The sequence below is a fragment of the Epinephelus moara genome, chromosome 23 (assembly GCF_006386435.1).
Source record: "Epinephelus moara isolate mb chromosome 23, YSFRI_EMoa_1.0, whole genome shotgun sequence".
Taxonomy (NCBI): domain Eukaryota; kingdom Metazoa; phylum Chordata; class Actinopteri; order Perciformes; family Serranidae; genus Epinephelus; species Epinephelus moara.
Window position 1 is genome coordinate 7,852,476 of NC_065528.1, and position 144,179 is coordinate 7,996,654.

At 40.2% G+C, this 144,179-nt stretch overlaps 5 protein-coding genes across 11 annotated transcripts in view; 2 read left to right on the forward strand and 3 right to left on the reverse strand.

The window, feature by feature from the left end:
* Positions 1-9,610: 9,610 nt before the first annotated feature.
* Positions 9,611-25,866, reverse strand: pik3cg (phosphatidylinositol-4,5-bisphosphate 3-kinase, catalytic subunit gamma). Its single transcript, XM_050036192.1, has 24 exons — positions 25,671-25,866; positions 23,698-23,917; positions 23,443-23,614; positions 23,090-23,352; positions 22,910-22,996; positions 22,728-22,828; positions 22,466-22,635; positions 22,184-22,371; positions 20,708-20,815; positions 20,507-20,594; positions 19,989-20,418; positions 19,787-19,885; positions 19,569-19,704; positions 17,648-17,713; positions 17,365-17,508; positions 16,738-16,819; positions 16,346-16,449; positions 15,375-15,521; positions 15,197-15,287; positions 14,966-15,096; positions 12,918-13,029; positions 12,374-12,531; positions 11,939-12,020; positions 9,611-11,658 (listed from the first exon to the last, which is right to left on the reverse strand). Exons 2-24 carry the CDS (start codon positions 23,908-23,910, stop codon positions 11,459-11,461), a joined length of 3,372 nt encoding a protein of 1,123 aa, XP_049892149.1. The 5' UTR covers positions 23,911-23,917; positions 25,671-25,866; the 3' UTR covers positions 9,611-11,458.
* A 2,452-nt stretch (positions 25,867-28,318) lies between these two features.
* LOC126384855 (HMG box-containing protein 1-like) lies at positions 28,319-36,604 on the forward strand. 5 transcript variants are annotated; one of them, XM_050036207.1, is made up of 13 exons: positions 28,322-28,476; positions 29,553-29,657; positions 31,045-31,152; positions 31,249-31,444; positions 31,789-31,915; positions 32,025-32,136; positions 32,259-32,368; positions 32,824-32,980; positions 33,056-33,200; positions 33,285-33,403; positions 33,510-33,693; positions 33,777-33,918; positions 34,002-36,604. In XM_050036207.1, exons 1-13 carry the CDS (start codon positions 28,341-28,343, stop codon positions 34,017-34,019), a joined length of 1,659 nt encoding a protein of 552 aa, XP_049892164.1. In that variant the 5' UTR covers positions 28,322-28,340; the 3' UTR covers positions 34,020-36,604. The 5 variants fall into 5 exon arrangements, with proteins under 5 accessions (XP_049892163.1, XP_049892164.1, XP_049892167.1 ...); XM_050036206.1 differs by having other exon boundaries at positions 28,319-28,476; positions 32,824-33,200; XM_050036210.1 differs by lacking the exon at positions 29,553-29,657 and having other exon boundaries at positions 28,326-28,476.
* Positions 34,910-118,519, reverse strand: ptprz1b (protein tyrosine phosphatase receptor type Z1b). Of its 2 annotated transcripts, XM_050036190.1 has the most exons (32): positions 118,241-118,519; positions 89,146-89,214; positions 71,093-71,272; positions 67,758-67,909; positions 67,545-67,640; positions 67,356-67,422; positions 65,690-65,847; positions 63,808-63,958; positions 60,928-61,112; positions 57,506-57,632; positions 57,350-57,402; positions 56,337-56,804; positions 56,021-56,201; positions 54,541-54,768; positions 49,733-49,877; positions 49,556-49,647; positions 49,371-49,456; positions 47,008-47,028; positions 46,312-46,408; positions 46,142-46,224; positions 45,856-45,990; positions 43,354-43,485; positions 43,050-43,207; positions 42,785-42,920; positions 42,540-42,686; positions 42,268-42,361; positions 41,997-42,070; positions 41,759-41,887; positions 41,479-41,631; positions 41,216-41,358; positions 40,983-41,118; positions 34,910-40,750 (listed from the first exon to the last, which is right to left on the reverse strand). In XM_050036190.1, exons 1-32 carry the CDS (start codon positions 118,302-118,304, stop codon positions 40,607-40,609), a joined length of 4,284 nt encoding a protein of 1,427 aa, XP_049892147.1. In that variant the 5' UTR covers positions 118,305-118,519; the 3' UTR covers positions 34,910-40,606. The 2 variants fall into 2 exon arrangements, with proteins under 2 accessions (XP_049892147.1, XP_049892148.1); XM_050036191.1 differs by lacking the exon at positions 47,008-47,028.
* Positions 118,520-129,072: 10,553 nt separating this feature from the next.
* Positions 129,073-130,863, forward strand: LOC126384861 (cytochrome c oxidase assembly factor 6 homolog). Its single transcript, XM_050036216.1, has 3 exons — positions 129,073-129,270; positions 129,676-129,831; positions 130,068-130,863. Exons 2-3 carry the CDS (start codon positions 129,688-129,690, stop codon positions 130,164-130,166), a joined length of 243 nt encoding a protein of 80 aa, XP_049892173.1. The 5' UTR covers positions 129,073-129,270; positions 129,676-129,687; the 3' UTR covers positions 130,167-130,863.
* Positions 130,864-130,977: 114 nt separating this feature from the next.
* The window catches only part of slc13a4 (solute carrier family 13 member 4), a 25,596-nt gene continuing 12,394 nt past the window's right edge, over positions 130,978-144,179 (reverse strand). The window contains exons 3-16 of one of the 2 annotated variants that reach the window (XM_050036197.1): positions 143,486-143,622; positions 143,209-143,384; positions 141,793-141,856; positions 141,464-141,503; positions 141,263-141,349; positions 140,927-141,111; positions 138,190-138,309; positions 137,830-137,931; positions 137,552-137,653; positions 137,232-137,335; positions 136,027-136,148; positions 135,627-135,788; positions 134,124-134,261; positions 130,978-133,878 (exon numbers count right to left, since the gene is read on the reverse strand). In XM_050036197.1, coding sequence (XP_049892154.1) covers positions 133,741-133,878; positions 134,124-134,261; positions 135,627-135,788; positions 136,027-136,148; positions 137,232-137,335; positions 137,552-137,653; positions 137,830-137,931; positions 138,190-138,309; positions 140,927-141,111; positions 141,263-141,349; positions 141,464-141,503; positions 141,793-141,856; positions 143,209-143,384; positions 143,486-143,622 — 1,677 coding nt within the window. In that variant the 3' untranslated portion in view covers positions 130,978-133,740. Of the gene's footprint in view, positions 133,879-134,123; positions 134,262-135,626; positions 135,789-136,026; positions 136,149-137,231; positions 137,336-137,551; positions 137,654-137,829; positions 137,932-138,189; positions 138,310-140,926; positions 141,112-141,262; positions 141,350-141,463; positions 141,504-141,792; positions 141,857-143,178; positions 143,385-143,485; positions 143,623-144,179 lie in introns of both variants that reach the window. The other variant, XM_050036196.1, reaches the window with a different exon arrangement.

A 144,179-nucleotide genomic window follows, 5' to 3' on the forward strand; every position in this document is an offset into this window, starting at 1 on the left:
TGCAGATATGTTCAGGGTGTAAAATATTAAAGACTGTAATATTAACGGCTAAGTGTTGTAATCTAGGAAAGCGCTAAAAGGTCAAGTTCAGAGTACAGGCTGCTCAGTGGTCATGTGGTTGAGTATGTTACGTAGCTTTCCCAGCTAGCGCTTCTTAAATGTTGACTTGTAGGAGTCAAGTTCAGTGTTAGCCCGAATGAGGACATAAGTTTCAGAGTTTGATCAAAGCAGGCCCCTGAGGGGTGTGGATGATGGGACATGTCTCCCAAGAATCACAGAAGGGACGTTTACTGGGATTATTTCTGGCTCCTACACGCTGCTGTAATTTTTGAAGCACATTCAGGCTTTACTCAAGCACATTTTATAACTGGCTTCGGTCACAAGATCTCATTTTAGTGAAAAACAACAACCCAAAACAGTTACTTTTGTTGGATTTAAGTTTTTATGTATGAATTAGATTAGGGATTCAGTTACACACTGAATAACTACATGTATTTCAGATTTACCAGTGTGTCACCTCATTTTGCACCACTCCTGCACAATTTTATTATGTTAATCCGTAAATTAACGTTTCATTTTACATCTGCTGCTGTCCAAAAAAGCAATAGTTCAAAATTTGATTGGTAGTAGCGTCATGTTCATACGGTAGAACCTGACCTCACAAAAACTTATGAAATGACCACAGCCTCTTAACACAGCGTCACATGGTGATGCCACGTAATGTGTTAAAATTTTGTACTGTCACCACGGGAACCATGCCAATGGAAAGTCAATTACAAACAGTCGCAGGTTTAAATACGGTGTTAACAATGTGATATGGTCATAGATTGGTGAGTTTCATATGGGATGTAAAAATTTTATTGTAAATAGGCCTATGTTACTTTTGGTTTTACACTGAACACCAGCAGTGGTCCCGTGTGCAAAAGTCCTGTGTTTGTATGGAATCATCACACCCTACACAGACATTTGTGACACAGTCCAGAGAATTAGCGTTTCCATCACAAAAAAGTATACCCACTGACTTTGCATTGACATTTTTTCCACAGTGCCAGCATGTAATTTTAACATTTTATCATAAACCACAATTTGCTAGAAATCCAACCAGTCATCTGACAGCCAGATAATTGGTTGTTTAGGCTAATAATGTTTTTTTGTTTGTTTTTGTTACCTCCCTCAAACTGCACGTTATATAACAAAGCATTTGGCAGAACTTTGGCCTGATTTTAAAATCAGTCTGGGGTGACCATAGAAGTGGACGTGGCTACCAAGGTGTCACTCATTAATTTGTGGACTAAGGTTTTGAAGACTCAAGTTTGGCATTTTTGTCGTCAGAATTGGTTCAGATGCAGTGTATAAAATTCCCCGGATAATTGGGCACTGGTTCCTCACTGTGTGGCCCATAGAGCAGAAAACCTATAGAACTCCATTGGCCGAGCTGGCTACTTACGGTTTAGCCCTCCGTTAACTTGAATGGGGATAAAATTCATTCTTCTAGACTTTTGAAATGTAATTAGACCAAATAGATTAAATCCAGATAGTGCAACAACTGATCCACTGATTTACAGATGTCTCTTTCACCATTTAAGTCAATAGGAAAAAGTCTTTTAGGGACACAGGGGATCACCTGATGGATCTCGCAACTTGTAATACCACTGTTTGGCCAATATGAAAATTGGCTTTAAAGCCCAGCGACTTTGCAACCTGTGGAGTCGCCACCTGCTGGCCATTAAAAGAATGCAAGTTGAAAGCACTTCCACATTGGCTTCACTATTCAGACCTGTAGATAACCTCTTGGGGGAGACTGATTCAGAGTTAAAATTGGACTTAATCTGTAAAGTATCTGCATGGTCTAGAATGGCGGGAATGTCATACTACTTCTTTAAGGTATGTTCTGATTGAATGCGAACCTAATTTTATAGACAGCAAGATAACATTTAAGGCAAATTCACGCTAAGTGGCTCACATAAAGGCAAAGTCACGTTACTATGAGTTTAAAATGTTTCAATGTGAGTAAAAATGTGAACTGAAGGCTCCACTTGTTTGTGATATACCAAAAGGAAAATAAGAGTGGAGTTCCTGGTTAAGTTATGGTCCAGTGCAAACACAATCTGTGTTTATACTGCTAGCTAGCTAACAGCTAGAGTGATGTCGGTAGCCTATTAACTTAGTATAAATAAAGCAAGGTGTACATTTTCCTTTCCATTCCATCTAACAGCACCCTTACCCTGCTTAGCTGGTGGGGACACAGTTTGGGGTTCTCCACTAATAATAAACTGGGTTCACCTTGCCAACCCAGGCCCCCCCTGTTGCAGAGTTGTGCTGATAGTAACTATGAAATAGCATCATGGAAGACAAACAAGTGGTATTACTAGGACTGATTTGTAAACTAGCTCATAAACCTTTTTATAATACATTTAGCAGTTAGCATTTTCTTGTAAACACGGAGAACAAATCGATGCTACACATACAAAAAAGATGATGCATGAATGGAGACATGTTCAACAGATCCACAGGTGACACTGTGAATTCAAAGGCAAAGCATTAAATCTGTATTTATATTGTTAGAACCACTCAGAGGCAGCCCACATAAATAGAGTGAAGTGCATCACACCCACACACCATGATCAGATACGTGCATATACAGTATATCAGCATTTACATTTACTTTGAAGTCCATATGCAGATGTGCAAACATGCATGTACTAATCTCACACATACTAAAGGATCTCAGTACTTGTAAGGGCCGTCACTGACTACGAGCCTTCCCTAGTTCATAACCTTTAGCTCTATACATCACCTGAACCCATAGTTTAATATGTACTGTTTCACTCCAATTAACCTCAACCCAGGTCCTGAACCTAAAATAACCCCTTGGAGAAGCAAGGACAAGCTACAAGCGTTCACCCTGAAGATCTAAAACTCAAATTGTTCCACACAGAGTCACGCATAGGGTACATATCAGCACACACACACAGGCAGAGTGATTTCCCCCGTCGTCTGATCTGGTTCATGTCTTCCTGAAGAGGAACCAGAGATAATAGAGAAAGGGAGCGAATCGATTCTCGACGCTCCAGTTTCTTCCAGTTTCCTCCCACACCAACCTCGCACACACCTGTCAGAGCTGAGGGCGTTATTCCATAAAAGCTACAGCGTACGTGAACAAATGTGGCACCTTGAAAGTCAGTCAGTCACTATTTCAAAAGCAAGGTATGTCTTGGATACAAAAATATTTTTGTATCAAGGATCTTGAAGTGATTTTAAACCTTGGTAGTGAGGCATTCAGCTGTGACTTTACTGGCAGTGAAAAATTGTAATATATGGCTTAAAAATTAAAGTTACAGATAATAATCACCTGTGAGGGCGGTCATTAATTCTACAAAGATTCCACAGTGTTTGTTTCAGTTTGTTTGTCAGCAAGCAAGACATATAGTATCAAAAAGATACATCTGAATTTGGTGAACGAGTCACATAACAGTCTAAATGCTATTTTAGAGGCTCTTCCATGCTAACAAAAATAAAATCCTGTGGGAGGACATTCAACAATGTGTTATGTGATGCCATAAAACATGTTCAATTAAGAAAATGTTAGCATTAATACAAAATCTAAGGTGTTAAATGTACTGACATTTCATTTAGAGTGCTCGCTATGTTATATTTTTCTCACACTGGAGTCACAGTATGGTTTAACCTGTGGAGTTTTCATGCATCGTTTGATTCAGTGTTACTCACCAAAACACATTATGTGTAAGCTTCAGACCTGACAACATGAGTGAGACGTCTGAAACCAAATGTGACCCTGACTCAGTCTGTGCACTCTCTGGTTTAACATCAAAGGAATCTGTGCTCTCTTAAATAAAGCCTGTGCTCATAGCTTTCACAACACTCCTTCTAAGACGTTTGATCCTTTTAAAAAGAAACTCCTCTGTCCTTTCCTCGTCAGGTCAAAGGTATTGTGCATTTTTTTAAAGCTATAAAATTAAATTCACACAAAACGTCCTCTTAAACCTTGGTTAATATGTGAAAGGCCATTCTGGATTTCTACGACTCGTTACAGGAACTTTCTAAAAAGCAGGTTGGAGCCCATTAATATCCCATTATGGGACCTTCTCCCTTTTTCCGGTTGTTTGAATAATTAATACAATTATTTGATTATCTAATTTTGTTCTTCCCTTATTCACCTGAAGGTATTCTGTAACCTATATATAATTGTGTGGGTGTGTAGTGGGGGTCTCAATTTGTCATCACATTTTATAAATAGTGCTTCTTTGTAGCTGGGGGATGAGTAGTTGTACTGAAGTCACATACATGCTCTGTAACTTGTATAATCTTGTGGCATAAAAACTTTGAAAAAAACAATAAATATATTTACGAAATTTGGCGCAAGGTCTTCTTTACAGCACTGTTATCAAGTGGTCACAACCTCCGCAGGGTACCTTAAAACTCCCATCTGATTATTAACTACAGGTGGATAACTTCCAGGCTAGATGTAGGCTACAGTCTTTTCAGGGGATAACTTTTCATTCTGACAAAATACAGAAAACATGTCAATGAACCGAGCTGCAACTTTCGAGGCTGAAAGATGACAGCACCACAAAAGTGCCCAAAACTGCAGTTCCTTGAATGGCCACTAGAGGCTGGCTCCAGAAGCGAGTCAATCCTCATAGACCCCCATGTTACAATGCTCATCTTTACAGCAGAAATAAATGTGTTCACAGCCTGGTACAGCCTTGGTCTTCATAGCCAATTTCCTCCTTTTTGACAACTATACAGGGGGTACATTTTTTCATAACTCATTTGTTTACATATTATTAAGGCTTAAAGTTACATATAATTAATGGCAGATCACTTTGAGCGACAGGCTGTCGGCCAACTGTGTCCTCAGCCTCTCAGTCAGATCCACTTCTTGCTCCTACACAGTGCCAGCCTCTCACCCAAATATGGTCACTTCTGGCTCCAAGTAATTTTTTATTTATTTATTTATTTCATTTTTGATTGTGATCTCAATTTTAAAGCTCATTTTAATTTGTTAACAAAAACTGCATTTTATCATTTTCGCATTATAGATAAGGTACCACCTCTACTTTGCCAGCAAGATGCTGAAAACTTGTCTATGCTTTTGTTTCTAGTCGTCTTGACTATTGTAATGCTCTATACACTTGCCTACCTAAAACTGCCATTACAAAATTACAGCCCATTCAGAATGCTGCTGCCAGGGTTTTCAACAAAAACTAAAAAGAGATACCATATAACTCCTATTTTAGGTAACCTACACCAGCTCTCAGTATCTTTTAGAATTGATTTTTAAATCCTTCTTTTGGTTTTTAAGGCTCTTAATGGCATCGCCCTCTCTTATATCATAGACTCCCTGTCACCGTATGTCCCTCCATGAACCCTGAGATCCTCAGCAGTTGTCCTTTTATCTGTTCCTTGGGAATGCCTCTTTTACCTGCTATAGGCCCGTTTCCACTGAAGAAGTTCCTGGTACTATTTGGGGAGCAGGAACTACTACAGGAACGTCCTCTTGCTTGGCCCTCTCAACCGCCGTGTCTCCACTGAGAGAGCGGAATACGAGGAAGGTTCCTGTAAAGTTACGGGCTCTGGATGTGACGTAATCGTTGCGCGACCATTTACCACGGGCTCTGGATGTGACGTAATCGTTGCGCGACCATTTACCGGGGCGACATAGGGACGCCGTTAGCTGATAGCCCTTAGCGGTGTCTGTAATAACTCACTAAATGGCCCGTGAAAAAAAATAATAAATTCCAGCAGATGTCTTAGTTACAACATGATTGAGCTATCTGGAATAGTTTCATGTTGTATCTGACAACGGGAGGCTTTTAACAGATGACGTCCTGATGTTAGCTTTGCTAACTGTCCCTGTCAGCTGCAGCCACTGATGCTTTCTAGACATCGTGATTTCCCAAAACTGAATAAATACCACACATAGCAACACAAGACTGCTTTGCTAGCTCAATCATGTTGTAACTACGATATCCGCTGGAAAAAATATTTTTTTCACGGGCCATTTAGTGAGTGTTTTTACATGGCAGCGGAAGCTATATGAACGAGCTAACCCTCGTCTGCTGAGTTTTAAAAATGCCGGCTATTTTGTTGCTTTCTGTTGACATCACATCCCTCCTTGAGTATATCCAATCAGCACAAGCCTCAGCCAGGAGTCTTTGGGGCCGTTCTGAGTACCTACCCTGAGGCAGGGACTTGTTTAGCCCCCGTAAAAGCTCCGGAACTCTGTCCTTCGGGGGTGGTTCCTGCGGTGGAGACACACACCAACGGCCCCGGCCCCGTAAAATTACCCCAAAGTTCCTGGGGTGGAAACAGGCCTTATGTCCCAAAAATATCACCCTGCCTTGAAATATTAGACTTACTGGCTCAGTGGACAGTTTTACACGACGACTCACAACATATCTTTTTAACATAGCCTTTAACTAGCAGCTACCTGTTTTACTATTCTTTATTTTTTTTATATATATGTTGTTGTTGTTTTTATTACTTGATTAATTATTAATTAATTATTGCATTATTACAAGCATTTTGTGCTGCATTTTGTGCATGAAAGGTGCTATGTAAATAAAGTTCATTCATTAATTCATTCATTCAAGATGGCAATGGCCATAACACCAAACTCAAGGCTTCAAAAGTCCACAAACCAATGGGTGACATTACAGTAGCTATGTCCATTGTTTCTACAGTCTATGGGATGAACTGCATGAAAATGATTGTATTTAAAGATGCTAACTAGCAAAGAATATTTAGCATCAGTGATTTCAGTATAAAACAGATGTGACTTCCCAAAGTAAAGTCAAAATCTCTCTCCTGAGCAATGACTTTGACTTGAGCGACTGATGCATTCCATTTGTATTTGTATTTCTATATAAGTGATAATGCTAATCAGTGCTAATTATCCTAACAATGCAAATTCCCCAACATATGGAAATTAGCATCTGGCAGTTTCTAAATACTGGGGACTCATACTGTACCTTTCCAACATAAAACGTTGAGGAAGTCAACACTACCAGGTTCACTCTGCTGGGAAATTGACTTTCTGGAGGGCTAGTGACTGAAAATTCTGTTTTCTCTGATTTGAGGTATAGTGACAGATTTAGGCCAAAGCAAGTGCCATTTTTCAAGACAGGAAGGTGAACTTGGTCTCAAATTGAAGCTTATTATCTTGGGAAGTTTTCTATGTGCAGTGATATTAAACACAAGGTGGTGTTTGTGATATTTTGAAATAACATGGCAGCAAGCCTCAGAATCCTATTTTGCCACTTTCCCCTTTGAGTCAGGATACACCTTGCCAAATGTCATACTGGTTTGACTATTAATGCCATCATAGTGCCCCAAAGCATTCTGCATTCTTATCAACTGGTATTGCTAACAATGGCTAACCTGGTTAGAACTGGTATTGTCAAAAACATCTTTATCTTGCGGCTTGTTGTACTGGAGCGCAGTCGATCCCAGATCTGACCTCTGACTTCTGAGGTAAACACAGAATATGGTCAGCACTTGTTATAGTTTGCATTACTGCCCTTGCATAACAATAATTGAACTGGAATCCCATCTTACACATTCATGTTCACACTAGATTTTCCTTTTTTTTTTTTTCTTTTAAATGACTCTGTTACAGACTACATCTTATTCAGTGTGTGAATTTGATCATTTTTTATATAATTGTTGATGGTTTTTCCCTTTTTATAATCCTAGAGCACAGCTCATGTGACAGTAGAAACAAATTTAAATCCAGCCATGTAATTTCATCGAAGGGCTCTTAGCCGGTTTAACAAAGAAGCTGCCTTTCTTCATTTTTCAGATAATCTGATTCCTTGAAGATACATTTTTTTTTTTTTTTAACGTTAGCTGGCACTCAGAGGCAACGAAGATAAAAACATCACCAAATGCATCTGCAACAATAAGAATGCTAAATAGAAACAGGTAACAAAGGGAGGCAAGGTTCTGGTTCGCTCTATTCAGCCCCATCACTTCATGGATACACCTCCACACAGTTTATAGGCATGCTAAAAAGCTTACATTTAGCAGAGTATAGAAAGTGGCCGTAAAGCTGTGGGGAATGAGGAGGCTTATACATCTAATCCATTTAGACCCTCAACACTCTGTACATCAAGACATATACAGCAGTTTACAGCCACATGACAGTGACATGAAAGAGATGTATTCTTAATGCAGTACACTCACACCCACTCAAATCTTCCTGTCAAAATAGTGCTGGAAAAGAGGGAGAAGGAAAGAGGTGATTTGGAAACTGACAGGAAGGAAGAGGGGAATTGGGAGAGGTAAATTATGGAAGAAGGAGGCGAAGGAGGAGAGGATGAGATGCTCGATATGGTGTCAGTGTTGAAACTTGTGGTGTTGCTCCATCTTGTGGTTAAAGTCAATAATCACAGTTTAAATGAGCTTCAAATTGGATCTGGGGCAGGATCAGAATATTCCTGCTTTCTAGAGGCCTTTTTGAGACAAGCATGTACAGATGGAAGATATGAGAAAGGGGAATGTAAATTATTCATCTATGAAATGCAAACAAGCAGTAGCTGACTTGTGAAAAACAAACCGCAGAGTACAGAACTTTAATTGTCTGATACAATAATGTAGAAATTTTATTTATAGAACCAACAATTTTTGAAAGCACTTGCAGTCACAAAAGATTTTAATACAAAATGTTTTTCTGACAAAAAAAAAGTTTAAAAAAATACTGATTTTCAACCTGCTGATGCTTACTGTAGCTTTTATTTCCAACTGGGAAATAACTTATGCTCATAAAGTGTGACAAAATATCTGATCCATTTCCTATATATCTACAATCTGTGATGATCAATACACTCCAGAATTTAACTGTGGTTTTTGTTTTATGTTGTCTCCCAAAGGTGCGGTTGGCAGAAATCTGATAAAGTAAAGGCAACAAATACTGGCAGAATTTGAAAATGCACCCTCCCCATGCAGCTCTTTCCTCCCTTTCCTAAGCCCCTCCTACAAGATGACTGAGGGCATGCGTACGCACTTCATACAATAACCCAGTGTTTTCCATACACGGGTTTATTTGTTAATCTTGTTTCATTATAGCTAGCTTGCCACATCACAGTCCCTCCACCTCACTCCTTGCTGCTATGGACTGCTTCTCCGGAAGGAGAGAAGGCAGTGGCTCGAGAGATGGACCTTTGGTCTATGGCTGTAGCGGCTTGAATTCTGCCAGTGCAACCCTCCAGCTCAGAGTGTCACAGCTGGAGCTGGCGGCCAACGGCAACACCAGGTCTAACCTGTTAGCTGATCCAATGGGGAGTCAGGATTGTCCGATCCCCTAGAGCTGAGGTTTGCACTGGGTAGTAAAGTTGCTTGCATCACTGAATGTAGGTCCATCATTGGTGCTGCTGCCTGCTCTCCCTCCGACGAGATGGACTGTAGCGGCGGAGAGTGAGGCGGTGGACAGACTGTGATTTGAGGCTCTAGCTATCCTAAGCTACATAAACGTGAACTTAAAGCTGCAGCCGCGAGCCTTTAGCTTTGGTTAGCAGAAGGCTAAACTATTAGCAACATATCCTCTCTCTCTGAAACGCTTTGCCAATATTGACATATTTTTTATGCGTTTATTGTCAGACTCTCTTTTAGACTCTCTTTTAATAAGTCCATCTTCCTTTTTAGGGGGTTGCTTTGCAAAGTTGGCAGCTGTTGGCTCTCTGTCACTGAATCAGGCTTTCACCATCTGAAGGGAAGTGTAAACAAATCTACATTTGTGGAACAGCCAATAGGAATGCTCTCGCTCTGAAATGACCTGCCATTGGCCACAGTCTCCCATTATGGGCTAGATTTTCTAAAGCCTGAAAACAGAGCCAAGAGGACGTGCAGACGTTTTCCCTCAGTCAACTTGAATTACAACATGTTTAAAGGTTATTATGGGATTTCTGCCCTATGAAGCCAAAATAAAACTGCCTATCCCAGCTTTAACCTGCTTCAGTCTCCAGCTGCCATCTCATACGTTTGTCAGGATTCATTTCAACAAAACCTTATTGAGAGATGTGTTCATTATGAACTTGTTGCATTCTATCAAATTTGGCTTGTATGGGATTTTACTTTGCTGGAAACTATGACCTCGCATACAGGTTTTAAAATTTATGACGTAATTGAAATGTTCCAAATCATTTGGCAGTAGACAAAGAAATAATTTACATGTTCCACTATTCAATAAGTGACTCCAGCACTGACCAGCATGTGCTGAATGTCACCAGCAGGCCAGGACGTACAGCCTTTAACAGTCTTTTACAGTAGTTATATATTAATTTCATTAAATTTGACCTTTAATATATGTTTTGGAATTTAAATTTCAGGAGCACCAGGACATCTTAGTGCAGTATTCCTTAACAATCAGTGCAAATAAAAAGATTGTTAATGATATAAATAATAAAACTCTCAAGCTTCATCAGTATTACATTATTATCAATCTCAGACTCATTAAATAGTTATTGATGAAGCTATCTATATCCAGTATAACAAAATGTTTTGAATAATGAACATTTTTTAACAGTCTCTCTTTAATATTAAATCTAACAGCTCTGGACGATAATCCAATAAACAGTGTAACATGTACTAAGATTAAAAAATAAGACAATGTGAAGGAAATGTGTTTCCTCAGCAGGACATGGCTTTGAATGAGACAATTAGGAACAGGAAGTGGTTTGTCAAAGGATACAAATAGAGGGTGTAGAGACCCATTTCCTTGCTCATGTAAAAAGGGTTTCCTCTCTTAAGTTTGTTTTTTATTTTGAAAGGGTTCCTTATTTACCCAAATTCATTATCATCAACTGTTTGGGGTGGTTAAGCAGATAGCAAACTGTTTTTAATCAAAGAAACACGTTAAAATGTCTGTGAAAAGGGAAAGACTTATGCAATGACTGCCATAACAATTAGGCAAAAGAGAAAAAAAAACTCCTATAAATGCTACTGATTTTGGTGTAAATGTTTGACTTGGTTGAAGCAGTGCAATGACAACAGTCGCTCCTGTGGAAATTATTTTCTGCTCTACGTCTCCTGACCATAGAATATAATTACATTTAATTCAGCATTTATGCATCTTGGTGCCAAGTCTGCAGACAAGCAGTGTCATAATCTCTCTTGCAGACTTTTTCAGCCTTTTACCACAGTTGAAATGACTGGTATTGACAGGATGGTCACATGCCATCTCTTAGTTATAATTCTGACCTTATTAATCTTCTTCATTAAAATGTCTTCATATTTGAGATGACCTGTGGTCTAAAATTAAAAATCTTTATAAACAAAAATGTGTGATCATTTTTATAGCTTTCTAGACTTTTCAGTCTTCTGTTGGAGCCTTCCTTTAAGACTCTTATTTACATCAAATGAAAAACAGAAATGCCTTAAGTAAAAATCCTACGAGGAAAACCTTCAAATCTTAATCTTTCCTCAGTGATACAGAGTCTTAAGTAGACCGTTTCTCCACCCCCTGCTTGATCCCCAGCACCAGATGAACAAACCAGTTGATCTGAACCATCCAGCCTTTTTCCCTGCAGATCTCTATCTGGTCCAGTAGGTGACGCTGCGCCTCGTCCTCGCTGCGGCCGACAGTCAGCGCCTCGCGGATGTACTCGATATCCTCCTTACTAGTCAGCTGGGGCATTCCTGTTAACAGCCGAAAAATAAGTGTGAATGTGTGAACATCTATCAGTATTTATTGTTTTGACAGACAAAAACAAAAAAGGTTGCACTGAATGACTTAGTCAGCAAGTTTGATATGACAATAGTGTAAATCTAAAAACTAAAATTACATTTTAAACCAAGCCAAAACTCTCACTGTTGTGTGAGTGTGACACAGGAGGAAAAGGACATGATTTTAATAATGCTGCTGCAAAAGGGCACAAAACACAAAAGGCTTTGTGTTTTACAATGAAGGAAGTCTTACCGGTCATCAGCATCATGGAAAAGAGGATGATGAGCAGGTTGGTGTGGTGCCGAAGGGCAAGGTAAGCCTTCACACACACGTCCTGAGATGGAGATGACAGATGTGTAATGCATACAGACTGTATTGTTCATACACACAAATGCAGGAGATCTAACATTCAATTTGTCCCATTGGAGGTGACATCATGCCAACAGTGGCTGTACTCAGCTATGGGATTATCGTAACTTGGTTACTATCTGATTTCTGCAAATAAATCTCATATAGGTTGACCTTTCTGACTTATTTAATGTTTAAAGAATGGCTGATGGATATTTGTGCATCTGTCAATACATCTGATCTGTTCATATGTATGAACCGAGCTCCACCCCGAAGTGCGGAGGGTTTTGTGTATTCACGTCAAAAAAAAAAAAAAAAAAAAAATCCCATTTACTGCACCTGGAATTTCTGGAAGTTGGGGCTACTTTTCTTTCCTGATGTTCCCATGACATATAGGAAGTCAGGTGTGAGCACAAAGGGGACCCACTCCTTACTGATTCCCATGAAACTCTTGTAATTCCCCAGGATGTGACCAAAGTCGATGTGGAAGAGATTCCCTGCAGGAACACAAAGGAGCTTTCAGTATTTCCTGAAGGCCGCATGGGATGTGTTTCAATAGCTGCTAAATAAATCTCAAAAACAGAACATGGCAGTTTAATTGAAGTATTTGATTTCAAAACTACAAGTGAAACCTACTGGACAGGAATTTTGTTCAACATTGAAATTTAGATCAAGTCTAGTCCAGTCTATTTATAGCTATTTAGGGTGGCAAAAAAAATTAAATTGTAGATGTGGATGAACAAAATGATGACATTTATTGAGACTTATCAATATTTTCATAAGAACTTGCTTAAAAATATTATATATATATTATATATATTATATTTAAATATATTCGTTTGTCCTACAGTGAGATTAAAGTGCAGACCAAAAACGTCCTTACCAGATTCAGTGATCATGATGTTGTCATTGTGGCGATCCCCAATACCCAGGACGTAGGTAGCCACACAGTAGCCACCACAGGAGTACAGGAACCTCTCCACAGCCTGCTGGAACTACAAAGACAGAGAGAAACTGTTTGTCACATGATAAATCACCTTTCTGGCTAATTTTCCATGCCATCATTTACTGCTGTCAGCTATGGGCACATGCATCACTTTGTGCATAGGGCACCAGGGCTGGAGGAGGCACCGAACAGAGCAGTCCACCCAGTTTTAAGGTTATTATTGCAGTTCAGATTGGAACACTCTTGTCATAGATTTAACTTTTTATTGCAACAAAAAGGAAATACAGTTGTGCTTGGCGCTGCAGTCTCCTCTCTTGAGGTGCTCCCAAGCAGCATGCTATGACCAAACAGGGAGTGCAATGCAGAAAACCCCCTGGGTACAGAAGAGTGAGCCCAAGCAAGACATTAAATACCATTTTGACCTTAGAGTGATGTTAGGGCTCTGAATTAGAAAGGTGGAGGCTGGGGTGGTGGAGGTAAAGCTTTGCCAGCAGCAGCGGCAACAGTGTGTGGCAGCATGGGTGTAGCAGTGATAAGTGAATAGGAAGCCATATTTAAATGGGCTGTGATAGGTGTGTGACTCATAGGAAACAATGATCCAATCAGCTGGCTGTCAGCTGATTACAGCTGGGGTGTATGACTTCCCTGTCCTGCATGAGCTAACACAAAGCTTCATTTATTAATACAGTCAGTTGCCCCTGCTGAGTTTTTCTAAAATTAAGCTCATCAAAACAACAAACAGGAACGTCTTGGTGGTTTTGCTGTCTTTAGCATCAATGCAGAACTCGTTCAGCTGTTATATATATATATATATATATATATATATTTTTTTTTTTTTTTAAATTTTTTATATACTTTATTAATCCCCTTGAGGGCAATTTTTTCACTCTTTTGTCATTAACACACAGGTCCAAAATACACACACATGCACAAAGTGAAGAGATGTCAGAGTAAGGGGGCAGCCTTGGTCAGGCGCCCCAAGTGGTTGGGGGGTTCGGTGCCTTGTTCAAGGGCACTTCGGCAGTGCCCAGGAGGTGAATGGCACCTCTCCAGCCACCAGTCCATGCTCCATATTTGGTCCGGTATGGGGACTTGAACAGGCGACCCTCTGGTTCCCAACCCAAGTCCCTATGGACTGAGCTACTGCCGCTTAATTACCTTATTAATGACCTTGCAGCCAGGAAATGCAGATGTGTACCTCTTTAGGCCACGGCTACAGCTATAGCTGGCACGGAGGCATTCCTGTGGTTTCTACCATTTTTTTTTCAAATTGTGATTTGTGATATTGGGCTTTCTAAATAAAATTGAATTGAATTGAATTCAATTCAACCATCCGGGGCTGATGTTAACCTCAACCGCTGAGTTAGTTGGCACTTTGGCTGATTGGCTTAACTTGTGCTGTAATCGCTAAATGCTAACATTATTAACGTTAAATGAGTAGTCCCAGAGCGCTAACGTCAGGAACAATATACATAGAAATGGGAATTAGAATAACAAGTAGGCTAGCTTGCATTAGGTCTACAGGGAAATGACCTTACATCCAAATTGTATAATCAAAACAACTCAAACCCCTAACCCCAGATCCTAACCCACCAACCCTACATTTCAAAAACTCATGAGATCTAAACAAATCACACAAATGACCTCTTTCGGAGTGAAAACGACAGTTTTCACTTAAAGGTGACAAGTCTGCACCCCCGTAGCAACACTGGCGGTGCAGGTGTCACGGCTAAAAGTAGAATGCTGTGATGACAGGAAGACCCCTGAGGGGTGCTTCCTTCCTGTCTGTCGCACTGCCACTTCCTTTAACATCTGACAAAGAAGCTGGTGCAGCTGGAGACTGAATGTTTTGTGAGTAGATAGATGTATGGATGAATGGAAGGATGGAGGGATGTTTCTGTTCCACAGTCCATATAATTAACCAAATGATTATTTTTATGTTATCTGTTGTGCTGAATCTCATGACAGCTGGTTGTGATGTGTACCTTGTCCTCACTGACACACTTGTCCCGCAGCCACTGATAAAGGATTTCATCTTTAAAAGCTCCAGTGCTTCCCACAACACTCTGCTGGATGTTAGCTATGGTGGTGGCATCCTTCACAATCTCTATCATACCTACAATGATAAAACAATAAAGACATAGGAGGGGTAAATCTCACAGAATGACTGTAATATTTGTTTTCCATCCAGTTTCCAGTCCAGTTGAATAACTGACCTATTCTGTTTCCAGTGGAGATGCAGCCGTACGGTAACAGACAGAGATCCAGTGATTCAGTCTCCCAGATCGACTCCATGATCAGCAGAATCTGAACACAAGAGGTAAATGAGTCTTTTCAAGAGTCTGTCTGCAATAATCTTCTAACTTCTGTGTTAGAGACTGTGCTGCGGCTCACCTGCAGGATGAGCATATCCTGTCTGAGGTCATCGCCGTCTTTGAAGATGATGCCGATGGGGTCTTTGGAGAGAGTGCTGGGGTCGGCCCTTTTAAACTGCAGCCACAGGGGCTTCTTCTTAGATGCCATCACTTTACACTGCTCGATCTGAACGTGCATGAACAGTATTTGTCTTGAAATTCAGTGATATAGTTATTCATATGTCCACTTTCAATTATTGTTTATTTCACTCGTGAAACTGGTTTCACGTTTAAGTTATTATTGGCTTTCTACTTGCAGACACCTGGGTATGAGTGTGTATAGTTTTCTCCACTGCTATAGGGCTGCACAATATATAGTTTTTACTGTCATTGCGATGTCAACTTGCTAGGGAAACACATCATGCAAGACTGTGATACTGCACTCAGGGATTTTTTGAGTTAGGTGAAAGAGTATCATTAGAAAACTACACTTTAAAATGTAACAATCATTAGTAATTCAACAGGCAATTTGTTGTATTTTAGCAGCCGGAAACTGAAAGCAGCGGAAAGGCAGAACTGAGTACATGTTATTGTATATTTTACTCATATCCTGCAGCCCTAATGCCGCATTCACATAGAATCAGGCAACAGCAGACAGACGATAGACAATAATTTCCAGATGGCACACGAAAGACTAACACTCGGAACGGCAAGATGGTAAAATGAAACATGCATGACGATATGTTGCAATGGTGAAACTGCACTGTTTACAAAGAAAGGAATAAAATACATTTAATGAAATTATTTTATGTTCCTAATTTCATGTGATTATTCCAGTAATGTCCAATAACTGACCAGATCACCTGCATTTTCTTCTTGTGTGCTGGCCTCACCTAATTTAACTGTCCTGCTATCGTCAACTAAAATGGTACCTGCTTTGCTGTCTGCTTGATTCCATGTGAAGGCAGATTAACTGCCAGTGTGTGTGTGTGTGTGTTTGTGTTCCCTCACCATCAGGGCTCCAGCTCTTAGTCCAGGATCGTAAGGGACTCTGAAACTCTCCGGCAGACCAGATGACTGCAGTGCCTCCAGCTTCTGACGCAACTGAAACACCACTGTCAAGTGCACAAAACACACATACACATGCAGCTTTAGCTTCAGTACACGGAGATATGTTTTATTTGAATCCTCTAGTCCTTAACACCTACATTTAAGGCAGGAACTCGTGCACTATGGAGAGGAAATTGCTCCATAGAATGTAGATATTGTGCTTATTATAAAATAATTTTTGCCTTAATTTCAAAACTCACAGATAAGCTACGGGAACTGAATATAGCAGATTAGTATCAGTGGTTTACCACAGAGCAGCAGGATGGCTTCAAAGTTTCATTTCTCCTCCTCACCTTGTGCAGTAATATCGTACTTCTCGGCAGACATGGCCTTCATCTCACGGGTCACTTTCTGCAGAGCCTCCGTCATCTCCACCTGGAGAGCATCAGTTCATCATGTCAGTTACTGACAGAGCTGACAGACTGTAAATCTGAACTGTGTTTTAGTTCAAATCTACATTAGGCTTGGGCGGCATCTATTTTTTCGGGGGTATACAGTATATGATGTCGCTTATGTAAGAAAAAAAAACATAAAGGCTGAGCTACTAGTAATAGAAATCACTGTAGCTTGTATGTCATTGTTTACAGTGCTGTGTTTCCAAAATGCAATTAGCCTACATAGACAAGTCGTTATCCCTGCCACTCACAGGTGCCATCTTTCTCAGCTCAGCTGCCTGTTCCACCAGTAGAGACTGACCTCTGGTGGCGCGTGCTGTGCACTGCAATACATCACCTTAACACAGCATCTCCGTATCAGTTTAATAAAAAGAGTAGCATCTGTACTCTTGACAGTTCTGAAAATCATACCTTTGGGATTTCTAAATACCTCAGTATACTGTAGTACCTTGATATCATCCAAGCCGAAACTACACACACCATTTTGTTCAAGGAGTCGTGTACAAGACATGACTTATGTCTCACCTGTTTCCTAAAGTCCTGCAGCATGTCTTCACCACAGCCTCTGAGGTAGGCCTCCAGCAGGACAGCATATCTCTGCTGGTAATGCATCGACTGGGCAATCTCACTCCGCAGGAACCAGAAGAGAAAATGGCCGATGCGCTTACTCTGTGGAGAGAAAAGAAAAAAAAGGGGAAAAACTTAACTGTAAATGTCAATCATAATGACCATCTGCAGCTAGCATCAGGTGGAATGGAAACATTGTAAGACAGTGTAAGAAACAGATACAGTTGTTAGTCCTGATTACCCTCAGAGCTCTCTTCAACAGGAACCTGACCAGGGCACTGTCATGGTAGGGCTCAAACTTGACTGCCTGCAGGACACACACACACACAAAAATGCTGTCACATGAAACCCATTCAACCCCCCGGAATACACTCCATGCTTTATAGCGGAAATATGTAAATAAACTGGATTTACTGGAGATTAAGTTATTTTGTAAATTGTGATTTAAAGGACAATGTGTTTGCCAACAGAACAGACGACAAGGAGATCAAGCTGATGTAAACAAAGCCACATACAATATGTTGTGGAACAATTTTTTAAAAATGTGGGTGAGGTAGGAAGTGCATAGAAATGTTTCAAGAGAACAGGGACACACAAAATTTACAAAACAAACAAAAAAATGTTCACAGGGTATCTTTAACAGACTGAGTTCAGAGGTTACAGAGTGATGAGGCAAACAGTGGTGCAGGAAGTGCAGGGAAAATACAGAGCTCATTGTGCTCACACAGGACTGCAATTCAAATGTTAAGTGAAGGAAGCAGAAAGCGGTTCAACAGGTCAGAGGTGTAGCCAGACAGACAGACGGCAGAAAAAGGAGTGATGAAGACGAGCAGCAGTGCAGATAAACTGTAAACTATATTTAATGGTATGATCATGTGACCTGAGAATTACAAACATTTTACTGCAATTCAGGCTTCTGCAGTAGAACAATGTCTTGAATGAAGTGCTTCTATATCGAGGACAAGGGAAGCAACTACTATTTTTTTTTTTATCACTGATTAATCCATCACTTACTGTACTACAGAGCCCCCAAAGTGCTGAAAGGTGATTTTTTGTTGTGCCAACCAGATAATAGGCTAACTTGTGCATACAAGATAATCAACTTGTTCCCAAAGGATGATTAACTTGTGCAGCCAAAACAAAAAATATCACCTACAGGGACTTTGAGGGCTCTGTGCTTTTTGAATAAAATGACTGCAATATTATCTTAAAATAATATCTGATTTTACCCAGACTTAAAGAATATATATGTTAAATGTTAAATATGTTCTGTCATACAATGGAAATATGTGTTATTAAAAATCCAGCCAAATGTTAATGCTTGAAAAACCTCCAACAAATAAAATCCGGTTTCAAAATTTTGAAAAATAAGCAGTATATTCTGCTCTGAAATGTTTGGGGTGCATCTACTGAAGGCTAGTCTTGCCTGCTTCAATATGTGTGTTTGGGTAAGCTTGCCAAAAAAAAAAAAAAAAAAAAATTACAGGTTTAGGCAGGCGGGTCAAAAAGTGACAAAGGAGCGTGAGTCCAAGTGGATGTTTGTGCCAAATTTCAGGAAATTTCCTCAAGGTGTTGTTGACATATTGCATTCATGAAAATGAGACAGATGCAAGGTCACAGTGACCTTTGATCACCAAAATCTAATCAGTTTAACGTTTGTTGAAGAAATTCCCTCAGGGCGTTCTTGAGTAACAGACAACACGAAAACAGAATGCCTCCAGGAGACATATTCAAATGACAGTGTAACTCCTTTGCAAAGCAAGTTGTCACTCTTTCAGGAACAATCTATAATACCCTGAATATTAGGCAGTAGTATTTCTCTACATGTATAGCTTGGAACATATTTTAGAAGGACACCCTTCACATATAGCTAAAGCTCAAAGGACACAGAGACAACAGTATACTGTGAAGGTAGGAGTCATTTTCCTATCAGACCAAATGGCCCTTTGTTGGCCTCTGCTCAAAATTCATACTGCTCATGCAAAGTTAACCACAGAGTCAACTATGGAAACACATCAGAAGACAAACACGCAGCATGTATCTGCTGAGCTGCCTCTCCCCGCAAGCTTGTGAAATAGTGTAACTGTGAATGAGGTGGAACAGCAGAGTTACTGGAAGAGGTGCTTCATCAGCCTTAAAAAGAAAGAATAGAACATACTCACTTGTACGAGCTGCAGAAGGTATCTGAGCACATCATCATCTCCCAAAGTCTCCAGCTTCCTGACAGCCATAGAGCGAACCTGAGCGTCTGAGTAGTGACAGTCGAGCAGCTGCATGGCCAGACCAACATCCAGACCACTGAACGGGAACAACATGTCGACAGGTGAAGGGACGCTGAACCTCCTCAAGACGTATAGCTGCAGTGTGAAGGCGCTCTTACCTGCTGTCCCATGCGCTGCTGCGCTCCAGTAGACGGTGAATTGCCAAAACATCTTCCTGTTTCCCCCACCTGACTGAACCCAGAAGCTTTGGGTAAGCCCTGAGTACAGGAAGAGGCTAAAGTGAATATCCAGGAACAGTAAAAGCAATGATGATACAACACTTTGTAGTGCGTTTTCTTTAGAATAAAATAAAATAAGTACCTGGGGTCACGCATACACTCATGTCTGAAGTGCCACAGCAGCTCTTTGTCCTCAGGACTGAGAGGATGCAGGGGGTCGGTGGCCACGATAGCTGCAAACTGTTTCTTCAGGTGATTCGGCATCTCTCTCTGACCTCTTTCTCCTCCCTCTGCCTCCTCACTTCCGGCCCCGACGTCCCGGCCCACATCTCGACTCTTGGGCAGCACCACAGGGTAGCAGTACTTGTCCAGTAGGATGGCGATGGCCATGGCAGAGGCCTTGTCTGGGTTGGTGGCTGAGGTGAGCTTGTCTGCGTTTATGCTGCTGCTGCTCTCTTCGCTCTTCTCTGGCATTTTCCACATGTGGAGGATGAACTCACCCTGGCGCAGCAGAGAGCGGTGGTCGATCAGCAGCAAGTTGACGTAGTACAGAAGTCGGCTCTTGGTTTTACCTGAAAGATGGACAGACGAATGGATACAGCCTTGCTCTAACCATTGTCAGCAAGATACAGTTGGCACTTAGATGTTAGTAGACCTCACCATCATGGCTGCCTGTCCCTGCTGTACTATCCTGGTAGGCTGAGGCTCCCTTGGAGTTTGGTGTCAAGGGCTGCTTCCCGCAGCTCACCTGAGAGGTTAAAAGGGCAGAGCAGTAACAGCTAGTTACAGAGTACAAAGACCAAGAATTCAGAGTTCTTTAATTCATCTCCACTACATCTGTCCTTTGAATTAAATGTTCACCTGGAGGTTGAGTCGTGCTCCTTTAGGCAGGTCCTTGATCTTAATGTTAAACTCCAACCAGCAGTTCCACAGCACTTCTTCATTGAAGGTTTTAGAGGACGTCCTCTCCTGAGAGAGTAAAGGCAGGGTTAAACCATAGACTGTACAGTACATAACAATGGACGTTTTGAAGCCTTGAGTTCACTATGTCGCCATCTAGAATTTTTGGAGCCAGAAGTGACCATTTTTGGACGAGAGGGTGGAGATACTCCAAATGTTAGGTGCTAGCTTGGTTAGCATGGTGCATTACAATCTATGGTAAGCTGTGATGATGCTAATTCTAGTGCTAATTTTTGCTAGCAAAAAACAAACTTAAACTATTAAAAAAAAATGTACTTCATGGAAAAGCTGAATGTTCGACTTCTTGAAAGGTCTTACAGTACAACCAAACACTGAACAAGACTTTTTTTCGGGCGACCAAAATGTTACAATTTACCTTCATGACCTGAAAACACACTGATAAAAGGGACTGCTACAGCTACACCTATACTGTGTGAGTCTGGGGTTACACAATTGTTACGATACCTGATCAACGTTGTTGCCGTGGTAGTAGCTTGCCAATGGACAGCACCAAGCTGTCACTCAAAGCTTAATTATGCATAAATTCACGCCTTAATAACATTTAAATAGGTGAGTTATACAACCAGTCACCCCTGTACAGTTTCATGAAGGGGTAAATTAGCTACAGAAACCAAAAGTGCTTTTTGTAGCAGCCTTTAAACATGTTTATTTCTGCTGTAAAACTGAGCATTTTAACATGGGGGTCTATGAGGACTGACTCACTCCGGAGCACTTCTCCAGAAGTTTTTTGCACTTCTGCGTTGGCTTCATTTTTTTTTTGCCTCGGATGATGCCACTTGGGTTTAACTCTGCCGTCACTGCTGTCCTAAACCTACTGTGCCAAAAGTGCTTCCTGAAATTGTTGCTTATGAAAGCAACATTTCACTGTTGTGGCTCTCAGTTCTGATTTGCTCAATCTAGGTTAAAGTTATAATCCTTAAGCCTTTCATAAAAAGAAACCAAGTTAGTGTTGCCACTTCTGCAGCAAAATCCCTTCAATGGATTTATACAGTAACATGTAATATAACATTACTGTTTTATTTTATCTCACTACACCCACATTAAAGCTGTGTTAATTAATAGCTACATGCAAACCAAACATCTCAAACTGTTGCTACTTCACATTAAAAGCATAAAAAAGCCTTTATTGTGACGCATCAAAGGAAAGTCAAGATCACTGACTATAATCATTCATCAATAATGTGCCTATAATATAAAGAATGGTCATCTTCAGCATTGTTTTGACAACAATCAGTTTTAAATGTTGCTGGGAGTAATGACCCAAGAAGGAGCAGAGATGACTTCAGCTGCCCTAAAAATCAAAGTAGATCACAGCCACCATCATCAGATGTTTTCCTTCTGTGTGCTTTGGATTACCTGGGCTAAAAGCTGCTGGCCGTGGAAAATGCTGGCTTCAATGAAGACAATAAACTCCGGGATTTTGGGGAGGGATGGGATGTCAATACCCAGCACCTTCACTCTGAACTTCCTGTTACAGTCCCACATAGAGATGGTGAACACTCGCTCGTGGTCCTTCTCATCGATGGTCAGCTGCTCATGGGTACCTGACAAAGGAAAGTTGGGAGGATAATTATTACCTCTTAAAGAAGCTCTTGGGGTGTGCCAGATGTGGACTGGACACTTAATTCAACTGGTTACCTGCGACTCCAGTGCAGTCATCCACTTGTGCCCAGTCCTCCTTCTGAACCAGATCCAGCTCTGTATCAGGTGGCCTCTCCAGAACCAGGTGGATTTCCTCCCCGTTCTTCAGACACTGACGGATCCAGTTGAAGTTCTGCAGCGGTTTATCTCCGTACAGGTACTCCTCCCTGTGTGAACAGACAGTACATTGTAAAACATGAAATGAATTACACTGGCTCCATGCGTGAGTAGTTATCGTGTGTTTTAGCCTCTGACATACCTCCCACACACACGTAGCACAAAGTCTGCCTCACACATGTTGTCAGGAATCCCCAGCAAAACTCTCTTGTTTGCCGTCTTGGCAAAAAAGCTCACCAACACCTAAACAAGATGGAAAACTGTCAGGAAGTGTTACAGTAACAGATGTAAACATGAATGGCGGTCGTCGCTACATTTGTCTACCTGTGCTGGCGTGTCATCGATGGAGACCTTGATGGTCTGGCTGGCTGTGCTGATGTGGATCACCACCAGGATGTGACCGTTACTGACCTGGAGGAGGTACAAATGAACCAGAAAATGTAAAAAGAGTGCAACTCAAAACACTAAACAAACTGTTTATTGGTGAGCTCAACACACACACACCTTGCTGAGGAGATGGTCAGGCAGCGGCTTGCGGGTCACCCAGGGGTCCATGGAGTAGAGTTTTGCATCGCGGTCAGACAGCTCGATGCGTCTTGGTGTCAGCAGCTTCCTGCGGGTAAACTCCAGCTCGTCGTCGTGCACATTGCTGACATCTGTCACGTCGTAGCCGATCAGGTAGTTTAAGTAGCGCTGGTACTGCAGGGACTCATCTGAGGGCTGCGGACGGGGAGCCAACTGGATCCGCCCCACGTCTTTCTTCAGGGCTTTTTAAAAAAACACAACAGATGTGTTTGACATCATCACAACAGAATGATTTAGTTACTGACTACATGTTCTGTTGCTGGTTGGTGTACCTCTCCAGTAACGGATGCAGTCCAGCGTCTGGAAGACTTGGTGCTTGTCGTAGATTTCGCATATGTTGCCTTTCTTCTGATAGAGCAGGATGCAGTGATCAGGAGAATACCGCTGGTAGAAGTCAGGACAGAGGTTCAGAGTCACCGCCTTCAGCCACACCTGAGCTTTCACCTGCGAGACAACAGAATATATTGTTTGCGTAAAGACACTATAAGCAATATTTTAACATCCATAATGAATCATCAGTACATTACCTGTTCCACCGTCCAGTTTCCAGCGACCTCCAGCAGCAGAGTGTCGGGGCTGTTCCCACCACGCGTCGCAGTGGGCAGGACGAACTCAACAGTGATCTGATCCATGGAGGTGCAGGAGGACGAGGTGATGGCTTTCTTTCTTCTCCTTCTCCGGGTCTCTTCTCGCAGGACTTTGGGCTCTTCGTCGCTCACCTGGATCTGCTGCCCATCCATTGCCTAGCTGGAGGGGGACAGATAGAATACTCCGCTGTGATCATGTACACATCTCATCCTCGAGTGCCTATAATTAAAATAATTCACCGACAAGTACATTAAGATATAATGATATATGAGGAGTTTGCATTTTTCTCCAGGTGTCAGCGTGGGTTTTCTCTGGGTACTCGGGCTTCCTCCCACAGTCCAAAGACATGCAGGTTAATTGGTGACTCTAAATTGGCCCTAGGTGTGAATGTGAGTGTGAATGGTTGTCTGTCTCTATGTGTCAGCCCTGTGATAGTCTGGTGACCAGGGAGTACCCTGACTGTCAACCATGTCAGCTGGGATAGGCTCCAGCACATTTATCTATCAGGAAACACTGATCTATGACCTCTGACCCCTGGGCTATCATCAATGAACTCTATTCATTCCAACTGCTTTTTGAAAGTCTTGCTCCTGTAACCGGATATAAAGGCAGTGACTGTTAAAAATGAACAACTACAAAACTCTCCTGTTTCTTCCAGAAGAACTGCAGAGAGGCCCCAAGTAAGGACTAATTTCAACAAATTATTTTTTCTATCAATCTTTCAATCGTTTTGTTTATGAAATTCCAGAAATCAATAAAAAAAATATATCATAGTTTCCCAGTCCAATCAACAGTCCAACAGTCCAAAAAAAAACAGCCACTCTTCACACTGCAAGACGCTACAACCAGAAAGTGATTGACATTTTTGCTTGAACATCTTACATAATAAATCACTTAAAAAATACTTGCCCATTTTGTGTCCTAGTTGAAAAAAACCACTAATTGTTTCTACTCCAAACTGCATTTACTAATTGTCAGTACGCTAATTATATTTTCATGTTTTCAAAATAAGACTATGGGAAGAGTTGACCTATACAATATGATTCATACACTGTAATGAACTTCATGCATGGTAAGAATATTGTTCTTCCTGGGATCTATTCCTTTTAATGCTCATATAATGTGTGTATGGAAACTTACAAATGTTAGTGTATAGTATTGTGTAAATACTTAGTCTAATCATCAGGTAATTAGAGCAAAATTCAGCCCCAAATTGGTGATACATACCATATTAAATCATGAAACAGCATATATCTTAATTATTGCACTACCAGGAGCTTGCTTGTTTGTCTGCGTCAGTGTTTTAGTCAAGTCCTGTAATTTTGTTAAGTGTTATATGTGAGTTGTTTTGTGCACTGTCACATATGTAAAGTTGTGGACCTTTGTTTATGGTCTAAAATAACCATGACAATCCAACAAAGCTAATGTTAAAGGAATAAAACATGAGAAAACATATCATTTGCATTACACAATTTAGGAATACTACTAAAAGCAGTGTGCCGTGATGACAGCTTTATTCATGTATTTTTCAAAAACAAAGTGATGATCTAACAGTTGACTGAAATATCCTCAGTCACAGGACCAAACGGAGTTTCCCTTCTGCTTCTTTTACACCAGCAGAGGAAGTTTTGAAAAGCAGGAAGCAAACCTCGACACAGCATGGATGCTACTATAACTGCACACAGTCACACAGACTGCTGTGGTGACAACTGTGTCATAATCAATATTAGGTCTGTATCAGTTATTAATAATGGATGTATCAACTCTGAGGAGTGTATATAAATGTTAAACGTGACCATAGCGGAACTGGGTTAGTGTGCGGTGAATGTAACGGTGCAGCTGCCGTAATAATCGGAAGGAGACGCGACACATTTGTAACGCAAAAAACTTTAAAGCTGTTTTCATGACTCACCAATGAACGCAGACGAAGACGGCGACGAAACCCGGAGCTTTGGGCGGAAGTTTCGGCATTTATGCTACATAAAGAGACCTCAGACCAGAGCGAAAAATGTTTTTAAGTTTGTCGGCAAACTCTGGATGAAGGAAACGCTGCGCCTCTCAGGGAGGTTGTCAAGTCTGCCGGGTAACGAGAACAACACTTCCGGTTTTTCCTTTCAAAATAAACCGCTGCAAACAGTCTTATAGGAGGTAGGCAGACATACATACAGCCATATTTTAATGTTCTGGTTGTCACTTGATCTTCAGAAATTATGTAAAAGAAAGAATTAAAAATATATGGAAGAAGTTTATCTGATTTCAAACAAATAGCACCTTTGTACCATTTAAATACGAGTGTTCACTGCCCTCCAGTGGTCACAGTGAGGAACTGCAACACGGCAGATATTCGAGGGCTGTGATGATGTACAGTGATCATGACTGTTCTTTAGTTACCAGGCGAGGAGAGTGGCTGAGGTGTGACTTCCTTTTTTATTTGTTTTTTATTCATTCATTCATTTTTTTAAATTTTGACTTTCCCCAAAGCTATAAACATTTTTCCTCCCTGAGTGACTGGCGGAAAATGCATGACCCTCCCTCCACCATAAATAAGTTATTTTGATAATTAAAAGATAAAAGTTGAAGACAAAATCCTGGATTTGAAAACAGGCTTGTTTTTTACTCTTGTCGTGCATGCTGAGTAGTTTGTGCAAATAGTTTATTTTTTTGCCAAATTTTAAAAGAGACATAGAGGAAAGTGATTTTGGTGAAATGTCACTATTTTAAGCTCATATTTCGTTATTTATTTATTTTTCTGATGGAAGAGTTCGTCGCACATCATGTGTCAAAGGACAATTTCTGTTTTGTGACAAACGATGCAATTTTGCAGATTTTTTAAAGAAAACATGTAATTTGGAAGCCTAGTTTTCTTTCAAATATGGTGGCAAAATGAATACAAAATACAATCATTCAAATTTGTATGCCCCTCCCATGAGCCAAAATAAAAAAACACAAGTTCCTACTCAGAGCTTAAAAAAATATTTGACATGCCTTCCCCTTTTTGCACCACCACCTCCCCCCTCATAAATAACACACTGAAAAGTATTTTAGAGTCTTTTGTAGTGTTAAGTTTATAAGTGAGAATATTAAGAATTACTACTGATAAAAACAAAAACAAACAAACAAACAAACAAAAAAATATACTATAACACTCAAGATTTTTCTTGAGGTTGAAGGATCATGTTATCATGTCTGGCTTGATGATGATGAAACTGGCAATTGACATGATGACTTGTGTGTTCACATAGTGTGGACCTACACAAATAAAATAGAATAAAAACTTGAATAGAAAACATAACTGAGACTAAAAATTCCTTTGATACATAATAATAATTAACTACTAAATATGCCCATTTAAATGTGTAATTGTAGTCTCTGGCTTTATTTCAGATTGCTTAGTTAAAGGTTTATTTATTAGAATCTATTCTAGCGTTTCTCATTAATTTATTTCGAAAGGATTGACAACAGTGTTGCGAGGTAATCGTGTCTAACTTGACGTGTGCGCGTAGTTCCTCGCATTGACCACTAGGGGGCAGTAAACACTCACAATTCTCCATATGTCAGGGGTCAGCTCCATCATGACAGACGTGACAGAATGATCTGCAAACCAGGAAACTGTTGAACCAACTCTACGGTGCAATGAAATAAAATAAAAGTCAAACCAATACTGATGTAAACATTGATGTATGTAATAATCAACTTAATAATAACTTAGACATATTGAAATAACATTTTTATTGTGTGTTTGCCATGAATTTTTTATCATGATTTGGCCACTTTTGATGTCTTTTTTTTTCCTTTTGACTTTAACTAGGCTGCTGTCTTCAACTGACTGATGAGACCTGGATATGGTGCATTCACACATAAACCAAGGGTGTCTTTGGACCATCTCTATTCCATCCAGAAATATTCAGTACCCTTTTATTTGTAGTTTAACTGTTACTTATACATGTATCGCTTGAGTACTCGTTATTGTAAAGTAACAGTACTTTTTACCTGCGTACAATTTTTAGCCTCTTCACATCTGACTTAATGAGAAGATGCCTCTGATTATGGCTTCACCCTCTCCTGCTAACAGCAGCGAAGCATCTATAATTATACTAAAGAGTGTACTTAGGGATATTAAGGGTTTCATATTGGGTTACAAACATGTGTCTGAAACACAGGGGCAAGTCTTTGACCGGGTTACTTCATGAAACTACCTGTTGTACTTGTTGCACTGGAAGTATTGTAATTGTGCTGAAGGCTATTTGTCTTAAACCATTCCATGTTTTCCAACCTTGTTTTTATTGTGTCACAGTCTGTTTTATTATCACACATCAGAGACTGCATGCTTCTAGGCTAAACATTTCAGGTCTTTACATTGCTATTAGATAATCTTGGCACCTTGTGAGAATTAAGAAATGACTGTCTTGTTGTGTCACAGTCTAATTCCTGTGTTAACAATACCGACATTGTGCTAAATTAAGCTATGCCCATTATACAGGAGCTCAAATGTTTTTAATTGCCACTTGTGGTGGGCTACTTTTGTCTCAGCCATCTTTCATCTTCATAACCCACCCAGTGTTTTATTGTTGTGGCCATAATAATGAAGAGAACAAGCTGCACGGAGCTGACCAATCAGAATGAGAGGAGCTGTAGATTGACAGCAGCTCTGGCCAATAGCATCGCTGGAGGAAAAGTGTTTATACCAACCCCCTTTCCCGTACAAGGCGACTGTTTTGGTGAGTTGAGGAAAGTTCATTGAAATCATTTAAGGGTTTTAAAGCGTTGAATTTGAGAAGTAATCACACCAGTTAAATGATTCTTGTCTTATCTTGGCAGACGAGTAATGACGTGAAGCTGACAACGTTTATTTGTCGCCGTAAATGCAGTTTCGCTGCTCTCTCCGTAAAGCTTCATTGTTGACGTTACTTGTTTTGTTGTAACTGCCTTTGCGCAATAAAATGGCTCGTCTATACTTTGTGTTTAGGCATGTTTTCACACCCCGAATCGTGTTAATGCCGTGAAAATGTCCGTTAAAATACAGACGCTTAAGCTTTTTGTCGTTTTCGTCGACGTAACTTCAGTATTTCAACGGTACTTTTGTTACGTGACAACAAATAACGCTGCTTCGTTTGAAGTTTTCCGACGTTTAAAAGCGTTGACACCAGCAGCACTTAATAGCAGTCGATAATATCACAATAGTTAGTTTAGTCTGGGTGCTTAACGTCGTGCTTGTTACTGTTTATTAACTGTTTAGTGCAAATGTATTATCGCTGCTCTTCTCTGTATTGAATGAATGGGCTCTCTATGCGCATGCGTGCAGGATCTCAAAGTTTATAAACAAGAGGGAGTCACATGACGAGAACATTGTGAAATAGATTAGATTAAACACTCTTATCATGTTTACATGTTTGAAATGCAATATTTAAACATATTAAATACAGTTATGTTCATTATAGTGAGCTGGTAAATGTCCTGGGGCTTTGAGAATGTGTCTAAACTTAGGTGTATTATTAGATAACCAGCCCAGGCATTACCCTACGTCACCCTGGGTCTCCTTATGTCACCCCGACCATTTATAGCATATACATTACAGCTCAGTGTAGGATTGGGTTACTGTGTCTGTGTGTGTCTGTGGCAGGTGGGGGGATTCTGGTATGTAATGCTGATACTTAAAGATTGATGTTATATTTTCTACCTGCAACATATGTCCTATAACCTTTCATTTGACAACTTATAGAAAAAACTACCATGCTAATAAAGTGAGACTTGTTGGCTGTAGAGTAAACAGATGTTCGCCGTCTGCATGTTTCAGTGCCTGTGGACATCATGGTTTGGGAGGTGGTGACCCCAGCTGTGCTGTCCAACGACCCCAAACATCAGAGCGTGCGGCATTCTGAGCCTCAGGGCGAGCACACAGGTAATCACAGAGCAGCGGACTGTAGAGTTAACTTGTGTAATTACCGACACAAAACTCTTCTAGTGATTGAGTATTTGTGGAGGGACTCACAAGAGACAGCTGACAAAGAATGGTCAGATTCAAAGCAGCAAAAGCTGAGATATTTAGACTTTTCATCTCTTGTACGAGGCTAGATTTTTAATTATATATATATTAAAACACTACTTTACAGCTTCCATTGTTAGTCCCTTCCTGCCCGGACATCATCTGCCTTCTTAAAACTCCATGTGCACCTCCTGTTTGTGACACAGGCACTCCATTAAAATGTGTTGTTGCCAAGCCCAGGCTGAAATATCCTGAATGACTTAAGATTAGACTTGACAAAATCAGAATAGACTTGCGACTTGACTTCACTTGGACTTGAGCCTTTTGACTTGAAATTACTTGATACTTTCCCCCAAACCCAAAGATTACTATTTTTTTGTTACTGTTTTTTAAAAAGTGTTCTAGATATCAATTAATTTCCCTTTATTTCATGAATCAACCCGGTGTTTGTTCCCAGCAAGTCGACACTTAATTCCTCAGAGCCATTTTGTTTGAACCAATTGCACAGCTTCCAATCAAGCTGTAGGAGAGAACCATGAAGAACTACTGCTACATTACTTACCAACTGGAAAAAATGATACCAAAAATAATTTTGTGCGCATACAAAAACTATATGGTGTTCAACAAAAAACATATTGCTGTATACAAAGTGAGGGGGTTGAAAATTACACATGGAGATGCAACAACTTCCAAAAAACTTGTGTAAATTTAATATACTATTACTTTGTTGCTAAAAATGGCATTACATTTGGTGAAAAGCGCAGTATGACTTATGACATCAGGACTCGAAACTCAAAGTTTAGGACTTGGGACTTGACTGCAAAGACTTGTTTGAGACGTGCAAAACAATGACTCAGTCCCACCTCTGCTAATAACTAATAATAGGTGATGATCTAATAATGATAGTATTAATATATCAATAATAAACTATTAGACTTATAACAGCTTGGGAATAGATTAAGAAAAAACTGTCTTATATTTGATTCACACTCAGTTTTAGAAAGGTCCTTTACTGTCAGTGGTGGACAAAGTTCTCAAGTCAAGTAAACCACAGTGTAGAAATATTCAGTTGCAAGTAAAATTGCTGCATTCAAAATTTTAATCAAGTGAAAGACCAAAAGTATTAGCATCAAAATATACTTACAGGACCAAAAGTAAAAATACCCACTTTGCAGAATGACCCATATCAGAATAACTGAACGTATTTTAAACTGCTGCAAAACAACAAATGTAACCCTGTAGAAGTATTCAGGTGTACTTCCTACACTTTGATCTCATGTAGTTTGTCTGGTCTCATCTTCAGAAGAGATGATGGATGCAGATGGAGACCAACCACATGACCTGCTCTGCTTTGAGGAACACCTCCCCTCCTCACCTGGCTTCCCCACAAGTGACAGCTACATGGAATACGGTACTTAAAACACGAGCACATAACACATGAATCACTTCAGTTTTTTCTTCATTTCTGAACCAAACTTTTCAGCAACTGTTTGTTTCCTCCTCTTAGATGACCTCCCAGACCTGCAGGAGGTCCAGGAGGAGGCGGAGCCAACAGCACCACCGGTCTACCAGGTGGACGTGGGTGTGTCACACCAGGAGCGACACGCGCACACACAGCCTCCTGACACACACTGGCTGACGCAGCTGGCTCACATCGCCACTGGACCTCAGAGCCCACTGCTGCAGGAGCCTCTTAACAGCAGGTAGGTGTGCTCTGTACTGAAACATGAAAGTTATTGAGGACGGGAATGAATGTCGTATACAATATATGGCTGTAATGTGTCTCCCCAACCATGTTACAGATCTAAAAAAATATATAAATGCATTTTTGATTTGGGGGTGAACTGCTTGTAATTGTATAATGTAGAACGATTGTTAAAACCCCAAAGTCCTGAAGACAGCACTGAGGAAATGACCTCGGTGTCCTCACTGGTAGTTACAACCTTGCTTTTTTCAGCCCTACGTGTCAAGTCTGTAGATTCTCTTAGTTGTTCGCACACGCTCACACACAGCCTCCATTCCACTCATGAGTCTGTGTCATTTTCAGCTCCTCTTCAGTCTGCCTCTCCAGCACCAGCAGTAATCTACATTCCTACGCTCGGCCTCCTCCTCCTCTCCCCAGCAGCACCTTGTCGCCCCCTAGAGGTCATGGCAGGGAGCGTCGGCGCAGCAGGGTACAGCTCATATTTACCTGCTTCTTCTTTACTTCTGAAGAACAAATAAAGTATCATTTAATATGTTTGACTTAGTAATACTGACTTGACTCACCTCGTGTTTCCACAGAAGAGCAGTGAGTGTGGTTCTGCTGTGTCAACCAGATCCTCTCTGTCTGACGATGAAGACATGGGCTGGAGCTTCTCCTGTCCACCCACCGCCTGGCACTGCTTTCTCAAAGGTAGACACACACCCAAATACACACACATTTACTGCTCTGTCACACTCTTTTATTTATCTGCTGGGAAGAATTTTATTTGAGGTTATTGTTTATATCTCAGTGCAGCTCTTCTCTGTCTTCAGGCACTCACCTGCGTTTCCACCACGGCTCTAATGTGGAGTGGCAGGATGTCGAGGACCTGGACTCTGCTGATGAAGACTCTGGTGATGAGGAACAATCCAGGTCTCTGAAGGTACATCTGCAAGAAGCTTGTGGCTAACTATGTTTCAGTCGACTTTTGATTTGGTCTCCATCTTAATGCAGTATATGTGTGTGTGTGGACTGCCCTCAGAGATCTTCACTTTGCCAATTTAGTGCAGCGTTAAAGAAACAACCGTTTACAAACTCTCACATGACTCGTGCAGTGTAATCCAAGTGTCATTTATCCAGTTGTGTGCTCAATACTTTGCAAACAGAAAGCACTCTCCAACAGGGAACTGAACCAAAAGTGAAACTAAATGAATTCAACATAACACGGGTTGAGTAATTGATACACAAATGATCATTTGTGGGCTGAAGTATTCCTCTAAAGTGCTGTATTTAACAGCAGCAGCAGCAGCAATCTGTGTAATGTAAGCATAAGAAAAGGATCCACCAATATAAAGAAGTCGTACATAATGAGTAAGAGCACTGCTTTCTGTTTTGCAGAGTTATGGCTCTGAGGGTTTGCAGCTTGTGGAACATTCAGAGATTGTGCTGTCTGGTCAGACTGTCCTACAGCTGACCTTTGACCCTGGAGCATTCGGACATGCTCCCATGACCGCCCGGTGCCAACTTGACCACCCCTTCTACGTCAAAAACAAAGGTAGGAGTGGTAGGAGAACACTGGAACTGTTAAAAACATATCATCTTCTTTACACTCTGTTGTACTTTCTATCAGGGTGGTCGTCATTTCACCCGAGCTTGACCGTGGTGCATTATGGGATACCATGCTATGAAATGGAGGTTGGAGATGTGTGCCTCCCTCCAGGACACAGAGATGCCAAACACACCGACGACTCGCAGGTCTTTGACACATTTAAGAGGTAAACCTAAAACTGCAAAAAGGACAATCAGCAGATTAGTTAGTGAGTGTGCAACATTTGAATTTATATATGTGTCTTCCTCAGTTATGATTTCACTCCTCTGGACTCCTCTGCGGTTTACGTGTTGAGCAGTATGGCCAGGCGGCGGCGTGCGTCCCAGTCCAGCGGGGGAGCTGTTTCTCCAGACAGAGACACATCACAAGGTACTGTGCTTCAGATCTTATTTAGAACAGACATCCTTCAGTTTACACAATACAAAAATACACTCAAGGCAAACCTGTCAATTGTGGATGTGCTTAAAACCTGCAGACGGCCACAGTCCAGGTCACTCCCACTCTCCTCGTCAAAAGCCAACCAAAGCCCAGCAAGCCAGCCCAGCAGGAAGTAATAACATCACGCCCCAAAAGTGCAAGCGGCCAATGAACGCCTTCATGCTGTTTGCCAAGAAGTTCAGGGTGGAGTACACACAAATGTACCCGGGCAAGGACAACAGGTAGGTGTGCCCTGTTTCTGCGTGTGTGTTGTGAAGCCGAGGTGTGTGTCAGTGTTTGTTCTAAGGAAGTGTGTGTGTTTCAGAGCGATCAGCGTCCTCCTCGGAGAGCGATGGAAGAAAATGCGAAGTGAGGAGCGACGGGCGTTCACAGTGCAGGCCAAAGCCCTTGCAGACGAACAGAAAAGACTCAACCCAGACTGCTGGAAACGCAAACGAACCAACTCTGTAAGGACACACAAACACACACACAGACAGTGCTTAATCCAGTGCTTTATACTGCTGTCTAATTTCTCCTCTGTGTTTCACAGGGTTGTCAGGGAAATTAAGGCTGCAGACAGGATCAGAACGACTGGCACAGCCTGCAGGAGTACACACATGCTCACACACACGCATTCAGAGGTGACAAGGAAAAGAAGTCTATGCATAACTGAAAATAATGCTTCAATATTATATTGTTTTAACAACAGACTTGTCTTGTTCTCCCAAAGTGAGGATTTAATTCAGTGTTTTTAAAGATCCTCAGAGATCTTGTCACAGTGAAAGGAGCATTGAGCTGCTTCCCATAAATGTCACTTCTCTTTCTTTATCTTAAAAGGTGCTAAATGTAACATTTTAAAGTGTATAATGTTTATAGTAATTATAACAAATTATGAAACATTAGATTTTAAAGCTGCAGAGCACCGTAGCGTCTCCCTCTAGAGAGAACATTTTATTCCAAATGAAATTACAAAGCAGGTCAACTGATGACTGGAGTTCATCATCAGAAGTGATATTACAGGAATGTGACAAAAAATTTAAACAGAGATTCTGGGGGTTTTTCAGTTTCTCATCATGTGCTTGAAACAGGTGGAAGTTGTGGTGCTGTAGCATTTTAGGTAAAGTAGATAATGTAGCTATTTTCCCAAAATTCTATATTATATACAAAGAAATATATATTAAGTACTTTATTGCCTGTATTACTTGCATTTGCACAGTGTATTGCACAAGACTACATATTTTACCTTTGCTTTCATGTAAATTAACACGAAATATTTAGTTGTTAAACAAATGTACACCATAAATTTTAACTAGTGGTCCTGGGGTTTTACTTTGTTAAACTTGAGAGAGCCAGGCCTTTTTTAGAGACACACGTTATACCTAACTTCTCCACTTCATTACATTTTTTTAACTTTTTTTTTTTTTAAAAGGCCTTACTATTTTCTAAACATAAAAACCATTTCAGTTCAGGGGGCAGAATCCCTTTACTTCTCTGGTAGGCTTTTATTTTGAAAAAGGAAGTGATAAGTTTCCCAACAGAACAGAAACAAAGACTAATCGAATTAATGCTGTGGGACTATTAAGCTCATTGTAGCACAGGTACTAGTAATAGCATTTTTTATCTGCCCTTAACTTATTTTATGGCTGTTATTTGAAAATGTATGATAATTGATACAAATTGTCACAAAGGATATAAAAGCATATGGATATGTTACAGAAAATTGCCACTATGGCCCAGGCAGCAGGATGACATGAGGACTGGATTTGTCAGCCATCATCTAAGCTGCTGAAGTGTCCTTGATTTTAACACCTCTATGTGCCATAATATTTTTTTTTAGCTGTGTTTAATATAGTATAGTATGTTAGTGCTTAATGAAAGCAACATTAATACAGCTGAGGCTTTATTTCAAATTTCTGAGAAAAGATTTAATGAAAAAAAAAAAAATTCTGCTCTTTGTATAAATAAACACGATTATTATCTCAGAATTTTTAATAATTTTTTACAAGGAAAAAATCTGGTCTTGTTTTTCTGAATTAACAAGATTATTATCTATGAGGTTTATCTATCCAATGAGTAGAGATGGCTTTACTTCATGTCAAAAATAGGAAAGATTATAAAACAATATCTAGCCTCTGTTCGGTAGATAGTATGCACTCTGAGAAAATTCAAAACATTTTGTGGACTAAAATACTCCAAGTTGTTACCAACAGTGAACTCTTTGCCATAAACCTTTACTTTGATATTATGATTAAAAAAAACATAAGGTGTTTTTGTTTTTAATTAGGATGTTGTGGACTTGAGCGTGTCTATATGCACCTTGGAATAATTTTGGCATTCAGTTTTCATCCAGTCCTTTGGCTCAGATGATGGAGGTCTAGAGAAATGTTTGCTTATGATCACATGCAGTTTGAAACAAAGAGGACTGTTGTAATAAAGGACTTAAAAAAAAATGCCTGTCAAATAGGCCTGAAAATGTACTGATTGTACTATAAGACAGCTTGATGCCACACGTACCTTTCAGTCTTTTAAAGTGAAAATTGGACCCCTGCCTAAAAATGTTAACACTTAAAAAAAGCCACAGCATCATGGCTGTTTTCTAACTAACAGTTATTTTTAAAAAATATCCAGAGCCTTTTTTACTTGAACCAGGTGTAAATAAAACTCAGCCTCTGTACTGTGACGTTATCTCAAGTACTGATTGCATGTAAACACAACCACTGCAAACATGATGAGCATCATTTGGACGCTGACAGGGCTGTGAGAAGCCAGATGTGATGTGCAGAGTGTGAAGGCAGGATGGGGATCTGCTTTGGGTTTATGTGCTTGATATTTTAAAGTAAAATAAAAAAAAATTAAAAAAAATACTCCCAGGGTGGGCACTCATATTCTCACTGCATAACGAGGTTTATTTTCAATGCACTATATACACTTTATCTTATGTGACTGCTACAGTATAATGTGTCATTACAAATATTAATATGATTATATAGATATATATATTTTTGGTTTTGACTTAATCTTTGTTAACCTCTTATGGTGCATTGATTATTTAACACGTTTTTGTCTGAACTATCATGTCATGTACAGGTTGATCAGGGGAGACAATGCAATACAATGTATGATAATATAAATAAAAGCATGATAAATCTGCAATCCTATTTGTCTGTGTCTTTATATGACTATTAAAGAAAATAAAGGGATAAGTTTGGGTCTAAACAAGAACATTTTATTTTCCCCCTCCCAGAAAAAGAAACAAGTTTAAAATCATAAACAAGGTTTCAAACAAATCTTAAATCTTGCCGCTTCAACCTGTTGCTATGTACATACTGCACCAGCTCATGGCTGGAGATAAACGTATAGACATTAAGCTGCTACTGTAATCATAAAGATAATAAAAAGAGATAACATTCCATTAAAACTATAAACATGATCAATATTTCCAGGCTAAAATTATCAAATAGGATCCACACAGTTATATCGTATATGTGTAAATGACTAGAAAATCACTTTTTATAGTAAAATAGAAAATATATAGAGGTACAGTATAAACATACAGTAATTTGGCCTTTTGATGTATTCAGGGATATTTACACAGAAAGAGTTCAGACATATTACAGTTAGATAAATCACTGTCTGCTTCAGTAGAAGTAGCCTCTATAGTTTGTGCCATTTTGCATCCCCAGGGCTAAATAACAGTACAGAGTGGATGCAAAACAGGTACAGATAGAAGCTGCGACATTGTTTGAAAGTGATTCAGAGGTTGAGTGATCGTGTCTGATGCAACAAGACATTTGGACTCCCTCGACATGAAAACAGTTATAGTAAGTGGCACAGGGATGCAGAGCAAGTCACGGCTCTCAGCTTATGAATTTCATTTTCAGTCTATGGTTTAACAGAATAGAACATTTTGTCATAGTAATATCAGCTGTTTGTTTTTCTTTTCACTGTCTCTTTTATTTGTCCAAACACTAAATGTTTGCAACAATATGCCAACTGTTTCAACGATGTACTTGTTTTATTATAACTGATTATAATGACTGATCATTTTGTTGCAGGAGTGATTTTAATATTTTCTGCACTTTATCAAAACTGGTTACCATTGGAATCCATTGTTAAAGGAACACTTCACCCCCCAAATGATCTTTTGTATATCAATTAATCACCACGTGTTATGTTGAATTAGTCAAGAAATCTTTGTTTATCTTGCATGTCTTAATGAATTGAAGTCATAGGGGTCCATGTTTAACAACAGCAAACTAAATCAAAACATCTGTTTAAAAACTCTCACACAACTCATGCAATATAATCCAAGTCTCATTTATACAGTCATATGCTTACAGTAGTACTTCCCAGCGGAGACCTAAACAGGAAGTGAAACTTGTCTATGCTCTCTTCAAAGCCAAACTCAATTGACATCAACAGTAATTTCACTTGGCTGACCACAGGAGCTGCTGGTCTACCGCTGCCTTGATCAGTTAGTTTGTGTTATTGTGTGACTATTGTGTTATAAAGGGATGGATTCACCAAACTCACACAACACCACAAACTAACTGATCGAGGCAGCGGTAGACCAGCAGCTCCTGTGTTGAGCAAAGTAAAATTATTGTTTTTGTCAATGGAGTCTGGCTTTGAAGAGAGCATAGACAAGTGTCACTTCCTTTTTAGCTCTCCCCTGGAAAAGGCTCTCTGTTTGGGAAGTTTGTAAACAGGAGTTTTGACATTGCAGCTATACAAATCTTCTATAGTTTGTTAACGATAATGACTGTGTATGCAGTGCTCTTAGATGCAATGTATTGAGCCTGTTTTTATTTTATGTTACTGTATTTTATTATCACTATCATTCTCAATTTCTATTTCCCTTTTTAATTGACTGTTTTTATTGTTTTAAATTGTGTCTTGTTGCTTTTAATGTCTCTGTAAAGCACTTTGAATTACCTTGTGTTTAATTGTGCTATACAAATAAACTTACCTTGCCTTGCCTTGCCATTGTTTTGCTGTTGTTAAATATGGACCCTGATAACTTTAATTTATCAGGATTTTTCTCTTTTTTTGGATTGTTCACTCACCATGAAGGCAAGCAAGAAAAATGAAGTTTTCAACATAAATTCAGCTTAACACGAGGTGAGTAACTGATAAACAAATGGTCATTTGGGGAAAAAAGTATTCCTTTAATTGACATAAATTTAAACTGCCACCTGTCAGATCTTGTGTGGAATATCCCTTTAAATCCCAGATTGCGTCTTTTACAAAACATCCTACAACATCTTATCTCCTCTCCGACTTTTACGTACGAAAGTAACGAGCGCAACAGGACTTTAAGAAAATAGAAAAGAAACAAATTATCACAGATCATTATTTTGGCATATTAGTCACACAGTTGTATCAAAACAGGTTTAAAGTACAATAACATGAATTACAAAAGGCACAGGGTACCAGAGACCATGGAGCCAGTGGCGACGAGACAGAAACAGATAAATTCAACAGCAGTAAATACCAGCAGTCAATATACTGTCACGAGTGAGGCCTTAGGAGATTTTGGTAATTCAAAATATTTCTCTATATAAGGATGTGTGGTAGTTTGAGCCCCAAAATCTGCTGGTTAATGTGCAGTGCATAAAAAATGTAGGACAAGAGATTAGGAGAATGTAATTTCCTGCATTGCTTCTTTTCTTTTTAACAAGTCATCTTGTTGTTCTTTTATTTGTAACTAATTTGTATAATTGTATTTTTGTTTTGCCTATTTTCCAATTTCTATTTTTAATCATATTTATTTCTGTCTTTTAGAAGACAGGGAGCGATTTTAAAAAGGCAAAGAGACCACTAATTAAAGAAATAAATGTTAAAGAAAGATTAAAATAGGCAGACGTTATGAATTTAAAGTAGGTCTGTTATTGGAATTAAATAGCTGACTCCTTCCATCATTAAGAAAAATAATTTCCAGTGATAAATTATGAACTTTTTGTTGTTTTTTTATGTGTGTTTATATGAAATTCATTTAGTTTTTAATGAAACCCCTCAAAAGGTTTGTGTTGAAGCTCTGCGGCTTCAGGCTCCATGCTGACCAGCAACAGAAACACAGATGGAACGTTTGTAGGTTCTTGTTGGAAAGGCAGTGAAGCTTTTTTGGTACCACTTCCTCATAATGACACTGTTGTAAAGGACTAATGACTTTATTTATGGTTAATAAATCATGTTCTGATGCTTCAGAGATCAGTTATTAGGCCATTCATTAATAAATGCACATGAGGTTTTTACTTTCTAATAAACCATATAGAACAGAGTTATAATTTTACTAAAAAGATTTTGGTCCATATCATCTAAAGCCCTTTCTGACCAGTCAAAGGGAGTTTTCACAACCTGGCAACACAACCATTGCTTATCTAAAGACGTATAACTGATCTATAAAGAATAAGTAAATTATTTATTAACCATTAATAAGAATAAATCCTTTATAAATGATGCCTCATGAGAAAGATACCTTTCTCTTTTAAAAGTTCACAGTTCACCCAAAATTAAAAAACACATATTTTCCTTCTTACCTGTAGAGCTATTCATCTATTAAGATTGTTTTGGTGTGAGTTGCAGAGTGTTGGAGATATTGGCTGTAGAGATGTCTGCCTTCTTTTGGATATAACAGTAGTAGATGGCACTCGGCTTGTGGTGCTTAAATGGCCAAAAAAATAAGCTTCCTTCTATGCAGTGACACGGTTGGTGGGTGTAGTTCAATAGAAAGAAAATAGTTCCTACATGAAACTGCTCACAACAAGATCTTTATATTATCTTGAGTACCTGGGTCATGATTTCTGGAAAGAGACATTGCTGTTGAGTTTGAGTTGTCAAATTTATTTTTGGGCATTTTGAGCACCACAAGCTGAGTGCCATCTAGTTCCATTTCATTTGAGAGAAGACAGACATCTCTATGGCCAATATCTCCAACACTCTGCAACTCACACCAAAACTAAACTAATAAATACTACTATGTTAAAGAGGGAAAATATGTATATTTGATTTTTGGGTGAACTGTCCCTTTAAAAGGACGAGTATGACCAATTGGCCACTCTATCTGACATGATAGTCAGTCTATACTGGTGTGAATTCTGTGTATGTGTGTGCATGTGTCTGTGTCTTTGTCTGTGTTAGTGTGTGTGAGTGTGTCTACATAAGTGACTCCAAGCTCTCAGCGATGTTCGTCTGTCCCAGTGGTACAGATCCATTGGTTTCTGGACTCTGCAGGGCTCTCTGGTCTTCCTGGCTGCTCACCAGACTCAGCACTGCTCTGTACAGATACTGGTACTGCTCCTGTGGGGGCAAAACACAGCTTCAAGACTCAACCATCTGTTCATATTAAAAAATTTCCCCTCATCAGCTATTGTTGTTTTCAATTATTCGGAATTTCATTGGTGAACGGCTGAGGTGAAGTTGCTTCTGTAATTGTCATTTTTTAATTCATTAAGTGGTGACAGAGAGACATGGAAGTATGACAAGATTTTTGTGTGTGTGTGTGTGGGTGTGTGTGTGTGTGTGTGCTTACAATATCATTAAAAACCCCAGGCCTCATGAGGTTGGTCATCCGTGCCACCTGGTAAACATCGACTGCTCCCTCCTCCTCTAGCTGACTGGACAGGGTGGTGAGGGCACAGAACAGCCCTGATGTAGCACCTCCCAACCTACACACACACACACACACACACAAACACGTATGTGGATATAGCTTGCAAAGAATGAACAAAATGTAAGAGGTGATCCTGTCTAAATAGTACTCACGGATCATGCACGACTGTCGGACTGTCTGAATGTCTGCTGTGCTCTCTGACTGTGCTGACCAGATCAAAACTGTTCCTGATGGGACTGTCCGGGTTGGGCCAGCAGGAGGCGCTGTACTGACGCACCTCCAACACATAATTGTTCTACACAGAGTCAAGTGAGAAAGAGAGCACAAGTTTCTTAAATTATTGCCTTTAAATGTTTATATACCACATATATATATATATGTGTGTAAAACACAGTATACTATGTGTGTGTGTTACCTGTGGAGAGTCCAGTGTAAAGTCCTGCACCAAAAGCCTCTCGTCATTGGACAGACACACTTGCTCCTCCCCCAAATATGACACAGTGAAACCCTCAAAGCTCAGTGGCTGGTCTTTACTGGGCCAGTAAACACACGACTCAGCCTCTTCACTCTGACACAAACAGGAAAACATGTAAGACTGAGTGTTTGTATACAGTTGTTTTATAAGCACTCTACAGAGTATGTGTGTGTGTTTGTCTGTGTGTGTGTGTGTGTGTGTGTGTGTGTGTGTGTTCTACCTGACAGTGTGTGTCTGGCAGACGGACAACAGTGTGTGTGCTGTGTTCCCAGATCATTCTCCAGAAATCTGCGACCGTGCTGCTCAGAGGAGTCTGGCTCACTATGAACTCCTTGCTGTGGTGATGTCCCTGTGAAAATACAAGCAGCGTTAAACTGCGAAGTGTTCTGTTGCTGTCGTACAAACAGCACAAGAGCCCTTTAACAACAGTTGCCATAGACAATCCCCACTAGTCTTACCATGACGTAGGAGGCGTTGATGTACCCTGTGGAGTTTGTCTCTGAAGTGGTCAGACACACTCTTGATCTTTCCACTATATAAAAACACAAAGACATGAGTCATGAACCCATTTTCACCACATGGGTAACCAGTCACAGCAGTGGTCATATGTCGTGCACCTCAATCTACCACTGACTCAAGGGTGTGATACTGTGTCATTTTTGATCAGGCTGTGGATGAAATGAAACTTTCACAGCTCTCCCCCTGGGCTAGAAAACGAGCTGTGCTTACCAGGCATCAGAGCTCTGGCTCTGTTCCTCTCAGCATTGCCGTCTCTCAGGGCAGTGCTGTAGTCTGCGTGCTTCGCCTGACGCTGACTGATCAACTGAAACACAACAGAAAGAGTCTGTTACATTTGCAATATTCAAAGTGTTGGCCAAGTGCCCCTAAAATGTAAAGGCCAAACCCGAGTGCAAAACAGAGGTTTATAAAGTGTGTGTGTGTGTGTGTGTGTGTGTGTGTGTGTGTGTGTGTGTGTGTGTGGGGGGGGGTTCATGCTATACCTTGAACTGTTTGTCCATGCGTGTCCTGCCTGACGCCCCAGGGATCAGAAGGTCAGACACATAAGTGTGGAGGAGGTCAGAGGTCACTAAGGTGCCACGGCTCAAGATGGCCTCCACCAGAGTGTCATGGATGAACACGTACTGCTCCTACAGGAGAGCGACAGATGGAGGAACAGAGACATAGTTTGTTATCAGTAAGGACTGACTGTATGGACGCCACAGTGTGTGCGTGTGAGTTTGCTTACCTCCGTCTGAACCAGGAAGTTCCTCTGTGTCCGGACATGCTTTAGGAAACCAAGGACGTTCACTGTACCCTGATCCTGGATCTGCTGCAGCATGCTGTCAATCACGATGTAGGTTCCTGTCCTTCCTACACCGGCACTGTGACACACATCACATGATATTGCATATATGAAATCGTAGCTCTCTCGTCTTCGGTATTAAAGAAGAATCTGTCTCACACACACACACACACACACACACACACACACACACACACACAAAGTTTACCTGCAGTGTACCAGTACAGGTCCCATCTCTTGTGTTCGCGCCTGGGAGGATGCTCTGATGAAGGACAGCACAGGCAGGGTGTATTCTGGGACACCCATGTCTGGCCACTGGGTGTAGTGGTAATGAAGGACTGTGTGTTCAACTCTCCTCTGAGAAGCCTGGAGGACCAGAAAGGGTGTTATTACAGTATGTGTGTAGGAAAACACCTAGTTGGAAGTGAACCTCAAACTCACTTTGGACAGTCAGTGTTGTTTATTGTATACGTGTGTTGGACTAAGACAGGGGGAGTGTGTGTGTGAAGTACCTTATTTGTGGTGTCTCTGACAGTGAACGTCCGCAGTGTGTAGTAAGCGAGGGTTTTGCTGCTTTTCAGGGTCACCTGGTAGGAACCGTATTCCTCCTGGTTCTCCTCCGGCCAGTACTGGTCACATTTTGTCTGTAGACAGACAACAAAGATAAAACAAGAGCAGATGACCAACAGAGATGTGTGAGAGAACAGTGGACATGTTCCTCTGTCTGAACTGATGCTGTTGATGTGATCCTTTTGTCCCTGTGAGGGAGCTGTTAGGAGAAACTGTTCTCTTTTCAGCATGTCACAGTTTGACAAGAAATAATGTATTGTAGCTGATGTAACCAATCCAAATCATAAGGAGGCAGCAATCACACAGTACTTAAGTGCTAAAAAAGGCTTGGCTCCTCCTGCTAGCCGATTATGGTATGCTGAAATTTACAATTTCATAGCATACATTTTAAAACTGATATATGACGACCTGCAGTGACACTGAAAACTTAAAGCTGTAGCAATCAATATTTCATATGAACAATGGGTCCTATGATTATGGACAATATGAAAGGGGTCATTCATGGATACAAACCAACTGAGAATTATCACCTCTGCAGTTCCCCTCAGCTCTATGGAGCATTTTATCCTCTTTAAGCTCAGTGTTTCAGCTTTACAGACAGCATCTGTACTGTTCTGATTGAGTCTCACCGCTCTCTCCAGCGATGTTTTCAGCTGTAGCAGGCAGTTGTTCTCAGCTAAAAAGACAGTGGGATTTTTGGGACTAAACTGACACACATCCACACTATTTCCCATTTCTTGTGAAATGTAATTAGAGGGAAATGAGGAAAAGTTCTAGGCAGAAACCAAATTGGCTGATGCAAATAAAATATACACATACCACTACAGAAAAACTTCCTTTATGCAAGTCCTTTATGTTCTTTTGCATAAATGCAATTGCATTCTTTTGCCTTATTATTAAAATCAGAAAATTATTAATTATTAAACTAAAACTCTCAGGCTGGGAACCCATAGCTTTATGCTTATTTGTACCTGTTACATTTAGTGTTCCTTGAAATATGACCCATGTGTTTTGACTGTGGCTGAAGTTGTACCTTAAAAACAAGTCAGTTTCCAGGGATTCCCAGAACAGAAAATGTCTCATTTTCCTCAGGAGTAAATGGAGACTAAACAGAGCTACAACAGAGTGAATACTGGACTTATATTTGCCAGGTGGACAGAATCACGATGCCAAATGAATGCTAGGATTTCTCTCTTTACTTGTTGTGCAAATAAGCTGCTGTTCACTAACATGTTTGACTTATCAACTTTATAAAGTTAATTTGAGGACTAAAGAAAGAGTTTTATGCTTGGTCCATCCTAATTACTGTAATTTCAGTTACTGTGCATCCCTCTGCTGACCAGTGGTGGAATGTAACTAAGTACATTTACACAAGTACTGTGCTTAAGTACTTTTTCCTCCATGAAAATAATAAAATAACTTCAGTTACTTTACAAGTTAAGATTTTTGCACACTAAATATATGAAAATATACAACTGCAGCTGACACGATTAGTTGATTGATTAGAAAATGAATTCATAACTATTTTAATAATTTAATTATTTTTCACACAAAAACATTTTGTGGTTCCAACTCCTCAAATATGTCGGCTTGCTGCTTTTTTCTTTTGACAATTTTTAATTATTTTTGATTTATTAGAGATTTAGAATTTTCTGCATTGAATATTTTTACTTTAATACTTCAGTATATTTCAGTGTACTTACATATTTTTACTTGAATAACATTTTCAGTGCAGGACTTTTACGAGTAACAGAGTAATTTTACAGTGAGGTATTAGTTGTATAATTAGGATCTGAATACTTCCTCCACTGCTGCTGCTGACAGGGCATTCACAGCATCACACGTTTTGACGGTTTTTTTTTTTTGTTTTTTTTTTATGTAACGATACAGTGCAGAGACTCACAAACTCCATTTAACTTAATTTAAAGCACGCTGATTTCACTACTACTACTCGGGGTGTTACGTATGCTAATAGGGTACTTATGATCAAGTGGGATTCTTCATTCAGCATACATGGTCAGAATAGATTTGGATGTGGTTAAGAATGTTTGGTACATCTAGAGTTGACTTCTCATACTTTTTTCTCTTCACAGAAAATTGAGAGAGAACTTAAGAGCATGTTTCTGCATGAGGACCAATGTGTCATCTCACTTGTATTTTTAAAATTGACACTTCCCCCCTTCTGACTGTCACTGACAAGTCCGAAAGCACTGACTTGAGATAACGTTCACTGTAAGGTACAGTTCAGTATCTCATTTAGATAGCATGAAGGTTAGAAGGCATCAAAATTAAAGTGAGATGTTTACATTGAAATAAAAACATTTCCAAACTCTACAAAAACTCTAGCTTGATGATAAAAAAATACATGAATACTCAAATTGCCGGATGTGCAAAACCAGATGTAACTTTACTGATCTATGTGGAGAAGCTGGTGTTTGTCCTACCCGTCCTTTTTCCTTGAGGTTGGTGATCATGACAATAACTCCAACATTCTGCTGCCAGATCATCCTCCAGAAGTCTTCCCTGCTCGCTCTGAGAGGCCCCTGAGCTGCGATGTACGCTCTCGTTCGCTCATAGCCCTGCAGAGGAAACCGCTGAATATAATGTACAGTAACAATAGTGGAAAAGACCCACCTGACTGAATCTATTTCTGGTTTGGATTTTACTTGGAATACACTGTGCTGTGTCAGTCTGCCTATAAACATGCAAGACTGACAGTAACATACTTACATCTACAAAGTTAGCATTGATGTAGTCTCCACATTTCCCGTCTCTGTCCAAACTGTTGGAGAGTTTGACTCTACTGTGATCATCTGAGAGAGGAAAAAAGGTCAATCAGCTTCATCACTGCTGCCTTTCACAATTATACACTCATGTTATCAGACTGAACAGTGACGTACAGGCCAGTATGTTTATGTATCTGTTCTTGCTTTTGTTGTCAGGGTGATTGGAGCTGTCAGCAGTGATGCCCATGTCAACCGTGCACGCCTGTACTTCCTGAAAAACAATATAAAACACAAATAAGATTTAAGTTAGTCACTCAGAGAAAGCTAAACATGCTAATTAGCACAATGAGCACTGGTGCCACTGAGTGAAAATGAAATGTGGTTGTTCTTCTGGACAAGTAAGGTTTTTGCTGTATTTATTTATATTCTATTGGTCTATAGTTTTAATAGTATTACGATACAACAGTCAAGTGATCACAGTGAAGACAAAACAACAAATAAATAAGTACTTGTGAATGATGTAACAAGAATTAAGATTTGTGTATGGAGAAAACATAAAAAATTGTGAAAGAAAGAATATCATATATTAATCCCTGATTCATATTCAGGAGAAAAAGCCATAATACATGGTCTGTATGTGGCCTGCATTAAAGCCTCATATTCAATAAAGATGCTGGCCAACAAGCAGCTGCATCCTTGAAATGTCTGTAAATCTCTCACATCTGAAATACAGATGCTACGGTCTACAAGCTGACTGGTTGGTCAACAAATGGGCAAACAAGGGAGACCTCATTTTGAACAAAACTCAAATGTTCCAGCGTTGAAAAGAAAGAAAAAGAAAACCACACCTCTACACTGTAGGCGTCTTACCTCATAGGATTCTTTGACAATCTAATGGAGGGTGGTGAGGATGCAGAAAGCACGACGATGGTGGTGGAGGCGGTGAAAGGAGAGTGGGAGGGGGGGACAGGATGACAGACAGACAGACAGACAGGGAGTCAGTGCAGGTACAGGAATATGGGGTTCAGATACACACAGAGAGGCGGTGCTACAGTAAATGGGAAATACACTGATATTACCAACCGAGCTGCAGACTTGTAGCTTTCAACCATGTTAGCCATTTCCTGTTACACTGTTAAATATTACGGCATTGTTTTCATTATGCAAATACCGGAAAAATGTGTGTGTATCTACAAGTCAAGGCTGTGATCTGCCCACATGGTCCTATAACTTTGCCTGTTTTGTCTCTAAATGAGAATTAGATTGACGTAAAATGTAGGTTTGTAGAAAATGCAAAAACACTACAACAAAATGGGAGTAGCACACAAATACACTGACAGTTACACGGGAGAGGTATATTTAAATTAATCCTATCTGTGTGTGTTACTCAGGAGGCTCATGCTAGGAAACAGAGGTGACTAATGTCATGCAGATGTACTCATTGTTGAAACTAATCCACAAACTGTTCTAAAATACATACACTACATCAACCTCCAGAGACCTGAGCTTTTGTTTGGTATGCATTTTTAATTTCTTCTAGCTATTTGGGATTAGTAGAACCTGATAATCATATCTTTGAATAGTGGTTTTTGAAAAATTATGTCCTCATATGGGGACATTGGGTTTATTCTCAGTAACTATTAAACTGTTTATTTCAATGCCTGACAATTTTTGTGCCAAAACAAAATGACAAACAACGCAACATTTGTTCAATGTTTTGTAACTCCATGGATTAGGGGTCACTGTTCAAGTCTAAAGCTGTTCATTGCAATTCCTGAACATGGCTGTGTAAACGCAAAATTGCAAATAATGCAACAAATCTAAAAGCCTTATGATTTGTCAGTTTTGTTACTCTGTTAAATTTCCCCTGCTTCGTCCCCAATAATACACTAATAAAGTCTGATGTCCTCAAACGAGTACTTTAACTAACAGCATCTTCACTTGTTACTGTTGCTAAAATTGATAAAAATTGTATGCCATATCAAACTACAAACTCCCTTCATCATAAATAAACAAGTTTCAAACATGAAATGTGACACGTTTTATAGCTTTTGCACTTTTGTGTCACGATTGGCTGGTGACTGACTTGGCAGAGATGCTGCCATCTTGTTTTTACACTAAATCGTGTATTATGCTTTTGCTACCACTAAATGGCATGTGAAAGTGTCTATAAACAAGGACAACAGGTTTAACTTTAGCAGAATATAGTCGAAGGTGCAGCAATCCCAAAACATAGTGTCCTAATATGAGGATGCAGGGTCGCAGGAGGATAAGATATTTCAATACTCCATATGAGTCATTTCTCTGGTTTTAAATTCAGTATGAGCAGAGATGAAGACTTTACCAGCCTAAATCTTATGAAGGGAGGTTTTTATCGATTAAAACCTGCCTACTGAATTCTAAATCCTGACTTAATTTTCTGATGTTTGCGTGTTTGAATTTGGAGTCTGTGAGGAAAACCAAGTAGCACTGCCATGGTTAGTAGCAAACACCCTTCCTACATACTGTTGCACAACATGTTTTAAATGGAAGTAACAAATTATCATATTGCTAAATGATACCCCTGGAGACATGATGTTAATAGAGATATGGAGGAGCATTAAGGAGCTATGACAAATGGAGTGATCTCTTTATTTCTGTGCTGGTTAAAGGGGCTCTATGCGAAATTCAGAGTACATGAGTTGTCTGGACAGGGTTCTCATCATGAAGAGAACTGAGCCTGCGGCTAGCAGCTGACAGTGCTAACTCCATAAACAGGGCTAAACAAAGGCAACAGTGCTGACAGAGCTAGCGGTGTTAACCAGGGAGAAAACAAAGAGTGGGTGCTACTCTTCTGCTACAATGCTGTCCCAATATCAGTGGTAACTGCTGCTTGAGCGCAGTGCAACGCAGCAGCAAAGAGCTAGCCAGTTGGATACACACATGCACGAACATGCACACGCAGCCAGACCATCGTACCACAAGAAACCACAGAGAAGCTCAGATTAAAACACACACAGAGGGAGTGTGACTTCATTCTCTGCTCAGGATGCCGTTACTTCATTGTATCTTAACATAGCAAATACAAATATGCTGCTATATTAATGCTCTGAATCTCATATACAGAACTTTTGAACCTTTGAAAGCCTTGGTGTGCTTTCAAATTGTCTTGTGGCTGTCTATGTTCACCTTGTGATAAAGGCAATTGACATTTAGTTCAACTTAAATATTCCAATCATGAACATTCAGTGCACCTCAAACTCCTTGGAGAAGGTGTTGGTGGTGTGCAGCTCCATCACATGCTTCACAAACTGTTTCACTGTCAGTGGCTCGTGACCGTCTGCAACAAAAGAGTGAATGTTTAACTGCATAATTTATATTGTGGCTAGATAGCATTTGATATCACAGTGATAACGTCCTTTTAGTGTGTGTGTGTTACCCGTGGCCAGCAGCAGTGGTGTAGATGGAGCTGAAATGACTTTAGGTGACGCGCTGTCATCTGGGTAGAAATTAGCTGCCTGGAAACAGTTTCTGTGACACAAACAAATCAAAACCTAAGTGAAGAACACAGGTGAACTTGATTTAGACACAATATTGACCTTGCATGTGTGTGTACCTCCAGTAGACGAGTATGCCCACTAGTACAAGCAGACAGAGTATGGTGAGAGTGGAGACGACAGCCAGAGGAACAACTGTCCTCTTCTCCCTCTCCACACCTCCGACCAGGCCGACCCGAGACTCATGGCTGCTGTTGCTGCCCTCTGAGAGAGGAGAGGCGAAGAAGAAGGATGGTGTGTGTTGAGTGAGAGATAGAGACAAAGGGGGATAGAGAAAAAGAAGGGTAGAGTGGGGGAGTGTCACATAACACAAAGATCATGTCAGTATAATAATCTCTACAATTTTAGTTTAATGTAAGTTTATGTATCAGGAATTCCACAATAATTTAGCAAATGTGGTAAGGTTGTTTGCAAGAATAACTTTTTTAAGCTTAATTTATAATGTGTTTTGATCACAGCAGTAATTCAGTCTGTCTCCAGTTTATGACAGATTTCCAAATTGCTAAAAAAGTGTCACACATTAAACTGCTTCTCCTGGCCAGTTGGGGACAGCACAACACCTTATAAAGTTGATATATACACTTGCTTATTCAAGGGTGACATGGTGTTTTTCACCCTGGCCCCGTTTTCCCATGTTTTTGTGTCTAAGTGACTAATGGAGACAACAATTTTTATAACTGGTCCAGTGTTGAGTGAGAGGCCTGCAGCCAGTAGCGGTCAAACAGGCTGCAATGTAACCACTCTGGGCATGTTCGCAGCATCAATTTACATCCACTGCAAGTGCTTGTTTTTGCTACTGACAGGCTGTCTTGAGGTGAGTTTGGTTAGATGACTTAAATACAGTTTGTGGTTAACACAAGCTTAAGAGACTTTTGTGCTTTGTTCTACGACATAAATTACGCCAGCAAATATCCCATTCATGAATTTTGAAGCTTTTATGTGTCTTAAAAAAGGCGCTTGCTAACAAGTGGCTAAATGGGACTGCAGAGTGTCATCACGCTGAACAGATATTAAGTTATTCATAACATTAGCTTCTTACTTTTGCCGATTGCATTAAGGCTTCAAAAATCATACAAGTGGTGTTCATTTGTGAAGATTATTTTGCTGAACAAAACATGTAGGTATCATTAACTTTTGTTTGCCAGAGCTTATTCTAGCCAATAATCCAAAATCCAATGGAAAAACGTCATAGGCTTTTTGACGAAGGAACCAGTGTGATGCTGACTTGCGCGTCAGTCTACAGAAAACCATTCATCCCTGGAGTCTTCTTTTAGTGTTTATTTAAAAGTAGTCTGGTGGCTTTGGAGATAACAATTTCAGGGCTGTTTCTGGTGAAAGAAAAAGGATCTTACTCTTTAACAAAAAGCTCTCTCTTGGTGGGGATCCTTTCCATAACGCTTTCAGACATTTAGAATAATAGTATGAGCCTATCACTGACAAAAACAAGCACTTTCTGTGGACATACATTGTGGACATACATAGTGTGCTATTGCAGCCTGTTTTGTGGCTGCAGGCTGCAGCCCTCAGCCCTTTTCTTCAGTACTAACCCCGATTTCAAAAACTAACTCCATTAGTCACTTCCACACAAAAAACATGGAAAAATAGAGTTCAGGTTTTAAAATGCTACAGTCATCCCTTTAACAAATACAGCTGAAACTGGACAACATTAGTATTCATCTACAGGTACACTTTTGGCTCCCTGGTCTAATATTCTAAGTCTAATATTCACTTTGCTTTTAGCTGTGTTTTGGAGCTCTGCCAGCTTCTGAGGGGAAATCTGTCTTTTTAGCTGCCTGCTCCACTGTCTTCTTTAACTAGCTGCTAACCATCTGCGGTTTCGTGGTGTGCAGGTAGCATACAATGGGTTTATCAGAGCCCTTCGGCTATAAAATGCTGCCTGCTGTGGCTGTAAGAAAAGGCTGATTGTTGCAGATCCAAATCAATGAGCTGAGAGACGTTTCAATGCTCTATAAAGCTGAGGAAGAATTGGCTGCTAATTCTCTGTGGGTTGATTACTATGATCAACCCCTGTCACATTACATGGAGTCATTTCATCCTCTGTTAATATAAAAACATTGATTGTTACACTTTAAGTGGTTATAGCAATAACAGTGTTGTTTGTTATAAATGTCTATCCGGCCACTGTGGCAATTGTGGCTGAATGGCCTAAACAAAGAGTTCCACCTCACTCAAACTTTAGCAAACTTTGACATACTGTACCCTATGTGTATGAAAAGATGAGAGAGAGGTAAACTACACAGCTCTGGCTCACTGACAGAATGCAACAGGGCAGAGGAAAAGCTTGACATTGAGAAACATTTACCTTCCATGTCCTCCTCTGTGTCCTTGTTGCCATCTGTCAGTCTGAGCAGAGGGACGAGACGCCCCAATAGGGGACTTCTTTCAGCATCAAACAACAACCCGTCCACATTTGAGAACTGCTCTTCAATTACATCTGCATCATTTTCCTCTTTACCGCCTCCTTCCTCGTGCTCCTCACTCTCCACACTTCCATTTCTTTTACCATCACCGTCTCCCTCTTTGTTTTCCTCCAGAGTAGAGTCAGCACCAACATGACTGTCAAGACTTATGTTTTGTCCCTCTTCATCATGTCCATCACCATCACTATTTTCTTCACTACTGTCAAACAGAGGGAACTCTGCTGTAGGTTTATCTTGACTGACAGACAGCTGGAGACCATCTCTTCCCTCAGATGCTTCGTCTTTGTTGCAGTCTTCCCCATCATCACTTTTGTCACCACTTTCCTTTTCACCTACAGCTTTGATAGCTTCTTTAACATCACTGACTTTCTTTTCCCTTCCTTCTCCATCTTCTCCTCCATCTCCACCACCCTCTCCAGAACCACTGATGTCCTCAGGCCAGCTTAAAACTCTTAAATTGGACTCAATTTCATTCCCACTAACGGTCTTAGTGTATATTGTCTTTCCTACTCCACTCTCAGCTTTAGTTTCTTTCTCTTTCTCTTTCAGCCTGTCACAGCCCGCTGTGCTATTGAGCTGTCTGGCACTTTCATTTGTTTCACCATCCACTTTCCACACTCCCTGATTCCCCATGTTGCGTGCTCCTTCTTTTTCTATCTTTTCTTCTTCCTCACCACTTAACTCACTTTCATTCTCCTCCATTTCTTTCTCTACTGCTGTTTCCCACTCTTTCTTACTACTTTTGCTTCCAGTCCCATCTGTGTCCTCATCTGTTTTTCTATCCATCTTAATTCTTGTTGATCGACTATTTTTCCTTGTATTATCCACCTTCGAACTTATAGTTGTACTTGGAATAGTAGAAAAGTTAGTCTTGACTATAGTGACTTCATCAAATTCCTGATTGAGCCTGTCATTATAAAGGCCAGAGCCTGATCCACTTCCCCCTGCTGTCCAGTCTGTGTTAGATTGCTCTGAATCATGAGGATCGGACAAAGTCAGACCTTTAGAGTCAAAGAAAGATGTGACTGAAGTGGAGCTGCGGTCGTCCTTGTGTCTATCTGTCCTGGCTTCCTCTTCATCATCGGGACGTGACAAAATGTTTAGACCATCTTGAATCCTACTGTCAGTATTTGGGGTATTTCCTTCAACTGTGTTTGTTTTTGGTAAGTCGATAGTACTCAAGTCATAATCAGACAGCACAGAAAGGGAATTCTTGGTGATCAAACGTTCCCGAAAATCCAAAGTAGTAGAAATCTGAGAGTGCGCTAAATCCATTTGTAGATGGACAACAGAGTGCTCTTCAGAGGACTTGTTGTTATGATGAAAGATAAGGCCACTCCTGTTATCTTCAGGGAGGGCTGGAGTAGGACCGAAACTGATGATGTATTCACTAAAAGGGTTGGGGGATTGCTGTTTGAAAAAATCTCCTTCAGCAGAGCCCCCTTCAGAGACAGAGCCTGCAGGATTTGCAGGGTTGATGATCACTCCAGTAGAAGTGTTTGGTGAGTTTGTTAAGCCAGAGGACAGGTTGATGGTTGAGTCCTCAACTTTAGACATGGGTGTATTTGCTGTAAGAAAAGCCAAAGTAAGTCTGAAAAAAATGCTGGATGCCAGCATTTAAATGTGCCAAGAAAGATGGAAGAAAAAGTAAGAATTGAACCTTCCAGGTATGGCGCACATGGCAGTGAGAAAGACAGAGGTACAGAGTCTTGACTCAGCAAAGGTAGACTTTTTGGTCATCATCATGCCCACAACTTACACAAAATGCAAGAAGAGAGCTAAGACTTGGAAGTTATTTATTAAGTTCCAGAATGAAGAGATGAACAAATGACATACCTTCAAGATAAAGTGAACCCTGCATTTTGTGAGGACAGAAGAAAAACCTACCACCAGAGTGCGCCATTGAGCCACAGAAAAGAATGCAAATCCAGAAGAGGAGTCCCAAAAGTAGATGCTAATCATCGAGCCTGAGTGGACTCAAAATATGACCTCATGTGAAGTCGAAACATGCTGCGAGATTTGAGGGAGAGTCAAGCATGTTTAATTGCTGATCCGGTACAGAGAGTTGCTGATTATCATTCTAATCATCATTAACGCCAGCTCATTCTTTTCGATCATCGTTATTACCACCACCACTACCAGCGTTACCCACATCATGCCACTATACAACATGCCACCAAGATCACAGAACACAGCAGTGATTAGCCAAGCAGCAGCAGTGGGCTATTAGAGGAGAAAGGCAATCATCCACCACAATTAAGTCCAGCTGTCTACCAACCACAAAAAAACATTTATCTATATTGCTGCTGTTGTGTGAAATCCCTAATAATATACATTCATAGTCACTTTTAATTGGAAGTAAACACTGTACTTTTTAGAGAACATAATATATTTCTAGGAAGGGTTTCTAAGGTGTTTCATCTTACCGTTAAACATGGGCTGGGTTGTGTGCATCAGCACCCTGAGAAGAGAGGAGGTTGTGAATGTTTTGTAGACAGACTCAGCCAGTGTGTTGCTGGCAGTTGCCGCCCTCGCCTTGATCCAGACAGGGGATGAGGTGGAGGACACCGAGGTCACAGTGTCTGGATAGGGTTTGTTCACAGGGGCATCATCATCTCCAGAGGACGACAGGGAGACTTTGTCCACTTTATCACCTGTGGGACAGAATGTACATAATGATGATATGACACGATGCAATATGATACGATGTGACACATGTTGAGCCACGACATGGCATGACATGACATTGGCCATGTAATGATATGACACAACATGATATGTGATATAATTTTTCATGATGACCTAACGTGACCTAACGTGATGTCACAACATTATGTGACATTGACATGTGACATGAAATTACAGATGATCTGACAGCCACAATATTATATAATGAAGGATGTCACATAATGGGACATCACATCACATGATGCATCACATGAATAAATGAATGAATGAAGTTTTTATTATTGTGTCATGCACACAAATAGCCCGCAAAATTCATACAAGCTACATCCAGAATACTGCAATTGTAATAATACTGAAAGTACAAAATAAAGAATAACAATTTGAGTAATTTCAAGATCATACATTTCTGACAAAATATTTACTGAATAATTCTGGAGATTTATTAGCGTAAATACTAGTAAAATAGTTCAACTTGCCTTCTTTCATGGGCTTGTGAGACATTGTTAGCACACTTGTGAACAGCCATTTGTTATAATGATTACAACATAAAGGTATACTATGCAGAATTGTCGGTTACAGTTCGTAAACACACTTGCCAGCGGCAATGAAAGTAAAAGCCAACCCCAGATTCAATCGTTTGGTGTTTCGCCTCGCTATATTTGCATTTTCTGCGCTGTGTCTCTTGGATGCCGCTGCTTACAGTCTGGCACCTGGTCACTACCCTTTTTATAAAGTCCTGACCTGAGTGCTGTTGGGGAACACACGCATAAACATCTTGAACACAGAAAATAAGAAAATGCTGGCAGAGTGTAAAGTCTCTGCAGAATTTATCATACACTTCTAGTGGGTCATAAGTGAAGACGTAATTCCCATAAGTGATGAAGTGATGAGTCTATACATTGTTTTTGGGAAAATCCTGCCTAGTATATCTTTCAGTAGCAGTAACTGTCCAAAAATATTTATTTGAAAAACATAAAAAAATTAGGTATCAATCTAAATTTAAGCCATAATAAAGCAAAACACAATCTAAACTGTGTCAATCTGAGCAGAATCAGTGGCAAACATAAAGTGGAAGAAAAAAAATCTTCTTCTGCTGATACCTATTTAAATATTTATCAACCTAAATTTCTCCCTGGCGCTGCTCAAAGTACCAACCAGAGATATTTTTTGTAAACAAGAGTGCCAAAAAAAGAAAAATCCCTTCCAATAAAATCTGACCTGGCAAAGCAGCAGACACTGTTGCAGCAGAAGTGGTTGTTTCTAGTGGGAAGTTGTTGACTGTGTCTTCATAGAAGATATCTGTGACTTGCATGTCCTCCACAGGAGGGGTGTAAAGGTCTGACTGGGGAGAAGGGAGCCCACTCTCTCCAGCTTGGTCTAGTGAACTGTGATCTCCTGACTGCAAGAAGAAGAGGCAAATTGCAAAAACATTGGGTTTCTTCAATTTGGACAAGGTTAAACCGAAAAAAAAAAAACTAGTCTCCAAACAACTTTGCATTTACATTTTGTGTGCCAGAAAACTTCAGTGAACTACCTGTTGTGGCAACACTGACAGCGAGGCCTCCTCTGTGATTTGTCGGCGGATCGTCGGCAGTGTGGTCGTCCGAGCAACTGGAAACAGGAAGCCCGGCTGCTCTGTTACCTCAGTCACCCATATTGCACCGTTGCCATCAAAACCTGCTTTAGTGATTGGCCGGTGCGTTGGATCACTATCCTCGTAAATCCAGTTCTGATCCATATCATCGGGTTTAGACCTGCTCTGGTCTGGTTTCTTTTTTATATTCTGGTTGAGTCGAGTTTTCTGTAGAACAGCAGACTCAGACGGGGTCTCTGGGGTTGAACGGGTGCTGACCTGCACTGGGAGATTGTGGTGGTATGTAGGTTGGTTCTGGTAAACCCTGGTCTGCTCCACTGGGATCTCCTCCACGGGGCTGTGGTCGTCTGGAGAAAAATCCACCTGATTCTGGTTCTCTGGCCTCTCCGATTTGGCTCTAGATGAGAACTAACACAAGGAAAAAAGCACTACTGTGTGGAGCTGTGGCACAAGATGTTTGGTTATATACTGTCTGTGATTATAAGGGACAGGCTTGTTGATGGAGAAACTAAAACGTGAGGGTTTTTATGCTGTCACCCCCTCTTGCGTAAATGACAGAATATAAACATCCTACAAAAGACACAGTGGTGATGAAGTTGTTTACTTCTTTAATATTCAAAATGAGCTGATAATAAGGCATTAAAGTAATCTCCATTAATGCAGTGTGGAAGAGCAGAAGCTGTACTGGTTCTCTCAGTGAGAAAAACATGGGAGCCTTTTTTTGGTAATCTCTCCTAAAACACGCTGCAAAGTCTCGTATAACCTTTTGTACGGCTCTCCAAACACTCAGTGACAAGCCTCCACTGAGATAATTACAACAATTTGCATAATAATTAGGTTCACTGATATGACTAAATGCAGGGCAAACTTCAGCACTGCAAAAGTAATTCAGCGAAATGAATGCCAACATGCAGAGTGGTGTCAGGTGAAACCGCAGATACGGACCGCCCTACCTCCCTGGTGCCTTCCAGATCTTTTGCGACAGCGTCAGGATCTGAATCACTTTCTAGAGAGAGAGAGGGGGGAAAGAAATAAAGACTTTCTTACAACTGTAATAAATGTAACAGATGGAGTTGGAGTTTTTCCTTTGTCTGAGTGTGTGTTTGTACCAGGGTCCTCTAACGGCATGTCCACTATAATCTGGTCGCTCCATCGTCCTCTGAGTCCATTGGTGCAAAACGCAACCACCTGAACCACATAGCTGCTGTTGGCCAGCAGACTGGGGATGATGGCGCCCTGTAAAGTCACATAGATGAATTTAAATTAGTGGTTCACAATCTTTTTATTGCCTGATGTAAACCAACAACCCCTATCAGATGAGCTCAAGTACCCATTTAAGAGAATGTTGCAATAATGATCATGGAATTGATGATGTTTAGGTTTGGTCTGCTTTTTTCTTCTCAATAGATTTTGCATTCATGCAACTTTCACTTGGAGAGGCGGCGCTTGACTTTTCAGACCGTGCTCTAGCACTTTTAACTGTCTATATCTATTTCTCTGCACACTTGCTAATTAATTTTCATGCACTCCCAGTCGCAGCAGGTGGTGTTAAGGTGTTACAGCTGCCTCCGGTCAGCAGGGGGTGCGTCCTGTGAAGCTGGTTTATAATAGGTGGTTTTGAGACAATAAATATACAAGATCAGCATCATTGCAATTTGTAATCCAACATCAGTGTTTATTTTTCTCTAAAATGCAAATATGTGAATGTTGTTGTTGTTCTTTTTAAATAAATCATAATTACTTTTCTTTCATCACATAAGCTGAGCTATTCCAAAATCCTTCCATGAGCCCCTGGTAACAGCAGAAATACCCCCTGGGGTACAAGAACCAATGGTTGGGAATCACAGATTTAAATATCTCTGCTTTGAAATGTCTTTCCACTTTCAATTCACATTTATACATCATGTAATAATAGTTGTATTGATGACTGGTTGGTTTCCTTTTAGACGTTTTTAAATATTTTTAACACAAGTTATTGACAGTTTTGGTAAGGAAAACACTGCTATCCATGCTGTATTTGACATTTATGGTAAATTATCTTAATGAGAATAATATTTGAAGTTGCACATACGCCAATAATGATAGCGTTAAAGCTACCTCATGCTCATTTGTTTAATATGGACTTGAGTGCATCTCTATTAATGGTAATCAAGCCATGATCTAGTTGTAATTGCGTTACCACAGTAATTGCTAATCTTAAAAAATAATTAATTATGCCTCTCATGGGTTTTTATTAGATGTCTTCATGCACATAAAAGGCAGGTAAACTAAATTCTCAGTCCTTCATTTGTGCTGTATGAGGGTGGTCTGAGTATTGTCGACTTGTAGTCTACATACATAGATGCAAAGGCTTGTGCAAATTCACACACTCAGACCCACAGACCTACATACAGATACATATACACAGATGGTGCTGGTCCAGTTACGGATGCTCAGTGACCTGTTAAGAGGCCAAGATTGATCGTCATTATCAATCAATTGATTACTTTGATCAATCCAGATGCCAACAGCAGTCGGCATGTACACAGAGAAGTGAGAGTGGATGGATGGATGATAGAATTCTCATACATTATGGTCTAATTCATTCATTATAATGAACAAGTCACTTTATTTACAAAATGCACATATACATGCCCAGTTCTAATATGTTTAATAAAGGGTCCCAAGATCCTAAGAAACCTGGGGTGGACATTAGACAGAGTATCTTGAATTTCTTCAACGTATAGACAAGAAACAATGTCATTTTTAAAGCAAGAAGGGGGAACTGATTTGCACCCTCTCATGATCACCCTTTTTTGCTATGACAATACCAAACATGAGGACTTGTTGTAATGCTGGAGAAAGCGTCAAAGAGTATATAGAGCAAATCAATATCACAGAGAGACAGTCAGGGATTAATAAAAGGACCTGCTTGATTCTAATGGTCCACTTCTTAAATATAAACCTTTTCTTACAGAGAAAACATTTTCTATTACGTTTAAGGAATTAAGCTTTGTAATCAAATCCATAACTAACAGCTTATTAGAGCTCATGAACAGCTATAAAAAGCAACCTGAGGTTCCTAGATTTTTTGCACTCATTAAATAAATGGTATTGACATCATGAGCAACTGTTGCACCAACAGACATATTAGGAAATGCTTCTGCAATACTAGGAAAACACCACCACAGGGAAAATCTTTTCAATCTCTAATTTTGCAGGCATTAATTGGCTCAAAGCTTGGCGTGTTCCTTTTAGATACTGTGTTACAAATAAAATGAGAGAAATGCATCTAAAAATATTGCAAAAACTATATATATCAAACAATTATATTATATTATTATTTTGATAACAAATATAATTTACCTGCAAGACTGAGCAAGTATCCATCTGTTTTATTGTGGCCCATACTGTACTACATTTCGAAAGACTTTAAGAATTATAAATTGTGCAAAACAGCACACGCAATTATGATGGAAGGTAAAAAATATATCATTTATTTTGAGTGTGATGATTAAAATGTATGCACTATTCTCAACTTCTTTATGTAATTAGGGAAATTTCATGATTCAACCCCTTCTTTTTAAGATGTTTTTAACTGAAATTGATTTTATTTTGAGTCTTACATTTATATAGAAAAAAGCGAACTATGTCAGAAGCTAAAATTCATTGAGACGTGTTGATTCAGTCTCAAATGACCCCTTCTTTTTGAATTCATTGTTTATTTTATCTGAGTTTATTTTACTTAGCATTACTTTTTATTATTTCAAATACTTACTGATGCAACCATTACCCTCTGTCTTTGCCAGTTAAACTGGTATGACTGATTGATTGAACTTTCTTTTAACCAAAAAAAGGAAAAAAACAAAACAAAAAAAGTTTGTGACGAAATACTAGGATACAGTTTAGACTTTCTCTGACTAATGATGTGAAATATTCCTAAAATGTTCATAACGTTACCTTATACTCCAGTGTCTCTCTGACCTAATTTGAGCAAGGCTAATTAACATTAGCTAAATCTGCCATCTCCAGCAGATTTGTGTCCGTTTTGATGGACAAACACACAATTACAGGTGAATTCAAAAAACAAGAACAATGGACAGAAATACCTTCTGTCTGTGTTTACTCTGTTTTGTGATCAGTCAATGTAGCCAGCAGTCCCCTGATAAACGCTTGATAAAACTAACACCCCTGATAAAGTTATTTTAAAGCTAATTTGATAACACTAACACCCAGCTACATTGATCCAAAACCAAACAGAGATAAGAGAGGTTCATTTTTTAATTGTAGGGGCCTTGTCTATACTCTTGATGTAGCATTTGTTTTCTTTTTTTATTTTGAAGTTAATCTAAAGAGCATTGAACAAGAAGACAATGAATAAGTTTTGCTTTTTGAATAAATTGCTGGAAATTTAGCATTTTTTCTTTTTATCAAAATTCATTATTCAGAGCAATAATCAACAGATTAATCGATTATCAAAACAGTTGTTAGTTGCAACTGTACATGTGGGTGATGTTTGTTTTGTAGAGACATGTGAAGAGATCTTTCATACCACGTCCTGGTCCCCGTCTGTCCTGTACTCCTGCTTACTCTGGTCTTGACCCTGCAGCCTCTGGTAGGTGACGGTGTACCAGTCGATGGTTGTGTCGTAAACCACACGGGGACGTTCCCATGTCACTACGATAGTTGTGTCGTTCTGGGCGTCAGCTTGAACGTTCTCTGGCTCCGAGCTGCAGGCTGGAGATGGCAGATAAAGAAAAAGAGGGTAAGACTGGCAGAAATTCTGAATATTATTAGCATGCAGAAAACTCAATTAAAAAACCTGAAAGAAGGAGATACAAAAGACAAGACATGGTACAAATGCAAATGGATATCTAAATCTGAACAGCACTGAAATGGTCTGTCACATCTCTCTTTTAGTTCAGTACTGCTGAAGGTAACTTGATGTTAATCGACTGTATTGAAAATGGAAGAAAATAGGAATGCATTTTAAAAAGCCCAGCTCAGGAGGTGAGTGTGGCGATGAGTGGGAGGTGTACGCATGTGTGTGTGTGTACGGCTGCATTAATTTGTTACAGGCAAAAAGACCCTTTTCTGAATTTCTGAATACTTTATTTCAATTTCAAAAAGAGCTGCAAAATAAATTGCCTGCACTGAGAGGAGCAGGAGCACAGAACTACAAAGTCAAGCTCCCTGGCAACCCAAAAGACCTACTTTACTTGAGGGTCGACTTCATGAAGATGGAGAAAATTATATCTTTTGATGATTCATGACGAGGCTGACCTTGGAGTACAGTGTTAAAGCTACAGCGAAGGCAGACGATGGGCAATATTTTCAGTCATGGAAAAAAATAAGATTAATAATGTAATGCAATTCAATTTTCTTCGCCATGCTGCCCAGAATTTGGTCTCTTCAATAGCTGAAGAGATTTGAGCCTGGGAGAAGTGGGAATTCTGGGTTGATCTCTTTAAAGCCTAATAAGGAAAAAAAAATCTCATAGTGCAAAATCCTAACATGCTGTATCTGCTCAGAGTTAATAGCGCTGTTGATCAATACCAGTGTTTCAGCCAATACTTGGCTGCTGAGATCTCTGCTAGTCCAGGCTTACCTCCTGGCCTGTTTTACAACTAAAACCCTCTGTAAGAAGACAAGTGATGGTGCACGACTTATCAGCTCCAATTCTAAGAAGTATGGCATCAAATTGAGCTCAGGGGAATGCAAACATATAAAAATATTCTGTAAATGTGTTATCTACAACATGAATGTGAACCCAAAATCGTAACCAGCAGTCATGCAGCACAGTGATCAGTTCTCATAGTCCACATAGCAAGTTGCGAGATGGCCTATGGGCACGAAGCCCGCCCCCATTTCAAAACAGGCTCAGCACCAAGAACAGCAACTCTAAATCAGAGTAACTGGAACCGGAGATTTGACGTTTATTCACTATTTTTGCTTAAAAAATAATTAACACGATTACTTTCAGCTACCTATTGTTCTGTCAATCAACTGATCAATTAACTGACTAATCGTTTTAGCTTCTTCATTTTTCCTGCTTACAATTTGGGACTTACATTCATGTTTTAGAAATAAAATTTACATGTGGTTTTTTTTTTTTTTTTTTTCACATTTACATTCCACTGAGTTGAATTAGATCCCATTTAGGAGCTTCATTCTCCAGCCATGACACCTGCATCTTTGAGTGCAGTGATATACTGTATTACTGCTGAAGAGATTTCCTCTAGTGCCAAAATGCAGCTGTCATGGACCAATCTTGGAACCCATCGGCTATCGTTCTCAAGATGATAAGCCTCTGGGGGCAACGGCAAATATTCTGGGAGGTGTAGCAAGCAGTGTTGGGGCAATGATTTCCTCTTCCAGAGGCCGGTCATTCTGACCTATCTCTATAAACAGATATCTACATATGAATCCAGATACGTTTAAAAAAAGCTAATATGAAGCTAACTAACTGTTAAATATCTACACAATACATGCAATAATGTAAATAGCCTATTTATTATATCTTGCTTTAATTTTTCACTGCTCACATCATCTCTCAGTCTATGATTAACTGTTTAATATCTACACTATCCCGTGAGTCAATAACGTGAATCAGCCAGTCTGTGTCTGTATTATACTTTACTTTTTATGTAGTGCTTTATGTTTTGTTATGTATTGTTTGCTTACTATATTGCTCTTTGTTTCGTGCAGTTTACTAACACTAACTTCTGTTTGTCTTTTTACTGATTCGTATATACATAGCTTTGTGTTTTTTTTCTGCTGATGCTTCCTGTTTGCGTTATCCCTCTGCTGCTGTAATTTCCCCGCTGTGGGATGAATAAAGGATTATCTTATCTCATCTCATCTTATCTTACATGTTTCCAGACAATAGCTGACGGATTCCAAGACTGCATTTTGGTCAATGCGTTCCACCTCTCCACACGGACTGTTTACCTGCTGCTCAAATGTGATTGGTCAATACCACTCGTCTACAAATGACTACAAACAGAAAACACAGTAATTCCGATACCAAAAGCATGTCCTGTTACCTGGTGATTTTGTATACACATTCAGACATGAGTTTACAGATATTATTAATGGACTTCAGTGGTTGAAAGGACAGATGCTGGGGTTTGGAAGGAGCGGACAAAGATTAGATGCATGGTATCATGATTGTTACTGGTCATCAGAGGTACTTCAATACCATATTGATACAAGCTGGGCTATTGGCTATTTAAATTATGTAAATACTAACCACTGTTGTAAAATAAATGTAGTGTAGTGTGTTAACATGACACTGAATGAGAAATAAAGTAAGCTACACTAAAATGAAATGAACTGAAATGACTTTCAGCTCAGAGAGAATGAGTTAAGAGAAGAAATAAACGACGGTGAAACAAACAAAACGTTTTGTTTGGGTCATTTGATGACGTACTGGGTGTGAGCACGTCCTCCACTCCGGTGTACGAGGCAAACACCTGACCCATGAACTGTTGCTGCTGCTCCCTGAAGTTGTTCTGCAGGTAATCCGTCAGCATCACATACCCGGCCTGCTCCATGGTCATCACCTCACAAAACACCTCCAACTGAGTACAGAGAGAGAGCCAGACAGACGGAGAGAGGAGAGACGATAGGTGAAGAGAGAGAGTAGCAAGTCAAACAAAGGGAAGAAAGACGTGTCTGTTGCATCTTCCCTGTTTCTATGCAGTTGCCAAAACAAACCCAAAACCGACATGCGTGTGTGTGTGTGTGTGTGTGTGTGTGTGTGTGTGTGTGTGTGTGTGTGTGTGTGTAAGAGGCTTGTGCTGGTGCCAGGCGGAGGCAGAGAGACAGCACTGCTCTATTTTTGGTTAGCTACGATGTGCACATGTCATGCCTTGCCACCCCCGTTTCAATCATGCAAACACAGACAAACACAAGCACACACAAACCCACAAGCACATATAATACACACACAACCACTTTCATGACCTCATTCACTCGCCACTGTTCTGCTACATAATTGATGATTATTACACAGATGATTTCATTCAAAGACGTTCCACAGAGGTTTTATAACGTCGTCACCCTGGAATCAATCTGCAGTAACGTTACAGTGTCAGCTTGTGTTGTCGCTGCATGACAAGCCTTTGTTACAAAATCATACCACTACAGAAACCCTACTCTGAAAGTTCACATTTTGACTAAACATGTCACATTGCATCACTTCAGTGCAAGGTTTTGTTTTTATTTTGTGCACAGATGTCAAAGACAGCTGACCTGAAACCAGCCACAGACTACAACTAGACACAGCAACTACAGGCAGCAGTGATGTCAACTTAACAACAGATGTTTGTCTTTTTAAACTGAATACAAGCCAGTGTACATTGTAGTTATTTCAAATATAAAGCATTGAAAATTTGTATCATAAAGCTCCAAGGCTTTCATCAGACACAATGATAAATCAATTTAGTAGTTGAAGCCGCTGTCATTGATTTCAAAAGAGGCTTTTCCTTCATGACTGTCGGCCGTGCTAGAGTATCCTTAAAGAGTAGATGAAACACTTAACAGTATGACTGTGGTTCCTTTGATTTTTACCTTGGGCAAGATATGGCACTGCAATTGAACTTAATATCCACCTAGATTTGCAAGGATTTTACGTTTTTGCCAACTTGGTGCAGCCATCTTACAACAAGCTAGTTGGTGACATCACAAGAATAGTTCTCCTTTTTTTTAACTACTTGTAGAAGTTGTTAAACTAGGCTTGGTGAACTTGGTATTGTAAAGCATATTTTGTTCTTTGATGGCTTTTTTGTAAAATATATTTAGTCTTATTGGCTCAAAAAGCATTTGCAGTTGGTTTTTAACTTTGTCCCTGGGTCTTTGTATCTCATCTTAACTCTTAAACTCCACTGTATCAACACTTATTAAGTTAGAAACTAGTTAAACTAGTCGGAGGTACAGTGCGGTACTTAGCATTCCTAGTAAACAACCATTCTCATGACACCACCAACTAGCTTGTTGTAAGATGGCTGTGCCCTGCTGGGGAAAAAGTGAAAAACTATTTGGTTTTCTAGCAAATCTAGATGGCTATCAAGTTTGGTTGTAGTGACATTCTTGGTAAGGTATAAGTCAAACAAACCACAGTCATAGTGTTCAGTGTTTCATCACCATTTTAAAGGTACTCAGGGTTAGAAGAGTGAATGAGAAATAGTGTTACTCAAAGTTGTCTTTATTCTAGGACTTTTTTTGTTCAGAAAAAAAAAGCATTGGTTACAGTGTGTGTGTGTGTGTGTGTGTGTGTGTGTGTGTGTGTGTGTGTGATAAAACCTACTGACCTGTGTCTCAGATATGGCCACAGTGTGTTTAAAGATGATCCATTCCACAGTTTCCGAGCAGGGAGGAGCAGTTAGTGAGCCGTTGTAGATGTAATATTTATCTGTGTTATTAGGCAGCAAGGACCGTAAGGTGAAAGCTTCTATCGACCCGCTCTTACCTGGTAAAAAAAAAAGAAAAAAAAAAGTCTCATCAGTGACAAAATGTCACAACATTAACAAATGTTTTGCCCCAAGCTGTAAGATCACCTGGGACAAAGCATTTTAAAAATGTCACTGTATGTTAAGTCTATGATGTGCATCATGATATCGCTCATAAGCAGTCAGCGACCCTTTGTAGTTTAATCATGTAGGAGAGAAAAGCACATTTTTTTGTGCATTTTTCATTATCATTATTTGACTTCCTCAAACAATAATAATATTATAATAACATGTCTTATTTGTATAGCACATATCTAAACAAGGTTACAAAGTGCTTCACAGAGTGCATGAAAATAAGGCAAGAATAACAATACAATATTTAAAAGAATGTTGAGAGCTGAGAAAAATAGTGTGTACAGTGGCAAAAACAGAACAAAGGGAAATAAAACACAAAAGTTACAAATCAAAAAGTACAAATCAGACATTAAAATGGAAAGCTTTCCTTTAAAAATATATTTTAAGCAATGATTTAAAAACAGGTAATGTGCTAGTCAGCCTGATCTCCTCAGGCAGAGAATTCCAGAGTTTTAGGGCCCTGATGGCAGAAGCCATCAACACTTGTCTGGTATAATTACACTAAAACTACAATTTATTTTGCAGGAAATTTAGTTCTGTTGATAATAGGGATGTCACGATATGAGATTTTGATATCATAATTATTGTCAGAGGAAATATTATAGTTTTCACAATTATCAATCAGGGAATTTATTACTTGACACTATGTAAGGAAAAAAAGACATCAATAACACAAATTTATTATTTCCACTTCTTATAGTGTAATGTTTGGTTACTTAAAAATCATTTATAGTGGTTAAATGGGAATAGACTACCCTGAACAAAGGTTACACAGACAGAGAGGGAATGACAGTCACAGTCCTCCTTAGTTGGTGCTATGGTATCCCCGCAGGATTCTGAAAGTAAATAGTAGCACGTTGTGAACTACCTTCAGAGGGTTTTAACTGTTTTGGTTGATCTTTGCATGATAAATAGTTAAGTATTTTTTACTTTAACTTGGGCATACAAGGGTTTGAAGATGGAACATATTGGAAGTGTTGTACCCACTTGCCAACTTTCAACGGCAAATTGGATATATATCTTCTACTCTCTGGTCATTTTGTTGATATCCAATATGCTCCCACACTGCTGATTTAAGGGGCTCTTATTTGGCAGATATAAGGCTGGGATGTCAGTTTCCTTTTAAATTTTTACAGCCCTTCTTCTCAACCCTTCAGGTAAGTGGCACACACAAAACAAACCAAAGCACACACACGTTATTTGACTCGCAAAAGTAGATTTCATAAGGCAACAACGCAGCAATACGAACACTTTAGATATCGTAGCTTCTAGAATTCTTACGTTTATGAAAGTGGGATGTTATGTATCCACAGTTGAGGCAAAATCAGTTGATTTTGACATTCGTTTCCCCAGTGGTGACCCAGATATAGTACAGTATGTAGAAGTGACTTACCAAACCTGCTGACAGTGTTGACAGCTTCTATTACAGGAATGAAGTTCTCGCTGTCTTCCAATCCGATCTGTGGAAAAGAATATGAGCTTCTATTGAAGACAAATATTCACCTTTAATCTAATCACTTTAATTTTTGTTATTTGAAGAGGAACAGGCTGATCTCTAACGCTAGGGCACAAACCTACCTACCTCAAAGAGCACGACTAAGGCAGAGATCCTCCCTCCTTCCCTAATAGCATCATCCAGACTTTGAAAGTCATCTGGATCATAACTGTAGATCTGCATCTGAATGAGCGCAAGAAACAGGCAGGTTAGCTGAACTCAGGCTTGACTGGTAGACAAATGTGTACACAATAAATGTATTGATGATGGACAAACAGATGCTGTGTATATATATGTTACCTCCAGAGGGTATTTCATCCCGTTCAGGCTGTGTTCAGACCCGTCTGATGTTGCATTGCAGCGCCCCCAGTGGAAGGTGATCCTACCAACACGGAACCTGGAGCTCAGCCCTCCTCCACTGACGAAGAACTCCCCCTCCACACTGATGGACACTAAGACACACACACATTCACTTAGTTTAAACTTTCTGTCAACTGCTCTGCAGTAACAGAGCAAAAACGGGAAATGCAAATGCTGAGTTTTACTGAAGACTGTCAGGGTCAAACTTTTCCGACAACAGGCTTAATCAGGAGTACGATTGAGGGCTTTGCTTGACTGACAAGACTTTCTATCCCCAATATTCAGCTGTGGCAGTTGCTGCTTGTCCACCAGGCTCCCAAGCTTTGTCCAAATTTTTAATTTTCTGGCTCTGAGCAACTGGCAAGATGGTGGAAAGTGGTAACTTTAAGCCTCAAAATATTTCATCATTTCTTCAGTGATGGCATGGACGCAAAATCCTTTTTTTTTTGCGGTGAAAAGGACACAACAGTTTCTGGCTGCTAAAACTTGGATAGCTCATGTGTTCATGTATTGAATGTTGATATCCTGGAGTATTAGCAAAGTATTCTGGCCTTTGACATTCATCACATCAGTAAAAATGAACATAAATATTCCTAATAATAGCTATAAATATAATTTTGGTTACTTTGGAGTAACCAATATATAAACAAAACATTTACATATTCTGACCATATAAAGGCAACAGTTAGACCATGGTTCCTTATTTACACATCCAACAGCTACAAAGCAACATTAGTATTCATTTAGAGTTGTGCTTCTGGCAACCTGACAGATGTAAGTTCAATATTCCCTTTCTTTTGGCTCTGTTTTGGTCTCCACAAACTCCTACAGGGAGTATCTGGCTCTTTGGCAGCCAAATGCTCCACTATGCTCACCAGCTACTAATTAACTGTCTGTTTACTGTCTAATGCTGGACAGGCAGGGTTTGTTTTTAGAGCTTCTTTGATGAAAACTGCCTGTTGTGTCCACCAAAAACAGATGGGAGCACTGAGTCTGAAATGAAACAGCAAAGATGTGTATCACAAAACCAAAACAATGCTGAAAGACACTCCAGGTAAAGGTAGGTACAGAATCAGGTGATAATTACCTATGAAATGTTTTTAAATTTTTAGGTTGATAGTGTCTTGTGGGTTTCTACTAGAACATGTTTACATGCTTTAATTCTCAGAAAAACACTTTTTTCCCCTCATACAGTCTGTGCTGGAACACCTGTATTCACCCTCTGTCTGTGATGCTCCGTTTTGGCGCTGGTCTCTTAAAGCCCCTTCTGAAAAAGCCCAGTTTGCTCTGATTGGTCAGCGTTTGTGGGTCTGCCATATCTTTGAGTCTATCATCACTGCAGCCGGGAAATGACTATAACAGAATACAGTTGTACTTTCTATCATGAAAAACTACCAATAAGAGCTTCTAATCCGAAATCTGTACAACTGGACATGTTCCAGCAGGAATCTGATCCAAAGCTGGGGAGGAATTTACAACACTGGCAACCAAGATTACATGTTTCCCTGACATTAGCATGTAGCTACATTACGTATTGAAGGCTACATAATGCAGACATTTGCAGTAGCATGCCTGGAGCAGATAAGCATATAAAGAAATCTGTCTTGAGCTGACGTTAGCTGGTCTCCATCATAGAAAAAAACAGTTGGAGACAGAGTATTCAGAGTGGTCTGATGCCTGACGTTTTGCTCGTAGGGATTACTTTTACGCATGTTTACTTTATTATTTATATTTACCAATTCATCATTGTCACATCATATATATGACAGAAAAGAATAAAAAGCATAATCAGTCCCCTTTAATGTAAATTATGAAACAATCCTTCTTATATCAAAGCTGACAATTTCCCTAAGTCCACTTTACCTCTTCATAATTGCCTCTTGGAGCCACATATGAACTTCAAGTGAGCAATCTCACTGGTCTGTCATGATAATTACTTTTGTTAGATGATATATTGTCCCAGAAATAATTGCAATAAAGAACATAACTGTCATTTTGAGGCCATTTTATAGCCTCAAAGAGTGCAGCTGCAGGCTATCTGTAAGATACACTTTGCTAGGCCTCACACAAGTAGGCGGGGACGAGAGGAAAAAAGAGGATTTGCTGCACCTGAGTCTTATAATGGTCAGGAAAACTTTGCTTCAAATTCTGGCATTATGCTGACTAAAATATGGGTGAAATTGTCATGTAAAAACACACACATGTAAACACAATAGGCAATATCAAGGTCAGCAAAATGATCGAGGTCATGTCCATATATATCATATGATAAGCCGATAATGTAATTATCCTTAGAGAATATATTTGTTAAGCACAATATTCTCTGATGCTCGTTTTACTTTGTTAAAGGATAGCTCACGACAGGATGTAACAGAGTTTGGTGAGGCTGTGCAGGTCTCATGTTTCTCTCTTAATATCATGACAGCCTGCAATATCTGTTTAAATATGCAATTTCCTCTCTGACTGCACAGAGAAAAAGAGATTAATTTTAGGACCATTAACGTATAGGAGGCGCGCACACACACACAGAGCCCAGGCTGTATTGGAAAGATGGTGATGATAGCTCAGACAGCTTCCATTTGTTTAATATCAGGCCAGACATCACTCCACACGCTGCCTTTCCTCTCACTGTCTGTTCACGTCGTCCTCATTTTTCTCCCCTGCTCTGTCTCTCTCTTTCTCTCTGCACGTTTTTTTCTTTTGCTCTTTATTTGTTGCCGCTTTTCTGTTGCTCAGTTTCATCTCTGCCTCTTGACATCGATCTTTCTCCCCATGATCTCTTGGTGCTGCTGTCCCTATGGTTGCCTCTCTCTCAATTACTTGGTCTCTCTCTCCTCTCTTTCATTGTCTCCTTTTAATCCTCGCTGCTCCTTTCTCTCATTAACCTCTGAGTTGTGAATCCTTCTTTTTTCTGCTTCTGGAAAGTTAAGCTTCTTTCCATATGTAGGGATTAAGATGTTGTGTTTTACAGCACTGGGATAATGTCAGAATCATTTCCATAGACTGAATCTACAACATGTGGCACTACATTTTCTTCCTCTGGTTGCTGCTTTAATATGTGCTTGTCTGGGACTGAAAGAAAAAGAAATTGTCATCTTTCAACACAACTGAAACAGCTTGTTGTCATGGCTTCCACAGCTTGAACTGGATATATAAAGTTACAGTTGAGAAAAGGCCAAATAATGTTTAATATTCCTATAGATTTACTTCTCAAAGAACAAAACCAGGCTCTGCAAGAAAGATTAACAAAGAGGAGTGGAAAAACATCACTTTACCTGTCTTCCCGTCATTGTGGATGGTGCTGGACTCTGCCGTCAGTTTGTTCCAGCCCTCTAACTGTAGATTCTGGTACTGCAGCCTGACTTGGGTAAAGGTCTCGTCGATGTCCACAGGAGACTGCCTAGCACTGTTACAGGCTGGGTACTTTTTACCCCAGTTGCGCTGGCTCAGGACACCTGTACACCAGAAAGAGAAAGAGTGGCTGATAAATGAGGAGGCGAACAAGTTCAGGGTCTGCTGATCTGAAAATGTCAAACTCCCTGAGAGCTTGTTATAAAATCTCATTTTCATCTGCTGTCATCAGAAAATCTGGAAGCTCAGCAGTGTTTGGGCTTGAAATACAGCGTCCTCCTGCTTTGCCTCCAAATGTAGAATTCTGAGACTGAGACTTTAAATACAACTTAAATTCAGTCATGATTCATGGATGTCAAAATGCTCCACATAGCATCTTTAATATACATGTAAAATACATTTAGAAGTGTGTATTGCTGTTTAAAAACAGCGGGGCAACTGTTAAAGGAGTACAGCTCTAATGAGGGCAGATGGTCAAACTGCAGGTGAAACATGACTGGTCGGCCTCAGGTCACACTTGATCCTCGCACTCTGAGTGTGAGTGGGCATTGTTAATGCATGAGTGCATGTCTCGTATACTGTGTTGCTTGTGAATTGTTTTTTTTAAGGGGGGCTTGCACAGCATGAATTCTGGTTAAACTTAGTGATGTGGTGTGTGTGTTTTAACAAGGCTGTGCTTTCCGCATGAATAATGTAACAGAATTCGAACAGCATCAGGACAAGCAGACATTTGCAGGCAAACATGCAACACAAAAAACCCAATCAAAATAGATTAAACAAGAAGCAGAAGTTACATTCTTCTCTTTCTGTGCTCAGAACACTTTCATTTAGCACAAATGCTCCGCTAAATATCACAAGCTCTGCCTCAAAATGATTGTGCATTGTTTATTTATGAGTGCATGTCTGAATCTAGAATTGGTGTTTAAATTTAAAGACGTGCAGCGTGTGAGTAAGTATATGTGTGATTTATTCATGACTGCTTGTCACACAATCTGCATTTGTACCTACTCACATGATGTGCGTATACTCTTATTAATTCATAATTTATTTTTTGGAGCATACACATTCAGTACCTACACATTTTTTGACATGCAGTGTGTGCATGTGCGTGTAAAATATTCAGTCATACGTCCAGTCATACTCTGAACTGCAGTATATATTTGTGTGCAAGCATGAACAGCTTCTTTGCACGAGTGACTGTGTTCATTTACTGTGCACGCATTAATCTGCTCTCAACATTCAGTAATTTCCTTTAGGTACACTCAAAGAGGTCTCAGGGTAACCCTGCCTTAACTGCATTAATTATGCCAACTAATAATTCTGAGTTAGTCATAGTAGAGAAAAAAATCGAAGTATATTACAGCATAAATATTAGGATACACTACTCCGCAATATGATGAAGAATTTGGTTTGATTTCATGGGGGGAAAAGCTGTGCTCATTGCTTAATATTTGAAGAAACAGTCACTGCATATCATCATAAAAGTTTTATTTTCATGCACAAGGGTCTTCTATCTAACTCAATGTCACATTTGTTTGGATGGAATAAATTCCTAATATCTACTTTATTTGTGCAGAGCAAAGACTCACTGAATACTGGAAATGCATCATTAGCTGTTTCTTATGCAGTGCTTTGTGTATGTGTGTGTGCTTCCCAGTATACAGTTAAGACAATGGGTCTAATGAGGTCAGAGCAGATGGTTTAACTGTAACTGGTCACACATGACTAAACAGGTACTAGCTTTGCATTCCTTGTTGTGTGTGTCATGCGTGTGTGTGAGGGAGAGAGAGAGATTGTTTAACCCAAGTTCACCTAAATCAATTACATCTTCGATGTATTGCTGCTCGGTTTGGCAGCTACAGTTGGAACTGTAGAGATAGCCTGAGGATGGTGAACATGTCGGGGAGGTTCACTGGTCCTCCTGTAATTCCTCCTGTAATACTGTGGCTTCTAGACACAGTTGGAGTGACATTTCAGCATTATATCTTGTTAAAAACCCTAATGACAACCATTAGAGGGTATTCATACAACAATCTTAACCAACCTGTCATGAGTCATGGATTATAGTCCAAACCATGCACATATTAGACACCAGTAGGATTGTTGTTAAGATAGTTTTTCTAAGCCCCCTAGAGATCCAAACAATAATAACAACCACAAAATTATTCTACACCATTACATTAGAACCACAGTAATCTTGTATAATATCTTGGACACAAACAACAGACTACACAGACGCGACAGTGAGGAAGAGACAGCGAAACCAGCCGAAATGGTGCTACTCATAAGCAGGTGTTAGCTCAACAGAAAAAAAGGAGACCTGTGTTTCCTGTGAGGAAATGTCTACTGACAGAGAGAACTTCATCAGAAGCATTTGTAACATTTTTCAGCTGTTTGTCAGCTGTCACATTTCCACAGTCACAGACTACAGTACACAGTGGCACTGCCATGTTTACTACAGCCTCCTGTTAATAACAGTGTGTTGAAGTGAACTACAGAGAGCACACCTACGGGCTGTCAATCATGTTGTCTTAAAATGGCATCTTCGACCATTACATGCGTTTTAAAGTTATTTAGTTAGTTGTGAACCCTGGAGTGAGCCAGGCTAGCTGTCTACCCCTGCTTTTGCTTTAATGCTAAGCTAAGCTATTTGACTCCTGGTCCTAATACAACATGATACATATGCCTAAGATGTGACACTTCACACAGACGGGGCGGACTGGGGTTATTATCTGCTACACAGAGTCATCTTTGTAAAATGTGGTTGCCTGCCAGCTCACCATGTGTGTATTGAATTTTGCCAAGTGATAACTGAGTTGGTTATGCAGGGTTTGGAAGCCTAGGCTGTAGTAACTGGTACTGAATCAATCATCCCGATCGTTTTAACAACAGTATGCATTGATGCGATTGATTTATTTTAATGTGAAATGTAAAAACACACTGCTCTGCTTCACACTGCCTCTGATTTTTATCACAGTTCTAAGTAGTTTTTTGAACGTGTAGAGATAGACAAGAATGATATTATTGCCTTGCAGTTGTTTGCCTATGTGCACAAGTCAAGTTGTCCTTACAGTTTACATCTATGTCTGTGACAACATGAATACTTCACACACATCTTCAACCCAGCAGCAACAAAGGTCAATACAATCAGCACACTGTCAAGGTGGACACTCAAGATTAGTGTCACCAATTCAGTATCTGACTAAATGTAACCACTTATGTTCCTGAGTTATACTGTTGAATAATGGCCAGACATGTGTTATATGCAGAACATTATGATGTCACGGTGAAGTTATGTATGGGATATAAAATGTCACCATCATTTTATTCTATTAAACATTTCTGTGCTATTTTTTATTATAATCACTGTATGATTCCTGTTTTCTTCATGTTTTGACCTTTAACCACCAAATTCTAATCAGTTTATTGTTGAGTCCAAGTGGATATTTGTGCCAAATTTGAGGATACTCCCTAAACGCTGTCATGAGATATCGCGTTCACAAAAATGAGACAGACAAGGTCACACTTATCTAATCTGTTCATCGGTGAGTCAAAGTCGACATTTGTGCCATATCTGAAGAAATTCTCTCAAGGTGTCCCTGAGATATTGTGTTGACGAGATTGAGAAAGTCAAAAGTCAAAGTGACTTTGACCTTTGACCACCAAAATCTAATCAGTCCATCTTTGACTCAAACTGGACACCCATGCAAATTTGAAAAAATCTTTCAAGGCGTTCTTCAGATATCACGTTGAGGAAAAAGGATGTAAGGACAAGCCAGCATAAAAACAATAGACCAGCTGTGTAAAACTAGGGTTGAACCACGAGGTGCCTGCGTGGGCAAATGTGGCTTCTGTGGTTAGTGTCGCAGCTCCATCTTCGTCGCGCCGCATCCATGCTATCTGTATCTGCCATAACTGCGCAGATAACGTAGAGACAATAGAGCTGTTGCTCGACATTTTATTGAAATTATGTTGAAGGTGACTGAAGCTTAATGTTACAATTAAAGATAAAAAACAGAATTGAACATCTTGCCAGTACCACAACTACCGGTATGTTCCACACTATCTGACCTATATTTTGCATTTTATGAGTGCTATTGTACATGTGAGTGTGAGTGTGTGTGTGTGTGTGCGCGCGCCGGAGGAAATGACAGAGGGTTGTCAATGTGTCAGTGACCACATCTGGCCCCTGCAGCTGCATTCGTCAGCATAATAATATACACACAAACGCACATACCGAGTTACTCTTCTGACATAACGCTACCATGGCAACAAGTAGCTGACGGGTTGGAGAAAGGAATAAAAAAATTTGCCTGAAACTAAACTTTTCTGTCTTCTTTTAAATCCATAAACACACAAATGCATGCACACCCACTTGCATCCAGTCAAGGAGTAAAAATTAGATGATTAACTATGGAAATTACATTTCATATCTCTGAGTCCCACTTGCTTTTTCACTGTATTCCCAGAATAAAGTCTGCTGATGCTGCCAGTGTACCTACTGTTGTCAAATCCACACAGGAGACTTTTGAAGCTGAGACTCTGCAATTTTGATGAAAAATTGTAATCAGTATTATAATTTATTTCTCTTTGCTTTTGTCCTTTCTCCCCCTTCCCTATCTCTGTGTCTGCATCTAAATGGCAAATCAATTTAAAACACACAAAAAAATAAAAGAAAAGGATAGATAACATCACAAACAATAAAATACAGATTTCAAATTTTGCAAGAAGAAACTGTATTTTGTGTTCAGCCATCTGGAATTTAATTTATGCTCCTTAAGAAAGTTGACAAGATGAAAATAACCCCATATTACATGAGGATGTGTTTTAAAATGTACATTTAATATATTTTGATCTCTGAACTAAAGCTAACATTGCAAAAGACTAAAGAGTAAAGACGCCTGTGAACTTTCTGAAGAAACTTTGTGCTCTGCAGCAGCTCACAGAGCAGTCAGCTGTTAAAGTGGTCAAGACAGAAACCATTTACACCTGCTGCTGCTCTTTTTACCACAACACCAAGATCATTTCAGCTCACCCCTCACTCTCGAGGGAGGAGAGGTGAGACGAAAGAGCAGGAGTGCGTGCAGAGGACAAAAGAGTAGAAAGGAGATACAGCAGCCGAGGACACAGGGAAGAGTGCAAAGAGGAGCAGAGGAGGTGATAAAGAAAAGACTGTAGAGAGGAAAGAAGAGGACGAAAAGGAAAGTAAATCGATAAAAAAATAGGTGTAGGAAACAAGAGGGAGAGGACAAAAGAAGACAGAGAAAGGACAGAAAGGAGACACAAGGAGGACAGTGAAAGTGTGTGTGTGTTTACATGCACTAATGTACGGTACAGATATGCTTCATGCAGGTAAACAAAGAAGTGCACATAGACACAAACATGAGTACTGTCTGTTTCTCTTCCTACCCACGCTTACACCAATTAAGCTCCCTTGAGTGGCGCACACACACACACACACACACACACACACACAGACGGAGGTAGCTGATTTCACCCTCTGCGAAAAGGTTCTGCACTGCTGAGCGAGCTAACTGTTCAGAAAACATGCCTGATTATTAAATTGCATAATGTGGGGTTTGACTTTTTGGGTGACTGTCTGCTCCTGTTTGCATGACTGCTGGCAAAAATAGCTGAATATGTATCAAATATTAAAAGCAAAAAACGGCTGCTGGTTCAGTTTAACCCTACAGTGGTGCTTTTGAATCTGCATTACTGTCTGGCTGGCAGAATAAGCACAGCTGAACAGCTTGACCTCATTTTATGCAGCGAGTGCCCTTCATTCCCTAAAATGGTCTAGATGTGGCAATTTGTGAATTTAGATATATAAGATTAGAACAACAGATAGTTTGCAGCCTCCATTACTCTATTATTTTTCATTAATTGATCAATCAATGAATATATAGAACGATAGCAATGCCCAATCCACGGTCCAAAACCCAAAGATGTTCAATTTATAATGACATAAAAAAGATCATGAATCAATTAACCAACATAATGTATCACTACAGTAATAATTAGTTTAATCACTGTAAGCACAAATGAGGAGACCTCTAGCAACCTCTATAATACATCTTTATCTTAGCAGATACATTGATACATCACAACAGGAAAAGCTCACATGTAATTGATTCATTAATTACATGTGTTCAAAATAATATAATATAAATATATATAGTTAAATATATATAAAAAAGTTGTTTTGGGAGTCACCAGGTCAGATTTGGGAGACTTATGAGTTACTACAGTACGACCTGCTATGCCAGGGTCACATGACCAACAGAGACAGCCGAAGGTGCCAGTAGGCTACTTTATTGGTTATCATGCTAGCTGAGGAGGCCACAAAAGGTGATGAGATCTTTTTGTTTTTGGGAAAAACACAAACATCAGGACTGAGATACAAATGACCGCAATTCATTTAACGAAAATGGAAAGTGTCTCTGACTGTCTGTCCTTGGATTTGCTCGATATCTGTTCATCCAATAAACTTCCTACTTGGAGTAGGTATTGCTGAGGACCCAAGGAAGTGCAAGCTCTTGAAATCTATGGGGTGGGAATTTGTGTTTCCTTAGATAGCAAAGACATGACCCACCGGACTCTGCCTTTCTCTGCTTTGATTGGCTTACCCTGATATTCAAACCCTAAACAATCTCACTCCCCTTGCCCAAACCTCACCAACCCAACTGACAAAGGCAACAAGTACTAGCCAGTCAGAGCAAGAGCAGGGCAAGACATGCCCTCACCATCCTAGGAAACGCAAATTCGCAGGACATATTTCTCGTGTGTTATGTACACATTGTGTTGCATAATAAAAGGGGGCCCCTATTAACTGTTAGGCTGCTTAACAGCATGCTGAGTACAACTCGCTCTCAGTCGCTCATCCCAGAACATTCAACAAAAGGTGAAGTAAAGGTAAACTGGAGATGTTACATTGTAGCAAACATTTCCGCATCAGCAATCTAACTTTCAGAATATAGGCTTTCATTCCTGGAAATAGCCTGGTCCCATATGGCTAGCTGCTAGCAAATGAGGTGTATACTCTAGCATTACACAACACAACTATGTCATGGCAGGTGTATTACTCAGGACCCCGGCACCCAGGCATGTTTTGAACCGGCACTGCGCTGGTTTTACAAATTGTACTACATACATCTTATTTGTCTGTGAAACAGATTTTCTGTAAGGTTTATTTTCAAAACACTTTGGACAGTACAAACCTGCCCATTCTCTGAACCCTCAATTCTCAGAGGTGGACTTACTATTAGTGAGAAACTGTTCTGTTTTAGCTGGTGTCATGTGTTTCGATCAGGATCTCAATTTGCAGTAAAATTCTTTGATTACAGCACAACAGAAGCCTGAGTAGAGAAATAAGTATTGTTCCTTTGTGTGAGAGGAGACTCCAGTTCTCCATTCTGCAGAATCAATGTCTATGTATGAATGCATTCATAGGCGCACACACACACACACACACACACACACACACACACACACACACACACACACACACACACACACACACTATCTGACATAAAGGAGCCAGCCTTGAGCCTGAGGCTGACAAGATCTGAGCTACTAAATGAATCTATTATGAATGGCAGAGAAAGGACTATAACACACGCGCGCCTGCGCACGCACGCACGCACACACACACACACACACACACACATCACTCATCCAGTGAGATCTACTATGTTAATGATGGACTGCCACACACTTCAGCAGCCGGTGTATCTGACAATCAGACCTGTCAGATTATTCATAAAGCAGAGAGAAAAAACTCAGGGTATGAATCAGAGTCCCCGTATGCTCTTCCTGTGATCTCTGACGACTCCGTCTAGACATGTGAATATGAAAAGGTCTCTGCAGCGAGAGGCGACCGGGACAAGACTCTGCATGAAGTCATGTAGTTAAATATTAAACAATGGCAGGCTTGGCTCTCTGAACTGATTTGCTGTTTATCTAAATGTACACAGTGACGGGTACGTAGAAAATAAAATGGCTCAGAATTTAACTTAAACAAAAAACTTGTGCTTCTTTGTCTTCACCTACTGAGGGTAACCACTGAGATTACTCCTACCAATGAGTACACATTTATTGTTTTCAACCTGTGACTGTCATGGAAGACAGATTACATACCTAAACATGAGCATGCTGTGTGAAGTTTACTAATTTTTGGATACTTAAGACACACAGTTGCCTCTCATGGCTGTGTTGGGTGGCCACATTGCAGACATTACAGTCACTGAACTCATTAACCCAGCCACGTACTGAGTGTAGGCGAGGAACAAGGAATGAAAAATGGGGGAAAGAGAGTGCGTGCTTGTGAATAAAGGAGCACACCTCTGCATCATTACCTCATGTCTCCCACAAGGCTCCAGGAGCAGCCACACAGACTGAGCAACAACTGGAGCAGAAGGGAAGCCAGTGTTTAGTGACTAAGAGAGCCATTGAGAACATAGTGGGTGGTGAACACATGCATGTACACAGAAAAAGAGATAACAGACACATGACATGAGAGAAGACGAGCAGCTAGCTGGTCGAGAGACACTCAGAAAACTGGGATCACGGCTTCTCTTTCTGTCATAGTGAAAAAGCCTCTCCAACAGCTTTTAGACCCTCAGGGGACACTAAACTCCTCTAATCAACATTGTGATAATAAAAACAACAAAGACATGATAATGCTTACTTAGAAGGATTAAAATTCAGGTTAAGGGCTTTCAACAGATTATCAGTGATAAAGTCTACAATAAATATGTAATAAAACAAACTGCAAAGTACCACTACAGGATGAAGACTGGCTGATATTTGACTTTCAGATGACTACAGCATGGTAATTACCAGCTGATTTGCTAATTTTGTCTGCCTGCTGTTTGCTGGGTAGGTAGTATATCGTAGGTTTGCCAGCTGTTGGTGAAACCAAAGTTCATGAGAGCAGTGAGAATGAACCAAAACGGTAAAGCTGTGGGCCCTAGAGCTGAAACAATGAACTGAAGACCCTAAAAAAACTATATATCTAAGGAGAACTGCAGGGTCGGGTGATAATTCTCTGTGGGTTCATAACTACCGTATAAGCAATTCCTTTTACATCAGTCATTCATCCATTGTTGATGTAAAAACATTGATTAGTGTAGCTTCAAAGATACAATTGGTAACTTTTATGAAAATAACATATTTACAGAAACTGTCACTTTATTCTAAAAGAAGTACACAAAACAGATCTAACCAGTCTAATCATGTCTTGCCTCCCCTACTACTACCTGCACTAAAATCAGACGGTCGCATGGCAGCAACAACCAATCAGAGCCGAAGAGTCTCTGTCGCAGCTGTCACTCATGTCAATTGCTCCATCAACTGTCAAACTAGGCAGCGCTGATCAAACATGAATCAAGATTCTGTGACTGCATTGCCTTTTTCTCATCTCAAATGATTTCAGAAACATATTTCAGTGTCCTTTTTAAAAAATGACAGAAGTAAAATGACAAAGTTGATCCAGCTCGTGGGCCGTGCTCCAACTCCCTTTTAACTGTATCCAACATGGCAGTCAGGTCACACACGTTCTCATTTTACAGCTAAACAGTACACTAAATTATGTTTCTGAAAACATTTGAGATGAGAAATAGGCAATGCAGTAACAGAATCTTGATTCAAATTTGATCAGTGCTGCCTAGTAGTGTTGCACGGTATACTGGTACCAACGGTAGACCGCGGTACTAAAATACCACGGTACATATGATACCATAATGTTGGAATACCGTAGTACTACGGCACCTCACGGAACCACTACTGTGGGATAAGTTTAAAGTCCAATCACAAGAGGGTGAGTGTCCATGCGCTGTTCAATAACAGCACGCGCTGGCCACCTGGCGCTCAATATGCTGCTGCAGTGGTTTGTTTTCCAGTGACATGTCAGGTATTAGCTGAGCTACTGAGTATCTTTGAGCAATGAAAGTTATTATTTATTTATTTTTACTTGTAGGCTAGATTTGTTTATATAGGCTATGCTACAGTGATTTGTTTTCCACAGAGCTCTACGGTGCGAGCATTTTACTCGCATTTGCGACTAAAAATAGTTTTGTGCGAGCAAAAGAAATCATTCAGGAGCACGCTGTGCGAGTACATATTTCAACCAGCAGCAGAAACGAAAGGCGAATCCTGCCGGTTGTGGAGTTGAACGGGGGTTACAGACACAGACAGGAATACGTACTCCTGTCAAATACGGCAGCCATAGTGCCCTGCGGCGCAAGATAACGGCTTACCAGCGACCGAGAAGCCTGGCTCCAGGTCCAATAAGCCTTTGTTGGTGTCATGACTGCCCAGAAATACCTGAACAGCCGAGCCATGGCGGCACACAGGTATGTGACGTGTCAGAGGAGAAACGAGCCATTTACATTTCTCTCTTTGTGGCAGGTAACGGTCCACAAACCTCACCGCACTGAAGAGCCTGTTCTTAACTTATCAGGGAAGGAGGGTGGCTGGTAGATTTTTATTTAATTTATTTATTTTATGTTGATCCCCCCATGTTAATCACTTATTGATGCTGTTTTTGAAATATGAATAAGTCAATAAGTAATTTATTCCATTGAAATATCATTGATGTATTACAGAAAAGTGATTCATCTTTTTATAAATGCCAAAAGGCACATCTGCCTCATTTTTGCTGTGGTATCGTGATACTACTCAGAGTCATGATACTTTCACTGGTATCGTACCGTGGGTCCCAATTTTGGTACCATGACAACACTACTGCCTAGTTTGACAGTTTGACCTCAGTTTTAACAGCTGTGTTGGAGACTCCTCAGCTCTGCCTAACTGTTTTTGTTCACATACAGTGAGGCCATTACAGCATGCTACAAGGCAATACAGAAGGCAGAGGAGTAAAAAAGTGATTTATCAGTGCTCTGATAAATCATTTGGTCCCTCTCCCATTTAGACAGATTTCCAGCCGGCCTCAGATGGGTTGAGCCAATCACAACTATGGACATGTTTGCTACAGTAACTGACAACTTGTGGAGCCTTTGGCCTTAATGTACAATATATGATGACATTAATTTTAGCTCACGCACCATCGCACCAGGTACACTATGTCAAGCATAAACCTAGCTCAGTAAAGAGGAGCACTGTTGAGGCATTTTCATAAACAACCAAGATGGCTGCAGCTGATGCTGAACTTTCTGTAGAAGTAGTATTTTCAAATTCTGATGGTAAAAAACGGCGACACTTGTTCAAAGACATATTGATGTTACACGATCACAGCTCATCGCTGCACGCTGTAGTCCATTTACATTTGTCTGTTGCTCATTGCAACTTGAAATGTTTTTTTGCTCTGATTGGTTGTAGGTCCATCCAATTCATCCAGATACATTTTGATTTACAGTCACTGATAACAACGCTTGGAAATTGAAGATGAACTGAGGGGTTCCAGATAAACTTGTATTTGTGACTTGGTCTGGCGATGTCAGGCTAATAGAAAATAGCACTGTGCCAAGAAAAAACAAAACAGGGGGCAGTGTTGGTGGGGGCATATTGCTTTAGGTGCTGCTGAGAAGAAGAAAATTACCCAGAAGACCAGCTCGACAACAAAACACTGCTCTGTGGGGTACACTACTATGGGACAGGACTTTATAACTGTGGAAAGCTAGCAGAGCATTTTTTTCACGTGTGTATACAATCATGAGATAAACAGAAGAATAATGGTGTTCACATTACAAAGGTATCTACCAGGAATCCGCCCTTGTGTATTTGATTAATACATGCAGTTTGTTGCTGGATGGTACTGCGTCGTAGTGAGTGTTGGAGCCCTTTGCGTTAGCACAGCATCAATGCAGTGGTTTCATTGAAATAAATGAGGTGGCGGAGGGGGTTTTTTTTTTCAATGCAGGGCTAATGTTGGTCTGAACACAATCTTATTCTTTTTCCTACAATTTTCCTTTTATTTTTTAAAACACTTTAACATAATGTTTACATACCAACAAATGCTGAATGTAAACTGCTCACAACCGCACACCGAACTGATCCAAAATTTGCCTTGCCATGATGAGTGTCAGTTTTACTTAAAGAATGCTTCTAGGGTTTGATAAGATGTAGCCGTCACACAGCCTCTCATGCTGGTCCTATTAGTCGAATCCTTAATATGATGCACTACTAAAGGGTAGATACATGATGTTTTCTTGGAAACTACTGCTCTGTTTAATCAAGAGTGTGATCAGATTCTTAATGTGAACACAGTCGTCTTTCTAATAAGATAATTTGAAACATGGGGAAATGGTTCAAAGACAAGATATTATGAACATATGTGGACAGGAAGATGTATTCATATTTGAAAATTGTATGTATGTGTGTGTGTGTGTGTGTGTGTGTGTGTGTGTATTCCCCAGACAAAGCACCAGAAGAGTACTGAAGCCTGTATTGCTCCTGGGTAAGACATAGTTGGATCAAGAAGAGAGAAGACACAGACACAGCGAGGAGAGAGAGACAGAAACACCGATACAGAGGTGCAGAAAAAAGAGAACAGACAAAAAATGCTCAACTTATTCAGAACATTTTGATTCTTTAACATTCTGTCTCTGTCATTGGTGCTCCACTGATAGGAAACAATTATGCAGAATCTAATACGACATTTCTGCTGTTCTGATAGTTAATATGGATATATATAATGCTGTTTCACTACAATTAAAAAAGCAAGTAGCAGTATCATTATATTATTTCTCTGAGAATTTGTAGTTTTGTTGTGATTTTTGAACAGTATCCTTTGAAAACCGTATTGCATCCCATTGCATTTGCCTGGGAGAGGAAAGTCTGGGTTATCAGAGCGCACAGTTACACACAAACACTTACTGTACATGCACACATACACACATAACAGATGGGGCCCTGGGGGGTGTCCTCCAGGCAGGAGGATCCCAGGGATCCCTTGGAGACAAAGCAGAGGGGAATGACGAGGACAGCATGCAGGAGGAGGAGGAGCAGGGAAACATACAGTACACAGTACCTGCAGGTTTATTGTTAATACTTTTTAATACCTTTTAAAGCTACCAAGATTTTAATTCAGACAGACCTAAGAACCACAATAAAGAAACCAAGCTGGCACAGGCATGAATAATAACAATTACTAACTGAGAATCCCTCTCTGCCATAACTAGATAGATTATCAGCAAGTATAAAAGTTCTGACACTTTTCTTGTGCTCTGATTGGCTGTAGCTCACCAACAGATCAAGATATTTAGCAAGCTTGATATCTGAGGAGCCAATGCCAATTTGCCTCTAATCTGGGGCTTTTGTGTGGGAGCTCCAAAATTTGTTGGCGAGCAGAAAATCGTGGCTAAAGTTGTGTAGTGTGAACTAAGCATCAGTGATCTGAGTGAAGGTTGAAAGGGCTGTTAGTGATAATAGATACTTAAAAAAATAGATAAATAAAAACGTCAGAGCAGAGACAGGAGAATTGTTTTATATGTTTTTAATCACCAGTCTACAGTCACTGTGCTCCCGCACTCAAACTGTAAACCTTTCCCAGAAAGTTCGCAAATGCTAATTTGGATTTTTGGCTCACATCAACTGTTAAACACAGATAATATGTAACTCAAAATTCTTGAATTTGTATTTCATATGTTGTAGTATGTTGTAAAGCCCTCTAAGGAAAAATTTGATTTGTGATATTGGGCTTTATAAATAAAACTGAACTGAACTGGAATGTCTTAGATGTTCTTTATTAGCATCACACACAAGTTGACTTTATATTTTATGTCTTGAAAGTTTGTTACTACATCCTCAAACTCATTTTGGTCTGTAACAATGATAATCTGTAATTTGAAAAGTTGTTATTTTTAGCCCAGCATGGATGACAAACCAGAACTATCTGGTGAGTTGTGTAGGACAACACCTGCACTTACAATTCCTCATAAAGCAAAAAAACTATGCATGAAATTGTATTTTACTTACTTAAACATTTAAACATTTTGATAAAAATCAAACCTAACAACCATGGTTTGTTTGAGGCAAGCTGTTTGAAAAGGTGCATTGTGATTTTTATGTAGCCTAATTTTAAACTTTCCTCCTCTGCCTCGCTTCCTTTCACTTGAGTTCTTTTTCTTCAACTCTCCTCTTGGTCACTCACTCTCTCACTCTCCTGCCCCCCTCTTTCTTTTATTCCCCTTTATTTCCCTTGTCCCCCCCCTCCCTACTTCTGACCCAACTAAAAAGCTGTGCACAGTGCCTCACAATGAAGTGCGCTTCTTTCACATGTTAATGCTTTTACTCACGGCTCAGTGCACAGCACAAGACAAGAAACAGAGCTGGTCAGAAAAACAAGATTGCACACACATGCACACATGGCTACTGTTACAGCAATCCAAATGAACTGCCACTGAGTCTCCTTCAGTTGTGATGATGAACTTCAAAACCCAACAGAGAGGAAAATGAGAAGTATAGAGTCAGAAAGAAAGATCAAGACACACAAAGCAAGATTACAAATGGAAGTGAAGAAGACAAGGAGGGAAAAGAAAGGGCGTCTCCATTTCGTTTCCATTGCAGACGGGGTTTTCATCATTCGTGACCATTTCAGTGTATCACACTAAAAAACCTATTACACTTTGTCAAACGGAGTGTATGTGCCTGGGAATTGATTGTAAAGATTTGACAGTGGGACAGAAAACAATCTCCAAGATGAAAATGCATGTGCATCTATTGATATTCATGCTGCTATGACAAATATGAGTAGGAACAAGTCGGATAAACAAAATCTCACGGCTGCACTGGGTGCGTGTGTGTGAATCAAGTTTGAGTCATTGCATCAATACAAGTCCATTAAAACACGGTTCATGACCAGATTTCATATGAAACAATGATGCTTAGATGTATGAAAGCAATTCATAAGGTGATGTGTTTGTTGGAGGACAAATTAGCTACAATAATTTGATCCTGTTTGGGGTTTTACACTTCATTATCTATTCCATTAACTAAAATATATTTTATTTTACTCAGTTTTTCAAGGTAATCAAGGTGTTTTGGATTGTAGGTGTTAATTGTAGACATGTCAGTTTTGGTTAATTATTCTTTCCATAGCCTGATACCCATTAACTGGTAACTAAATGTTAAATTTTTAAGAAAGAAAAAAGCACAGTGACTTGAAATTCAAGATGCTTTTCCTTTTAGTCTGACACTCCAATGACTCAGTGAGCTTTAGCACTGCATTTCAAAGGGCTATGCATTTAGAGGTGGTGAAATGTTAACATTTTGTCATGTAAACGTCTTGCCTTTTTCATTTTCTGTTGGCTTTGGTGACAGACAGACAGCTAGCCATGTTACCATGCCAAAATATAGTGCCCAACGCTGTAGTGGCGGCACAGTGTTGCCATTGTGGAAACACTGTACCCCTTCCTCCGGTCTCCCCATAGCCTGATGAGTTAGCTGTTTTATTTTAAGCCCAGAAACCCCTTTACCTTTTTTAACTATGTTAGGATGACTTGTAATGCTGGGTCCATGTCATTGGTTCGACAGCCCATTGGTTCGACATCCCATTAGTACAACTGTCCGCGGTGCTGAACGGCTCGCGGCGGGCGTATGGTGCGCCGCGACCGGCTTGAGGCGGAGCAGGCTCACAGCTTATGTGTTTGTCACTTTCTTTTTCATTTTAACCCACACCATGATCTTTTCCTGACCCTAACCAAGTGGTTTTTGTGCTTAAACCTAACCAGACCTTAACCACAAGGCATCATGATGATTTCGGAACGGACTTCAGAACAATGAGTTTAATATGGTCGGAACAATGGGATGTCGAACCAATGGGCAGTCGAACCAATGGGCAGTTCCCGTAATGCTGACACTGCTAACTGCGCTAACAGAGCTAACAGTAATAACATAGTTAATAGTGCTATGAAGTGTTTGTGGCTCAAAATTAGGCTACTTTCTTACCAAGGCAACCTGGGGGGACACTGAGGGGTGGGTACAATGTTTCCAGAGCAATACTGTGGATTGGGAAGGTGTTACTAGCTGTAATCTCCGAATGAGCGCTGCTAGCTAGCTCCCACCAGACATGGTTGGTGTGTAATGCAGTAAACTGAAGAACAGCAAAATTAACCTATAGCTCAACATGTGTAACTGGTCAAAAATATTAACCACTGACATCCCTAGTTAGTTGCATAACAGACAGAAGTACTTATGATGATTATTCATCTGCCTTTAAAGACTTAACGGTAAATAAAACAAAACTGAATTTAAAAAAAACGAAAAAAACAACAGAATTCATCTTTAAGCAAGTACTGGCTCTGCAACTTTGCAAGCTTCCCAATTAAGCAGCTAAGGCTGAACAGATCCCAACACTGCGTGTAGCATACCAGAGAACATCACTGCCATCTGCCTTTCTAGAAAAACCGTTAGCGGCTGCTCAAAATGTCTCTACAAGTCATTAACACTTATTTCAGAGAAATATTCACAGCTAAATTATCAGTTATGTTTATTATTAGTAACATCAATAAATCCAGTTTGCAGTCATGCTGGAGGGAGTTCAAGCTAGTTGGTCAATTAATGGTTTGGAAGATTGGCTTGTAAAGAGGCTGTTTTATTCTTGGGGACTCTGGGAAATGATGTGTCTTTTATGGCAGGGCTACTTGGATTTCATATCTTTTTCCTGCATTATGCTCCTCAAATGCAATCCATTTTGGGTGCAGGTTAATAAGTTTAATAGCTCTACCTTTAGCCCACTGATGACCTGTTGAGCCTGATCATTCCTCCTGATCGCCCCCCGACCATTAAGAAGCTAATCTCTCCCTCTGGGACCATTACGCTCTGTCTGTGTCCACTCTTTGTTTCTGCTGGACCACAGCTTAGCCCAGTGGGGGCTTCGTGCTGAAGGAGCTGATGCCATTTGACCATATGGTCCATGGCAGATCAAGGCTGTCTCACGGGAGGTGTTAACAGATAATTCCTTTGATTCATGTGATATTCAGACTGACATTTACCAGTCTGATGGAGCTGTCCCTTGCGCTGCCTGTTTTAAGAAGTGACTGTGTGATTCTGAACGGTAACCAGAGGGCAGCTCAGAAACTTCCTGTCTCCTGATGATTGAACATTCAAGTTTGGTTTGTCTAAGAACTTCATGTGTGGTTTAAGCTTATTATTAACTACCCCAATAGTCTGTTGTTATCTTGACTAATCTAACTAGGAGCTAACAAGCAGACTTGGGCAGACCACCCATATTTGTGTTTTTATGGAGTTATACCTCCAGGACTAAGACGCTAAGTGTTTTAGCATCTTCCATACACTGAGATGAAATAGTTAGCGTTAGCTTTGCTATGCTACACTTGAACTACTCATCAACTCTGTGATTAATACACATTTGATTAATACAACTGATTAACACTTATTTGGGTGGTATATCCGAGGCTCCGAGCTAGCCTAACACAGTAGCTTTCAAACCACGTGCAGCATGCATGGGAATGAATTACAACTTTTAAGAACGGGTTGCAGCGTCTGTGACAATAGTCAGTTACTGTTACATGAACCACCGTGCAGCATATGCATGTAAATTTTACCACTACAGGATCTATTATATCAGAGACTGACCGGCTGCACGTTGGTCATGGCAGATCAAGCTGAAAATTGGTCAACTGCGCTGTCACCAGCCGATTGATCGGTGCATCTCCATTAAGATACTAACAGCACTTACACAAGTACTTACAGTTACAAGCTGTAAATGCTATTATAGTGTCAGTACTGTTTTGTAAGTATTGATAGTTATTTTATTCTGTTTTTATTTTTTTTACTTGGTATTAAGGTATGTTGCCACCTTTTACAAATACTCTGCTCAGCCAAAAATTTCCCTTTCTATCAAAAAAATCCTACAAAAAACAAACAAACAAACTCACTGTCCAGGACACTGTTACTCCGCATTTATGAAGCAAACTGCTCATATCTCTACACACACATGGCAGTCGAATATCTATTATCATTACAAAGGGGAATAAAAAAAAATGTGCACACAGACCTGAATATGACCAGTCGATATCTTCAGGGAGTTTTCTCAGGCCTCGGACCAGCGGCTCCGCTGCCACAACTACAGCAGAGAGAACGAGAAAAAGGTTATTACGGTCATTTCGCATTTCCACAAACACACACAAATGCACAGACTGACAGGTGAAACCGTGACCAGCTGCTGTCTGCCACATGATAAGTGGCAGGCTTTTCCTGTCATTCATGGGATACTTTTCACAACAACCTTGCCTGCCTTGTAATAAACCAATTTCATTCAGTTGGAGAGGAAAAGTCAAATGTGCTAACACTGTCGTACGTGACTTCACTGTGTTGTGTTGGACATGTTCCAGCAGAGTGGTGTGAGATTAGGTTGCTGTGTATGAATGGCCAATCTCGAGATAGCCGAGGTAACACAGCAACATTTACAACAGATAAAAAGATGGTGACTACTAGGGCATTCGCTCAGCCGCTGCTGTACATGTAGTGACATGATTCCCCCTACAGCCACAGAGCACTGGAGCATTTTTTTCTAAGGTGTAAAATAATTTGTGTGCAGCACACACAGGTTTCTGAATTGGAGCAGAAACAGAACACTAACCTTTAGTCTTACTAATAGAAGCATGCACACACGGTACAAAAATCATTGGTTATCACCATACAGTAGAGCACTTTAGAGGGTGCAGGAGGGAGCTGCATCACCATTAACAGCATTTTTCTCAGTGCACGCACACGCACACACGCACACCTATCTATTTCATGGTAGTAATTTTCACTCAGGGACAGTAGAGGATAGAATGATGTATGAAGTCACAGTTCAGTGTGTCGCACTAGCTGGACATTCACTAATAGCTTTGTGTCCCTCACTAGCTGTCTTTTCTTGCTCCATGACATATGAGGGCACTGAATAACACACACACACACACACACACACACACACACACAGATGCACAACTCTCTCTTCCCCAAGCTATTTTGACTCAAGTCTCTTTCAGTTTTCACTTTCTTTATGTTCACGTCTCTTCCACTCTTTCACCTCCTGCTAACAGGAAAAAGTCAGTGCTCTTTGTAATCGTCAATAAATTAACTGATGACAGAGAATCCATTTTATTTGTATAAAAACACATGGAGTAATTATGTCAGCAAGTACCAAGTGTGACTCTCTGGTGGGAAAGTTCTACATCCAAAAATCCTAACATTAACACACTCACCCTGCCAAGATTTAACTCCCGTCAAGGTGACACATAAAAACATGTGCGTCATGTTTCAAACATGAAAATTATCCTTAGGAGTTTTCACAGCCAGAATTAAAGCCTGTGCATGGGTATTAACAGCGACATTGTAAAGCACTTCATGCACAACCAGATGGCATATTTCGTGTGATTTGTGGGGTCAAAACTGGTGCAAACAGGCATAACGTATATAATCTGACAAAGCCTGTTTCTGAGCCTCTGTGTAGAGAAAAGGAGGAGGGAGCAGGGGTCCATAAAACCTAAAAACTCATCATAAAGGAGACTGGCACACAAACAACATGAACAAATAAAAAGTAGGGGGAAGAAAAGAATATATCCTCTTTTTTCGAATCTTTCACTGCGCAGAGAAAAACCAAACACTGATCCTTTAAAAAGATGAAAGCCCTGTGTGGAGTCAGATTTAGGTCATGGACAATTACCACCATATCCACAACATTAAGATCATCCATGTGGCTGAGATGAAAACAGTATAATGCTATTGTTTACCATATAAAGCTGCATGGATAAAAAGATTGGGAATATCACTGCACGTGTGACAGCATGCACTCGTTCACATAGTTTTATCTAACTATGTGTTGTTGAACTCTTGAAGACATGCAATGCAGTGCATCCTTCTGTAAACTCTTCTGCATCAATGAATATGCAACAAACCCTGATACAGATGCAGCCACAGGGGGATTTTAATGTCGCACTTCACACTTGTTTAACTCACTTTTGCTTCTTTCCCGTTTTTTCCCAAAAGAGACTGAAAGATGCTGAAAGTAGAAAATATTTTCTCTGTTTTCTGTTTCTGGAGTTTACAGGAAGCTCTGTGCTGAATGGCTGGATAATGAGCTAAAAACAGACCATCTATGAATCTTTAAGAAACTCAAAAAAGGTCTTTAAAAGTCTGAGCTCATGTCTTGGTGGTTAATATTTATGGAAGTTCATTCTTCACTTTGGTAGTTAGTTAATATTCTTTCCTTAAAATAAATAAATAAATAATACATTTTGGAAATAAGAAATCAATTGGAATGTGTTTAAGGAAATGAGAAATGATGAATTGAGTCTGGGGCACTTGACCAGCATCTACACTGTGCCATACTAACATGACAGGACTGACAAATACTAGGCTATTATATTATAAATAGCCCGACCAGACTGAGCTGACCACATACTGCTTGCTATACTCTTTTGTGTCTGTATATAAGTGGATGGTGAAAAGACAGAAAGACTTTAGAAAGAAGATGAAAGGAAGGTAGGAAGAACAAAAATAAAAAAAGGAATTTCACAAAATAAAATGTAATAAGAGACAAAAACATAAAGACTTGAATGGAAAATAATACAGACAGAAAACCCCCAGAAAGATTCGCAACAAACCACACATTTAGGAGTTTATTTATGGCCTTGTTTCCCAGCATGATGTGTGTGTGAGATTACTCTCTCATTCAGACTGCCATCTATAAATTCAGTGTATTTGATGATTACATTCATCTTTGCACAAAGGGGGAAAGACTGATGGGAGTAATGAATGAAAGTGAGCAAAAGGGGAAAGAGTGAAAAATGGAGTTGACTGTGGCGTTGCAGCGTCAATAATAGCTTCATTAACATCACACTGTGACGGATTTTAATCTAATTAGCCCTTGGCAAACCACCGTGCAACACACACACACACACACAAACCAAAGGATCACCTGTTGTTTCTGTGTGATTTTTGAAAGCTTACGAAAAAAAAGAAATTTCCCTTTGAAAAGGAAATGTATTTGGAAGATTTCGTTGGCCTAAAATAGGGAAACTATTTGATGGAGATGGATTTTGAATGTACTTTTATGTGGGAGAGCTCCATAATCGGAGTGGAAATGCACTTGAAATGTCACCAGAAATATAATACACCTTTGAAGTAAATAACTAGTGTAGTATATGAAGCGTAATTGGTCCCTGCGTGGTCACTGTGGCCACACACATTTTCCTTTTCATGTTACCTATCTTCTATGTGCATCTGGCCTGAGTCTTGAAAAACTGAAGTGAAACCACAAAACCAGATGGACCAACTTTGACATGAGTCACCCTTTATTCAAGTCAGTCAGCTGATTAATCCTGATGTGACCATTTAAAGTTTCTTTGAAACACTTAATGAAGTTGCACTAACTGGGAACGAGTTGGCCAAGTGATGGATTTCACCTCTTAGCCAATCACTGTGTCCGTACAGGTTGATTTCAGTAAAGTGTCACAAAGGCGTTGAAAGTACATGTAAGAACATTTAAGTCGCCAAACCTGTGTCACATTTTATGTTAATGTTTTATGCAACTTTTTAACATTTATATAGTGCTCTGATCTGCTAAAACTAAGTACAATAAAGGGGCAACGCTTTAATTCTTACATTACCTTTAGCTTCTCATAACATTGGTTAGCAGTCAGAGGTCAACAAGACCTGGTACGAATAATGCAACTGAAAAATGTATATAGCATAGAAAGAAATTCATCAAAAGTGTAGCTGTCAGGGTGCTCCAGTTGGTCATTTTTATAGAAATAACTTTTTTTTGCCATATTTGTTTAAACTGTAAGTTTCCACACACAAGTATATGAGACAAAGATCTGTGAAAAAAACATATTCATTTGAGTATAAACATATTCCTTTAAAGCTAAGTTGCTAAATTTTATGAGAATAACTTTGCTAAAACTGTCATTACATACACAAAGTGTTATATGAGACAGATGTGAGTCTGTAAAATAAAAAAAAAAACATCCCTCTTCCTCTTCCTATTGCTTCTGATAGCATTGGCCAGAATCTACAGCAGCACATCAAAAACAATCAATCAGAGTCAAGGAGTCTGTAACACAGCTGTCAATCATGTCACTGTTCACTGCCCATGAACTGTGTTCAAACTGTCAAACTAGGCAGTGCCGATAAAATGTGAATCAAGATTCTGTTACTGCATTGCCTATTTCTCACCTCAAATGTTTTCACAAACATATTTTAGTGTACTGTTTCACTGTAAAATGAGAAAGTTTGTGACCTGGCTGCTATGTTGGATATAGTTAAGCGAAGTACCAAGCACCACTAACCAGCCAGAGCAACGTTCTTGACTCTGATTGGTTGTTTTTTAAGTGCTGCAGCAGATTCTGGCAAATGCTTTTAAAAGCAATAGGAAAGGAGGAGGGATGTGACTATTTCACAGACTATCTGTTTCATATAATACTTTATATGTAGCGATAGTTTCAGCTAATATCATAAGAAGTTATTTTCATAAAAGTTATCAATTTTACCTTTAAGATGCTGACCATAAACTTTAACAGGGACCTTGTGCTGCATCTCTCTCTCTCCTTTGTTTCTTGGCATCTTTCTATTTCCTGTAATTAAGGCATAACAATGCTCCCAAAATGCTTGCTGCTAGCATTTAGGAACAGGTTCTCACAGCATGATAATGAATACAGTAGAAGTGGTAGTGGCAGAGTCTGCCATTCCTGCATCATGACTCAATATGGTTTCTTTAAAATCATAAAATATTAATATCTAGCCCATCAAATATTCTATTTTAAGTCAATCAGAATCAGTTTTATTGGCCAAATAAATGTGCATGTATAAGGAATCTGACTTCAGTTTTTGCACTGCTCTCAGTTACAAAGAAGTACACATAATAGCTAAGAACAAGGCAAACAAAGCTGGTCATATGGTATAGAATAGATAGGGCTATTACGTACACAAGTATGTGGGAAAAATAGTGTGATAAATATATACATATACAGCTCTACAGACCAACAATATACATAAAATGTCTATATACAAGTGTGTTTGTAAGTTGTATACAATTTAAGTAGTGGAGACAAATAAATATTGAATAGGTGGATATATACAGTGTATATTACATATTATTTAAAGTGGATATGTTATTGTATCATATGTTTTACAGTCAGTGGAACCTGCACAAATTTTATATTTTATATTTTTAGTAAAAAGTTAATAACTGTTGCTTTTCAACACGTGGTTAAACACAGTTACATGGTTTGGGAAATGATAAAATGACAGCCACTAGTTTTTGGGTCATACAGGCAAGTTCCTCATTTAGTGGAGCTAACATACAGTAGCTGTTAGTTGTCGGAGGCAGCAGAGGAATGAGGTGATGAGACAGTACTGCACAGGCAAAGAGCCAAGAGCAAAGAGACACTGGTGCTCAGCTTTAAGAGCACAGCGGACAGTGATGGGACTTCATCGCTGCAGGCTGGCCATGCATGAAGCTCACAGCTGAATCACTGTATTATTCCACCCATCTGCACTCTATCTGCTTTATCGGATTTCCCAGTGGGCTTCAGAGACCTGACATTAAAGGTTTAGGTGACTGCGGCGGTGGCAACAAGACATTTATATGAATGTTTTATTCATATAGGAAAGGTCAACAGACATGCAGTTTTCCAACAACGCTCCGCTTCGTCGTCACACATTCCTACACCTATCTTCAAGGCTGCCCAAGAGGAAAAGGATGTAGTAAAGCACTGGCTTACACTTATAAATATGTAACAAAACTACGTTCTGGTCCAATTTTTACTATGCCCTGTGTACTGGCATGAGTGAGGATGACTCCACAGCTGTCAGTGTGAGACAGAATAATGAAGTGAAATGAAAAGCCAAATGAGAATGTGTGTCAGCCAGACACCTGATACTCTGACTACAAGCTTCACTCACACTGAAGTGTCAGTCACTGAGGATAATTTACTACAAGAGCTCTACTCATAAACATGGAATATGGCAAAACATGGTGAGGCAACGCACAAGTGAAGATCATTAGCTCTCACTTGTCAATCAGGTGGATGTTAAAAGCCCTATAAGGGGAAAAGACAAAATGCAAACACAGATTTTCAATGATACCAAAATATCATTGCAGATCTTTCTGAGCAGGTACTCAAAGTTATACTGTTTTATTTTCATTTTGAAAATTAAATATAATCCTTGAGATTTATATTTTTACATATAACCCTGTTTTTTCTCCACACTACTTTTAGTCGGCATTTCTTCAGCAATAGGAATGTTAATGTATTTAACTATAGATACATCGTAGATTTTACTGTTAGTGGCGGAGTCCGCCATTTCTGCCCTGATTTTAAATTGCCTACCATCACATGAGTTACTCACACAAAATGATGCATGCTGATCAATTCAGTGTTGCTGTTTGTAATGTTATCTCAATGATATCAGGGTCACAGTTAACTGTTCACTCTATCAGAGCTGTAATCAGCTACTGCTTATGCTTACCCAACATTTCCTACTGCTAATAGTTCACATTAAAAGCATCCACCTGGTGAAAGATATGGTGGCTTTTATCGTGGAGCAGCCAGAGAAAACACAATGTATTTGTCACCAAATATAATGCTAGCCACAGCCATCTGCTGGAATGTCTGCTAGGGTTGGGTCGGTATGAGAAAAAAAAAAAAAACGGTCCGTTTTTTGTAAAAAAAAACAAAAAACGCATCAAGTCGGTAATACCAGAATTTCACCACTTGGGGCGCAATTGACTCATTTAAAATAAAAAACGACCTTAGAACAACAGAGTGACAGTAACAAGTTGTTTCTTTTATTCCTTACAAATAAATTTTGCAGCTTAGTCAATCAGTGCAAACAAGGGTTGCCTCCTTCGTCTGGCTCAAAGCCAAAGTGTTGCCATAGCGGCGCATTCCTTGATTTCGTCGAGACTAAATTGTCGGCCATTATCGACTCCCCGTCACTATTACGCCAGGGCCACACTGCCTGCGAAGCGCAGCGCACCGAAATTCTCGCGCGTGCCGGACAACCTCCGTTCACATCAGACGCGCATTTCTCCACGCCGTCGACAAGCGATTCTGCTCCCAGCTGTTATTTTTCACTGCCTGGCTTGACACATTCGCTCGCGGCTCGTGCAGAAAATAGACCAGACGCCGAACTGATCGCTGCAAATCGAGAGCCTGCCGCGGAGCTTCCTGGCACGGCGCGGCCAGTGTAGATGACACAGTCGGTTAACATGGGCGCCGAAAGGAAACTGCCTTCACTTCTCGGCGCTTCGAGGCTATTCGCGGCGCTTCCACGGGCGGTGTGGCCCTGGCGTTAAACAAACTCCAGGCTACAGTAGAGGCGCATGCGCACTCGCACCTCCTAGCTCAGTCCCCGCCCCACCCCCCTCTCTCTCCTGCTTGCTGTGCGCTTGGTGAAGAGGCAGACACAGGTGCTCACAGACTCGGGCGCACTATAAGCGGAGCGGACTCCGTGTAAAAATGTCCGTGAAAAATCCCCGCGATGTGAAAAATACATGCCGAACAGTCTTTTGTGTGACACTGGTGCGCGGAGCGGAGTCCGCGCGGTCGTGCTTTGCGCGCACAGGGCTTGCGGACATCCACTTTTACCGGGCGGACCTCCGCGGCGTCCGCTCCGCGTACGTTCTGCCCGAGTATGCGGTCCGGCCTAATGTCTGCTATGGTATTAATCTGCACTCAGGCCTCAACAATAAAGATTGCCCGATCGCCCGAGTGCCCTGGACAAGTTAAATACCACGTCAGGCTAGTGAATTTAGCAACTCACTTGTCCAATCGGGGAAGGGGTAAAACAGAAATAAACACATTTTTTCAGGAGATGATGATGGAAGTAGCTGAAGAATGAGCCGTCTTGCTACTTTCTCATCTCTGTTGAGAGAAGGTTTATGAGCTGAAGCGCAAGTGAGAGTTCAATTATCCCGTAAACAGGAGTTTAGTTGTGTGGTGACAGAGGATATGAGCAAAACTCAAACTACGTATTGCACAGTTTTCCAAAAGTTTGAGATCAAGTTGGATGAAACGGGGTCATTTTTCAAAGGCAGTTAAGTTACTGATAAACGCTAGAGTGCATAACAAGACAGCTAAGAGAGCTGCCGACAACCTCTCTTTCAGGGCCTTGATGGTGCTCATACGAAAGATGATTGCTGAGGAAAGTTAGGTAATTGCAAAACTTACTGTCATAGCATATCACGTTTCCAAAAAGTGCTAAAAGTAAAAATTGACTTTGGGCAAGTAGATTTCTGATTCACTCACTTGACCAGGCAAGTGTCTCAAATAAACTTCAATTAAAATCTTAAGGATTACATCTTTAAAGCGGGTGCTCACACAAAAACGTTGACAAAGATCACAAAGGCAAAGGTCATGAAACTGCAACCTTTTTTTCTCACCCTCCAGACAGGCTAGTCTGTCTGCTCAGATCCTCTTACATCAATCTATCTCGTTCCGCTCATTCCAAGAGTGATTCTGTGATGAAGTGTTGAAATTTACTGTTTTGTTGTAGCCACATGGCCTTGACCTTTGTACTTCTTCAGTTACCGATTTCTTATGTTTCCTCGAAGACCTTTCAACAACCCAGAAAGAGGGGGCATGAACTTGTTGCCTTCAATCAAAATAGATTTATGTGCAAAGAAATATAGCTAGCTTGTGCACTGCAGTTTGTGAACCCTGGAGTGTGTCTTTCATCCCTGGTAATCAAAACTCTTCTAAATGTATTGAATTCGAATCTCATAATGACTGGTTTTAAAACAATTTTTTTTCTCTAAACGCATGCAGCAGCAGCCTTAGATGGCAGTTTTTGGGATGGAGACGCTGCAGGGAGGATTCTGTGTTATTAGTGTTGGGATAAGTGAGCCAGTCCCAGCTGAACACTAATGAATAGCACCATGTTGGATTACAGGGCTCCTGGGGCTGATTTAACCAGAATCCTTGAGATGAAGAATACGTTCATCAGCTGCATTTACACCAACACAAACTGATTTTGAACAGTAGATGTGATTACTGTTGTCCTATTAAATGAAGTCCTGTGTTCCTCCAGGGACAGAAAGCCTGTGTTCAACCAACAAGAGTCGAAGTGTCTGTACGGTTCAGTGCATCTATCCCTGTATGAAGGGTTTAGCTTGAAGGCTGTTAAATGATGTTGTGTGAGTTCTACAGGAAAATGACGGCATTTGATCTTTTTTTCAAACAGCTAAAACCAAACCATGTTTTGAACTGATTCAGTACCAAGGCATGGAGTAGCATTATCTGTATAGTGCAGCAAAAACTACAGTTGTGGAGATCGAAAGGGACTAATCAGTGTACAAAACATTTGATTTTGATACAAAAAACCAACTGTCACAACATACAGTTCACCCCACTATAACATTTTCACCCTGATGACTAGTTTTAGTAGTGACTAGCAAAAATATACCATCCAGTTTGTTCAATACTGATGCAACAGCAGCTCCTACATAAAGTACAATATCAGTTGCAGACATCCTGGCTGTTGTTGAAAAATGCCTCAACGGCACTCCTCTTTACGGTCCTCTTCTCAAATATATTCTATATTACATAAAGTGTTGTGATTGGCCTGTCAGATCTAAAGTTGATGGAAATCTGTCAAAAGGGGAGGGGGAACAGACAGAACTGTCTGAGCAAATAAAACATTTCCTAGACCTGTATCAATAGTAAACATGTCCATGCCCCACCATGCCTCAGAGTCTACAGCTACACTGGTGCTTCGGTAAGGCGGTGGTTTGAGCTAATTGCTAATGTCAGCATGCTAACATGCTCAGGATGTTAACATGCTTATGTTTACACAGGTGTTTTAACCATGTTCATCACCTTTTCATGCATTAGCAACGTACAGATGAGAATGACGGGGAATAAAGTCAGTTTTGCGGATAACTGGTTAGAAAATAAAGAAGTGCTAAATTAAAAGTGTAAACCTCTTGATGGCTACAAGAAGAGTCTGGTTATCACCAGTCATTTGAATTCATTTTTCCGGAATAACTGATATCTGTATCAAATTTTAAGGCAATCAATGCAACAGTTGTTGAGACATTTCACTGACAAACACATCAACAAACAAAGTGGTGGTAGAGGTAAAGTCAAGGGTTCACCAAAGTCATTCAGGATTCATCTTCTGGTGACCTTAAAAACATACTATCTCCTCCTCTTTGGGCAGCTCTCAGCATACAGTATATCAACGAAACCCGCTGTCAACACATGATGAATGGCATTCCTACCGTGAACTACAAATTAAACTAACTGCTGTTAAATATATTTTGCCAAGTGAAAGGACTCCGAGACGACTGCTGCCATAACTGATCACTGTTCAACAGTCACATAAAACGTGACACCTGTTGACCTCAGTGTCACACACACACACACACACACACACACACACACACACACACACACACACACACACACACACACACACACACACACACACACACATTCATTTACACTTATACATATATACAGGCACATACCTCCAGGGGCCAGACTATAACTTATATAGCATTCAGCTGTGTTGAGGGTCAGCTGGTTAAATTAGTACGCTTGACTTCTCTCATTCACTGTCTCACTGTCCTGTCACCTTATCTTACTCTGTCAGACTCTGTCTGATCCATATTGGAAACTATGCACAGGGCCATTAACAATATGGCTGCATGAAGACAAGGCAGAGAGGAAGGACAGGGGATGTATAACTAAGATAACTAAGTAGTGAACACTTTAACTTAAATGTTGACAGGAGAGTGCACACATCATCATTAGTTACCCGTCTAATTATCCATTTAATGACTGGGACGTTTAATTACCAATTCTCTCCATTTTAATCTAATAAGAATATATAGTGATATATATAACTGTCACCTAGTACAGATTTAAAATCACAATTGAGCCCACATATGCATGAGCCCAGGCATTTTGGGACCCTTTATGGTCTATTTGTGCCCTGCTACTCATACTGCAGCATGGGAGACATCTCCCATTCATCTCCTCTGTCCGGCTGAATGAACGAAGCCTCACAGTGAAGTCCAGCAGCACAGGTTATGACTTAATGAGATTAGGCTCCACATTAAATGGAGGATATTGTTTCTGAGTGCTAAACAAACCGCGCATTGTTCCACAGGGACACGACAGCATTAAAGCCGCAATATAAAACCTTATCAGACAAGCCTATCACTGGGATCTGTGTGTGTGTGTGTGTGTGTGTGTGTGTGTGTGTGTGTGTGTGTGATAGAGTGTGTGGAGCACTCCAGTTGTTCTGGTGGGGACAAGGGAGTCAGTTCTGTGAGTGTATGGATGGGGACCGTGAGAATTTGGGGCCCTATGGTGGAAGTGGTAATACAGTTGAACAGCTGGGGGGTTAAAAAACCTACATATGCACACACACACGCACACACACGCACACACTCAGTGTCAGGTAACAGCCCACTATGTCCAGCCAGATGGGGTATCACCAAATCCTTTTTTGGCTCCACAAAAATCTAATAAAACCGAACTGTTCTGTCATTTAACACTCTGCTCAGCTTTAACCAAAAACATGACCACTGCTGAAAACTGAAAAGTGATCACTGTTCATATTCTCCTGGGTCTCCATGTGACAAAAGGTTTAATATATTGCAGGATAACAGAATGGAGTTTCAACATTTACCAGAGGCAGTGCTGTGGACAGCTGTGTCGACTACTCTACTGGATTTGTCTATTGGACATTTATTAATGGTCCAGTATGTGTGATAGAGGGGCATCGAGAAATGATATATAATTTTTTCAACTATGTTTTCAGTAGTTTATGATAACTTATAAAGAAATTGTTGTGTTTTTACCTTAGAATGAGCTGTCAATATCTACATATGGACAAGGAGGTTATAAAGAGGAGAGGTCGCAACATCATAATGCATTATATCAATGGGGTGCAACAGAGATACACAGATGTATTACACTGGAGATCACATTTATTTTTCACTCGAGGCATCCCACTTGCCTGAACACAGTTTAACCGCCTTAGGCGAGTGTTTTTGTGGAGCCCTGTGACGGGAAGAAAAAATGTTTTGGTGGACACACAACACTACCAGGTAGGGTGCACTCACTGCACTGTGGTGATTTGGTTAATCTAGAGATGACATGCAGATTTTTCCCCACATCAACCAATCAATCGGTTAAAGAGTAGGTGGAATATCAGCTGACCAAGATTCTTCAGTTGATTACAGCCCTAGTATATTGGTCGCCCACCATCCATTTGAGCATACCCAAAAAGTTTTGTTGGGCCAAGCACACCCAAAGAGGTTATAAAGAGTGCACCCAAAGAGCATCTGAGTGGACACCATCCTTTATTTACAGCGTCTGATGCTGTAACCCTCCAACATCACAACTCCTGTGACACTGCACATGTGTCATACCCCATAGCTCCCATGGAGTCAAAGACTGTGCTTGTAATAGCCTTGCATATTAGGTGGGTCCCCTTCCATGGAGTCCGCCATGTTGTTCTTAAGTAGCCCATAAGAGACATATCAAACACTGGCTCTAGATAGCGCCATTTGCATTTTCACATTGGACACTGTAATTATCCTACATGCTTGGTACATAGAAGACGTTTCCTGTCTGCAACCTCACCACGTGTTGATACTAAATCCTGTAGCTGGACCCTTAAGCCAAACTCATTTCTGATCCTTTGTTTATTGTAATCCATTACACTACAATATGCCAGCAGTAAAAAATACTCCTTGTCAAGCAAATTAATGACCGCCAGCAATTTAAATGAATAATATCCACGCTGACAGCCTGAGTCAGCGAGTGATGCAAGCACAGCTGCTTTGGGTTCACAATGTGTCTTTTTGCCTCTTTCAGCTTCAGTGTGGAAGTGTAGTACGCCTTAAGTGCTGCATTTCAAATTCAGTATTTTGTCCATGCTGAGAATAGAGTGGAGATATTTTTGTTGAGCTGTGAGTGGTTAAGACCCTGCGGGGGGACTGACCTCAAATCTTTGCTCTGGGCTGAAAATCAAACCAGGCGCGAAGGACACATCTTATCAGGAAGCTATGAATAAGTGACACTCATTGACGTTAGACATACGTTCACACACACACACACACACACACACACACACACACACACACGCAGGGACTCACATATGGACGTACACAGATCCATATCTCTGACAAATGAATTGAAAACACAGTTATCAAAGAAGATCAATGGAACCATGATATATGTGTAAACAGAGAGGAGGGTGTGATGTGAGATGACATTTAGGACACATACATACAAGAGGGAGAAACCATGGCAGACTGAAGGAACCCAGCCAGTTGGCACATGCACGTGTGTGTGTGTGTTTAATGTTACATCCCAAATGCTCCCCCCTCGCAAAGTGTGTTTTCTGTGCATGCAGGCAGCGAGTTCTGGTTTATCCACTGAGCATGTATGATTGCACATGTCCACCTCACTTGTGAGGGAATTGTTCGTGTGTGTGTGTGTGTGTGTGTGTGTGTGTGTGTGTGTGTGTGTGTGTGTCTCTAATCTGCCTGCCTAGTTAGAGCAGTGAGACGCACCATTTCCATCTGCTCGGCACAAATTGAGAAAATACTGCACAGTGTGTATGTGTGTGTGCATGTATGTGATTAGTAATCCTGTAGCATTTCAGTGGAGCAAGGCTGCAAACTAATACAGCAGCTTCTGGTGAAAAAAAAAGACTCTTTTCTGGTATCTGAAAGCATTGATCACTCTTTAACGAGGGGAGCAGAGCCTGAAGTCTGCTGCTGGTTTAGCATTAGAAGAGGAACACAAAAAAGACGCAAAGAAGAGAGAGAAACATTAAGACATGTGGCTTAAAGGGCGTTAAGAATTTATTTTGCTGTCAGATTTTCTGTCCTCGCTTTGTTTAATGTTTAAAGTTTTCAGTTATATGGCAGAGGGCAGAAATGCGGTTTATATATTGCAGATTATGCATTCAAATTCATTCTAATTCAACTTTAAAATCACTGAACGTTTTCTATCAGCATTCAGGCTGAATCAGCAGAGTTTCCATGACAACAGTTCACAGCGTCATGACAACAGAAGAGCCCCCGATGGCGTGTGGAACACCCTGACTTCCTGTCGGCTTCCTGCTCCGATTCTCTCTATTGCCATGGATACAAAACCATCACCTCTCCTCTCTATCTTTCAATGCGAGGTCACGCCCCCAATTCCTCACTTGTCTGGCAGACACCACACACAGACACGCAGCGATAATAACACAAAGACACGTATTCAGACACACATAAATGCACTCATAGACTTCCAAACATAACCCCTGTACAAATAAAAGCATGCATACACATGTGTGCACTCACATATAGGCACTGGAGTGCTGTTTTAGAATGTGTCTGCAAGTACGTATGGACTCTAAGTGCCCACCCAAAGATTTCTATTGAAATGTGTGTGTGACTCAGGGAGGTGGTCGGCTGGTGGGGGTTGGGGTTAATCAACTTTCAACCCACTGATTAGTCACAGCAGCAGCCCCCCGATGAACTTTCTCACTGGTAAAAGAAAGTTTGCTCTGTGCCGAGATCCAGTTCACTTTCACTCCATTCCTCCCTGAATTCCACGCTTCACTGAGCAATAGACAGGCCTCCATTAACCTTTATCAAACCAATTGGTTTTGGTCCCCACTTAACTTCATCGCTGCCGAAAATAACAAACCTAACTGCAGAGCATCAGATGAAAGCCCTGCGACAAAATGTCAACTTTTTCTGGAGGGAAAAAAGGCTCTACTTTGAGAAGTTTCTGTTGTGATATCTGTCTTTGTCTCTCTCTTTGAACTCACAAAGTCTTTGAACAATGAAGGGGATGTTTGTCAGCAACTACTTGTCCTAACTGCATCTTCCTCTATAACTTTTTTTCATAGCGAGCTCTCACATACAATAAAGCTTGAAGGAAAAAGACTCTTTAATTTGAGAAGCTCGGTAAACTTCAAAGAACGCTAATGTTTTCTGTCTGACTTGCTCACTTGAAGTAATGTATCACTGTTGATTCAGATTAAGTCACAAAGTGGAGGTACAACAGGAAGGACCATCTAACTCCACTAATACAAGCACTACAAATGTGCCCTTTCTGTCTCCTATAATTTCACTGTAGGTGAACATTTGTTCAAAATCTTCTCAACCTGGAAGACATCATGAATCAAAGCTTAAGAATAAAATCAAAACTCCCTACATCTAGATAAAGACTGACTCACGAAGAAGGAACCATTTAGTTTGGACAAGCTCACATTTCACTTAGGTCACATGTCAGGTGATTCATCTAATATTTGAGTAAAGAGGTCTTTCAAATTTAAACAGATCTTTCTGCATCTGTCCCTGACACTTTGTGCTAAAATGTGAAGTTTTCTTGTACAGTTATAAATGAAGCGCCTGGTACTGGACGAATTCCCTGTAAACGCTCTCAGGTTACGGCTGGTATTGGACGAATTCCCTGTAAACGCTCTCAGGTTACGGGGGGTTCATTTCCACTGGACACTGCCAAAATGCAACTATTGTACAAGATAAGCTGGATAAAGACAATCACTAAATGGCAGATACCGCATCTCAAGTCTTGTCCCTGTCAAAAGGTGTTTGCAGTTTACTGATCTATGTGAAAGTGGGGCAATGTAGCCGTAGACTAGTCATCACAGTGCTTGCAGAGCACATTAGATCAAGAATAACATGTAATATGTAAAGTCAATTGTTGATATCTATGTATGTAATAAACTCTGCCTTTTGAGACTGTAGCTCTGATTACTTCACTTTACCTCACTTTAATGACAAGATATCTTGGTTCGGTGGAATTTGCTTTTGTGACAGCATGGCAAGTAAGTTCACACCATCAGCAACATCATGCAATAGCACAACTTGAATACACAGGAGCAGAGCATATCCTAGGGTGAGCCTTCGTGCTGTCATGATCTGTGTGACCTCTGATGGTCAGAGGGTTTGCAAAATTTGCAAGACAACAGTCATATGGGTAAACCAAAGATGCACCATGACAGACAGAACAATACTATACAACGAAGATACCCTATGGTTGTGACGCACTGTGAATAAGACATCTTCTGTCATCAATCAAGCTCTGCTCCCCACAGGGAAAGAGGAATACCAATGAAATAGTTCTATAAGCAGAACATCTAAGCAGATTTAACCAGTTCTCATTTAGATTAAGGTCCATGGTCTGATTATTAATAGCACTTCTCTTCTTTACAAAAATACCTAAAAGCTGAAGTTTGTGCGCATTTTCATGTGTAAAGTCTTGTATGCCCATCAGCTGGCTAGCCGAGTAGTAGCAAGGTTCTCTCCCTCTTCGGTTGCATCAGTCTTTGGTGCCAGCCTTCTAAAAAACAACAGTGGCTTTTGTATGTGGGCACCGACACAGACAGACGGCCATTGTCAGCTGCTGTAACTTCAGACAGACCTCTTCAACTGGAGAGACCACAGAGAGAGCACTGGCATTTTGTGGTTTCAGGGACTTAGTTTCACTCTTCCTCTCCTTTTCACCTTTTGTCCCTTGTGATCCTGCCATCCTCTTTTTCTACTTCATGCTGGTGATCCCTCGCTACTCCCTCAAGACTCAAATGTTCAATCTAAAGGCAAGCATTATTTTACACTTTAGGTAGTCATTATTTCAGGAGGTGCCAAAGGTGCCAGCATGCTCAAACTGAGGTGCTTGTCAGATGGTTGAACAGCTCTCCAGACTTTCTCTCCCCACACCTTAATATTGTTGGAATTGGGCATTTTTTCTGTAGCAGACAATCTGACTTTCACGCACACTTGGCCCCGCGACTTGCCAGCAACTTCTGTCACTTTTTGTATGTACAAACAAGTGCAACACTATGAATGCCTTTCAGCAGATAGTGTCTTAAAACGTGCACCATTAACCACATATCTAAACTATTATTCAGTGGCACAATCACATTATCACAATGTAGCTTTATCAGGGAAAAATAAATAGGGCTCATGCCTTAGACAGTAGACTTGTCGGTGAAGATTCTCAGTCATCCAGGTCATGGTAATCATAAGTGCTGTATCGTAGGCAACTGGACTTGCTTGCGTTTCTTGAAGATGTTTCACCTCTCATCCAAGAAGCTTTTTCTTCTTGAAGAAGCGTTTTGCCTCTCATCCAAGAAGCTTCTTCAAGAAGAAGAATCTTCTTCAAGAAGAAGAAGCTTCTTGGATGAGAGGCGAAACGTCTTCAAGAAACACAAGCAAGTCCAGTTGCCTACGATATAGCACTTATGCTTAGACAGTAAAGCATCACTGGGTCTTCACTGAAATTACTGAATATCTGCTATAACAGCAGACATTATGATGTAAGATACAGGACTGTCTGTACTAAAAGTCTACATATTCACAAATCTGGGTACATTTTGTGAACCTATAAAGTTATTGTATTTACTGCATCCTTTCAGATTTTAAAGCGTCAGGGACGGATGACACGTAACAAGCAACATCAATGCAAGTATAGCCCGGCCTTAACTACATGGTCATGTCTTATACTGGAATGACACCATGATTATACAATTCGTGTTACATACATACAGAATTGGGCCTTCAATAGTCAATGTATCTGACAAAAAACAAAAAAGGTTTTGTGGAAAAATAAAAAAAACTGGAGAAGTGGTCAAAAAGCTGACCTCAGGACATAGACCAGCCATTCTGATTCGTATCAAGGATGTCAGTTGAGGTTAATTTTGCTTTAGATAGCCCAACACCCATTAACCAGTAACTCAACTTAACTTTCTTAATTTTTAAGAAAAAAAATGACAAGTCAAATACAAGAGGCCTTTCCTTTTAGTCTGGTGCTCCATTGACTCAGTGAGCTTTAGCACTGCATTCCAAAGCACTATCCATTTAGAGGTGGTGAAATTTTAATGTTTTGTGATGTAAATGTCTTCCCTTTATTTTTTTCTGTTGACTTTGCTGACAGACAGACAGCTAGCCACATTAACATGCGGAAACACAGCACCCACTGCCCAGCCTCCAGTTTAAACTGGTTAGCTAACGCTAGCCTTGGCTGCTCCACTGATGCCAACACTATCCTGGTGGCAGAACATATGCTACAGAAACACGGTGGCCACCCTATGGTCTCCCCCCAGGTCACCCCAGTGAGTAAGTAGTACCCTCCTATTAGGGTGCAAAACCCCTTTAGCACTGTAACAATATTAGCACCACTAGACGTGTTGACACTGCCAATGGTGCTAACAGAGCTAACAGTGATAACATAGTTAACAACACTGAAGGGGTTTTGCAGCTCAAAATAAAGCAGCTTACTCACAGGAGCGACCAGGGAGAAACTGGAGGGTGCCCACTGTGTTTCTGCAGCACATGTTCTGCAAAAACTGAAACTGAAGAGTAGCTAAATTAACTTTTAGAATGACATGTGTAACCGGTCAAAAATATTCTCAGCAGATAACGGATCAATGGCTAACAGTTGAAAGCCTTACTTCATATACATAATTTCAAACTTGTGCTGCTAGTGTTACAGAAATCCCCCACTGAAAATCTTTCCCTTTCATAGCCTGTCAAATAATAACTTCCTGTATAGCCTTTAACAGTGGCTCTGCAAAGGTTTTAGCTTACTCCTTTGTAGAGGAGAGCAGCTGCTGTTATCATGGATTCACAGCAGTTACAATCGATTCCAACAGAGACTCAAAGAAACTTCTCAACCCGCTCCTGCAGCCCAATCCACTTCTCCACTGTTGATCCTCATATTCAGCGTGCTCCAAACACAAACAGTTTTTTCCACATTATAGCTAAATAAACTATTTCCTCATGTCCTCATAACACAGAAGCTCCACCAGAATTTATTGATTTCGTGATTCATCAGTGGAGATGTGGATTAAGCTGCAGAAGATGTTTGAAAAGTTTCTATGGAAGTTCAGATGCTTTTCTTTTGTCATATAACTCTGGGTCACCATTGGAAACTAACTAATGGTAACTCATGCTGCTGTTTTGCAGAAAAGTTTAAAGTTCAAACTTGTCAGAGCAAATCTACAGGTGAGGTAAGTACTTGATATTTGACAGATTTGGAGTCAAGCAATCCTTTTGGCGTCAAATCAGGAAGAAAGAAAGTGAAGAAATGAAAGACGGAAGAAAGAAGAAGCTTTCCTTAAGGTCCAACTCAAACCAGGAACCTTTTAACACAATTCATTTGTGCAAACAACTCATGCTCTATGAGAAACTGATTAAAATTAAAGGTGATAGACACCCTAACTTTACATTTTACGAGTAAGAGGATTTACATTTGTGTCTACTCTGCTGAGTCTTGGCTTTTGTAATGCAAGAGAGCTTTCCACTATTGTATTCCCCCCTTTACCTTTGAGACTTTGTACTCCTACCAATCACTGCCGATTAGAGTAACCACAGTAACTACTGACAAAACTTTTGAGTGACATAAGTGTTTCACTGAGCCGAGTTCCCTGTCCAGGCTGCTCAGCATCAAAGAGACTCAACCGTCCTCATGGCACAGGCCAGCTTTAAAATAACTGTGACCGCACGCTGCCACAGTAAGAGCAGACTGCAGCTAAGTGGATTAAAGAATAAGAGCACTTATGAATAAAATGCTTTAGATGGAGAGGCTGAAAAAACAGTAAAAAGAGGGAGAGAGACAGAGGGAAGGAAGACAAAATATCACGGTAGAAAGCAGGTAATCAATTATTCAATGAAACATCTGTGGTTTTTAGCAATGCCAACTCTGTGGTGACTATAACAGTGCAACACACTCTTATCAGTACACTCACAATACACTTGTGTATCCCAAATCTCATCAAAATGAGATTCATGATAGTACTCAAAGTAGGACATACGGAACTTTTTTTCTCCATTCTGAGGATTCAACAATCCGTGTTCAGAAATTACATATATCTGTAACGAAATTTTTCTCTGCAATATCATAATCCCCAAAATTTGTATGCCAAAAAAAGGAGGAAATCTGATTATATTTTTTCCGTTAAAAACCAGACAGTTAAGAAGGCTTTGGAAAATCTTTTTAACAAGATTTATTTCCCTCGGCGGAGGTTTTTGATTTGGCTGGTTTACAGAGCTTGACTCCATCAGGCTGTGTGTATGTGTGCGTGCATGTTTGTAAGTTAGAAAACACATAATCTCATCTTAAGCATGGAGTTAAAGCTAAAAGGAGGAAGACACAGTTATAACTCACGTGTGATATACAGTCATGAAAAAGAGGAGTTGAAAATAGAAATAATTGAATAAACAGTGGTGATGCATTTTATACGAGTCAACACCTTGGCATGGACTGTACTGTGTGCTAGGGTTAGCATGAAGCAACAGTGATATATGATGCTGGTGCCACCATACATCCCAGGTTAACAGACCTGTCCAGAACAATATTAGAATATTTCAGGATGTTTAAGGCCCTGTATACAAGTATATAAATATTTATCATTCCTTCTTTAAAAAAAATAAATAAATACATTTGTCCCAACGACATGCATTTTAGAAAATATCCAAATGCTAGTGCCATGCTAGCAGGTAGTGCTAAAGGCTACCATAAGTACAAGTAGTGAGCTTATTTTCCTTTGGAAGCATTAACAAATCAAACAATAGTAAAACAATGGTAGCTTATTATTTCTTTCTTTAAACATATTTGATACATATTTATTCAGTATCTTCCAAGGACATGGCCCAAGGTGCTATGGCAAAACCAAAATTTGACTCATGTTCATTGATGGAAGACGAGGTACATAACAAAGGTAAACAAACCAGTAGTTTGCCATTGTTGTAAACTCTGGCTGTGCTCATTACACAAAGCAACACTTAGCATGCGCAAATTGGGGAGATGAGGTTATTGTTTCCCAGACACTCTGTTTGGCATGTCCACACAAAAACAAAGTAATCAAAGTTTCGAAAATGCTGCAACTTAGCTCTAATTTTTGTGATCTAAAGCTAAGTTTGCGTCTGGACAAGAAGCCAAAATGTAGAGGAAAATATAATTTTCAAAAATATCTGCATAAGTATGGACAAGGCCTAAAGGCACTTTAAATACGGGTTGTTGTTTTTTTGTGCAATTCATTTGCACATCAATATTTTTTTTTGAACTATTATTTTACTCATGAGTACTTTCACATAGCACGCGAATACATGGCCAATAAGTGATGTAATTTTTTAGCGAAGTGGAGCTGATTTTTTTCCAGCTTTTGCACCGCAACTCAAGGCATCAGCTAATGAGGATTATAAAATAACACAGTGGCCCCATGGTCGAAACCTTGGTCCAGACCAAGACGGCAAACTGTATTACTCCTTTCAACCTTAACAAATGCAGCTCACACACAAGATCCACTCCTTCCATTCTTACCTTTCACAGTAAAAGCCCTGGTTATGTACACTGCATAACTGTTCACCAGAGGCAAATCAAATTCACTCAGAGAATTTTGCTAAAACAAACTTCAATAATATAGCTTCAGAATATGCCAAATCTACAAGATAATAATTTCAGCAAGACCCTAATTACAGCTGTATTTACCTCACTTGTTAAGTTAACTGAAACAATAGTATTTCAGTTAGGGATGTGCCGACCATCCATGAGATTCCCCCCCCCCCCCCCCCCGATACTGACCTTATTAAACTGACATATTGGCCAGATGAGACCAAACAGAAGCTAAATTTACTCACCAAAACATATTGTGTGTATTCTTTAGCTCTCATAGACATGTAAAATGCATTCTTTATCCTAATACTTTATCAAAAGTATTTTAAGTCCTATATTGTTTATATCCATGTTAACTAGCTTGCAGTCTTCTTTTTCCCTGTATTTGCTGACACATCCTGATCAGTGGAACAGCGTGAAACGATCAGCAGGACTGTTTATTGCATCCCCCGCATGTGCGTGCAGATGTCATTATAAAAGTCACTTTTTCTTGTATCAAGTTCCAACCAATAAGTCACGATGGGCCGTCACCAAAGCATCCTGGTGTATTATATTGTATTATTTATCCCAATGAGATTCACACAATGAGATTCAAGCTGTAATAGAGATTTAAAATTTGAAAAAAAAAGACAAGAGGGCAATGGCACTGAATTGGTACTCAGTATAAGTAGATACACGGAGTTTAGGTATTAGAATTGATTATCAGGACAGAAGAAGTCAGATCATTGTATCCCTGGTTTCAGTTATTATTCAACACTAAAAGTTAACATGACTGCAGAGTAGAGGCTTGTTCTATTCACTGTTAAAACATACTGGACCCACCACTACGGATGCTAATTAATAAATAATTAGTCCGTTAAGGCTCATTTGAAATTTAGGGTGTATCGTCAGCAACTTTTTATCTTGTCCTCACAAAGGCTTGCAAGTTTAGTAGTAAGTAGGCTTGTTTATAAGCTTAATAGGAAGCATCATCTCAGACAGATGGTATCATCTCCACTGTAATTTACTACAGTATGTATCTGACTCTCTGCCATCACTGGTCTCTACATATTATTTACACATTCAGTATGCTGTGTGTGCCAGAACGCATGTGCCAGTATCTTGTAGGAAATTGCTTTTACACCACCAGGCATCGTATTTTGCCACCGGATGCAACCCCTCCGGTTCAAATGCACTGAGGGCACTGGGTGGCCAGATGGTATCTCACAAGGAGAACATATGATCACAGAACTCACATTAACCATCACACATTAACTATGACATAGTATGTGTTGGTATGTTGGCCAGATATATTGGAGACCTGTGCTATTAAGTGTATTTGATGGTGGGATTTTTATCATTGGAATTTTTGTATGACTTGTAGATACCAACTGTTTCAATGCTTCTACCTGACCAGTCAGTGAAGAGTAACAGTGTTTAATATGTGAGTATTGAAAGTACTTGGTTTGTGTTGACATTCATGTGTACACACACACCCATACAGGACATCTTTAGTCTCACACACACACATGCATGCATGCACGCACGCACACACACGCACACGCACACGCACACGCACACACACACACACACACACACACACACACACACACACACACACACACACACACACAGTACACAGTCAATGAATTGCACAAAACTCCAGTATAGATCCTGCTAAGCTGTTGAATGATCAATGGCATAGAGGCTGCTGTTGCACCACTCCATCTAACCAATCACCATCCACCAACAATCTATTAATCCCACAACGTATTTGCCACCACTTCTGATTCAAACACTGTGGCTTAAACCTCATTAAAAATACTTCAAAATAAGTACCATCTGTTGAGAGACAACGCACAATTTATGTGTTGTTTAAGCCATTGAGAGCCATGCCATGTAAACACTGGTGGTACCACATTATTGCACCAAAACTTCATCTAACAACAGAACTGAAATGCGGTCTGTTGGGAGAGTAAATGTATCACCACTAACTCCAGGATACAACCACAAAATGCAAGTGATTATGGGTAGAAGGAGTAAAATGCTTGATGTTTGGAAAGCTGAGCAGAATAAAAGGAGGTCTGTAGAGAAGAGCTATGAGAGAGGAAGGGAAAAGCACACATAGAACCATCATGCTGAGCCGAATCAGATTAGTTTTAAATCTCTAACGGCAGGATCACAGGATACTAAAACCCAAAGTAACAGGGCTTTCCAACACTTATATCTACATATATTCAATGTCAAATATATTGGATGCCTTAGAAATGAGTATATGCTCAAATCCCTTTCCTGCTGAAGTGCACATATGGAACGACAGGCAGAAAGTGTGATAACCGCTGAGAAGTCAGATGAATGAAGTACTGTATAGAAGAAACCATGCTGTTAAAAGGCATATGGCACAGTGAAGGACTCCAGCTAGAAGATTGCATTTACTGGCAAAACCGCTTGGACAAACATGGCCAAAATGACAGCACCCACAACATCACAGCGACTTGTATGTGTGTGTTTGTATGGAAGAGAGCAAGCGAGAGGCCGAGCAAGACAGCGTGCGTTTGTGTGTGATTCTGCGTGGTGTCCAGGCATATTGTGGGACAGATGGTGGAGGGATGCTATATTTCCTTTCCCTAAAGGAAACAATTTTTCTCCCTCTATGTATCTAAACAGCATATTTAACACAAACATTTTAAAGGAAATGAACTGACTTGCATCAGATGTTTGTGTACAGAGCATGTAAACTGGCAGCCACGGCAAAGTGAATCAACAAGCTCAACTGCTGCAGCTTCAGAGCATAGACAAACTTTGACTGTGCAGAGGCGTTTCTCAAAAGTACATCGAGATGTCAGGAAAGAAGGAAAAAATGAGACCTTTGAAATTCTAACAGAAAATGACCTCAGACATTGGTGCCCAAACTGGGATCCAGGGATCATTTGATTATTAGGATCTCCAGTTAATAAAGGACAGATTTTTCTTCTGGAGTCAGCAGGTGAAGGAAGGAGTTAAAGGCCACTGGCATCTGTGGGGCAATGTGATCTTAATTCTATGAAACAAGAGCAACAGCAGTAACACTGCTGTAATTAAAAAACAACCAATCAAAAGTGAGGGAATGTTTAAGGAATGACAGAGGTCACTCACCTCATCTATTACTGTTTGTCTATTTCTGCTCCAAGTTACATCAGATAAAGAACATCTCGTGGGCTCATCTGACTTAATCTGATCACACAAAATCTCATCAAATGGAAACACGCAGGTTTGTGCTCAGGACATGAAAACATTTGGAAACCTCTGATCTCGACTTCTTGAGTTGAATGTCATGAAATTTATCTCCTTCACTTTCCTAGAACAACCAAATAAAAACAATAAGAGGGCCTTGTTGAGGATCAATGTTAAACCTTTTAACATGCTATTTGGTTTCTCAAAGGTCAAATCAAACTGACAACCAAAGCTTTCTTGAAGGTGGGTGAATGTGGAACGTGGTCAGGGAGATGAAAACACTGAATTTGTGCAGAATTATGTGATGGTTAAACATAAAAACAAAACACATAATACAACAGGCTGTTCTCATGCACTGTTTGTATATTTTTCCTCAAAAGCTAAGGCACCAAAATTTGTACATATCCCACATAATCATAAGCCAGTAATTTATGTATAACCTAACTAGTTAGAAGGCTGCGTTCAAGTGACCAGTGCGCTGATGGGAGTGATAAAGGAACCGGTCCCTAACAGTCCATTAAGGACACAGGTTGGGGTGGTGAATGGGTGATAAAACACAGGACTTTACCCCAGGTCTTTTGCCCAGGATACTGGTGTTCGGAACCGTGTGAACTTTGAGGCCTTTTAAGGGACGTCCTCACCATTTTCTTTTCCTTGACCCAACCACAGCAATTTTACTTGCCTAAACCTAACCTCCATAACTTTACATTCATTATGTAACTTTACAATATGTAAGTAACGTCATTTGTGGGGTGCTAATTCGTAGGATATCGATGAACCATTACATGGGGTAAAATTGAATGCACACAGAGAATTGTATAATAAGTTCCTAAAAATATCATTGACAGGGTTAGGTAGCTCACCACACAAATACATTCACATACCGTGTATCCCGGTGAAAGTTCAGGAAAGTATGTCGGTATGAAAAACTAGATATTGCCCAAGTCTGGACAATAACAAACATGGCAAGAGTGGAGGAGGAGGTAAAAATGGACCTTGTAGATGCCAGTAATACGTAAGGGGCAATCAATACATGACAACATGTTGGTCAGAGAATATTTTTCACTATATAACCATTAGGTTCCATTCCGCTGTCATGTCGTGCTTGAACTACGCTTAACTGCTCAGTTAAGTCAGTATTCATAAGTTCTCTGAAAACGTGCACAAATTCGGAGGACATGAGCATTCACAGACAGAAGGCTCCGTCTGTGTCCATATATCTATCTAACTTTGAGCACAAAATAAGCCTTATACTGACATGGTATACAAGAAAAGCCATCCATTATCTGTAACTGCTTATCCTAATCAGGATCACAGGGGTGCTGGAGCCTATCCCAGCTGACGATGGGTGAAAGGCGTGGTACATCCTGGACAGGACTTTAACAAGTCTGACAACCACTGACACTAACATTTACACCTACAGGCAATTTAGAGTCACCAGCCCTTTTTACACAGAATTCACGTCAGAGGGCCACCCTTATGCCGCCTTTGCATTTTTACATGGAACCAAACAACAGAGGCACCATGCTGCCCCAGTGTGTAATTTTAGATAGCATGCAGGCAATGCTGAAGCATAAGAAGCGTGACGGACGTGACGTGTAACACACTTAACAGTGACAATAGCATTAATATGGCAAAAACAATCGTTCACTGTCCCTGTTATATGGCAGTTGATCTCGTCCTAAGCTCAGAGGGTAAGGAGCTCCCGGATCTTACTGTTGTCCCTATTTGCGGAAATTTCTGACTGCTGTTCTTCCTTGTTGAGTTTGCTGCTAACTGCTAACAGCTACTTTTTAAATCTTCCGTGATGGGTCACACACATAACACGTCTTAGAGACTGTTACTACCTCCAATGCCACCTTAAAGGTGAGACAACTCTGGTCCCCCATTCCATGGTCATACCTTTTCTATAGACCAGCGAGGTGGCATAACGGCGTGAAATTCCTGCCTTAAAGAGGCAGTGTAAAAGGGGCTACCAATCAAAATAACCTACATATCTTTGGACTGTGAGAGGAAGTCAGAGAACCCGAAGAAAACCCACGCAGTGCGGCTGCAACCAGCAGGTTCGAATCAGGAACCCTCTTGCTATGAAGCAACAGTGCTAACCACTGCACCACCATGCCACCCACAAGAAAAGCCAGCAGCATCTCTTTGTCTCAGGAAACTCTAATTTCCAGGTTGCCAGGATCTTCATGACATACTTTTATCGATTTTTATGAGTCTGTGCTCACCTTCTCTTTTCAATCTCTCAATGTCAGACAGGAAAAAAATAAAAAACACAAAAATGAACCCATTAAGGTGGTCAATATCTGCAGCAAAATAGCTGGCACTGCACAGTAAACTCTGCAGGATCTTTACAAAAATACAGTTATATAAGAAAGCAGAATCCACCCTGTCTTATTGTTCCCATCCTTTCATCAGGAGTTTCAGTTTCTGCCATCTGGAACCCTCCTGACTTTCACTAGCTAAAACCATTAGACTCAAACACTCACATATATCTTCTGTCATCTCCCTCCTAAACTCGGAGAGGAACAGGTAGGTATTTACAAATGGTTTAACTCAGGGGTCTGTAATGATTTTCAGGCCAAGGACGCCTTAGCTCAAAGAAGCACAGAGCACTTGTGATAATTCTCTGAATATTTCCAGGTCTTCTCTGCACTGTGCTTGTCTGTAGCTGCTAAGTCAGCAGCAGTTGTAGCATGTGCGTTAGCCTCACCCTCTGCACTTTTGCCAGTGGTTTCTGAGGTGGACGGTGTGTCGGTGTGTGAGTCTCTTGCACAAAAAGTTATAAAACTATCCATTGGGGCTCACAAGAACGTCTATACACTAATGATATAATACAATAATAGTACAGCTAGTTGGCCAGTAATAGTAATAATAATAATAATAATAATAATAATAACAGTATGTAAATGTGAGCAAATTAGTTCATTTCACTGTTATGGATAAGTGACAAACAGGGATTTGGTGCTAGCTGGCTCATGACTGCACAAGAATTCTTGTGTAACAGTTAGCCTATAATCAATGTTGTTTACTGAAAATTAAATGTCTTTGTAGGAATAGGCCAATTTATTGGCGCTAAAAAATGAAAAAAAAAAATACTTCAATTAAAACTTAAAATAAGTTATCAAACAATGATTGACCAGCCCAACTGCAGTAACTCCGAGGACCCCCAAGGGGTCACGGACCCCTGTTGACCCAGTTTTTAACTTGTTTTTTTTTTTAATCAATAACTTGTTTGTTGTTTGTTTGTTGTCTGTTGGTCTTAGAGTTGGATAATGTGTCCTGTGTTTTATGTGTACTAAATGTATGCATTCCACTGCTGCACACCAAATTCCCCCCTCCAGGGACAGATAAAATTATTGATTGAATGATTACAAGTTACTGTTGGAAATTTTGAATGCTCAAAAAATGAAAGTATTTGCTCCACTACCAGTTTGGTTTGGATGAAAATTGAAAGCGATGATTCATCTTGTTATTGACTGCAGAATGACATATTTATTTGTGTCTTCCTTTTTTACACTTTGGAGATTAGCACACAGACAGGATGTATAGATTTTTTTTTCTATCTTACTTCTGCACCTGTTACTGAAATCAGAACCAAGTCCTGCTCTCAGCTTTCTTTACCGGAGGATCTGTGCTTTGACAGCTGCTCTGACTCATATCCTGAGTGATTAAATGTTTAACTAACCATTAGTTTACAAGTTTTCTCTCTAAATTATGAATGTGTTGATACCTGAGAAGTTTTGGACTTGTGGCGTGTGATGCCAGTGGACTTTCCGATGAGTTATGATAAATCTACCGATGGGTACTTAGCATCAAAACTAGAAAAAATACATAAGCCTACCCTTTTTTTTTTTTTAATTACATGCGGATAATACAGCAATTATTTAAGATAAATGCTGCATTATACATCCTGTGCCACGTATTCTGTTATAAAATATCATAGGGGTGTTTAGAAAAAATAATATGGATGTTATTAATCCAAGCTTCCAAAGGAAACGCGCAGCGTGTGATTTAAAGCAACATTTGGACTGAACGCCTCCATCAAATAAGTTCAACAGACGCTGTGGGAGCTGTTTGAGCACCGTCTTTTCCAGCATTCACGAAAGACATTAGAAAACACAGAGCGTCGTCACACTGCACAGCATCACATTTCATTCATACTTCAACTTGCTTGTGTTTGGAAAAACAGCTCAACATGTTCAAAGCATGACAAGAAAAATCTCTGCACGTACTGCGAAGGATTGACTGAAACAAAATTTGAGTGGACAGGAATATTTAGCGATTGTCAATATTGTACGAACACATTTACACGTCGGGTATGCATGTTCTCACAAATGCCATCTACATGCAAAATTAATCAGCCTTTGCCGCCGATTGCAGATTTTGAAACAGACTGAAGTGTGCGGGAAATATCCGAGGGAATAAATCAGAGGCACCGCTCAATCTTTGACAGCTTAAAACGTCCAAAGCATCACATGTCAGCCACCAATTAAATGAGGATTTTTCTCCTCTATAGTTTCTTACCTATTTGGCTGAAAAGGAGCAGCTGAGAGATGAGAATATCGGTCCTGGAAACTGCCGTCTCCATGGTCTCGGTGAGAGAATTAAACGTAAAGAGGCAGATTGTGGGTTTATAAGGGACGGACGGCGGGTCGGGTGCGTAAAGATGCGCTACCAGGTCATCATTCCTCCTCTGCTGCCTCTGTGCGGGGCGGCACGGCTAAATGCTCCAGTGGCTCTGGCTCGGCTCGGTGTGGTTCGGCTGGGTTTGGTTGGAGGAGTGCGGGCTCGCTGGCTGGTTGGTTGATAACGAACGCGCACTCACGTATATCGCAATAAGACAGGCTGTGTGTGCGCGCCGCCCACTGCCCTTAATGGAAATCACTGTATCACTCCTGTAATGTTCTTATGATATTACTACAGGGACATGGTGTGTGTCTGCAGCAAGCAGATGCGATTTAGAGGCTTTTATCTCCACTGGCAGCAGCATGGAAATACCACTATATTCCTATAGTACAGTATCTGTGGTACAAAACAATGAGTTTGTATTGAACTTGTCATACTTTATAGTATCACAGTAATGTAAAGTAAGGTTGCAGAAAAAAGGCATATATGACCAACATAAAAATGTACACATGCTTGTTCGTTTTGTGACCTTATTATCTCATACAGAAGAGATACTCAACTTGCCTGGCCTGAGAGCCACTTTTGCAAAATGACAAGAGGCCAGGGGCCTTTATCACACAAAATGGAGATTTGCTGTCCTCACTCGTTTTTGCCAAGGGGCAAATCCAATGCAGCATCCCTGCTCAGGTCAGGTGTATAAAGGGGTGTTTAGAGAATATAAGGACATTCTGGGCTTAGCCCAAACCTCTATTGGGTGTCTAGAGAGCCCTCTCTTGGCACTTTGGTTTTTTTTAAATAAACAAGCTCTGTTTTTATATTTTTTAAATGTCCTCTGGCACCTTAATTACATTCAAATTACAAAAAAATCCCAGTCATAGTCAGTTTATGTTCATTATGAAATAGGAAATGGTTGGTGGCCACATGGCACCCAATCGCAGGCCAGATTTGGCCCAGAGGCAACAAGCTGCAACAAGTCCTTCAAGTCATAACGCCACATAAGTTCTATGTTTATACCTCTGAATAGGACCCACAATAAAACCCACCCAATATTAGCACACCTACCAGTGGACGACGGAACAGCTCAAATGCCCATTAACAATTGCAATTTTAAATGTGTGGGTAACGTTAAGAAACAGTCACCGTTGCACCAAAACTGGTTTGGTCTGGAAAAAACATCATGGTTTGGTATAAAATAAGTATGTTTGTGACATAGGTTTGTTAGTACGTAAGGTAATTTGTTGTACCTCATGTGACAAACGTCACGTGAAATCACTTTTGTGACATGCGTCGTGACTTACATCAACAAACTACACCTTGTTATTAAAATAACAATTATTGATTTTTGGTTTTACACAGTACATGTACACCGGTCTCCTGGATAAAAGTTCTGTGCTTGTTTGACCCATCCACCTCCCCTTCCTCCCACTCTAAGCAGACTCTCTCTTTTCTACTTTGCTCCCGTAATAATCACTATGACCACTAGAGGTCGAAGCCAAACAAAACACATAAATGTGGGTTGTAATTCCTGCCTGTAAAAACGCCCAGTGTGGTCGTGGACAGCCTTGTAAGTTGAGTATCACTGTCCTACAGTATCACTACAATGACAGTATCTCTGTAGTGTTTGTTGGATTGGTTTTTCAATACATATACTCCTTTATGACATTTTTATCCCACATATTACTGTTAGGCAATGAGTTGCAGGGACCTCCTCCACGATCATACAGTAATGATTGGCTAGTATGTTGTATCTACACAGTATATTGGATCTAGTTATTATTATCATGCAAGACAAGCTAGATAAGACATAAGGATGTCAAACACCACATGAAGTCCCTAACTGCTGTGTGTGGAAAGTTGGGTCACAAATGTCTAATCATACTGCTGAATAGAGACAACTCTCTCTTGGAATATCATGGTGACTTTCACGAAAGGTTTCATTCGAGTACTTCACAAAGCTTTAAGGGAGAAACCTCACCAGTTTCTTAATTTCTTTATAAAGCAGTGAAACGAAACAAGAATGTGGATCCAACCAAGCCAGGGCTGTCCCACAGCGGAATCAGCTTGTGTGTGTGTGTTTGCGATGGTGGTGAGATTTGGCAATGGCTGTGGCCTGTAAGATTCCCATGAAGTACACAATGGCATTGTGCTGAGTGTGTGGGTACGTGCGTGTATGTGTGTGTCTTAAGTGTAGTTCCACAAGCAACAGGCTTCAATGGTGCAATAAAACACAGTTGTGGGAGCTTGTGGGAGTGAGACAGGCTTCAGTCACACAATAACATGCTGCGCTCATTACTCTGTGTGCATTAATTAGCATAAATTAAGAGAGATAATCCTCTTTAATTCAGGCGGGAGCCTTGTCTCACTTGTTGGACCAACATTTTTTCGGATGCTTGTTACAATATCCTCTCTGCCTCCGTGCTTCCGGGACATAAGCCTGTGTGTGTGTGTGTGTGTGTGTGTGTGTGTGTGTGTGTGTGTGTGTGAGTGCGTGTGTGTGTGTGTGTGTGTGTGTGTGTGAGTGCGTGTGCGCAGGCACGTTCGTGGGAGAATAGGAGATTGGCTTGTGGAATAACAACATGTTGATCGTAGCATCAGTCTGTGTAATTACAGACTAAAATAGAGAACAGAGCAAAAAAAAAAAAAAGAATACTACTGGAAAAAAACACTTATTGAGTCTTATATAACAAACAAACAAACACACACACACACACACACACACACAAAACAACACACTTTCATGGGCACAGCTTTTTTTTTTTTAGCCAAAGCTGAATGATACAATGTGAGAGTAAAGAGAAGTAAAGCTAAAGCAACATCCTCTCAACAAAACACACATGTTCACACACACAGAGTTACTCTCTGCTCTGACAGGTGTGAAGACACAAGCTGTGTGGTGAATGATCACAGCGTGCTGTCGCCTCCTGCAAAATATCCCGAGTTTTTTCCAAACCTGCTGCTGTGAAAAGCTGATTCGGTTTTCTCTGCACACAGGCAGCTATGGATTATGGATTATGTGTTTGCTCCCACTTTCCTCTCTCTTTCTGTGCATTTACACCACGAGTGAACAAGGTCAACAACTCAACAGGAGTTCATTTTGGTCGTCCTCTGCCAAGTATTTGGCTCTACTCTGCACTGATCAGATTTTCATGAAGCTTTCGGATAAGACGCACATCATGAGTTTGACAAAGCAAAGGGTCATGGTGAGTTCAAACTTACAGTTGTAGGCTTTCTATCCTAACTGTATAGTATTAGTATCAGTCCCATGTTGTAGGTCAGGTTACTCCTCTGGGAAACATAAAATATGCACTTTCTCTAAAAGTTTGACTGAAGAAGTCACCAACACTTTGGGTTGGTGGCTCAGTCCACTACCAACCCAAGGTCGTCTCTATTTGATGACCTTGGGTTCCTCTCTTAATCGCTATATCCACCTCATGTTTTGCCTGTGTGCACGTGTGTGTGCCTGAGCCCCTGTTGCCATGACAGTGAATGTCGTTTCTGAGTTGACAGTGATATTGACTTCCAGCAGTGACGACTGGAGGTCAGCATCCTGGACACCACTGGGCTGACAGATACTGGTCGATGTGTGCGAGTGTGTGTGGGAGAGATGCCATCAGTGGTCGATGCCTGCTATGGAGCAACATGCACTGTGTGTGTGGCTTGTTAGTAGTGCACTTGTTTGGTGTTTAGGTGAATAGTGCTGTTAATTGATGTCTATGTGCATTTGTGTGCATGCAGATGTGGAATTGCTCCAAACACTGTTCTGTGTAACTGATAACAAGTTTTACTGGTTCTCTGTACAGTATTAAGTGGTGGAGCCTCTTATTATCTGACTTATTTTTAAATATAAACAAAACAACACTGTAGCCAGAGATTTACTGTAAGCACTATCTTGATTTCGGTGACAGCGTTCTAATTAATTAACATGCAGGTTGACCTATGAGCCAATGTTGAAAGAAAACGTCCCCCTAGGGAGAATCTGCTCTATTTAGAAATCAATAAATTTTTATTTTTGTAGATCCACTGGATACAAAGCAAGAAAGAAACAAGAAATCAGAGCATTGGCATCAAGTAACTAGAGAAAACACTAAGAGCTACCTGCCTGCAAAGCCTGCAAAGAGAACAACAGTGTGGATCTTTAAGTGTGCGTTTTGGCTAGACTACATGTGTCTGACTGCAATCTGACATTTGCCTTCCTGGCAGGTTCCACTACACATCTTAAAGTCATATGACTCATCTCACACTCTCTACTTATCATGTGAGGAATGTGAATTCTCTCCTATTAAGACATTTTACATTATCCCCTTATGGAACACGATTTATCTATATTACTGGCATCATGCCCGTGCAATTTTTCATTTTCACTCTTCTTTCAAGTTCTTAATTGTCTCTCGGGAAAAGATGCCATCTTGCATTTATTTATGCACTGCATATATTTACACCCGATTATACAACATACAATATAACTGTGTCTAGCACACAGTGGTAAATGAAAGGACAGAGCAGAAATGTAGACGTGTCGATCATGTTCTACATACTCACATTATCATCTCATTAACATTACTCCAATGAATCAGATGAAAGAGTTTATATAACTGTTTCTATGAGTCACTGGGAGGTAAAGTAAAGTAGAGAGACACATAGATGGATCAACCAGTGTATTCAAAAAGATGCTTAATGTTGTTTTGCATGTTTTAGCCCATTTAATTACAAATCTTATACGCTGTTGGCAAAGCACATCAGTTTTTATGGATATTCTCTTTCCTAGGCAGCCATTGGTTACCTTGAGCTAAATTGTATTGTATTGAAAACAATAAAGGTGAGGAAAATACTATTGATTACTACTGACAAGAAAATTAGGAAATCTATCAAGAATTGGGTATGCTTTGGAAAACAGCTGTCACTCACTGGTGATAGAAGTCGTTGTAATATGTATGTTACTGTCAAGCCTACAATGCTGTGTCTCTAATGTGCAATTAGCAACAGTTCTGCTGGGCTTTAACAGTTATGTCCCATAGAATGATGAATAGATGGGAAATGAACGCCCTTCTTACTGGGCGACCTGATGATACTTGGTCCTGCAGTGGCTACAGACACATCATTGGGCTGAACGGAGATGACATTGAATAAAATGATGTGGCTAATAAACTGCTTCTCTAGTTGGAACAAGTCATCTTAGTATAAAGTTACGTGGTAATACTCCCAAACAAGGGCAGAGACATTTTTCGTTTTACTACTCCTGTAACGTCATTCCCACTGCTCACAGTCGCATCTTTCTTAGCTCAGCTGCCTGTATAGAATGACCTCTGGTGGCACATATTATCCACTACATCGCCGCAATACAGCATACGATACGATACGATATGATGCAATATGATACGATACGTTACAATACGATATGATGCGGTACGATATGATACGATACAATATATTTTATTGTCCTCATAGGGAAATTTGTGTTAGTCTCAGGAGCTGCACAAGTATTGCTGCCTTACAATAATAGTCCAGAAGAAATGAAAAACATACACCAAAAAAACATACTGCAGATAACAGTATTGTACATCAGCCACTCATGTATTGCACATAACACCGACACACAACAGAGCACCACAAGCTAACCAACAGCATGCAGCATCTCTGTATCAGTTTAATAGAAAGTAAAGCACCTGCATTTTTTTTGTATAGTATTGATAGTCATACCTTCATGATTTCTGCATACCCTAGTATACCATAATACCCTAACTGCCTGAGACTGTTTGCCATTTTAACCATACAAAGTTACACTTGATCCAAACAAACTAAAGCTCTTGATCACATATAAATCAGCATAAACTTAATGTGGTTTTGTTTGTACATTCACACTACTTACCAGTGGAGAGAGAGGTATAACGGTCAGAAAGCAGCTGGAGACCAAAACCTGCAGCGACCATGAAGAACAATAAGGACTGCAGTTAAAATGAGGTCAACACAGCTGGGAAACTGAGGTGTTTAATTCGTAATACAAGAAACAGATGAAGGCAATTAAACAGACTGACTGGATAGCCATGGAAACACAAAAGATCACTTATTTTTACCAACATGTCTTTTGTGTAATAACACCTTAGTGAAACTGTAGTGACAATCGATAAATATACCTTGCCATCCTCTAGGGATTCAGGCTATGTCTGACAACCCCTTGCAACTACTGTATACGGCACCCGGCTTTGCAGTATACCTTATTGTCTTGTGTCAAGTACTGTCACCCTTCTTTTGACATCCTGTTTGAGCTGACACTGACTGACGGGTGACAACTGACTCATGACCACTGCAAATCCTCTTTTAACCATGAAGTATGTAACACTGGGGTGGCAGGTTGCTTTTGAGGTCTTTGAATTCAGATGAGCAATTAATTCTATGAAGAGGCCAGCTGATCCATTAATGGTGTTTTTATTACTTTTTAGACACAGCAGGTACAGTCCTGGCTCCAGGCTGTGATAGTCATAATGGGAGAGGTACTCATACCTGAGGCACTCACCTCAAAATTAACACTATTTTTGTCACCAATACATCTGTGTTTTTCCATTAGAAATATTAGTCATGATGTCTGTGAACTCATAATACATCACACTGCTGCAATCTAATTGCTACCTCAGATTGCTGCTGTAGACAATATTGTAAATAGAGGCAGGAAGAGGAAATGCTTTAGTGCTTTTAATAGTCTCAAAATGGCACTGTGGATCAGCCGCCTCACTAGTTTGCTCCAAACCCCCTCAGAAAATAAGAGTATCAAACAGAATGGGAAAATAACTTCAACAGCTGTCAGAGTCTTATGAGTGCTTCTCTCTCACACAGCATCTAAAGCCAGCAACCTGTGACAGCTATGTGGTGAGGAGAGCCTGCAATACCCAACAGACTGAGTCACTTTATAAGGCATATATTTCCTCTTTGAACATTTCACACCACTCATAATATCCTTTAAGTTTTTCTGAATGTGTCAAATGCTAATCCGTCTTTGCTGATACCTCTGAAAATCACGGCTAGAAGAGAAGAGATGCCATTTCGAGGTCAAGGGTCACTGAATGATCACTTCAGGTATTAACATTACATCCTTACATTCTGTTTCTGTGGGGCCATCGGTGCTACACTTAACATTCAAAACAAGGCATTATAAGGCACAAAAGGACAGCATTTGAAATAGCTGAAACAGTTTCTGTGAGGATGAATATGTGCTTTTGCACTCCACAAACACTCATTTTCAAGTCATGTTAAAGCTGGAGTGGCTAGTTAGAGATATTGAAAGTTGACCAGGATGAAGTGTGATTTCCATGTTGATGTCTTCTTAAATAGCACATTAAACTGCATGCCGTTTAACTCTGCTTTCAGGCATCCAACTGTACCTTACATAAACACAATGACAGCGTCCTTAAAGTCTGTGTTTCTTTATAGTCTCAGTCATTTGTCTTGGTGTTTCTGTCAGAGATCACCTGCTGATTAAAAGTGCACACAGTGCTGTGTAATATGATTGATTAAATACAGTATGAGTTACTGTATGTGGTATGATCACATGGGTAACTGAAATGAGAATGCAAATTTGTGTGTCACATATGACAGAAGTGGGGTGGACACCCATACTTCATTACTCAGAGATTTACAAGGCGACTTCAAAACATTTTCTTTAAGCTGAGCTACATTTGCACAGCAGCTACAGAAGCTACATGACAAGCGCCTCCTTCTCTCATACGCACATCTACCAGAAGATGTTTGACCACTCCACAGCATCGACCTCATGCCAAATGCACATGACTCATGTTATGTGAAAGCGTGTTCTTTTTTGGATACTTAGAAAGCATCTAACACTAGTATGATGTGCATCCTGGTAGATAAAAGTACAAAATAGCTGGGAAGTGGGTGTTCTTTTACGCAGTATTTTCTATTTAAAGCTCGAAATGTGTCCTCTGTGCCCATCAACAGAAAATATAGTCTGGTAACAATTTCAGCCACTTCAAAACTGATACATGTTTGTTGGAAAACACAACTTTTCTTTTCTATCTGGTCTTTGATCAACGCTGGAGAGCAAGAGCAGTTACATAAAATATCAATTCTGTTGTGCTTGTGCTGTGAAACAAGTATTAAATTTTGATGCTCTGAAGATGCTGACGTCACAGCGGTAACTTCTACATTCTGTATGCTCCTTTGCAGGCACTGTTTAGACTCTCATGAACAGGGACACATTTTAAAAGCATGTTTTTGGACAGGAACTTTGGTCTTAACTCTCTATACTAAAGCAGACTAAAACAAAAACACTCTTTGACAGTGGAGGAAACAAACTTGAAGCGAGGTCAGTAAATGGTGTGTGATATGAATAGTGAATGAAGTTCTATCTCTAAAGCAGCTAGAGACACACTCAAGTCGCACACACGCACAGGGCGACAAACACTTACTTTCCTAAGAAGAGGGCGAGCTCCTCACCCCTGCATCAGAGTACTTGTTTTTTTTATTTTTTTATTCCCTTTAGTCCGCGCAAGCACACGAACTGAGATGGATTGCTGCTGGGAGCCATGGCAACCAGCGGGGCTATTCTCCGTCTCTGTGGCTGAGGGAGGGAGAAAAAGAGAGAGGGAGTTAATCAACAACACACATTTTCATTCCGCCTTAACTCACTGCCAGGCTATACACACACATACACAATCTTTATTGTTCATTCACGTAGCTCAGTGACAAGCACTTGTTGTGCTGTGGAGGAAAAGAGGCTCCCAGGGAAGGAACAAACATTCGAAAAGTTTTTCCTACTTGATTTGAATGGATTAGGAATGCACTCACAAACAACCACACATCTAACTTTCGGCCTCTAGTTAATGCTATTGCAAATACTTGGGGAAAGACAGTGCAAAATTAGTTTTAATTAAGAACAAACAAGATGTTAATTAACACAAACTGATACTTAGACCATGCATTTATTTCCATTACAGTTTAATTCTAAATTTATTTATTTCTCTCATTTTGACAATAGGACATCCACTCTACCATGCTGGCATAATATTCCAGCACATATGGGTTACTTAAGGTCGGTTATTCAGCAAAATAGCCACTAGCTCAGTTCTGAGGACTGTGGTGAAAATTTAATCAAACCATGGAACATCAGGATCGTCATTGCTAGAGGTAAATTTAACTGTCAGAGGCCAGGGATTCCACGTTGACAAAATAGCTAGTAATTTTTATTCACTTCTTGTTGAATTGAACAGAAGTAGGCTTTGTTATAGCAACCTTCTCGATTTTCATCCTTTTGTTACTTAGCTAGAATTTTTTTGGCACTTTGGTTCCAACCACTAAGGTTTGCAGCAACCAATAAGACTATGTTTCCTGAGTATCCTTGTCCCTGGCTTATCTGTAGTCATTAGCATGCACACAACACACCCTTTCAATGGCGGCACATATCTGCAATCCAAGTTTGTTTAGGCTGGATACATGTGATAGTCACCACAGTCACACACCACACAGTCTGGCATAAGAAAGTTTGAGTGAAGGTAAGAATTGTCAGTCATCTATTATAAAGCCAGTTCATCCATAACCTTGTCAGTGCACAAAGGGTGAATAATAAATGGGATATGTTTTTATTTATTTATTTTTTGCAAATACTGCCTCATGACAACATGTTATCTTTCTTTTTTTAAACATTCAAAAAAAAACAAAAAAAAAAAACAGAAAGGCAAAAACTATCAAGGGCACAGCACCAAAACAATAAGAACACAAGATCTGCAATGAAATTATTAATTAATTAAATTATGTATTATTATTGTTAGTTAAGTTTATTTCTCATTAGCTCTTGTACTGTAGTATAGTAATAAAACCAGTGTGGGTATACAGACATATAGGGTGTCAAATGTGCCACATCCGGCATTGCCAACCCTCCTGTACTGCAGAGTATTTTAGTAACTTCAAGTTAAGTCAAATTAGCACTAGCATTTACAATATAGCATCATGTTGTCAAATGTTGAGAACAAAATAGCCATTAACATCTTCAGGTTATTAAATGATGATAATACGTTGCATGTAAGAAAAACTCAGGCATTATAGAATGTAAATGTGTTATTCTTTTGGCTTTTTTATTAGTTTATGTAATTCTATTTTGTGATTTATTTTCTGTTGTCCATGCATCTGTTTATGTAAATTAGGCTAATTTGTGCAGAATAAAGACAGCCAGGAAAAAAGGTTTTACTTCTACACCAAGCTATGTAACTAATAATTACAACAACAAAACCTAATTGTTTGCCACATTCAGACTATTGGTTTACTTCACTGTGACCCTTTATGGAACATTTTTGGACATTTTGTAAGTTAGTATACCAACAACGTTACTTCTGCTAAGACGACATTTTAACAGCAAAAACAACATCGGCAGTGTAAAACGCTGAATACTGTTGCATTGATGAAATATAGTGAATGAGACACACAACAAAACTATTAGCTAGGCTACAAAAGGATGCTACATTAGCTAATCAATCACTCCCTCTCACCTGTTGCATCCTTTTATCACGGCAGCCTGTGGAGTCTAGTATACGCCACACACATGACATAAAACGCCACATTATTTTTAAAGACGTCGACTGGAGAAATACTAGTTTATTTACCTTAAATTATTCAGCTTAGTATATCCACAAATAGTGTTAAAAACTTTCAAACATGTCACCTAAGTTTGAATTTCTTAACGAACTGCGCCATCACCTGGTGTAATTTGTTAAACACGTCCTGACGTCATCACGAGGCGACGAGGAAGTGCTGCTCAGCGCGTCCTTCACTTTACTCAGTAACACCTGAACACGTTAAATAAGTCCCGTGTTTGTCATTTAGGAGCTATATTATTCTGTTTTTCGGGCTTTTATGGAGTGACAGAAGCAAACAGCAGCGGTGGTTGGAACAAAGAGATAATCTTGGAGGTTTTAGCGTTTATTTCGGTGAGTGGTGAGTTTATATGAGCGGTCTCAGCTTACCTTTGTATTAGCTTAGTGATACTTTTGAGCGATTGAAATTTGATTATTTGTAGCCTAATATCAAAGTAAACATGGTGCAGTGGTGTCATGTCGATCGATATAAGATATTTGGTGTTTTGAGGCTGATGTATGGATGTAAATTGACAGCGTAAACATAAATAAAGTAGTGAGGGACATTACATGACGAGGACCAGTGAACACACTGCATAACGTTTAAGTATTACAGCTATTGATGGACTATATTGAGAAATTAATTTTTGTAGGTGCCTAGTTGTTCATAATATATGTCAACAGTTTATCCTACACACAACAGGAGCCACATTAGTTCCTGTTAACTTACTCATCTTACTTATCATACATCTCTCCCAGGGTCAAGCAGTGATGGCAGCTCCAAACTCAGCAGAAAGAAAGGCCTGCTGGGACGCCAGGGACAAGCTGTGGAAATGTCTGGATGACAACAATGATCAAGCTGCTCCTTGCCAGATGTTCCAGGGCGAGTTTGAGGCAAATTGCCCTGCTCAGTGGGTAAATGATCCCTTCTTTTATAGCTTTGTGATCAGTGAGGTCTGTGGTCTGATGATAGAAAGGATGAACTGTAAGCAGTGTTTCAGAATCACAATATAAGTTAATTAACAATCTTTGAAGGTATTACTTAAGAAATTGGAATGGTCCTCAACTCTCATCATTCGAGAAAGCGCACTTTGCTCAGGTGATGAAAAGCTATACTGCAGAGTGCTTATCTTTTGCATTTTCCCTGGCAGGTGAAATATTTCACCAAGAGGAGAGACTTCTTGAAATACAAAGCGAAGATGGAGACAGAAGGCTTCACACCTGCCGAAGGCCCCAAGCAACCTTCCTAACCACTGGACTGCAGCCTGTCCGAATCTGCAGACTGACTTTCAGCCTTATTCAGACCAGGGCAAGAGGAGCGGGACTTGGAGAGGAGTTTCCTAACTTTATTGTGGACCTGAACTTCACCTTTATTTATTTCTACAGAGATAAAAGAAGAAATCATCCATGTTAGCAGCTCTTTTTGAAAGTGACTTGAGCTTCCCTCTATTGCCTCTATTGGTCCAGCTGGTCTGATATGTTGGATAACAAAGGAAATCAAAATGACAAAACAGTCAGTTAGATTTCACCTGGATATTACACGTAATGTCACTGTGGACGGACTGTACTATTGTTCCTTGTGACGTTCTAAATGATGTTGTAATACTCATGATCAGTTCAACCCATATACGAATCCATACATACTGCGTCTATATCAACACTCATCCTACCACTGTACAAGATGAATTGTCTGCGATTGGGTTTTTATCACCTCCTCATCATATCTGTTAGCAGCCATTGTATTCTGTGTGCCGAACACAGCAGTGTTCTTCCTTTGCTTGGTGTTTGGGTCAAAGTCAAGGGTTCCGATCAATTAAATTATACTAGTGTGATTAGATAAATGCTGCTCTACTGATTGCTAATTCCAGGACAGTGCCTCATTAGTCAAAAACTCAAAGTGTGGCTGATTTGTGATGGTGTGTGTAGATAAATAAAATAATAAATACATTCAGTTGTTTTAGTGGTTTTATTCTTGTGCATGTATAATGTATCATCCTAACTCTAGTTTTTGTCTGATGAGACATCAAGGTACAACACATATTTTAGGAATATTACAGCTCATTTGGAAACAGGCAAAGGCATGTAATCTTTATATTACAAATCTGTATGTATTTACAGAGGAGTGTGGCCCCTGGGTCAAAGGTCACTGCGGCAACACCATCAAGATGTATGAAACCTTCAGTAGAACTGAATAAATTACAAAATAAAAGTCTTGATTCTGCCCACACTAGAACCTAAACTTAGAATGCAGTGATATATATATATATATATATATAAAAAAGCCACAAATTGCATTGAAAATTTGTGTAAAAATATAAAGCATATCTTTTATATTATTCACACAGTACAGTGAATGCTGTGTGCAAACCTTTTCACCACCAGACAACAGTTACTGTGATTTGACAGTTGATTGAACAAACAATTGTACCATACGACCCTGTGCTACCTTACTCTCCGTTCTCTCTGCTTTAAAGGCTTTGGATGTTGCATTCGACAATAACTCAGGACTTGGAGGGACGTTGCAGCCTTCCAAATCTCTTTTTTCACGCACCAGGAGAAATGTCACACCTCCTGGGTGACCACAATAAAGACCAAACATGGTGATCCTGTTGCTTTACATGCTCATGTAACACACTTCATGAAACATACATGTTTATGTGATAATTACAGTAGCTATTATTCCTTGATGAAGGTGTTTTCTACCTGCTGAACAGAAATTACTTTCAAGATTATATTGGCACAAGTCTGGACCTTAGTAATCTGATTATGAAGTCTACAGATGTATTCAATATGACAAAAAAACAACAACAAAAAAACAACAACAGCATCTGACCAACAAGCTTAAGGCAAAGAAGTAATTAAGTTGAGCACCTAGCACAGTACAGTGTCTAACCTTTCAAGTCTCCTTCCAAATTTCAACAAAAGGAAAAGCTACAAAGAAAGGTGGTATGATTAATCAACCAACACAGGACTGTCTATACCTTAAATACAGTACAGCTTACATTCTTAACATTGAAATGGTATCAAGTAAAAGCGTATGTCTGAGAAACAGCACAGTAAAAAGCAATTACACTCCTGCTGTCCATCATTTAAGGAGGGCGGTAGTGAGCTGCTCCTGCACTGCTCTGAGATTACAGCAACTTACAGCAAGTTAACACTGTCAGGGTTGGAGGTCTGATTCCCACATGGACAGTCAAGCTAAAAGTGTAATATGACAGGCAATAATAGGGTAAAGGCACTAGTGGTACTGCGAGATGCTTGTTCACAGTATGATGGAGCACAAAATCAGCTTCAGAAACTTTGGTTAAGACATCATTAAAGGAGGACTTCGACTCCTAAATGACCATTTGTATATCAGTCACTCACCCTGTGTTATATTGAATTCATGAGGAAAACTTTGTTTTCCTTGCATGCCTCCATGGTTTATGAAGAATCCAAACATTGTCAAAATTCTTGATGAATTGAAGTAATAGGGGTCCACGTTTAACAACAGCAAAACTATGTTAAAACATCTATTTACAAACTAGTGTAGTACATTTCAAGTCTATTTATCCAGTCGTATGCTCAGTACTTCCCAAACAGACAAAGCCAAAACCAGACTCCATTGAAAAAAAATGTAATTTTTCTTCGCAGAACACAGGAGCTGCTGATCTTTCACTGACTTGATCAGTTAGTTGGCTATTTTGGTAATTTTGGTGGTTTAAAGGGTTACAAATTGTTTGCTATAGATACGCTCTTGTTAAACGCAGCCTTTGGCTTAAATTTTAGATTCTTCATTCACCGTGGAAGCATACGAGAAAAAAAATGCTCTCTTCAGAAATTCAACATAACTTGGATTGAGTCACTGATGTACAAATCATCATTTGGGGGGGTGAAGTATTTCTTTAAGAAGCCAAGATTTTTAAATGAATGCCGGCAGCTGCTAACAACATGCATGGACAGTGCATAAGCTTTCAGTTTCCTCCTAAATACAGGTATGTTTTTACCTCTGCAATAAGAGATCATATTAGATATATCATAAGACACTGGGTACATGTGAAAGGCTTGACAGCAAGTATTTCTATGTATACAGTACATCATCAGCCATAGCAGAAGCCTCTTTTCGTGCATTTATATTGCTTTAATACAGCGATCAGCTGTCTCTTTTACACTGGACAGTTTAGCCAAAGTGATATATCAAAACAATATTTTAAATTCTCTCAGCAAACTCGTCACCAGCCCACCGTGTTAATGTACGTGCTCTGGTTAAAGAGCAATAAGTGCAGCAGAAGTTTAGCAAGCATGCAGTAAAAAAGAGGCTTATCTGCGATGGCTATATAGCTTATTTCTATCTAAATATCAACTAATCCACAGGACAGGGCATAATGTGGTTCTGAAAACACTTATTGTTTCTATTATGAATCAAAAAAACAAAATATCAGTTTCCTGATCACCACAAATATGTTTGTAGCTCTTGGAACTATCCCCAGTGATTCAGTGAAAACAGAATCTCCATCAAACTTTGTTAATGGAGTTACAATAAAAAAAGTTTTTGCTGGAGGTCGGAGCCCCACGCAGTGGCCATTCTGCATTCCTTGTGATGCCCCCATGTGGCCAATAACATATAATTCTAATTATTACATCTACGCAACAGGTAATGGTTTTTCGCTCTCCTCTTCTTCTCCTCCTTCTCTTCAACCTTCCAGGTCCAGTTTGATCCATCTAAGAAAGGGCTGAACTCTGACCCAGACCGTCCCCTTGACGTCATTTTCTTGTCTTTCTTTATTGAAACATTGCCCCATCTCTTTCTGTCTTTTATTGACTCATCCCCGAACCCAGCGGTGGTTATAAAATACCGGTGATGTTCCTGGCCTCCGCCCAAGCTGGGAACTCAGTCAGGTTGAAGAGAGGAACCCCCCATGTGGTGATGGCCAACATCACCACTGCCACACCGATCAGGTTCACCCCAAACCCTGCTTTCACCTGGAGGAGAGGGAAAGGAGATGAAAAACAAAATGGTTAGATGTTAACAAATGTGTCGTCGTGAGCATTGTTTTGTTTGAAAATAAATATCAGAATTGAGGTCGGCAAGAGTTAAGAATGAAAAGTTTTATCCCACTGATTACATAAAAAAACTTTGGCACAGTGTTCTCTTGATCCGTTTGATATTGCAGGTGCAGAGAGAGCATGTGACTGTGTGCGTGTGTGTGTGTGTGTGTGGGTTGTACCATGTCGCTGATCTTCACGTGGCCGTAACTGAAGACGATGGCGTTGGGGGGGTTCCCCACTGGAAGCATGACCCCGAATGACACGCACATGGTGGACGGGATCAACGTGTGGAGGGGGTTGATGCGCAGAGTCTCTGACTGGAAGGAGGAACGTGAGTGAAAAAGAACAAAGGGGGTGAAAAGAGAGAGAGACAGAAAGAAAGGAAAAGAAGATGAAGAGGGAGATAAATGGAGAGTGCAGGAACAGGGGAGAAGTCAGAGGTCAATGACTGGTAAAAAAAAAACTGCTTTAATCAGCCTGTTTACATTCTCAGAACGAGGTGCACCACACTAACAGTGTGGGTGTGGGTTATTAATGCTCCCTGCCAGCACACGCACATGATATTAACTCTCCCTGTGAGCAATCTGAGAGAAAAAAACAAGTATCCACATGGGGGAAGCAAAGTCCAAGTGATGCTGTTATTGCAAAATAGTAACTTATGATGAGGAAACATGAGCATTAACAGAGTAAGTCTCAGATGAAGCTAAAACAACTCTTTGAAAAGAAAATTAGAGACGGTATTTTAAGTCTATTGAAGAAGTTGTTTAAAATTTTATGAAATTGCTTATTCCCTCTGTTACTGAGAGGTACAGTGGATGAGAACATTGTCCCAGCTTGCATAGCTGTCTGTCAAATATGACTCTGCAACCAGAAAATGTTTAAGACTGAAAGTGGGGGAAAACAGCTAGCCTGGTTCTGATGAACAATTCAATTTTGTTTGTTTACTCTTTGCAATAACTGAAGTATAAAAAATGTACCAAACTATTTCATGGAGTCTTGTCATCACTGTGTGGCTGCCTGGGCAAATGGCAGTGACTCCAAAAAGTCATTGTCATTTCAGTTTCAGTCAAGCAGCAAAAAAATGGAGCTAACACGGAAATGCCAAAAACTGCAGTTCCCCAAATGGCCACTTGGAGCTGGCTCCAAAAGCGAGTCAATCCCCATAGATCTCGACACTGAAATGTCAAACTTTACAGCATAAATAAACATGTTTACAGCCTGGTACAAAAAACAGTTTGGGTCTCTGTAGCTAATTTCAACATTCATAACAACTGTACATTTCAATAATATTTAGGCTTAAACTTAAGCATAATTAAGGGCATTGTGTGACAGGTTGGTGCCATCAATTGACAAGTTGCAACCACGGCAACAACACTGGTCAACCATGATGTAACCACCAGAATCACAAAGGAATATTCACGTAAAGTACCTGCTTTATCAGTGCTTTATCTAAACACACAAATCTTAATTTTTGCCAGTGCTTGTCCCCTCTTTGGTTCATCTGCACATACAGGGCTTCGAAGAAGCACTATAAGAGCATCGCTATGGGTACTGCCCCCATGCAGACCCTTCCAAACCCTGAGCTTAAACTCAGCACATTCTCCATCTTGTTTGCACACATTGCTAGGTATCAAAGGACCAGATACTGAGAGTAAGCATGTAGAGGGTAGTGTGTGTCGTACCAGCGCCGATAAAATGGGCAGGAAGACAGTGAGAGTTGCTGGGTTGGAGGCAAACTCTGTGACCGCTGACACCAGCAGGCAGGCCAGCAGGGTGACGGCCCATGGAGGAAGACCACTCATGGGCTCCAGCTGTCTGCCGATCCACACTGACAGGCCTGACACCTGCAAACACACACACATACGAACAAAACACCCGTGAGCATCCTCAAAGGGTACAATTAGTCTCGAATACTCATGCTACAATCAAGGTGCTGCAGACAGACAGTGACAGATTAGAGCTCCTGGTGGACATTAATATCAGATCAACTGAAATTCCCATCTAGAAGCTCCCCTGATCTTCTGGCTCCTGACCCTTAACATAGCTGTAATACAGCAACAAACACAAACACATGTATCATGCCTTGCAACCAGCAGCCAGTGCGTAGCCTCCTCCCACCAGGATGACAATCTCCCACGGCATCAGTCTCTGGAAGTCTTTCCAGGTGATCATGGGAGCCAGCGGGTCAGACTCTGATTCATCATCTGATGGTTCAAAACCACAGAAAATAGGTCAATACAGCTGGAATGGTAAGTTTTGTATTTATTTATTTTTTTTGGTAATGACTGAAATTTAGCATATTTTACTGTACTGTGGTGTACATGTATGATAAAGACATTTTTACTAACACTTTACTGACAGGGAATTTCTGAATGGTTTCTGAGAAACAGAGAAAACAGGGAAAATCACAACTGTCTTGAAAGAAGAGCTCCAAGTTATAGGTCTATTATGCAGCAAATTGCCAGTTACTGTTTGAAAACAGTATTGCGTCTAGCTTGTGTTAGCAATTCATATTAATTATTATTATTAATTATTATACATATTATTAATTATTGACAGAGTTTCTTTCAGGAAAGAACTGAGGACTTAAAAAAATTAAGGACGCAATAAATAAACATTTTTTTGCTGTAGTAAATACAAGTAAAATATCCTGTTACTTGACATTTTGTTTACCTCCTTGTGTCTTTAACTTCCTACAGACACATGGCCTGCAGCTGTTTGCAAGCCTGAACTATGTCTGCGTCTCTAATATGTTATGGTGTTTAGAAGTTTATGGACTGTCAGACTTTTCCAGTGTTTTTCAAAGTGTTGCACAGCTGTGGAAAACACCAGTGGACTGTTTTTCTGCTAAAGAAGAGGTTTCTCTGACCCACTGAACTTGTGGCAAACAGGCTATAAATCAACCTGCACAGGCTGGTAACACAGACAGGGGCCTGTTGAAACAACAGCTGTTTACAGCAAGATTGTCTATCTTTGTCACAAACTTCATGATTACAAGAATATTAAAGGTTTTTTTAATCTGTGGTAGGTATACATCTTATTTCTATTGTTTGACTAAAGCTTCTTTGTGTACGAGGTGAATAGAATAGCCCATTTTGTGGTGTCTGGACCACCATAGTAAATATATGATTTGTGACTAAAGTTGATTTGTAGTGCTGAACATCTTCGCTGTCCCTCTTAACATTGTCCGATATGTTAACCCGACATGTCTGGTGCCCCAAAAAGACAAACCAAACGTAGTAGAGCTTTATCAAAAACTGCCAGTTGGTCAAGTGTATGGTCCTGACCTGGGTTCCTACAGCTGGAGGATGAGAAGGGTCGCCTGGCAGGGATGAGGAAGAGCAGGAAGCCCAGAAGGACAGATACTGTCGCATCGGTCCTGTAGCCTTTCCTGAGGGGGGCAAAAGAAACACAGATTTAACACAGACATAATAGATACAGAAGGAGAATCCTATTCATCTAGTTGTCAGTGTTAAGGTGCTGATTCAATGTGCATAGTTAAAGTGTCTGTGCATCTCTTACTGTGCATGAGTATGTGTATGATCACTAACATCTGTTAGTGATAACAACACCTATTAAGGTGTGTGGCAATATTATGGGCACTTACTTCTCAAAGAGAGACGTCCAGCCGGGCACGAAGCCAGGCTCTCTGGTGAACCACAGCAGAGTCATCAGGATGAAGAAAACACCGGTCACCACCTCTGGGTAACTGGGACACACACACACAGAAACCACAAAAGCATATGAGCAACAATTACATGAGTGATACCCTACTTGTGCCACAATGTCACGTCTGGATGTGTGAGTAAGATATACACATGTACACACTAGGACAGAGAAACCAGACACACACACACACACACACACACTGACACATGTACACACCTGATGGGTCCCAGTTTGCCGTACTCTTCCTGGATCCTGATCTCTGACAGCATCTCTCTCCTTGTTTTGCGTTTCTTACTCAAAGAGCATGTTTCCCTGAAGCTGAACACACACACAAGAACATGAACCACATGGCAACCTGACACACTGTTTTTTCGAATGTTCAGCCACAGGTCACGTAAAGGCGCCATGGCTCAATGGTAGACAGACAGAAGGATTATCGTGAGTCTATAATGATAAGATGCATTACTCCTGCCCAGCTGGTAAGAAGGGGGCAAGTAGGATACACACACCAACATAATCACACAGTACAGAAGGATACTATCTGTAAAATACACACTCAGACACACACACACTCACTTGCAGCCCAGGAAGAGGAAGTGCAGCCACAGCCAAGTGAGCACCAACATGATGATGGCGATAGGGAAGCTGAAGATGAACCATGTGCCGAAGTTTATCACCTTCGCATCTGGGTAGCGACTGAAGAGACAAAGAGAGACACAGAGAGTTATTTTATACAATGTTAGCTAAAAATGACCTTTGCAGCAGGGAGGAAGAGGGCTGATGGGATATGTGGTCTTAATTAAGAGGAACAGTAGCACAAACATTAGCACAGGGTCACCAATTATCACCAACAGGGTCAATCATTTAAAAATATTGATTTGATATATCTGATAGATTTTTGTTTGAATTCTACACATGGTCTTTTAAAGGCTGAACCTTGTAACCGCTGACAGCACTTGTACTGATAAAAAACTGGAGCTTATCCGAGTTAAAAATAGACATTTGTCCCCCATCAACGGACTACCTTGACTTCTGGCCTCTGGTCAGTTTGCTTTGACTGACAGCTGTTGTCATTCCCATTTGTTTATCTGTGCAGCAACACAGCTGACTCTCCACACTGATAAGAGGTAAGTATCACTGTTCGGTGTCCTGACAGGAAAACTAAGCTGAAACCTCCAGGGCTAAAAAACGAAGTGCCAAAACTGCATTTCCTCGAACGGCCACTTGAGGCTGACTCCAGAATCGAGTCAATCCCCAGAGACTCCTATGTTTAAATGTCCAACGTTACAGCAAAGTTCACTTGGTTTTACGCAGAACACAAACACCAGTCAAAGTGATCTCAGCCTTTCAGATTGCATAGGTTATATATGAATAATTGGCTCATGATTTGTGGTTTACATACCAAATCTGGTGCAGTACTTTCCATATGCATATGAACAGTGCATGAAAACAGCCTGAGTAGAGCTGTAATGTACAATGCAGTAGAAATGCGTCAAAAGGTCACTGAGTTATCAAAACACATCATCAAAGTCACTGTCGGATAAGTTTGCACAGACGAAAGTCAAACGTATTATACAGTGCCATCAACTCAAACGGCTGCCTGTGCAGTGTAGCAGTGGTCATTAATCTTTGGTGCACTTTAAGCTGTTGCAGAGCTCCTCTTAGTCCCCACTGTTGTGTCATTCAAAGCTATACAGATGATAAAAGTGTGTTTGCTAAGGCATGCTTCACTGAGCTCTCAGCCCTATGGACACTAAGCAGGGTAAAGGTGACATTCAGAGATGACGATCGTGTGTCTGCAGCAGAAACTAACTCTGCCATCCCTTCCATAAACCTCTGTGATCCATCGCCATCAGTTACTTACTTACAGTCTACTTATATGGAAGAAAGAAAACGGAGAAACTCTGAAAGTAGCACAAAACAAAACCTGGTGACACCGAAAATCACACCAACGCAATAAGACAAAACCAGTGATGTAGCATTGGTTTTAAGGACAACATTAGGTAAACTAATGATGGCCAAGAAACAACAGCAATAGAGGCAAAGAAGCTATGACTTAAAAGGCAACCTGTTTCCGATGTTTTTTTTAACTTCAAAGACAAACTCGTGAAAGATTTCTGTATATAGTCAACGTTTTAACACAATGTAGCCTACACTGCTACATGTAGCTACATGCTAACGTCAGGGAAACGTGGTCTTAGTTGCTGATGTTGTGAATTTCTCCACAATTTCGAATTATATTCCTTCTGGAACTTGTCTGGTTGTGTTTAGAAGTTTTTATTGGTGATTTTTCACAGTCGAAAGTGCCAATATAATTCATTACAGTCATTCCCTGGCTGCAGTGATGGTGCAGAGATGCTAAGAAGCAGAAGATCCAGAAACACTGACGAGTCAGAGCAGACAGGTGCTGAAATGCAGTGTTTCAAACAGAGGGTGAATAGCAAAGTAAGTATAAATAAAATAAAGTGTGTTTTTTTTAGTTAAACCATGTAAACATGTCCAAAATACAAGTATGAACCTGAAAATGAGTATGACTTCCCCTTTAATCACTGCATACACACTAAATATTTATCAACAAAGATTAACGTTAAGCCTAAAGAAGTGTATAAAAAAATGCACAAAAGGCACAACATACAGGGAAATTCGCTGAGCATGCAACAATGTGATCGCCTGACCTTGTCTTACTAGCACGGACTTGTTGCAGAAAAAGGATTTGGACTTGCTGACCTGAACACACACCAACACCAACCTTGTTTACCAGGGGCCCCTCACTTATAGACGCTGACCTCAGGCTATTTTTGTACTCAGGGTGTTGGGTACAGTGCGTCGTGTTTGCACACAATTTGACTTTATTTGACTCAAAACTCAAAAGGTATCATTTAGGGAGATTGTTTTATATTCATTGCTTGGATTGATTGAAATTTCATTTTAAGATTACAACTACTACTGCACACACCCACACAAACACATGCACAGAATCAAAACTCGACCTTTGTCCAACAAGCTGCAACATGAAGGAGGCCATTCTGCCAGGCTTAATGCTGCGGCTGGAGGAAATCGGCTCTGTCAGGACTGAAGGGGCTGATTAGTTTGATCTCAGACCCTGTGAGCCCCCCAAACACTGAGTTTAACATTTTAGTCAGACCAGCACTGCAGCCAAGAGATCAATCAGGCTGTAAATATGCTTGAGTTGTGATGGTGTCTACTAGAGCTAATACCAGACCAAAACATCTGTCTGACTCCAGTTTTTAAAGCTTATTTTATATTTATTCTGTCAGTGGCCGGTGGATGCTGAGTGTGTGCGTGTACTTACTTGTTAAACTGCTCAGCAAAGATGAGATTAGTCGATGTGCCGGTGATGGTGATGAGACCACCAATTGTCGCGGCGTAAGTGATGCTGAGCGACAAGCATTTGCAGATCATGTGATCCCTCTTGGTGGGATACTGGGAGTCTCTCCTGGCTTTCACCCGCTTCACATTTGGGATTTCGATCGCAACCTGAGAGTGAGTGAGGAGAATATTGAACTTAATAATGACATGAATTGACCATAACAGTAAGGGAAGGAGGAGTGTTTGTCTGCCTTGTTTCCAGCTACCATACAGTCACACATGCACCTCTTTACCTTCCAATAATGTGTGAGTTTCTCACCTGTGGCAGGTGTCCATTGGTGTGTCTGATGTAAGCCTGGTTAGAGATTGGCTGTAGACCCAAACCATTGGCCTCCCCAGTCTGTACCTGAGAATAAGAAAAAGAGACTCAGAGAAAAAGACTTGAACAGATTTTCCTGTCGCTCTGTTGCTGATATTTGACCTCTGTCTACTTGACAAATAAAGACTTTACAGGTCTCACCTCACTTAGTGCAGAGAGCTCCCGTTTAGTGCAGTCGTTGCTGAAGGGAGAAGATAAGAGGCAATTAAGACTTCACATTAGATGTATAAGATTAGGGTTACTATAATTACTGATAATCAAATGCATTAGACGGTATTGCTTAAAAGCTGCTCCACTACACTCTATCAGGCCAACAGCTTAAGATGGCAATGACAAGAGCTGTGGTACATACTGACCATCACAGGTAGATGCAATTGGGAAGAAGAAAATTAGGGAAATTGTAGAAAAATCAGTGATATTAACTCCACACAGAGTACATACAGCATTTGTATACACGAACATACACACACCTGTCATTCCGATAGAGCAGTTCTAGCTGGTTTTTGTCCAGGGTCTCTTCTTTATCTGAAACAGCTGCAGACAAAAACATTCATCATAATTGTGTAACCGCTATGTCAGTGTGTTTTAAGATTATAAAAGTGTAACTGTAACGTTTTGGTCACCTAAAAAAATCTTGTTTAACATTTGGTTGTACTATTTTGTTGTAATGGTTTTCGCTAGCAAACATTAGCATTAGCATTATCACAATTAACCAAAGACTGTAAATGAACTGTGCCAACTAAGCAGCTAGTGTTAGGGTTAGTTCCACCCTGTTGTCCAAATCATGGATGTATAACAGTAATCTGGATGTAGCCATGGAAGCGGGGCCCCATTCCTTCCTATGAAAGTGCATAAAGTCAAAAAGCTTAATGCGCCTAAATTAACCAGATCATCTGCATCATGGGGCCTACTGAGCAAACACAATAGAGACTTATGGTGGCCAAGCAGCTAACCCGCCAATGACAGTGAAGTGCTCCGCTACTTTCCAAATGTTATTGGACTGAATGGATCAAATCCCAATAGTGACATCAAGACATTTTGTTGGGGTTGTGATGCTTAAAAAAAAAATCCACTGATTTACAGATGTCTCTTGCACAATGTAAGCCTATCGGAAAAAGTATTTTTTTCGGCCCCATGACATCACATGAACATTATAATTCCATGTTTAGCCACTATGTAAAATTGGCTTCAAAGCCTGGCGCTGCCCCTGGGGGCCTGGTCCAAATATGGTCACTTCTGGCTCCAAAAGTTGAAGACTGCAATGGTCAAAATGCCAAAATCAAGTCTTCAAAATGAGATTACGCAAACCAATGTGTAACGTCACAGTGGCTACATCCATTATTTTTATACAGTTTGTGGTTGGAACATGCTGAAAGTCTTCTGTTAACAAGTAGTCTGAGTGGGCGGAAGTTTGCTGCATAGATCAGCCTCTCATTGGGCGGAACGAGCCAACCGCCACCTGAAGTGTTTTCAACACGTCCTTTACTAAATTTTGCGGTGTTTGATCTTGCAGGGATGCTGTGGCACCGCCCAGAACGATTGTGATTGGTTGAAAGAAATACATGCAGCCGGGGCGTTTTTTTCTCCACTCTCAAAGTGAGAGTCGGCCCAGCCAGACCTTTCTTTTCTTGAGAAACGTCTGGTGAGCGAGACTAGTTAACAAGTGTTATTGTTTTGTTACAGTTGGATTCAAAAACTATTTTCTCAACACATCAAGATTTTGACTTTGAGTTTGCTTAACTTCTGCCACACTTCCCCTGGGTTATCCATCTAATGCAGTTTTTGGTGCAAGTATTGCTATCAACATCTGTTTAATTTCAGAGTTTTTTGCAAAGAAGCTTTTATAGTTCAGTGACCTCCCCCTGAAGTGACGAAGCCAGACGCACCGCTGTCATCCTCGGGGGCCTCAGCAGTTTCAGAGTCGTCGTGGCTGTCGGCCAGGCCCGTGCAGATCAACTGCTGCAGGACAGCTTCGGCTATGGGCATCACCATGGCTGTGGTGGACGTGTTGCTGAGCCACATGGACAGAAACACTGTGCAGCACATGAAGCCCAGCACCAACCTGGAGGAGAGAGGGACATTGAATGATGTGTGTGTCTACATCTGAGTGTGAGGAGGAATTAGTGTGTACAGTGACTGTGTGAACATATGTGTGCTGCTCACATGCCAGGCTTGGCCCCTGCAATCATCACCATGCGTAGAGCGATGCGTTTGTGCAGGTTCCACTTCTCTATAGAGGCTGCCAGGCAGATGACTCCCATCAGCAGCAGGGTGGTGTCTTTACAGTACTCTGCTGCCACCTAAACACACAAAAAGAGACACTTTTTAAAGTAAACCTTTATATAACATCAAAATATTCAACAGCTTTTACAATTTGGTCGATGACACAAGATTAAATTAAGGAAATCAAACAGCACAAGATCTGAGGAGACAGAAAAGAGCGATGGGGCCTTTTGCTTTTCCCTCCTTCACCCACTTCCCCACTTCACCCTCCTTCATTTGGATCAACACTTACAGTCTGCCATTTGTTCTTTTTAATCTGCTCTACTTCCCACCTGCAGGGTTCATGGCCTCACAGTGTTGTATAAGCCTGCATCTCCTCACCTCTCACCTAAAACCTGCTGCACTTCCTCCTGCTGGACATTATTAACATGGCTCCTTTGCACTCTCCTTCTCTGTCATTTCCATGAACTCAGAGTAACACAGGAAAGAAACTACACAGGATGCAGGGTAATGCTTTTAACTCTACCCTTTCCTTTTTCATGATTACTCTAAAAATGGTAAAATCACCTAAAAGAGTAATTTCCCTGATAAATATGAAGTCCAATTTGGAGGCCATAATCACATAGGGTCATTT

Coding starts and splice junctions, on each gene's coding strand:
- pik3cg (XM_050036192.1), bottom strand. CDS start 23,910: ATGGATGGGCAGCAGATCCAGGTGAGCGACGAAGAGCCCAAAGTCCTG. Junction 22,636..22,727: donor GTGCTACGTGTGTGTGGGAG/GTATGTCAGAGG, acceptor CTGTTCACACAG/GGAGGAGTACCTGTACGGAG. Junction 20,419..20,506: donor AGGGACAGGCAGCCATGATG/GTGAGGTCTACT, acceptor TCCATCTTTCAG/GTAAAACCAAGAGCCGACTT.
- LOC126384855 (XM_050036206.1), top strand. CDS start 28,341: ATGAAGAGAACAAGCTGCACGGAGCTGACCAATCAGAATGAGAGGAGC. Junction 33,201..33,284: donor GTCTTTGACACATTTAAGAG/GTAAACCTAAAA, acceptor TGTCTTCCTCAG/TTATGATTTCACTCCTCTGG. Junction 33,694..33,776: donor TACCCGGGCAAGGACAACAG/GTAGGTGTGCCC, acceptor TGTGTGTTTCAG/AGCGATCAGCGTCCTCCTCG.
- ptprz1b (XM_050036190.1), bottom strand. CDS start 118,304: ATGGAGACGGCAGTTTCCAGGACCGATATTCTCATCTCTCAGCTGCTC. Junction 67,910..71,092: donor CCACAATGACGGGAAGACAG/GTAAAGTGATGT, acceptor TGTGTGTCTTAG/TGTCCATCAGTGTGGAGGGG. Junction 46,409..47,007: donor TTGTCAAAGAATCCTATGAG/GTAAGACGCCTA, acceptor ATTGTTTTTCAG/GAAGTACAGGCGTGCACGGT.
- LOC126384861 (XM_050036216.1), top strand. CDS start 129,688: ATGGCAGCTCCAAACTCAGCAGAAAGAAAGGCCTGCTGGGACGCCAGG. Junction 129,832..130,067: donor CAAATTGCCCTGCTCAGTGG/GTAAATGATCCC, acceptor TTTCCCTGGCAG/GTGAAATATTTCACCAAGAG.